The 118,598-nt window shown below is 37.6% G+C and overlaps 2 protein-coding genes and 1 long non-coding RNA gene across 3 annotated transcripts; all 3 read right to left on the bottom strand.

The window, feature by feature from the left end:
- Positions 1-14,158: 14,158 nt before the first annotated feature.
- Positions 14,159-103,253, bottom strand: LOC139144210 (fibrillin-1-like). Its single transcript, XM_070714861.1, has 29 exons — positions 102,092-103,253; positions 93,085-93,215; positions 90,201-90,329; positions 89,598-89,698; positions 89,051-89,146; positions 88,181-88,303; positions 80,464-80,589; positions 79,902-80,024; positions 78,711-78,833; positions 78,032-78,157; positions 77,719-77,841; positions 73,476-73,592; positions 73,158-73,280; positions 72,921-73,040; positions 72,611-72,733; positions 72,315-72,437; positions 39,629-39,754; positions 39,322-39,444; positions 36,199-36,315; positions 35,892-36,014; positions 35,647-35,766; positions 35,153-35,275; positions 34,902-35,021; positions 34,614-34,736; positions 34,309-34,431; positions 33,648-33,767; positions 15,548-15,633; positions 15,282-15,359; positions 14,159-14,737 (listed from the first exon to the last, which is right to left on the bottom strand). Exons 2-28 carry the CDS (start codon positions 93,153-93,155, stop codon positions 15,318-15,320), a joined length of 3,093 nt encoding a protein of 1,030 aa, XP_070570962.1. The 5' UTR covers positions 93,156-93,215; positions 102,092-103,253; the 3' UTR covers positions 14,159-14,737; positions 15,282-15,317.
- On the bottom strand, positions 43,010-46,871 carry LOC139144216 (uncharacterized). The gene is made up of 3 exons (XR_011554788.1): positions 46,749-46,871; positions 45,270-45,370; positions 43,010-43,102 (listed from the first exon to the last, which is right to left on the bottom strand). It is a non-coding gene; the product is annotated as an uncharacterized lncRNA (long non-coding RNA).
- LOC139144212 (uncharacterized) lies at positions 57,831-64,162 on the bottom strand. The gene is made up of 5 exons (XM_070714864.1): positions 62,184-64,162; positions 61,718-61,879; positions 61,334-61,418; positions 61,066-61,150; positions 57,831-60,533 (listed from the first exon to the last, which is right to left on the bottom strand). Exons 1-3 carry the CDS (start codon positions 64,132-64,134, stop codon positions 61,366-61,368), a joined length of 2,166 nt encoding a protein of 721 aa, XP_070570965.1. The 5' UTR covers positions 64,135-64,162; the 3' UTR covers positions 57,831-60,533; positions 61,066-61,150; positions 61,334-61,365.
- Positions 103,254-118,598: the final 15,345 nt, after the last annotated feature.

The following is a 118,598-nucleotide window of genomic DNA, read 5'->3' as shown; positions in this document are numbered from 1 at the left end:
ATAAGTTTCAAGGTCATCACTCCTTCACTGTTCTCAACATTGGACCCAAAATACATTTTTGTCCTACACTATGAAAGACTGTCGATTTCTTGTACACACTGTGTTTGACGAAAGTTTCTGGAAACGTGCAGTCATACAAATCTGTTTGCTGCTGTAATGGTCTTGCGAATAAGTACGTCTGGAACGACATGGGGTTGCGATACTCACAGAAGTACATGACAGCTTTTACCTCCAAGCAACGCGTGACTTCCAACATATACAAATTTCCTTCACTCTAAAATTTATCATCATTAGATTCGTGTATACTGCAAACGTCTTTCCGTCATGTCAGTACCTCTTGATGTTGAAAAGGGGTGAATACAAAGATCAAAGGTTGGGAAGTTAGCCCGGACTTGGACTTTCTTGCACAAAACAAAATACTTTCATGTTTCTGGTTGACTGTTTAATTTGCAAGTAATGTGTTTGCTTGCATTTATTCCTAGATTTAGCACGTCTATTGTTTCGTTTCCACACTCTTTGTGTCTTTCACACTCTTTGTGTTCTGTTGTTCCTGAGTATACACATATTTTCACTGTGAATAGTTGCTTCAGTCTTTCTTCCCCTTCAGCATTCGATGAAGAATGGAAGTCTCTGGTTTACCTATGGATGAAGTAAACTTTAAGTTTTAGACAGCTGTCCCTGAATATCACTTATCTGATCTCTGTGTGCGTCCTTAGCCCTGAAAATAATTGAACATAATTACAGTCTTGAAAACTGTACAAAGACAGCGAAGATACCAACGAAAGTAATAAGCGCAAATGATTCGGAACTGTTACTATTCTAGGCTCTCACTTAAGAATCTATAGCCTCCAACAAACCTACATTACGTCAGTACAGTCTTGCTGCTGAACAAGAAATGGCCAAGTAATGTTGTAAAATTTAGGATGAAGGTGGGGCAAACCTTCAATTAAATTTTCCATTACATGATCATGATTCGCGATCGCAGTTATGAATTTCTGATGTATGTTTTCACATGGAAGTACAAGTTGTTTTGTTTCATGACTCATCAATTATATGAGAAGTGATAAAAACATTTTTTTTTAAATGGAGGGATATAATAGGGGACAATGTCACGGGAAGACGTTTTGCCTGGAAAAAAGCTTCAAGTATTTCTTCACGTTAGTATAAAGGCATGATAACTTCTGGAATATCGATTGAATAATTCTGAGGTTTTGTTGACGGAGTAAATAAAAATATGGTTATTACTGGGAGATAAGTGAGTAGCGATGATGGTTTACGGACATTTTACATTCATTTCTGATATTTTGCTTCATTTCCTTCAAACAGCGTCTAAAGAAAGCCACTTGAAGACATGTTTATAAGTACTATAACTCATCAAAAATAACAAACAGAAAATAGGAAACAAAAAACCTAGCAAGCACAGTTTATAGCAGCAAAATATACTGAAATCACGTGACAGAGACAGTAGTCACTCTTTAAAATGGTGAGTAAATACGGCTTGTTTTCAATCGGGTTCGAACCCACAACATACGGCATCAGTCGCCTAGCGGAGAGGCAGCAGACATAACCGCACGGCTAAATCCCCACTCTGAGTAAAGTACATCTCAATATCAATCCTGTGAAAATTATAACGACGGGACACGCGTCCAATAACACCCTTCGTGTAGCAACTTCAAGACCATTGTGTGCGGTGGTACACTGACCAATGCTCTATTCCTTGCATTGGAATGAGGTTTGCTGAGAAGGAAAGAGAAAGAGTCTTTGCGGCCCCGATCCATTGAAAGGCATTGGTGGAAAAAGCACATGATTGGCGTCGTGCAAGTATGTTGCGAAACAGGCAGAGCATGTCTGTCATACTCTCATCGCATAGACACTTGCAGTGCTTAACACGCACAATCTGATAAAAACATACGTAGGTCATTTAATCACAGAATTGTTGAAATACATGTACAAACGTTCATTGAACTTGATCTTTCATATTAGCTTCTGTGTACTACTCTTAATTGGTTTCAAATTTATTGTACGAAAGAAGAAACACTGTACAAATCTTGGTACGTCAATAAACTATGCATGCTATTTTCATAGCCTTTTGTTACATTCAGGAATCGTGAGATAGAAATAGCTCAATCAACGTGACGTTTCATAGATAAGGACGAAAACCAATGCCTGATACCGGTTAGAATCTAATCAATTATTTTTCTTTTGCATGTAAAGATATTGCCGTCATCCACTATTTCTGCGCGAGTCTTTAATTTATGCTAGTTAAAATTGAAATATCTGTTTTTCTTCCGCGCGCTCGCAGGTTTTGAAGACATCGGGAAAACTGACGTAATCTTTTTTGAACATGTTACGTTTGCAGTGAACTCTCTTTCAACCCAGATAAGACCGTACTTTGCGACACATTTACTGATCATATGCCAACCTTCGAACCGTACGCTTGGGCACGGTCCCTCCACTCACCGGTGTGTAGAGGAACTGTGGGTGCGGCAAGCATTAGTAACACCACAGACAAATAGAGAGACAGACTGGCAACGGGTATTGCAAGGTGTGAAGCGGTTACGTATGCCCTCCATTTACGCCTCGCCTCAGGTAGCTCTCGTCTCTCTTTTCCGAAGAGTGCCGACCATTTACCCTTCGGTAGTTTCCGGATTTTCGGCAGCGTCATCCAAGTTAAGAATAGCATTGTTACACACAAGTCCAAAAGTGTACACACAGAACAGGACGGGAGACAAAACACATCGTACATCCCCAAGGAACGCCCTTGTTTAGTATTAATTCATTTGAAAAATGACTTCATACAGTGGCCTGAGTATGAGTGTCGTGTTGGTGTGAAGATCAAGTAACAGCTTCAACAATTACGTATGGATGGTTTTAAACCCAGTAATCCATGAAACGAATACGGACGAAAGCGCCTTTGGAATCCAGATGCGTGAAACGAAGTCAAAAAGTGTAGTTGCACCCAGCTACCCTTTGACGTTACAAGCAAAATGTATGCTGATATGCAGCTGGCCCGGAAGGTTCTCTGATTGGTTGATTTTCAATGTGAATTACAGTTACAGTTATACATTTAAGACCCGTGAAAGGTGGAGCATACAGTTACTGACCCAAGGCTCTTCTCCGTTTCGTTTTTGTGTTGGAGATTTTATTGTACTTTAATTTCGCAAGGATGTTTTGTAATATTGAAGGAAGGTGTATTTCGGTCTTTGTTGTGATATATACTATGTTTGCTCTTATACCGATGCCTGTTCAAACCATTTCTCAAGGGTCTATGTTACATGTAAAACCAGTGAACCGGGACTCGCAAAGGCCGTCGACTTTTGCATATCAACAAATAAGAATTGAAATATAACTTGCTGACAGAAGAGGCGGGAAAAGATCTGAAATCGAAACTCAAGAGGCGTGGATGTAAATTTTGTTTTCAGCCATCATGATGTCAAAGGTAAGAGATCGCTTCCGAACAAGCTTAAGATGGACGAGGTAACAGCTCGTGGTAAATTCGATTGTGATTTTAGACGCAGTCATTTATTGCATATTGAAACGTGGCTTACACAGAACTTTGATAATACATTATTGCCTGGTGTAGTCAAATACAAGCTGGCAGAGAATGAAGACAAAGACACTATAATTGATTTTTTGCTAACAACACATGGTCGACTTGGTTAAACATTCATGGGCGAGTTTGCAACTATATGAGCTGCTATCGGTATCATTTTGACCGTTTAATCTGCCACATGAGTTCACTCAATCATTATGGATTATGTCCTCGGCCCCTACTTTTGACCTGCTCTTGAGAAGATTCCTGATATTTATGATGAAGTAGTAAAGAATTCTCCTGAAAATCCCGATTTTGTTGTTGAAGATTTCAGTCAGTGTGATCTGACCTGGCATCTCCCGGATTTGTACTAGTATTGTGACATCACTGATTCAAATGTCTTAAATTGCCAGGACTATTGATCTGTGTTAGGGAAACATTCAAAATGCATATCGATCGCTTAGAATCGAAGAGCTTCATTCGTAGCGTTCTGATCCTAACGTTTCGCATCTACAGACAAAATATATGAAACTGTTAAAATCGAGTCTGAAAACAATAAAGTATGGTCACCTTAGAGTATTGAAGACCGTAAGGACTGTTTATAAAATTGACAAACTGAGTACAAACAAGAGTAATAATTCAAGTGATACGGCATCCTGTTGTTTAGATGCAGTTGTAACAACCAAATTAAAGCAGTGTATACCTAAACAGCAAGCCCTGGGTCACAGAAGATTTAAAGCCGAGGTGCACGGGCCAATTCGATGGGCAACTCGATAAACAAATGCTGAGTTAAACGAGAGTGAATCTGATATTTCAACCCACTCAAAGAGTGACTTTGTTCCTGGCCGTGCAATAAAGGCACATTATGAGATATTTATCAAGAGAGCAAAATAGAACTGCCTGGTCATCAGTTTCTGCGGGTTTTTGGTACAGAGAGAAATAATCTTGCCATTTTATCTTAAATATAGAACACTGGCACCGGCTTTTAAAAAAGATTTTTCAAAACGACTTTTTCGTTTCAAATTGTTTGTGGGTTCGTGTGAAAGTTTCAAGAAAATGACAATATTACAAGTATGCATGTCAAAATTCACACTAGTGGAATTAGCTGCATATTGCACAACTTATCGATAGTTCCTACACATTAACTAAGGGACTGGTCAGTTTCTTCAGCCTGGGGGGGGGGGCGGTGGATTCATGGGGGGGTTTCACCCTGTTTTGACTTTGGTGATATGGGGGGGGGGGGTCAGTGTGTTTTTGAAATGCCCAATAGGGGGGGGGTCAGTGTGTTTTTGAATTTTGACACAGGCTCATCATTGCCTAAAATGCTAGTGTCAGCCACAAATTTCATTATTCAGTTGTATTTTTCGGCGCGCCTTTCGGGCGCGTAACTTTAATAATCAGTCATATTTTTCAGCACGCCTAACTTTAACATATCAAGCATACATACATCAGAGATATCTGTATGTTCAATATTTTCAGCATGCCCTTCAGATGCATGACTTTAATATACAAGGCATATATATCAGAGATATCAGGATGTTTCATATGTTTGCTAAGTGAAAGTGTACCATTATGAAATCTGCATTTTATATGAAAAGGATGACAAATTCCTGACACTTTTCTGTTCTCTCTATAAGAATTCAGTACGAGAAAGCAACATGCACAAATATTTCACAATATACGGGCTTTCTGTTGATTTTACTGATGGGGATAATCCCGGATTATCACGCGTGCGGCGGGAGGTGTTAACAGTTACGTGCATAAAATTATCGTAAGCAGAAACTTAATTCTCCCAGAATGCATTCTGATTATTGTCTGCGCATGCGTCTAAAGGCCAAAGTTTGTTTAGTCTGGTTCCCTGACCCATTTCCCCGGTAGAGGGCGTGGGGAATATAGGGTCAGGTACCGGCTAATGTAAACATGGACGCTATTGGGTTAAAACAAAACAAGCTGTGATTGGATGAAAGTAACAATTGTAACTTTTCTCATCTTTCTTGGGTTTCGCACTCTCAGGCTAACTTGACACCAACTTCTTGTTTGTACCACAAAGCCGTGGAGGTAGAAAGAAAGACTTTCTACCTTCATGATTTAGCCACTGTGATTTAGCACACCTCTTAATACTTTTAGAACGTCAACATGATGCATGGCATTTTTCACGAAATTCTGACACCATTCTATCCATCGAAATCAATCTTCGTTCGCAGTTCAAACAAAGTTTGCTTTCAATTAGCTGTGATATCGCAGCATTACTTGTGGCGTGTATCGAACGTGCTCGGGTCATTGGGGTCACGCCACAGTCGGCGATGACCTCAATGACCCTAGCGCGTTCAATGCACACAACAAGTACTGCTGCGATATCACAGCCAGCCTTCAATCACCTCTATTTCCCCGTACTTCTGGATTAATCCTTTAAGTTTATGTTTCCCATCTCGTGTGCCAATGTTTTTGGTTCGGATACCAGTGTTCGAACATATTCTGATCCAGTCTAATTTTGACCGGCGTTTTCATGGTAGCAGCCATACTTGTTGTAGCACGTTCTGTCAGGTGACTAACCTCCGCCATCTTGAACAAAATTCTGTTCAAGATGGCTACCGGTACCTGACCCTATATTTCCCCACGCCCTCTACCGGGGAAATGGGTCAGGGAACCAGACTAAAAGTTTGTTTACATCTGCCTGCCGTGGAGTCACGCAGCGTGAACTATGTACAAGTTCGGAGACGATTTCGTCAATTTTGACGACTCCACTGTGATTGGGACTTCATTTTGGAAGATAAAAACCTGCGTCGACACGTATTGCTGCGAAACCCAAGCCTTGCGTGGTCTTCCAATGTCCACAGTGTAGCAACCGATACAATCAGTTGTATATAAATACCCATCGATGGGCTGACCACGGTCTCTCGTGGGTAACATACGAAAACCCATACACGACATGATTTGTATCTCACTTGATCCTCAATCAGGAAAATCCATGGCAGAGAGTTTGGCACCCAGGCTTGGGGAGGTCATGTCACCAAAATGTCGCGACACTTGTAGGGTTTCTAGATTCTCTAAATTTGGCGGTCTGAGAATTCGAAAGGTCGACAAAATCAAAACATTGGGTTCGGCAGTAACTTGTGTCTTTAAGAAAGAACAGATTCCGTCATGAACCTGATTGCCTACTTTTGAGAAGACTGAACGATCGGTAGGGACGCACTTGACACCTCTGAATGATCGATAAAGGAGAAAAAAAGGGGGGGGGGAAACGTTGCACTATTACCATAACGCCAACTCTCAATGGGTCGACGCACGGTCGACGGGGAGCACCTTGCAAAAACAAGGTCATCGTAAGAGTTCCTTGATTTCGTGCATTGAATTTTGTTGAAAACGATTAAAAATTTCAAATCGAACTCTCAAAGTTTGGAACTGAGGAATTATCATGTTAAATCGATATCAAAAGGGAGTTAAGGAAGACATTTTAGGATTTTCCCATGTAATGCAGATACGACTCGTCGATCCCAAGCGACGCCATTTTGTTTTTTGTTGAAAATATAAACGCGGCAAAAAAGACTAGTTTTCTTGTCGAATTAGGTTTCAAAATAACAACACAACACGATTCACTATTTTTTCAAAGTCTTTGCCTTGTTAGGAGGTGCATGACATACTTTTTTGATGAAAGATGAAAAAACAAACGGGGGAGTAAAATTCACAGTGTTTCCGAAATGCATGGCGTCGGTCAAGATCACCTCATGGCTGAACTCAGCCATAAAATATCATCCAAGATTTCTCGATAGTGACCTAGATCTTTAAGAAAGTGTTTTACTCATCTTCTCACCAGTCTTCAAATACATGCGAAACAGTGCAGAAAGATGAAAATAAAGTAGCTTGATTGACTGAAAATCGTAGGATACCGGAGCGGGACCGTGTCACAAGACGCCACTGAAACAAGACGCTAACTTGCCTATGACGTCATTCGCTTCCTGCGTCCACCGCAACGCGGACTGTTGCAACTGTGTAGGTGATTAGCACCTTTGAACAAAAGCGTTTCTTGACCGTTTTGTGGAGGGACCGTGATGTGGTGTATTTGTAACACAAAGGTCTGCTAACAGTATCAGCGACGTAAACGCGACTACGTGTGAAATCAATGAAACTGTGAACCCGGAAGTAGTCGAAATTGAAATATAATGTGAAACTTTTTCATAATCTGAAGTCAAATTAGTAAGTTTAGAATACCTGCAGAACAGAATTTTGTGGAAATGGCATTTTGAATTTGTGTTCCTTATACCAACTACAACTCTCAATTCCACTTCTTGAGAGCTTGCCATATGGACCACTGAACGGCAGGTCTTGGTTTGGTGTCGGTTTAGAAATCTTGAAAGCTGTAATTGGTATTTTCTCAACCGAAAAGTTGGCGACCTGTTGTAGTGGACTCATAGTACACACCAGATACAACGTGGTCAGCTCGCACAGAACTTAGTAACAGGTTGGCATGCTGCTTCATTGTTACATACTCAATATCTTGTGCTACCTGTGGTCTGTTTTGGCAAAATTGGTTAGAAAGTTACGGAAAATTGGCTTCTGGAACGTATACAGTCGATATGAATGAATTTTATGCCATGTCTTTGGGGTTTCAACTACGGCCATGGCCATTGGATCAGGTGCAGCCAACGGAGCTATTCATCGAAAAAGCTATTCCAGGAGCAATTTTTGAGGGGAGGGGAAATTTTAATTTTGCTAGGGCAGGAGACATGTTTTTAGGTGGTAGGGGAGCAAATTTTAGGTTTTTTTGTTGGGCAGGGCGGATATCGGTCGATTTTCCTGGGGACAGGGCTTGGCGAAAAACTTTTTGAGGGGAATTGTTTCCAGGGCAGGGGAAATTGGCAAGTTTTTATTCGCTACAGGGCGAGGGAGCTTCAAAAATTCACAGTGGGGAGGGGAAACAGGCAAAAATAAGTGGGGAGTGGGTAAAAATGAAGTTTGAGTGTGGGAGGGTAAGTCGAAAAATTTTCTGTGGGAGGGCAAATTATGAACAGCTAATTAATTACCCTCTTGACTTAAAATTAGTCAGTTCACATTATTTGTCATGCACAATATACCTTATCATAGTAAGGACCTTTTTAAAAGTGCATTGTTCGTTGGCTGCACCTGATTGGATGTGAAGAAAACGCTCGACACACCAGTTGAGGTGTATGCAGGTTATATAACATGTATGTATCCCTCTCCTCACCAAACTACAATGTCTTTTCATATTAAATATCCACCCTAAGGAGGTTTTCTATCTTCGTCTGCATTTATCACTCTATTATTGCTACAATCTGGAGACAAAGAGCTGAACCCGGGCCCACCTAAACCACGTCACGCTAAGTTGTCACCGAGAGGTGACTTTGAAAGTCTGTCTTCTGGAGAAACTGATGATGAAAGTGCTTTGGACATTTTAAGAAGTATTCAGTCTGATGTAAAGGAAATCAGAAGAGATCACAGTGGTAAATAGAAACATCAACATATTATTAAAAGTAAGCAACAAGTGGGTAATTCCGAGTTATTTTTATCTTTATTTTCATCAAGGTTGAAAGACAGCTACAGACAAGAATGAAGCTATAGACAACAAATCACTTTGATTTTACTCGTTATTTAAGTTTCAACTTGAGTCAGAAAGATATTTTGTGTTCACCAAATAAGTTTAAAATTGCACTTTCTAAATTTCGATATTCAAATCATGGTCTCGAAATTGAAGTAGCTAGACATTTAAACAAAAATGTTCAAAATAGGTATAATCCTTTTTGTGAAAAACGGAATATCAAGTACGCTTTGAAGACGAAATTCACTTGTGTTTTGTCCAATGTACACATACCTTCACAGGCATTTACTGCCTTCCTATCCCAATGAACATCCAACTCTTGATAAAGTCATGTCCTTACTTTAGAAAAATATCCTTGGTGTACTGACAAAAATCTATGGTTTTATAAAGCCATGTTGTTGAGAGATGAACAACTTGAAAGTATGATTGATTTTTACATCCGTGTCCATATATATTTGCTATATTGAATGTGTTTCAAGTCGATGGATGGGTGGTGGCGCTTTCCTTGAATAATAAACAACTACATACGACCAATGTGTAACTTGAACACACTACATACTACAACCGCTATGTAAACCACTGTTGAATTGCCTCCTAAGTGTAAAAGTGAACAAAATAGACGCTGGATAAACGTACATATTAAGGCTGTATTAACAGGCTGATAAACAAAGAATATTTGGCTGCACAAAGCTGTAGTTGATACAAAATATCATTAAAAGTGTCTCTACCTCTCAAGTATAAAAAATCAATATAACGTGTATGGGCCTATAGATAAAAATAACTGAAATATCAAAAAAAGATGTTTTAAGCTCTATCATAATCATCAACACCAACACACAAAGGAAACAGAGGAAACGTTTCAAGTCGCAATAAGTGTTTTATGAGCTTTGATTCTCTTTATGTGACAATGTCACCGTGAGGTGTGGTCAGTGCCATGAGACTTTAAAAGAATTACAAAGTAAAATGTAGGACATTTAGGACAACTGTTGTGTGGGACTTCAGGGTTTGCAAACACCAAAGGGAAAAAAACCGGCAATTGAGAGATGGAGAGGGTGAGGATGATGATGAGCTGTTGTTGTTCATGGTGATAGTGATGATGATGTGGTTTTAAATGTTCAAGACAGTGACGATGATACATACTCTATAGACTCTTGCAACAGAGACAATGATAGTGATACCGGAACTGAAAAAAAACAAATTTTCGAAGTCAGGCAGAGTGAGTACGACCTGGAAATCACGGTTTCATAATAAAACAATGTATATTTTATCGTTTGATCGCTCCTGCACACAAATATCCATTAGAGCTACTTAGTGTCTGGAATGACTTAGTGTCTAGTAATGGCATGCACGACATATCGGCATCAAAATCGAACAATTTTTCAAAGTCGCGGTAAAATTGAGAATTGGAGGGAGGGTCACGTTCAGGTTTGTAAAGGAAGGGTCGTATTTGAGAAACAGAAAATTGGGGGAGTACAACACTTCAACGTAAGAACTTGCTCCGATTGCCTCTGGCTTATCCCTTCATAATAAATAAAAGCTCTATAGACGTATACGGTAATGTATTCCCTATTTAACTTACTTTGGTTGAATTACATTGTCACGTGATGGACACTAAAACCGCTCCGTGTCGCCAAGCCTCAGTACATCAGACGCACGCATATGCAGTAGTTTGAAGGTAATTTGTTTTACATATTCTTCACCGTGATTCCTTGTTTTGGTGATTAGGAAACTCAGGGACCTGTCAGTTACTTTGGTCAGGTCATTGTCTTCAAAAATTGTCTTGTGCTCAAATCATCTGTTCCGAATTGTTCATGTACAACGAATGATGTTGCTTACCCAATATTACAATGACCCTATGACATAAAACAAAAACAGAGCGCCACCATCATTAAGGTGCAGCTAACGGAGCTATTCATTGAAAAAGCTATTCCAGGAGCAATTTTTGAGGGCAGGGGAAATTTTAATTTTGCTAGGGCAGGGGACATGTTTTTAGGTGGTAGGGAAGCAAATTTTAGGTTTTTTTGTAGGGTAGGGCGGATATCGGTTGATTGTTCTGGGGACAGGGCTTGGCGAAAATCTTTTCAAGGGGAATTGTTTCCAGGGCAGGGGAAATTGGCAAGTTTTTTCGCCACAGGGCGAGGGAGCTTCAAATATTCACAGTGGTGAGTGGAAACAGGCAAAAATAAGTGGGGAGTGGGTAAAAATGAAGTTTGAGTGTGGGAGGGTAAGTCGAAAAATTTTCTGTGGGAGGGCAAATTATGAACAGCTGATTAATTACCCTCTTGACTTAAAATTAGTCAGTTCACATTATTTGTCATGCACAATATATCTTATCATAGTAAGGACCTTTTTAAAAGTGCATTGTTCGTTGGCTGCACCTGATCATTAAACCTACGCTAGCATATCTGTAAGTATTTTAACTGGAAAGTCCTGCCAATGGTGTCGATATTGGCATATATATGCTTTTGACAAATGTGTCATTTAGAACATCGAATTCAGTTAGCATAGATGCATATAAAATAGTACGCACTCATGCGGAAAAAGGTTAGTAAAAGGGGTCACAAAGAAGAATTGCTGTGCAAGTCATGTCTGCTAATTTCCCTGCTTCAAAGGCATTCGCAATCAATCAATCACTCTATCACTCGATCGATTGACACTCAATGCAAATTCCGACACTGCATGAAAACCCAATAATTCAGATAAATTCACATTAATGAGTTGCCTGTATTATAGTGTAATACACGTGAATTCACATGAATCCACATGAATACAGGCTTGCTGAATACAAAAAATGGATTCTTGACTGTATTCATCTGTATATGCACTCTTCAGCTAAAATACAGGCAATAATTCATGTTAATACAGTAAGTATTATAGGGTTTTTATGCAGTGCGAAGAGCAGCACAAACTTGAACAATAACTATTTCAATATTAGCTTCGTACTACAAAAAAACTTCGACAAACTTGTCAAAAAGTCATTTTTCATGTAGAGTTACGTCAGTAACTATTGAAATAATATGGCTGATCGGCAAAATTATCCCTAAATACCAACACCATGCACACCAATGATCGTCTCTCCTCTTTAAGTTTGATGAAAGAGCAAGGCATAATAGTCATTCAATTGCCACTAGTTGTATCTTTTATCATTATTTTTGTGACTTTACCTCCAAACCAAAACAAGTTCGTAGGAATGTACTCATTGAGGGGTGTTTATACAAGTATAATAAACTGTCCACTGGGACTGCATGTGCAATTTTGAACAAGATAATAATAATAAACGTGTGCCAAAACTTAAAATGACGCCCTCACGCAAATAAGGCAAAAACACTGTACGTCGTGCATATATGCATTCGAATCTTGACAGAAACAACAGAGTAGTCAAATGTAATGCATAGTGCTGAATGTTTTCTACTGGGACATCGTATGCTTTTTTTTCTTTTTAATATTACCAATTTTTAAAAATGGCGGGAAATCAAAATAACGGTTAAAATTTTAATTTATTCGTCCAGTATTTCAGTAGTAAAAGAATAAATCCTTTAAAGTGGTAGAATTTACAGAAAACCAGAGGAAATAGAAAGCCCTTTTCAGGTCAAAGAATTTCAAGAGTTACAGCTTGTGGGGCTATAATGAAAAAATAAATGTTTTATGTATCATTAAATTTCAATAACGAAAAGACAAGGAATTTGTAATAACGATACAAAATATATAAGCTATTCACTGAGGTTTGCAAGACGACATAAAAATGTGAGTTGGGAAACAATAAATCCATATAGACATAATATAATAAAGGTGTCTTTCTCACATGAATGACAAGAATACAACTATAACACAGACATGGCGAATTAAAATAATTGAACTCATTTCTGAATTCAAAGATTTAAAAATATATTTTTCTGGCGTTTTGGTAACAATATTTTTCCCCATGGCAAGACTTAAGCTCTTTCGGTTGATTTCCCTTTGTGTAGTTAAAATAAGTTCCAAATACTATGTGGATGGGTACTATAATGCTTGTATTATTCGGTTCAAAATGGGTTCAAAATACACTCTATTTGCGTAATATAATAAAACGTTAATATTATTCTGTTCAAAATAGACTCAAAATATAACCTAATTGCTTAATATATTGTAAATGAAATTACAGGTTATATACAAACGTTGTAACAACTGAGTTTCTCTTTCAACTCGCACGTTGTCATGACCATTGTTAAAGTGCAATTACTATGTATTCTCTTGTAATAGAGAAAAAATCGTGTTGTTAATTATTGTGGAAAATAGACTTGACGAAAATGACTTAATGAACCCCTCCAAGTGGAAACCTAGTAAGTTAGTTGAAGGTCTAAAACGATTAGTTGCCTAGGCTTTCCGTCCTCAGTCAATTAAAACTATCATTCAAATCTTTAAGATAACAAACTTAGCGATGCTTCTGCTTATAACAATATGTTAAGTACGTCCCAGAAATTGACAATATGTCAGATGTAGGCAAAATACATGAGTTTTGTCAAAGTCTTGTATATTATTATTGTCGTCCCTCTGGGAAAAGAGGGCGTTCTTCATATTACGTCTCACCGGTAGCAGGCTGTGGTTTATTTGGTCATCGCCACGCAAGGAGAAAGAACTTAAATTTTCAGTAATACATTTGTGACGGCCAATGTGAAAAATATATATTTGAATGTTTCTCTTGTCAAAAAATTAAGATACATAAAAATGTACGTAACTCTTTAAATGTTGAGTGACGATATGGAAGGACGTCATCGTTGACTCTTGTTATGACGTAAAGTATCATTTTCCAGTCACTAACATCATCTGAGTCATCTAAAATATACTGATCGAGTCAGTGTTGTGGTTTGTTTCTTGTGTGCGCAGCTATAAATAAATTGTACATTCAATCATTTTGTCTGTTACGAACCACACATTATATATATATATATATATATATATATATATATATATATATATATATATATATATATATATATATATATATATATATATATACAATATATATATATATATATATATATATATATATATATATATATATATATATATATATATATATATATATATGTGTGTGTGTGTGTACAACATCAGGACAGGAGACATTTAAACAATAACAAAACACTTCGCGTCAAAGATTAAAGCAAAATCTAGGAGAGTAAAGTCATCTCAGACCGGAAGTATTTAGTAATTGATAATAAACAGTTAAAATTGTGAAAGGCGTATGCTTGCCTTTACTATAGATAACCCCAGGATCTTATTTTCCCGTACATAGGCCCTCTATGATTGATTCTAATCATGACAGAAATGAAATGGCAAGACGTTTAGTTCGAGAAATGGAAAGTCATCGTACGTGTACTTTGTTAGCGATCATTTTCTGTGTCACTATCAAACAAAAGTGCCCTTATTGAAAGTTGTTCAAAAATTGCAAGTTTGTAAGAGTCTTGCTCATTCGATCTCCTCATACACATTTTCGTTTGTTCCGTCGTAACTCGCGTCTGTTTGTCCACGCTGCTCAAATAAATTGGTGTTACTCGGATATAGATACTCTGCGTTTTCATCATTTGGTACACTCGCCCCTGGCATGTCATCTTCTTTCGTCTTTTCAGTGGGAGTAGAAATGCGTCTTTTCCATAGCCAGTAAATCATCACACCTAGATTGAATCAAATTCAAATCCCCGGATAGAGGTTGAATTTCTCATACACTGATGATGTTTGGTCATTCACAAAGATTACACGTTTTCGGAGGATTATTGTACGTAGCTCACAATTTGTATTTATAGTTTCAACAGTGTTTCTAGAAGATATATTATCAAGGACTTTTTACTAAAACAGCAAACACAGAGTTACGATCTGTAAACATACTGAAACCTGCGAAAAGCAATTCTATGGGCATGTAGGATATCAGCACGGTGTGTGTGTGCCAATGAAGTATTATTTACTCTCGTCCGGTCACACTCATCCCTTTTCAGTGTATAATCAGTACTCTATTTCTATATTTCAGATCTTTAACATACTCATGTTGCTATGTATCGTATGATCATTTGCCGTCATATATTGAGTAAATCAGTAACTGTTCTGTGATGCATATCAATGAGAAGGAGATATTTATTAAATGAAACTTTTCATAGTAAAGTCTCACATTGATCATAATCTTTTGTAGATGTCTATAAACGTCGTCGCTAGTAGTGCACTCACCGATGATAACAGCAAGGACGATTGCAATGCTTACAGCTATGACTGCGTAGAGCCAACCACTGAGGGACGATGACTGTTCTGATATATAGAAAGAGTAAAGTCGATTAAAAGATGATTATACGTTTAACTTGACGAGATCCTCACTCATGATTCTCTACGCTGTATTATTATTTGCCCTAACATACAATAATGTTTCTTTTGATGACAACTGCAGTATCAAATGCTACCCTTACAATTTTGTATTAAACATTTAATTCCATACTCACCAGTGAAACAGTAACTGGAGTTTTGTCTGATGTCACCACTGTACCTGCCCCTTGTATTATTGTCGTTGGAACGGGCTCGTCAACAACTGTAACAAATAAATAATGATGAATATTTATGATCCATAACAGTTAGTCAACCATGCGGAAGGCTTGTTTGTCTCTCAACTTGACATCACGCTTGCTAAAGTTACGGCGGTATGAAGATGGGAGGCGAGTATTCTAGCTATTCTACTCTAAATGAGAGTACATTTACAAATTGTCACACAATAGGACAATATGTGGTCAACTCTTGAAAGAATGGTAAATAATATTCTCTTTTAATAGGAACGCATTCTGGAAGGCAATTTACAATAGAACTTTGTGGCAGTCACAATTTACATTCTACTTCTTGAAGTAAGTCAATTTCAATTTGAGCACCTTCCTTCAGTTTAGTTTAATTTTGTGTTTTATAATGATAAATGATTTTGCATGTCACCATCAAATACAAGACTCCTGTTTTAACAACAAGGTATGATTATTTATTTATTTATTCATTTTTTGTGACACAAACATGAATGCAGCATTTACCCTCCATAATTCACTACAGTGACTAGGAAGTAGGTGAGGGTCACACAAAAGCATTTTGAATCTCTATTGAATCCGTTTTTTGTAAAAATATCACAAATGTATCCTCGACAGGACATATTGTAAGTTGTACAAACTGTTTAGGGTGACAGTATACAGTGTGCTGAATTAATACCTAATTACCGTAAATATTTGATGTCGTTTGCCACTGCAAAGTGATGAAATGAAAAGAAACTTATGTGGCTTAATAATGTGATTACGTTTTGCTCTGATGTGAAATGTACTTATTATCTCATTAGGGCCCAGGGCCCTGAGCAATAAACGTAGTGGTTAAGTTTGTTATGGCCTCTTAGCACCTACCCTCAAAATTCCAAATTAGGCTTTGTACTCAATTCACTTTTTATCAGAAGTCAAAACATAGTATTATTTTTCCATGATTTACTAGCTATAAATATCACCAAGCAATTACAATTAATGATATTATTGGTGAGCAAACAATTGAAGGGACAAAGTCGGCCATTTTTCATGAAGTTTGTTTGTTACGAGATACTACTTATATTGTTTGACATGTTGAAAGATACTGAATGAATGGTTGACCATGCATATATTCAAACCCAGTATCAGACAAATTGAATGAAACCATGGCGAAAATGAATTAATGGCCACGACCATTAATTCACTATCGCGGTGGTTTCATTTACCGTGTCTGGAACCGGGGTCGAATATAGACATATTCACTCATTCATTCTTCATCTTTTAACATGTCATACAATATAGTATCTCGTATCAAGCAAAATTCATGCAAAATGGCCAACTTTGTCCTTTTAACATTTTCTTTATCAGAAATTCCATGACAAAGGGTGTAAACGATGGCGGTAATTAAAGAATATTCACAATCATTCACAAAGGATAATTCATTATTGAAGGCAAATAAAAACACGTTTACAAAATATGATTTCCACTGAAATTACATAACTGACTGGTTTTACAACAATCTCCTGGACCCAATAACCATTTTAGTAACTGCGCTAATTCAGTGTTATTTGTGACGGTCCTTCTATCAATTAACAACGAGGACGCTTTGGCAATGGTGTTTCATCTATTGCCTCTTCATGTTGTCTTCTTTGTCTCCCTGTGTTACCAATGATACATTTTAAATGATGCGACTTCTGGAGGCGAATGCTGTTCTCCTTATAGCCATATCAAAGGCCTGCACAGTGGGATCATTCTGTGCCTGTGCTTGCTAAAATGTTAATCTAGTGGGTCCTAACAGAACCCGTCGCTTAGAATGAACGTCACACCCTGACCAAGTAGAAATCTTGAGACACCAAGAAAGGAATTGACTGCAGAAATAATAATAATAGTAAATTTTAGTTGTTTGGCAGAATGACCTACAAATCAAGTAATTCTACCAGTATTTAGGTATAAAAAGATATTCTTAAAAAGACCTTGTTTGGGAAGTGACCATTGTTGCTATAAAAATTATTAAAGTCCTGACATTCAATTTTCAACCTAAAGGATGCTGACATACCAATTGCATTGATAAAGTAAACAATGAGCGTTTTATCTTGCTTCAGGGAGTGTAACAGAAACCAAAAATGGCACACAGAACAAAAATAGTGAAAAAAATAGCTACAAGTTCCATCTAGTACAGCTTTCTTAATTTCAACTTACCTGGCATCTGTAACCCATCAACAGTCTGCTTGCTGATACACATCGCATTTCTCAGTTGCACTGTGGGAAAATTTCCCCACTTTACCATCACTGACTGCTCCCCATCTTCGAAGTAACCAAGGAACGGCTAAAATCAATCAATCAATCAATCAATCAATCAATCAATCAATCAATCAATCAATCAATCAATCAATCAATCAATCAATCAATCAATCAATCAATCAATCAATCAATCAATCAATCAAACAAACAAACAAACAAACAAACAATAAATTGTGCTCTTCCAATAACATGGTTTTTAAAAATAGGGTAGGTAGGTCGGCAGGGATTTTTCTATTCCAAAATATTTTTATTTTTAAATATGCACTTTTCAGGGGTTCAGGGCGATCAAGCACTGGCCACAACATTTCCAGAAAAACGTATCATACATATAAAAGGAATAAAAACATAAAAGACGTCCTCGTTCAAGCAAAAGTAACGAACATGTGATTTTACGGGTTTTTCTTTCTTTTTTTTTACCTTCAGTGTCTATGTAGCTCTAAAAAGTTTAGGGTTGGCAGGCAAAAAATAGGGTAGGTCGGGTTATCAGAACAGCACAATTTTTTTCTTTGGCCTAATCATTACGTAGACATTGCAGTATGACAGAAATACACTTTAATCATGCAATCAGGCAAAAATCCCTAGCACAAATAGTACACAGACCTGACCCATCGTTCATATTCTTTACATTTTATGCAATTTGTACGTACTAAGGTGCAATGGGCTGGAGGATATTTTGTTCATTGACTTCATAATAGTTTCAACATAAAGAGTGTCACACAACCGATGCTGAACCACTGTATTTACCTCAAACTGTGACATCATTTGGATCAGTACGAGGCTTCAAGTTTGGTTGGCTCTTGCGGTGATGGTCTTCACAATTCCTAACATTGTAGGCAGTCAAAGAGGAGATCCATGAATCTTATAAATTTCCCAGTCTGATATGCTTCAGGAGTTCCGAACAATTCAATAGCATAAGCTGCAGTCTCACTTAGAAGCTTAAATTAAAAATTGGGACAGTACTTTGGTTACAATCATATTATTATCATACGCCCTGGGATGAACGGTTATTGTCAATTACTGTCAGAAAAACGTGATTCAGATCAAGACAAGCTGTATACCTAAAGTGAGGAGGTACTGTGATGCAAAGTGTAATTATAACCACAGTGCCGTGGAGTAACCGTGCTATAACACATGCTACCTAAAGTATGTTGTGTACTTACTTGAGCTGCAAGGTTGACACTCATGATTTAGAGTGATGTCAATTCTATGTGTTAATACCAAATCTTGTGCAGGTCTGGGAAGTTTGTGACTTATTCCTTATTCCTTATTCCTTATTCAAATGTGAAGTTTGTTACTTATTCCTTTTTCCTTATTCCTTATTCGAACGTGAAGTTTGTTACTTATTCCTTTTTCCTTATTCCTTATTCGAACGTGAAGTTTGTTACTTATTCCTTTTTCCTTATTCCTTATTCGAACGTGAAGTTTGTTACTTATTCCTTTTTCCTTATTCCTTATTCGTTACTTATTACTTTTTCCTTATTCCTTTTTCGAAGTTTGTTACTTATTCCTTTTTCCTTTTTCCTTATTCGAAGTTTTTCCTTTTTCCTTATTCGAAGTTTTTCCTTTTTCCTTATTCGAAGTTTTTCCTTTTTCCTTATTCGAAGTCTGTTACTTATTCCTTTTTCCTTTTCCTTATTCGAAGTTTTTCCTTTTTCGTTAAGTCTGTTACTTATTCCTTTTTCCTTATTCCTTATTCGTTACTTATTACTTTTTCCTTATTCCTTATTCGAACGTGAAGTTTGTTACTTATTCCTTTTTCCTTTTTCCTTATTCGAAGTTTTTCCTTTTTCCTTATTCGAAGTTTTTCCTTTTTCCTTATTCGAAGTCTGTTACTTATTCCTTTTTCCTTTTTCCTTATTCGAAGTTTTTCCTTTTTCGTTTTTCCTTTTTCCTTATTCGAAGTCTGTTACTTATTCCTTTTTCCTTATTCCTTATTCGTTACTTATTACTTTTTCCTTATTCCTTATTCGAACGTGAAGTTTGTACTTATTCCTTTTCCTTTTTTCTTATTCGTTACTTATTACTTTTTCCTTATCCCTTTTCGAAGTTTGTTACTTATTCCTTTTTCTTTTTCCTTATTCGAAGTTTTTCCTTTTTCCTTATTCGAAGTCTGTTACTTATTCCTTTTTCCTTATTCCTTATTCGTTACTTATTACTTTTTCCTTATTCCTTATTCGAACGTGAAGTTTGTTACTTATTCCTTTTTCCTTTTTCCTTATTCGAAGTTTTTCCTTTTTCCTTATTCGAAGTTTTTCCTTTTTCCTTATTCGAAGTTTTTCCTTTTTCGTTTTTCCTTATTCCTTATTCGAAGTCTGTTACTTATTCCTTTTTCCTTATTCCTTATTCGTTACTTATTACTTTTTCCTTATTCCTTTTTCGAAGTTTGTTACTTATTCCTTTTTCCTTTTTCCTTATTCGAAGTTTTTCCTTATTCCTTATTCGAAGTTTGTTACTTATTCCTTTTTCCTTTTTCCTTATTCGAAGTTTTTCCTTTTTCCTTATTCGAAGTTTTTCCTTATTCCTTATTCGAAGTCTGTTACTTATTCATTTTTCCTTATTCCTTATTCGAAATCTGAAGTTTGTGACTTACTCCTTATTCGAAATCTACTTGCATCGAAGCGCGCGCGTACTACAGGTGCAATACCGAAAACATTATGCCATCCTTTATGTTAATGAGTATTTACCACTTTTGACCCGGAACTATTTATGTTCGTGAACACAAAAAATGTCGTCAATAAGATTTCGTTTCACTTTGGTTCGATGCTTGTTATTGTAAAATGCATGACATTACCGATTAAAAACTACGACAAAGAAAATTGCATGTACTTATTATAGTGTGATGATGATTTTTATTATCCGGAAGAGCAGTTTGTTTGTCAGCTAAGCAAAAACATTGACAACGGGCGACGTCCGTTTCTAGCTCCATTATAGATACACGGTGGCCGCCGTACCACGGCCATTATACATCGAAACACATGTAACTGCGGGCGCAGCGGAGCCAGTTAAATAGTTAACATTTTCAGAGACGTTTTTGACAGTAGTTTTCTCACCGGACATTCCCCGTTTTAAGTTTATTCTGTGCTTGTGTGTCCTACACGCTATTGATAACAGAGACTGGTAAGCGCTTGTGTGCCACGGAGCTGTGAACACTGAAATGTGATCGTTCGACAAGTTACGTTTGCCGTATCTCACTCTTAAAAATCTTCGAACTGTTATTTGTATCGATCATTTAGAAGAATTTCAAGCTCAAAATGTGAAAAAATCAAAAGCGTTCCACGTTCAAAGTTCGCTTCGTTTGGCTATCTATGGCATGTTGCTAAGTATGTGTGAGCGATCGCAAGCAGAGTCTAAGCCCTCCGACGTTCCTCTTACGTCATCCTTGATAAACAAGTAAACAATAGTTTAGCCAATCAAAATGGAGGGTGTGGCGGCGTTGACCAATGAAAAGTGAAATCTGATTCGGTGCCTCATTACAGTGTGTCAATCTTATATAACTCCGCAAGGTCGACATGAAGCTTTGACAAGTAGCACGCACGACTATCGTCGACTCTCTCGATAAATGATGCATATAAAAGATAGAACATATGTAATAATAACAGAACCCCATGGCCTGTGAGTGCAAGCACGCCGTGCTAGCGGTATTTGCACTCGTGCTGCGGTGAATTCGGCTGTCCTTTCACTCGCTTCGCTCGTGAAAGGACTGCCGTCGAATACACGAACACCGCAGCACTCGTGCAAATACCGCTAGTACGGCGTGCTTGTTGCACAGGCCGTGGGGTTCTGTCATAGTGTGTGACTTATTCCTTAATTATTCACAACCTGAACTTTTTGACTTATTCCTTATTCGAAATCTCAAGTTTTTGACTTATTCCCTATTCGAAATCTGAAGTTTGTGACTTATTCCTTATTCCTTATTCCTTATTCGAAGATTGTTACTTATTCCTTTTTCCTTTTTCCTTATTCGAAGTTTTTCCTTATTCCCTATTCGAAGTCTGTTACTTATTCCTTTTTCCTTATTCCTTTTTCGAAATCTGAAGTTTGTTACTTATTCCTTATTCCTTATTCGAAGTTTGTTACTTATTCCTTTTTCCTTATTCCTTATTCGAAATCTGAAGTTGTTTACTTATTCCCTATTCGAAATCTGGAGTGTGTGACTTATTCCTTATTCACAACCTGAACGTTTTGACTTATTCCTTATTCGGAATCTCAAGTTTTTTACTTGTTCCCAATTCGAAGATTATTCCTTATTCCTTATTCCTTATTCGAAGTTTGTTACTTATTCCGTTTTCCCCATTCCAACGTTTTCCTTATTCCTTATTCGAACGTGAAGTTTGTTACTTTCCTTATTCCTTATTCGAAGTTTGTTACCAATTCCTTTTTCCTTATTCCTTATTCGTTACTTATTCCTTTTTCCTTATTCCTTATTCGAAGTCTGTTACTTATTCCTTTTTCCTTATTCGTTACTTATTCCTTTTTCCTTATTCGAAGTCTGTTACTTATTCCTTTTTCCTTATTCCTTATTCGTTACTAATTAAGTCGAATTCTGTTGTTAGGATTGTGATATCAAACCATACTTCTTACGCATTTACAATCGCGGCAACAGTACGTAGCTGTTGACTTTACGATCGCGTAGGCTACCATATCAGTCAAGTCCCCACCGGCTAATTCTACGGGGGACCGCTGCAGTATGAAGCAAAACCGAAGACTAAATGTCAAAGATTAATGAAAATAAATAAGCAATTTCTTACCCTCTTGTTTAAATTCTTATAAAAAGCTGCATATGAAAGTTATTTACGATTACGGCAACTACCAACATTACCTTACCGGGCCATATTTGAAATACGTAACGAGGGCAGTGCACAACCCCCTAAACTAGCGACGTAGCGTAGGGGGGTCCTACTAATTACTGCCCGTGACTGCCCGTAGCTGCCCGAGGACTGCCGAGAACTGCCCGAGCACTGCCCGAGGAGCAATTACCCCAAATTTCGCACATTTTAACACTAGGACAATAGGTTCAGTTTATATCATGCCAAGCAAACCAAAAATATCATTGATTTGGCGTTTTCTGTTGCGGTTTTAGAACCCGAAAGACGTCTGGCTTTCAACGAGAAAGACGTCTCCAACTTGATCGGGAGATCATACCATTCAGTGCAAGGGGTGGTAGGCTGTCAGGCTGTACGCGCTCGGCGAGGTTATTGTGCCACCTCTCGGACTGAATGGTATGATCTCACTATCAAGCTGGCGACGTCCTAAAGACCGACGTCTTCCGTGTTCCTAAACTGCCGGAGAAAACATCAGGTTAACGCCAAATCAATGATATTTTTGGTTGGCTGGGCATGATGTAAACTGAACCTATTAGCCTAGTGTTAAAATGGGCGAAATTTGGCTTACTTTTTCCTCGGGCAGTGCTCGGGCAGTTCTCGGGCAGTCCTCAGGCAGCTACGGGCAGTCACGGGCAGTAATTAGTAGGACCGGCGTAAGGGCATCGGCAAAATCTTTGTTGCAGCGTGAATGTACAAAGGCGAATCGAAAGCAAAGACATTAAAAACTAATGAATATTACACAAGTGAAGTCGAATTCTAGCTTTTTTCAGGTTGAGATCATTGGTATTTGTAAGAAAGTTAAGATCGCGGCGACTATATAAGCTGTAGCCTTGTGTCACCCACAGGCGCCATCTTTGAAAGGTGGCTATAACCAAAACAGACAGCAAGGGCAAATTCTATGCCGTACTATGATCACGAAACATAATATTTGAGACAAAAATGTCAAACATCAATGGTTACAACATCTTTATAACTTAACACACTCGTTCACTTTGTTGTAGTAAATTACGTTTGTTAACAATTTACGATTACGGCAGCAGGCTGTGTGCTTCCACTAATCATGCACACCACATTGTAAATGTTCAACTGCGAACTGCCCGCACGCCCGTTCACTCCACTTGAATCTGACTTAAACCTCTATATAAACTGAATGCTATTACAATTTGAGAAAAAAACGAGTTATCATTATGAGGATTTTTGTTGTGAATGGCTTGAGTATGGTCAAATAAAATTTAAAGCATTACAGTAAGGTCTACAAATACATGTTTCCATCTCGCTGACCACGGGTACGTGTGGCCGTGTTCAACGGGAGAGGTGACACGATGTACCGGTTAGCCAGCCAGCTTCCCGTATGCTGACAAATTTTCCGTTGTCGGCCAATAATTTTAAAACTTGCATTAGTATGATTTTTATGGTCTGTTATGCGAGAGTACATATTTCTAACGCCAAAAAATGATAAAAAGTATATTTCCAATAATAAATTTACGGAGCTTTGCCCTGTCTCAAAGTTTGATGAGCCTCGTGCATTGTCTATGGGCTCAAAAGCAGCCATACGGGAGGTTTGATTGTTGGTTTGTATTTCGTTCCTTCAATTATGTTACCACACCGTAACACACGTGTATTCCTTATTCGAAGTTTGTTACTTATTCATTTTCCTTATTCCTTATTCGAACGTGAAGTTTGTTACGTATTCCTTTTTACTTATTCCTTATTCAAAATGTGAAGTTTGTTAGTTATTCCTTATTAAAACAATCGCAATCATACCAATCCATAATCCAATGACAGTAGGTCGGAATTCGCAAGACAATAGTTGTAAACATAGACACAAAACAGCACAGAACAGACAGTAAATAGACGGTACACAAACAAAGTCATATTCATGAAAGAAAGATATAGACCTCTGGCCAGAAGACCAAGAAGTGATGTCAGGTGTTTCGAAAATAGTAAGCGCATCCTGCCCCAAATGTGGCACCCGCCATACCGGTATATCAATCTATAAGTCAGATAGGTAGGGGTCACTAACTAAGGCCCAATGTCACCGATGCCATCAGTGATCATTTGTCGAAGAGAGATATTGTATTTATCTACCAGCTTGCGATACCTGCCAAAAAAGCGTTTGAATGTAGAGACAAGTCTTGCTCTGGTGTAACCTTGATTTAATAGTTTGTAAGAGAGATGGCCATGTCTCTCTACAAAATCACCATATGAACTGCATGCTCTAGCATATCGAATAAGCTGGGAAATGTATACCCCATAAGCTTCGAATAAGGAATAAGGAATAAGGAAAAAGGAATAGGTAACAGACTTCGAATAAGGAAAAAGGAATAAGTCACACACTTCAGATTTCGAATAGGGAATAAGTAAAAAACTTCAGATTTCGAATAATAAATAAGTCAAAAAGGTCAGGCTGAGAATAAGGAATAAGACACACACTTCAGATTTCGAATAAGGAATCAGCTAAACACTTCAGATTTCGATAGCTTTGAATAAGGAATAAGTAATAAGGAATAACTAACAAACTTCACATTTTGAATAAAGATTAAGTAATAAGGAATAAGTAACAAACTTCATGTTCGAATAAGGAATAAGGAAAAAGGAATAAGTCACAAACTTCAGATTTCGAATAGGGAATAAGTAAAAAACTTGAGATTTCGAATAAGGAATAAGTCAAAAAGTTCAGGTTGTGAATAAGGAATAAGTCACACACTTCAGATTTCGAATAAGGAATAAGTCACACACTTCAGATTTCGAATAGGGAATAAGTAAAACACTTAAGATTTCGAATAAGGAATAAGTAAAAAACTTAAGATTTCGATAGCTTTGAATAAGGAATAAGTACTAAGGAACAAGTCATCATTGATGACACAGTCCCCACTTGTTAATGGGCACTTGATTACAGGTCCTCAGAGAGGATAGAGTCCTCTTCATTAGGTCTGTGATAAAAATACTTTTGAATAAATTCGCTTGATACATGTCTGAGTTATGGTTCAGGACATGAAAAAATCATTACAAAATGGCCACAAGCCGGCCATATTGTATCGTATCACAAAAAAAAAACATGACATTGGTAAATGTCTTTGTACCAACTTTGAATATAATTGGTTGAGATATGCCTGAGTTATGGCTTTGTACATGAAAATAACGAAATGGCCGCACACAGCAGCCATATTTGATCGTGTCACAAAACAAATTAACGTGCATATGTTTGACATTGGTCAACGTCCTTGTACCAAGTTTGAATAAAATCGGTTGAGATATGCCTGAGTAATGGCTCTGTACATGAAAAATTGAAACAAAATGGCCGTACGGAAGCCATATTGGATCGTATCACATAACAAATTGACGTGCATATCTATGTCTTTGGTCAATGTCCTTGTATCAACTTTGAATAAAATCGGTTAAAACATGCCTGAGTAATGGCTCTGTACATGAAAAAATCGTAATAAAATGGCCGCACAGCAGCCATATTGGATTGTATCACCAAACAAATCGAGGTGCATCTGTATGACATATGAAGTAATCCTTGTACAAAGTTTGAATGAAATCGCTTTTGACATCTCTTAGATATCTGCGTGAAGGGACAGACAGATGGACGGACGCACGCACGCATTGACAGACGGACGGACGAACACACGCACGCACGGTGTCCGTTGGGACTAATAACTAACATACTTCACATTTTGAATAAGGAATAAGGAATAAGTAACAAACTTCACGTTCGAATAAGGAATAAGGAAAAAGGAATAAGTAACAAACTTCGAATAAGGAATAAGGAAAAAGGAATAAGTAACGAATAAGGAATAAGGAAAAAGGAATAAGTAACAAACTTCGAATAAGGAATAAGGAAAAAGGAATAAGTAACGAATAAGGAATAAGGAATAAGTAACGAATAAGGAATAAGGAAAAAGGAATAAGGAACAAACTTCACGTTCGAATAAGGAATAAGGAAAAAGGAATAAGTAACAGACTTGAATGAAATCGCTTTTGACATCTCTCAGATATCTGCGTGAACGGACAGACAGACGGATGGACGCACGCATTGACGGACGGACGGACGAACACACGCACGCACGCACGGTGTCCGTTGGGACTAATAACTAACATACTTCACATTTTGAATAAGGAATAACCAATAAGGAATAAGTAACAAACTTCACGTTCGAATAAGGAATAAGGAAAAAGGAATAAGTAACAAACTTCGAATAAGGAATAAGGAAAAAGGAATAAATAACGAATAAGGAATAAGGAAAAATGAATAAGTAACGAATAAGGAATAAGGAAAAAGGAATAAGTAACGAATAAGGAATAAGGAAAAAGGAATAAGTAACGAATAAGGAATAAGGAAAAAGGAATAAGGAACAAACTTCACGTTCGAATAAGGAATAAGGAAAAAGGAATAAGTAACAGACTTGAATGAAATCGCTTTGGACATCTCTCAGATATCTGCGTGAACGGACAGACAGACGGATGGACGCACGCATTGACAGACGGACGGACACACGCACGCACGCACGGTGTCCGTTGGGACTAATAACTAACATACTTCACATTTTGAATAAGGAATAAGGAAAAAGGAATAAGTAACAAACTTCACGTTCGAATAAGGAATAAGGAAAAAGGAATAAGGAACAAACTTCACGTTCGAATAAGGAATAAGGAAAAAGGAATAAGGAACAAACTTCACGTTCGAATAAGGAATAAGGAAAAAGGAATAAGGAACAACTTCACGTTCGAATAAGGAATAAGGAAAAGGAATAAGGAACAAACTTCACGTTCGAATAAGGAATAAGGAAAAAGGAATAAGGAACAAACTTCACGTTCGAATAAGGAATAAGGAAAAGGAATAAGTTACAAACTTCACGGACCCATCTTGTGCAGCATATGTATATCTCTGTATTGATCTTCGGCCACTACTTGAGTCAGATGACGCCACAATATGGGATTACCATTATTCTGCGGGAAAGAAATATTTTTGGGTTACCACAGTTATATGTTCAGTTAAATCAATGTAAATACAATGCCTATGTTTCATTAACCAATAACTTGTTGATGTTAAAGTGGTATAAATTTGTACTAAATCAAAAACCCTCCACACAGGAATAAACACATCTAGCAAATTCTCCTACACCATAGGGGACCTTGACTCTATACATAGTATACTGCTAAATAATTTCACTTACCCACAAGCTGCGTGATTTCCGATGAACTTCTCAGTTGGCAAAGCAATTTCTTGCAGTCTTTATCAAATTTGGCCCATCCGAGAAGAAATAGACCATTCTTCCTTCATTACAAGCCTTGTATAAAAGCATTTTGTTTGGTGCACCAGAAACTCTATGCATTTTATAGAACCTTCTGTGCCATGTGGCCCCATTACTAATTGATGCTATTACTCCAAGGCCGCACGTTGGTTCTAAATGCCCGATGACTTGCCATATGGTTGGGAAGATGTTGTATTTGGTGCAACCTGTTGTTCGGTAATAAACAACACTGGCACAAAAGCTGGTTGAAATTCCACGCACCATAAATACCAGTACGTGAGTTGCAAGTGAATGCAGCCTTCCTTCCTCATTCTGTTTTGCTAGATTTATCAACTCTTCATTTTGCTTTTCCCAAATTAACAAAACCTATAAACTCTCCAGTGTGCTTGTCAAAGACCGGCATGATTTTGATTTCATTATAAAGTAATACAACACATTTCTGATGTTCTTCAATTTGATCTACTTTACTTTCAATAAGTATTTCGTCAATTACTCTGGGGTTGACACCAATTTCTGGGTTGATGTAGTTAGTGTAGTCATTAAGTATTCGATTAGATGGAATATTAAAAAACCTGAATTCTTTAGTGTTTCATACGCTGCAGCTGAAGCAAACTTCACAGAAAGGCGCCACCTAATAATTATTGTATGCCAGCGCATTTGCCTTAGGTCAGTTTATCTGGCTTGCTATACTTGCTCTTCCCAGAATAAGCGTTGGAAAGTATTTTCCTTGAATTCTTCACAAACTTCTTTTGATTTTTCTCCCGGTATGGCTGTGAAACTTCAGCAAGCCTCTTGTCTAGGGGTACACCTAGATTCATTAATTGGCTGCTGAAACACTGTTGAGATTTCTTGAATAAAGTCCTTTCTTTTTGTAGGCCATTTGGTCGCTCCTTAAGTTCTTTGCATGAGAGATATCTCATATTAATATTACTGGATGGACAAGATCTGTCATAGTCTACTTGATGTGTCTTTCTGTGCCATGTAGCTCTGAGATTATTGCGATATGACTACAGCTACAGCTGCATCTATTGTTCTCAGTGACAATGCCATAAGTCTTGCTTCTTATAGTCTTATAATACGAAGCACCATCACGTGATTTTCCACCAGAAGTTCCCTTCGATGGAAGCAGGTACATCAGAGTCCTCTTGAAAAGATACACGGGTCACATCTATTTTGTTACGTACGGATCATCTCGATGAATTTTGTGTCAAAGTTGCTACAGCATATATTGCTTCCACTTGCAAATTCACACCATCTGTTTAGCATGGAAGATCAAGCAAAACAGGAAAACGCTTGGAAATGCATTCATGTCTGTTACACTGTTTCCATGTAACTGTCCACTGCAAAGTGTTTAAGACTGTAACTATTTGCGCAACCTTGTATGCTGCTTGTTTTAATGTATCATCGGCAATTTCTTTCACACTGATAAATATGCAAGCGAAGATTAGTTGAGCGTGGAAGTCCACAAATCTGGAACATTCACAACATGTTGGTTATGGTAGAAATATTCGAACGTGAAGGGCGGATCTGCATCACAATTGCCAGGTACTTTCTTGGAGTCATAATATTTCTGAAAAAGGTGGAAAAAATATACACAGGAGAATACTTAAATAGCGTACCATAAAATATGTTGTGAGCCAAAAAGCTGGTAATCAACTTCCTTTCACTTTATACTACTGACAAGGATTGAGAAAACACTTAAAAAGAAATTTAGAACATACTTCAAGGTTTTTTATTTATATACTCATCAATCAGAGCCCAAGTGGATAATTTACAAAACTGTACCATAAAATTGTTATTATAGACACAAATCATTGAAATTCAAAATTGCTGTTGCAATTATCCTTCTTATTCTATGCATTCAAGTGTGTAGAGGAGCTATGATTTAATAACATTTTCATTCTCAGAATGAAATTGCAAACTTTCTGTACTAGTGCTGCACTTCACGTTTTACATATTACATCCTGTTACATCAATGATTACACTTGGGACCGAATTTTACGATTTGGCCGTCTGACATATGATAACAACAAGCTCACCTCCTTTGTGAATGATTCTTCCTTTTCAAGGATGTGGCGTACCCTTTTGGCCTCCGAAATAGATTGAGCTTGCGAGGCATTCTGCCAGACGATGTGAGCATGTAACTCAAACACTTCTGTAGGGCTTCCACGGACGTACACAGAGTCTGAAAATGTAAACAAAAGACACAAACAAAATCACCACCCCGAAATTCACGGCTTTTGAAAGAAAAAAAACTTCAGAATTAGGGACTAACAAATCACAAAATATCATAAATTTATTCTTTAATGAGTGAAATATGCTCAGTTTGAATAGCTTCAAACATGACAGGGAAGAAAACTTCGTAGGCCTAACCGAAGAACCAACCTGCTCGATCAGATTTTCAAAACGGTGTCGCGACAAACATAATAGCATTCCAAAACATCACCGATAGATTTGAACTCGGGTAATATTAGAGAAAATTGAGTCTAGAAAAATAAGATTTTAGGAAGATAAACCCCGCAAACTATATTTCACAGGACATTTTACTTGTTGGTAGGTAATTTTCGGTGTTCAAAAACCGCACGACCGATCTATAGGGGCCGCAACCTTTAGTTTTAGCAACAAAAGGACGTCGAAAACTCGCGCACTTTCTAACACAGGGCAGAGTAAATGACACGAAAATGGTTACTACCAATTTTCTAAACCACATGGCTAATTGAATACGTCAAATGCATTTCGATTTCTGCTTATTCTGCAAATGTAAGGGAGGGTAAGTCTCGTACCACAAACAACAGATAAAGGGAAACAGACTAGAAACCCCGCACGCCGTTTGATGTCAAAGTCGTCTCGATCCACTATGACCTTTTCATATTAAAATGAGCTTCACAGGTGTCAGACTTTTGTTAGATTTCGTGCGTGGTTGATAACTGCACTAGATTATGCGAAAAGTAGAACAATATTTCTCATTCGCTGATAACAGCGACTCACGTGACCAGACAAGCAGCACGTAGTAAGACGCAGATACAGGAAAACCGCCATTTTGAAATGAGCTAGCTTCTGGTCTCCCGGAAGTTGTTAATTGCGCATGTCCGCACATAGTGCGTCCTTTTTTGTCACGTGCTTTTTAGTCTAGTTTGGTAGCTGCCAATATTTCAATACTTGTAAGTATGGTTATTAAATCCTTGGTAAAAATCTAGCCACGTTCGCATCTTGCAGCTGTGGTAATTTTAGCTTTACTTCCAAGTAAAATTGAACAGCCAATGACAGCGCCCCATGGTTCAACCAATCAGATTTCGAAATTCCGTATATGGCGGTTTCCCATTATCTACCTCTTTGTGCTTGTCACTGAGGCGGGGACCAGGCAAGATTTCCCACAGTCGATGGCGTCGTGTCGCCTGTCGCGCAGCAACCAATTTTACTTTGTGTGCTTTCAGGGCAGAAACACTGCTTCACGCCAGCAGTTTCATAAACACTTCCTCCCATGACGAACTTGTACAATACGATATGACTGACCATAAACCATTGAGTAAAATCTGACAGTATCGATAAAAGACTTTCAAATTTGGTTCAAACACACTTATTATGTAATCATAAGAACGTGTGAGTAGTTTTTAAAATGGTTAAACTCACCTTCCCGAAGCTTAAACCTTTTCTCATTTTCGCCAGCACTCTAATTCTGCTCAACATTACAAGACAACAATACCAACTTTGCCAAACATACTTTCGCTGAAAAATTGGCAAAAAATCCGTAAACTACCGAAGGGTGCAGGTTCGGCACTCTTCGGAAAACAGAGTCGAGAGCTACCTTAGGCGAGGCGTACATGGAGACGATTATGCAACCACTTCACACCTTGAACAATACCCGTTTCTAGTCATTTTCTCTTTGACTGTTCACAAACATAGCAAAGTCAATTTGGTGGGAAAAGATTCGAAAAATCAGGAAGAAAATACTCACCGTAAACACAAGTACTTATAGGTGTATCGGAAATCTTGGCTATGGTAACAAAATAACTCCAGGAGCGAAGGAAACGGCTATGAATAAAACATACTCCGCAGGGCAAGTGTCACCAAACGCTACTGTGATGGCGTCCCCGAGCGAGCGTCACATTCGCAACATACCTAAGGTACAGCCATTAACACCTTAAAACGATAGCCCACATGCCGCGTTTCCAGACCGTTGGTTGGAGGGACTGTGGTGTATCGAACACTTTTATATTAAAAACCCCAATGGCTGCGAATCTTATGCATTATTTTGATAATTTTACCTTTCAAACCAAAGTTGGCTCGTGTAAATATGCTAACTGAAGGACATGTATAGTAGGCTCACGTATCGCTGATTTGGACCATACCTATGCGATTTAATAGGTTATAATAAACACGTGCCGCACTCATAAAATGGTGCTCCCGAAGAAAAGTACACAAAATGCAGTATTTCCTGCATATACACATCGTGATCATAAGAGAAACAAGCGTGGTGCCATTTACTTAAATGAACAACACACGATGGCCAACATGATGTTGTTGTAATCTTTATTTTCTCTGTCAAATGATTAGTTTTTGAAAATGGCGGGAAATCTAAAATGATAATAAAACGTTTGACTTTGTATATCACTTTCGACACCAAAGACAGTGTCATACACTTTTTCAGTCCCTAATTGCTCTTATTCAAGGAGAACTCTTGGAAAACTGAAGATATTTTGAGATCAGTTTATTATACATTCGCAGCTATTGAGGCTCTAAGTTTGGCTTTAAAGAATACGCTGTCTATCACACATTGGACATCGAACTTGTTCGCGGTTTGGCATAAAAAATCACTATGATATCGTTAACATATATGAACCGGCAATACAGCAAATATCCAAATAAGCGTCAAATGATCCAGCAAATAATAGGTTATATATAATATGACAATATAGTCATGTGGCGTAGTGGAGTGACGGGTAGCTATGGATTTATCTTTGATACGTACTCTCAGTGTAGAACGTTGGAGTAGAAGAGACGGCTACAGGTACACAGAAATACTCTAATTCGTCGAACTTGATCATCTGAGTAATACACAAGTTACATGGTATACTTCGATGACTACGCTAGTCTAACATTAGTTGTAGGGTCATGGTCGTCTGTCGTCTCGAGGTGTCTCCAAGCGATCTTCGCAAGTTATTCGTCTAACACACTAAAATGCACAGGTTATGTTGAGCGAGAATCTGCATACGGTTATGACTTTGGTAGGCATCTATAATTAACGAAACAATTTGGCAAGGCGAAAGGCAGGAAGGTCGTTCCCATCAAAGTAGAATGTCAAACAGGATGAAAGTATCTATCACCGTAGCATCCGGTCAATGCTGATGACTTAAGCAGTTAAAATAATCGGCCACTTCAAAGGTCACGAAAATAAACAAGGGAGATCATTCTAACGATGCACCAGGTGCAGGGGGTCACTGTTAGTCAGTTCATTGTCAGTCGTTATTTAATCAAAGATTAAAGTTCTAAGCATTCGTCGGGCTATATCATAATATGGAGATGTCCAATCAGCTTGTTTCTGGCACATACAAACCCTTCAAGAAGCCGAAATTCAAAGAGAATAGATCACATTGAGGGTAAGAATTAAACACTGGAATGAGAAGTTTGCCAGCCATAATATTTTATCAGCATATTGAACAAGAAGTCTACATTATTTACCTTGACATGTGGTTCCATCGGAATGAAGGATGTAACCAACATCACAGCTGCAACTGTACCCACCGATGAAGTTTTGACATGTTTGGTCACATGGATTGGACACCAAACATTCGTCAATATCTTAGAAGATACGAAGATTACGAAAGTCAGGTCAGGTTAGTGAAGTTAATGAACATTTAGAAACTGAATTTGGGAGTCTGTAAGAACGACTTATCTTAACGTTCAAACAATGTATTGGAAGATAGCCAGAAGCGGAGAAGAGATGTTGTATTTCTCATACGAATATCGATGAAAGCCACCATCACGACTTTGATGCCAAATAACACTAATCTATCTGTCTGAAAACATAGCTACATCCTTTTACCACTTTAGTGATTGACATATTTTAGCAGACGCACAGTACGCTTTTCGTTTTAGACAAAACTTATTGTTGTGAAGTCAAAATATCGGTATTTGTTTTATTATGCAGCGTAGTATTTGTCCCAACTTTGAGATTACTACAGTCGATCACATTGATCGATATATTTTAAAGTAGCGAAGTACGGAAACGGGTTGGAATTAAAAAGCAAAAAACATCTTCCTGTATTAGACTATGTCTAGTCAAAATTCCTTTATTATTTAGTTATTCAACAATGAAGCTAATGTCAGTTCAAAAGTTTACCTTGACAATTTTTCCCGTTGGACGATAACTCATATCCATCAGGACATGAGCAAACAATTTGACCATGGACGCTTGTACAAATGTGTTGGCAGCCGTGAGAATCGCTTTCGCATGCGTCGAACTCTAAGTAACGAATTCGAAGAGATAACACAACAAATATGAAGGCGTTAGTCTACATGTAAACAAGTTGCAATGGGTTTATTCAGCCCCAGGTTCAGTAATTGATTAAGAATACATTATCCTAAAATATTAAGTTCTAAATGTGGAAAGATTATGATTTAAGAAGTTATGAAAATATCACCAACCTATGCAGGATTTTCCATTGGAATCGAGAAAAAGTCCAGCTCGGCAACTACACTGGAAGCTGCCATCGGTATTCGTGCAGTATTGATCACAATCCGACGACCCGTCAGTACACTCATCATTATCTGTTATGAAGGTCAGTACAAACAAATGCTTAATGTGTGATTGGATAAATGATGTCTTGTAAGAATGATTTTTCCTCCTGGCGTGTTGACTTAAAAATAATGAATATGAACAGCATTGTAAAATCATTGCTTTAAGAAAGGGAAATGTATTAAGCTGATACCTACCGACACATTGACCTGCCGTGTCTTTGACGAAACCCTGAAAACACATACATTCAAAGCTGCCCTCTACATTTGTGCATTCTTGCGAACAATGTCCATTATCAACCAAACATTCGTCCAAGTCTGAAAAAAAGGAAGGGAATTTGAAACATGACATTACACGTTTGGGTAATGGATACAGTGGCGGAACCCCTATTCAATGTCGCCATTTTGTCTAAGCAGAACACACTGGGCATTTTGGTCAAAGAACTTACCGATGCAGGTCTTGCCATCGTTGCTTAATATAAAACCATTGTTGCAATCGCAAAGATAACTTCCGATTGTGTTCTGACATGACTGATCACATCCACCATTATCCATCGTGCACTCGTTGTCATCTACAATACATAAGACACACAAAATTACCAACATAGGCATGTTAATCGTTTGTAAGGTGTTTTGAATCTATTTGTAAAAACGTTTTTGAAATTAGAATGTACATGATTTGCCATTGGAATCGAGAGAACTTTAAGCTTCTAAACTACACTGGAAGCTACCATCGGTATTCGTGCAGTATTGATCACATTTCGATGACCCCTCAGTACACTCATTAATATCTATTACCAAGGTAGGTAAAAATGCTTAATGCATGATTGGATAAAATGTTGCGATTTTTTTGATATCTAGTAAGAATGTATTTTTCTTTCTGGCGTGTTGACTTAAAAATAACAGCATTGTAAAAAGGGCAATGTACTAAACTGATACCTACCGATACATTGACCTGCCGTGTCTTTAATGAAACCCTGAAAACACGTACATTCATAGCTGCCCTCTACATTTGTACATTCTTGGGAACAATGTCCATTATCAACTAAACATTCGTCCAAGTCTGAAAAAGGAAGGGAATTTGAAACATGACATTATGCGTATGGGTAATGGGTACAGTGGCGAAACCTCTATTCAATGTCGCCATTTTGTCTACGCAGAACACATCATTTAGGTCAAAGAACTTACCAATGCAGGTCTTTCCGTCGATGCTCAATATAAAACCATTGCTGCAATCGCAAAGAAAACTTCCGATTGTGTTCTGACATGACTGATCACATCCACCATTATCCATCGTGCACTCGTTGTCATCTACAATACATAAGACACACAAAATTACTAACATAGGCATGTTAATCGTTTGTAAGGTGTTCTGAATCTATTTGTAAAAAAGTTTTTGAAATTAGAATCTATTTGTTGATTTTGAAACTTTGAAATTACATTTATTCAACAACTGAATGGGGATTTACACTAAGGAAATTAGACAGTAACTCACCAGAACACGATATTCCATCAGGCTGGAGGGAATAACCTGTGTCACAAAGACAAATACGTGTACCGGGAAGATTGATACAGGTGTGGTCGCAGTTATGTCCCTCACAATGATCAACAACTATAGGAAAAAGTGGAAGACCTTTAATCATTAATCACGATTGCCAAAAAATAGCTAATGATACGTATGTTGCTACATAACTTTACAATGCCTTTAAGATGGATAATTAAGCAGAAGTAAAGTTTGTTACAAATTTTTATATTTTTAGATGTTCCTTGTGATTGTGAGTAGACAAAAAATGCGATGAAAAAATGAGTGCTCCATCTTACTTTTCGGGATTCATTAAAAAAAGCACCCTATCCGTTGTTTTATGCAGCTCACACATTGCTGTATGATATCTCAGCCTTCAAAGAAGTGGAAGCTGATGATAGCTGAATCATTGTCATTCCTTCTCATTTTACATTTCTGGGTCATTTTCTGCAAGTAAATTTCAGATGTATGAAGATACAATTGAAGGAAGACGAGTCTTTTTTCAATTGTGCTGAGAAAAACAGCCGACTTGATTTGCCTTCCTTTGTAAAGAAATGGTATATCTGGTATGGTGACACAGCTTTTTGTTACAATATAATATAGGGTTCAGCCCTTTTCGTCGCACCGGGGGTTACTATTAGAAATTTCCGTACGCGTCTGAAGATGCACAGTCAACGCTTACATGGTCAATAACATTACTGATTCATGATTAATAATAAGGAGGAATCAAAGAGAATTAATTGTTACTTGCTACATACATTAGTAGGACCACTCTGCGTTGCGTAAAAATAAAATTTATTTTAAACACCCGTTTTTCCCTCTAATGTAAACAGTAAACATTTCAAACACGCTGTGTCAGACCCGGCAGGTATAGATTTTTCTGTCTATTAAATCTGTCAGAACGTTGAACATAAACTGACAATTTTTACAATAACAATCCATTATGTTTTGTGAGGGGCGTATTATGCCATTATTATCGTTGCGATGTCAACCGTACTTCCAAACTTCCGATTGCAAGCTGAAAACCATCGTTAAGTCACTGTCCCTCAACACACAAAGGGACTGTGGTTCAGTCTAAAAACTGTCAATTTTTGTATCCAGTTATTGCCACATAGGGCGCTCTAATTTTAATTCCAAGTATTCTTAGCGTTTGTCCTCGTTCATATGAAACCGCTGGGATAATATTATGGCCATGGATCCCTATATCGCCAAGTGATGCGCCAAAACAGTATCTATAAGAGCATGAAGTTTAGCAGATCATCGTGCAGTTTGTTTATATCAAAGCACTCCGAGGTGTCTTATAGACAAGCAGACGCTGTTCATGCACAAAACCCTTGAACATATAGCAACCCGATAAAGTGACATTTTTGTCAACAAATGCATAGCCACTGTTGAATTGTTTGAGTAATTTTCACCAACTTTACCTTAAAATTAAGGAAAAGTGCTCAGAAAAAATATGGGAAGGTACAATAATGAAGGTAAAGTACATACATATTACGATCAAAAGTGTTTTTCTTTTTGTTTCGTTTGGTTGTACAAAATATGTCATCATCCTTGTCATTCCCGGCCACTATCTAACAAAATTGTAATTTACGCCCAGCATTGTGAAATATTGGTGACAACTCACTTCTTCATTTCTGAAGGTCTCCCTAAAAAACTGACTGGTACTAATTAGCACACATTTGGACCACACACCTTACAACACTTTTGTATCAACTTAAAAATAGTTCCATCAGCAGAAAATAACACAGGTTGCTGTTACTCACGCCATTAAGAAGAAAGTCGCAGTAGCTATTTCTCGAAAAATGTTAAGTCAAATGGTATTAAAGAAGTTTATTTTCCCGACAGGAATGATTTTGTCTTTATGTTGTTGTTTTTAAATAAAGTTGCAATGGAGCTTCTCACATGCCTTAGGAGCTCGGCAGCGGTAGTGTGACTATATGAGACTGTTGGCTCTGGGACCTTTGTTTTGGCACTGTTTTGTATAAACGAACGTAGCACAATTAGATATTTATCATATTCATCATGTTTTACCAAATTTGGTGCCGTAATTTTAGAGTTATATACCTAATTACAAAGTTAATTTAATATGCAAATGGATTCTTAATTACCTGCACACAAATAAATGCTTTTTTACACCACAGTTAGATATTTGTCGGATCATTATCTGCAGCAGATTTCATCAAATTTGGTGCATTTATTTCGGAGTTATATGACTAATTACAAAATGAGCGATTTATCAACTTGACACAGCCCAAAGCTTTCAAGTACAATTAGATATATATCAGATCAGTATTTGTTGCATATATCATCGAATGTGGGGCAGTAATTTCAGAGTTATGTCACTAATTACAAGAGTTCATTAAATGTGCAAAAGAGCGGATAATTGACATGACACTAACAGTATCATCATAATGTTATGAGGATGTCATCTGTGAAGAGTTTCATGAAATTTTATGCAGAATTTCTTGATATATATCGACACTGTCATTACTGTCTCCATAGGGAAATAATTATAGGAAAAAATGATAGTTCATATCTTCATTATTATGCGAGCAACACTAACCAAAATCTAATCAGTTCTTGCAATTAGCATATGGCACCTGTCTACCAAATCTGACTCGAATCTGTTCAGCCTTTTTTGAGTTATCGTGTAAACAGGCAGACAGACAGACACACACACACCGACGGACAGACGGACAGATAGACAGACAGACATCGCTATGAAATAAGCTCACGTGTGTGAAAACGTGAGCTAAACACGGTGGCGTTAACTCTTGTGATATCCTGCGGTTGTAGCTGACTCAAGATACTTATTAAGACCATATTGTTTATTAATTGGTAAAGTGCAAAGCAGATTTGTTCGAAAAGATAAACAATTATTGAAATAATATCTTGGCAAGGATTTCAGCGATTTGGTTTGAAAGATAGTGACACTGAGCTTTGTGTAACATCATTCAGTTTACATTATTCAATAGAAACTCTAGCAAACGGCATGGTCCAAATTGGTGTAAGGTCTTTTGTTCCATGGTCCAAAGTTCCTCTGTCTCGTATCAAGGAGTAACCATTGCTAAAATTTGTACAGACTCAACTTACCAACACAGGTTTTATTGTCAGACGCCAAGACATAATTCTCTAAACAAGAACAAGTGTAGCCACCAACGGTGTTAGTACAGATGTGGTTGCATCCGTGATTGATATCGATACATTCATCTATATCTGAAAAATGAAAAGAAGGTATATACTAAGGAACTATGTCACGGCATGTATACTGGTACTGTAACTGTTTGTTTCATATAACTGTACAATGCTTATGTTACCTTACCAGACCTTAGAGTATGTGGCCTTAATTTGAAGAGAGAAATAAAGATATGGAAAAACATCCGAAGCATAATACTTTTACCTATGCAACTCTGAGCATCGATGGAATTCACTACATAGCCAACGTAACACTGGCAACGATAAGCCCCCTCAGTGTTGACACAGATATGTTCACATCCTCCATTTCCGAGCTGACACTCGTCAACATCTGATTGGACGAAGTAAGCATTGAGAATGATGTTATTCAATGCACATGCAGGTTATGTTGTCGGGCTTCTATCTGTATCTTTACAAGGACTGCACTAATAATAGTGTAAATGAGCCACAGGTTATGCTTTATACATTATATCATATCTGAACCGAAGAGGTTTTCCAGCGAAATAATTTTACATGTTTTTCCAGCGAAATAAAGTATCATGTTTTTTCCAGCAAAATGAAAAGTAAAGGCTATTCTCGTATGGCGATATATGGTAAGATTCAGTTATCAGCGATTGACAATAAAGTACAGTTAACACGATCATTGGAACTAACTTGGGATAATTAGATTTTCATATTTTGCAAATTTCTCAAAAGTGCTAGGTGCAATATAGCTGAATAATTGAATATTACAAATTACTTGTAAAAAAGTGTGTAATATAAAAGGAAAAGAATATGTTATATTATTTGTAGATTAAATCGACATTACTTCACCATCCAATTATCCCAAATTAGTTCAAATCGTGTTAGCTGCACATTAAATGTCTTCAGACGACCACAAAAACTCATTTTTGAACAGAAAGGAGACTTACATGCACTATGAAACCTTTTGATCTGGTCAATATCTACGTATTCTGTAAATTTCTTTCAACGTTACCTTGTCATGTATGCTAGCATAATATATTATTCCAGATTTTGAAAAATAGCTTATTTACAAAGACGGGAATTCTTGTTTTTCATGGCGAGTCCTTCGCGTATCGCTAAATTTATATGTCAGTGGAAATCGTTGAATTGGTGATAATATCTATATTCTCACCTTGGCATGTTTGCCCATCACTCTGAAGGAGAAAGCCGTCGTCACACGTACAATAGTAACTTCCTAATGTATTATGGCAGCTATGGTTGCATCCATCCATGTTCTTCCAACATTCATTGGTGTCTTTAAGAAATGACAATATGTAGTTTCATAGATACAAAAATTATATCATTAAGGCCAAAATTTGGCTATCCTTTTTTGTTTCACAAATTTTTCATTTGATAAAAGAAATTTAGTATATTTTCTAATGCTTGGGCCTGAGCCCTTTACATGATAGATTTTTATACATTTACCCAGACGGAAATTCCAATCGAAAACACAGAAATCTTCATGTATTTCCTTCATGAAAATGTCTCATCTTTTGCAAGATTTTCGTTCAAAGACAATATTGAGAATGATGTTACTCAGTGCATATGCAAGGTAATCTTTTTGTACTAAAACACAAACTCTTGTACATCCCTGTTGCCCAAGTGATTGTGCCCACATGCATCAAAAGTTCTTTGCATTTCAAGTCAGTTAACATTTTCATTTACATGTATGATATAAATATGATGGCGTGATTTAACTTATCATGTCATCGATTAAGCGTGAAAGAACAGCGTTGCTGTGTTTATTCTTCTAAATGAGAGAGAGAGTGTGTGTGTGAGAGAGACCCGATTTACCTTCACATGACGAATTGTCGACAGCAAGCTGATATCCAGTACGACAGAAACACTCAGAGCCACCGCCATATAGTTTTGACATTCATGCTCGCAACCACCGTTGTCTATTTCACACTCATTGATGTCTAGTAGAAAAAATGAACCGAGTAATTTCTGGTTTCTTGAATATGAACCTTTCTATTGAAATCAATGAGAGCTAACTGCTTAAGTTTTATTTTTTTTTACCAATAATTTAAATTATTTAATGTACAGCCTTTCGTGCATGAGGGTGACTTTGATTCAACAACACTCTTACATGGACAATAATTACACAGCATTGCCACGATTTAACGACTACAATATATATTACTCAAAATCAAAATACTGTTGTAAGATGAGAAAGGGCAGCATTTCATTCTCTCGGGGTTAAAAGCACGCACTCGGTAAATACCTGCATATTATCCAATTCGTTGTCGACTTTGCTCAAGTATGTGTAGACTTTAGAGTATTGAGTGGAGTGATTACAAAACAAACCTTCACATGAAGTTCCATCCCCTTCCAGGTTATATCCATCGTAACACGAACAGTAAAACTTCCAATTGTGTTGTGGCAGTTTGCTGACATCCACCGTTCGTGAAGAGACATTCATTGATACCATCTGAAGTAAATGGTTTTAAACAAACGAGAACAATGGTATTGGAACAAATTTCTTAGTTCATCTGATCCTCAAAACACTTCTGCAGTAAATGTGGGCCAACGAAAATCAGTTTTTTTCAAAAATGTTTTTTATTGTTTTTACTTTAATTGTAGCGTATTTTACGTCCGGTTTTGCATTTGATCGTTGTGTAGTGTGTTATGGGGGACTGAGCTTGTATCGGTGATTGCACCTCCTTTGGTCACCCAATCCTATGTAGACCCTTATTTCACTTGACGTTGGACAAATCTTAATAAATAAATAAAATTAGATTAACAAAATGTAGGGAGGATGCATAAAATTAATCTTACCATGGCAATGGTGTCCATCGAGGGTCAAGGTAAAGCCTGCACCACATGTGCAATAATAACTTCCGTCCGTATTGGCACATGTCTGTCACATCCTCCATTATCATGGTTACATTCATTTACATCTAATTGGGTAAGGAATATATATTCACAGTTCATATTGCATAAGGTTTGAAGACTTACTCTGTAGAGATTAAGTGCTTCGGTCTCGGCTGAAATCCTACAAGGGCAAGGCGTTTGATCTTACTACCGATGAATGAACAGAACAAGCTCAGCGCCTGCAAAGGTGTGTACTAAGAAGGAGATTGCATTTTCGAAATTGCCATGAACATTTCAGTAGAACTCTAACTGGTCAAACAAGGTCAGCTTAGAGATATCTTTGGTTCATAGTACATGTAGCTTTTGTGTGGTCGATAGTGGGGTCGATATCATTTACACAAACCTTAATCCTGAGTGTAGTAAAGAGAAGGAAATACAATAGGCTATTCCGTATCGGCTAAATTTTTCTCGAAATATATAACTCCTCTTCTCCCTCCCATTCCCTCTCCCTTCTAGTCGATTCAGGTTTAGAATTTTACCTTATAATTTTAAGCATGGGTCTAGACTGCAATCGTACATGGATTTTATTCCACCACAGGGAAGGAAAATCTCATCCACAATATTTTCAAACGTTTGTAAAATGTGTAAACAAATCTATAGCTAGATAGGCGTAACGAGGTCAGCATAGGAATATCTTATGGTATGCAACAACTTGGATGTGGTCAATGGATGGGTAGTTTTTTAGAATGTCAATCATATAACTCACCTGTAGAACATGTAGTATCGCTGTAACCAGGAGGACACTCACAAGTATCCGGTGCTACACAAGTACCACCATTTACACATTGTATCTGACATATAGCTGCAAAGTTTGAAGTTGAGATTTAAAGTATAAATTTACGGTAGCGTAAGTGAACAAACTTTTCCAAGTTGGAAATTAAGTAAGATTTCAATAACACCTAGATCGTGAGGATGTTTGCGATGACAGGACGTAGTCTGCACGAAAGATGCTTTTGACGCAAACTTAAATAGTAGGAAATCACACGGTACTAAGTATACAATGATGCACCTGATCATGTATTTTAGAATAATATTAAAATCATTTTATTAATTTACAAGGCATTGCAAGGCAAATCACCTCAGTACATCACAGATATGACTGATATCAAACGTAATTCTGTGTATAATTTAAGAAAAAATATCTGTCAGAATTAATCTGTGCCTCGTTCTTTCAATGAGATGAATAATAGGGCATTTACTATTTGAGGACCATGCAAGCTTTGGAATTCTATTCTCAAACAACGTAAATGTTTGAACAACTTAGAGCAGTTTAAGCTGTATTTTAGCTCACGTGTGTAAACACGTGGGCTAATGTCATAGCGATGTCTGTCTGTCCGTGTGTGTGTGTTAGTGTGTGTGTGTGTTGTCTGTTTGTCTGTCTGTCTGTCTGTCTGTTTACACGATAACTCAAAAACGCCTGGATGGATTCAAGTCAGATTTGTAACACAGGTATCATATGCTACTTGCAAGAACTGATTAGATTTTGGTTAGTGTGGCTTGCATATTAATGAAGTTATGCAATATAGTTTTTTTTTCCGTACAATGGTTTCCCTATGGAGACGGTAATGACAGTGTAGACATATATCAAGAAATACTGCACAAACTTCCATGAAACCTTTCACGATGACAATCTCAGAACATTATGATGATACTGTGAGTGTCATGTCAATTATCTTCTCATTTGCATATTTAATGAACTTTTGTTATTAGTGAGATAATTCTGAAATTCCTGCACCAAACTTGATGATACTTGCAACAAATATTGATCTGATATATATCTAATTGTACTGAGAAGCATTTTGCAGTGTCAAGTTAACAAATAGGTCATTTGCATATTTATAAAGGTTTGTAATTAGTGATATAACTCCAAAATAACTTCACCAAATGTGATGAAATCTGCTGCAGATACTGATCCGACAGATATCTAATTGTGGTGTAGAGCATTTAGTTGTGTGAAGTTAATTAAGGGTTCATTTGCATATTTAATGAACTTTGTAATTAGTGATATTACTCCAAAATTAAAGCGTTAAATTTGATGAAACTTGCTACAGATGTTGATCTGATAAATATCCAATTGTACTGAGAAGCATTGAGCAGTGTCAAGTTAATAATAAACTCATTTGCATATTTCATGAAGTCTTATAATTAGTCATATAAATCCGAAATAACTGCATCAAATGTGATGAAAACTGCTGCACATACTGATACGACAGATATCTAACTGTATTGTAAAGCATTTAGTAGTGTAAAGTTAATTAAGGGTTCATTTGCATATTTAATAAACTTTGTAATTAGGTATATAACTCTGAAATTTCGGCACCAAAATTTTGTGAAACGTGCTACAGATATTGATTTGATAAATATTTAATTGTGCTATGAATCACTGAACAGTGTCAAGTTAATTTAGGATTTATTTGCATATTTAATGAACTTTGTAATTAGTGACATTACTCTAAAATTACAGCATTAAATTAAATAAAAGTGCTACAAATGTTGATCTGATGGATATCTAATTGTCCCATAAAGCATTGAGCAGTGTCAAGTTAATTAACAGCTCATTTGCATATTAGATAAAGTTTTGTAATTAGTGATCAAACTCTGAGAGTACTGTGCGAAGTTGAAAAAAGACCTGCTACATATAGTGATAACATATATCTCATTGTTCTGTGAAGCGCACTACTATTACGAACCTGTTGTAAAACACGTGAGCATATTCAGTTCATATCTGGTTAAAAAATACTACAATCCGCAGGTTTTTACATGTTAATACTTGTTGTGGTTTTTGTAATTGTCTGGAGTTTTTAACTTCATTATTTTACTGAGTTTTTAATACGACTTTTGTAACTTTGGATATTAACTTGTTGTATTTGTACAGCCCTTTTGAATATCGTTGATAGAAAAGGCGCTTTAGAAAATAAATAAATAAATATAAATGTAAATGTAAATGTTGTCAACTGTGCATCACATACGTGTTCGGCAAACATTCGACACCATGTTCGTCCATCCAGGACAACAATCGTATTTGGTGTGTTGGGTGTATGATGTTCTGTACACAGTAGCATATATTGACCTGCAAAAACAAGTATTCAATCAATTGACACAGTTTTTTAAAATTTGGAACTGTCATATAATAGTACAAAATACAGGATGACTTCGCATGTATGAAGTCCATTGATACTTTGTTCCTCTATATTAAGTGGCACTCCCACTCGGTAACATTTTTAAAACACATTTTTAATGCCAACGGTCGATATTTGACGTGGAGATATTGATAAAAACATTTCTTCAAAAAAGTAAAGTTTGAATTCCGGTGGCCCACCTAAATTCAGCTTCCGAACATCGAACGTTCGACATTGGGCCGTTGTCTACTTAGCTATGAAGTACGAGTCTACGCTAACGCTGCTCTACGCCACAGTACCACTCGCGTCGGTGATCGGTCATGCCCCTAGGGGAAAGCCGAGTCTAACTGACTCTGAGAAAAAACGGAAAACAAAGTTTGATTCCACCAGAATTCGAATAGGTGACTAGCACAGTTACGTGCGGTTGATACATAGCGGCCGCCGAGTGGTATGCATAGACGCATACCACGCGCGCGGCGTACTGTGTGGCAGACGACAAAATGTAGTCATCGGAGGCGGCTAATATTTGACACGTAAAAACTGATGTTTATGTGGTATTGGTTAAAAATATAGTACAACTGATTTAGAATAATGAAAACGACAAAAACTAAGGAGAAGTTTTACAAAACTTACCTGAGGTTATGGCATAATGCTGTATATAAAGTCTTTGCAGTGGGAAGTAAATTAATTGCGTCGTTCGAACTTATTGTAGACTCCCTAGAATATCGTCAATCAGCACAACAACAAACCTTCGGGGGATTTCGGTTCAAAATCAGAAACGATCGTAAAACTTCGGGTGTGAAAAATACGCTCTGGAAATGACATGTTTTTATCGATATCTCGCGATCCGCGCGCAGTCGCCACGTCAAATATCGACCGTTGGCATTAAAAAATATGTTTTAAAAATGTTACCAAGTGGGAGTGCCTCTTTAATAAGTATCGTCATATTTATTGTCATACTGAAACCAAATGTCATACAGTTGTCACTAATTATGCATCGATTTTAGTTTCGTACTCCCTCTGTCTCTCACTCTCTCTCTCAAGTTCGAGATGTCGCAAATGTTGCAAGTTTAAATTGTTTTGTGATATTCATCTCAAAACCAATCTACGAAATAAAGTTTTCTGTGTGACGAGGGTTAAATAAATATATCACTGAAATATGGAGCTACAACAGCATATAAGATCATTGCAATATCTTTCAAGTTGGCCAGAGAAGAAGGCTGATATTAAGTTCAACTTTCCATCAAAAAATGACCGATTATGACAAAAAAGTACAACTATAGTGCCCGTTTCACAACCATTTTGACCATTCTGTTCGTCATAACGAACCTGTATTTGGTACAGCGCCACCAACCAAACATTTTGCATTTGACTTTGTATCGCTCAGATGTTGTTCTAAGTATTGCCCTTTGTGTAGTTCGGAGTACTGTACGGGAACACACGTGTGTTATCGGGTCCCTGTAACAAAAAGAAGATTACAAATTCCATGAGTGAGCAGCATTGTCCATCAAACAGAGTTACTTTTTACATCATAGAATCTGATGTTAGCTCCTGTTCATATTAAATCTCTTGGCATGAATTTATCAATTAACTCTTCACAGAACTAGAACAAAGTAGATTCAAAATTGACAGTTCGTAATGAACAAAAAGGGAAGTGGCAAATAAAAGAACACATATAGACTGTGTAAACTTCTAGGAATCGATGTCAGATCTGATATTGACAACAACCGGTATTGTGAGAATATCTATGTTGGCATTCTAGACCTTCATTTACAACGACGGTGAAATGTTACAACAGACGAAGCGATACTCACGATTGTAAAAAATTGAACTTGAATATCAAGATTGTGGCCACTATTGTGAAGCACAGATATAATGACATCATGGTGACGACAAGATGCCCGAATCGGTGTTTCCAGAAATTCTTACAGGAAATATACTTCAGGAAAAAAGAAGATAATATCATACAATATGTACATTCTGGGTACTGTGATCAATAACTTTATGATTAAGTGCAGTGAATAACTGAAGTTAAGTTAAAGTAAACGTACCGTATTTGTCAAAGTGCTGTTTTTCCAACTCAAAGAAACTGTCAAGAAAGTTTAAAGTGTAAACGCAACGCGAGCATAACATATTTCTCCCTGCCCGGATATTTTCCCACCGCGGTGGAAATTATGAACAGTATTTCAAACAAATTTTATTTGTATTTACACTTGCAGTTGTAGCAAAGTGCAAATAAAATCGCTCAAAAGCGTGTACAGGCATGCGCAGATTAGTTGAGTTGTTGTTATATTCTCTACTTTCGTTTTGTAATCCAAGTGCTACCTGTCTTATGTGGTCCGACATACAAAAACACGCCCACGCCGTTGCCCCTTACATGTAAGTTAGTGGACTCTCTATTTGATGTCTTTTCATTTTTCCTGCTGTTCGTTTCACGACCTTTGGCTTTTTACTGTCTAGCTGATGATTTTTAGTGTGCAACTTCGATTATCATGATCATGACTCCAGGGACTTTGATGAACTGCATGAATAGTGATATGGATGTCATCAGCTGGTATTTAAAGCAATTGCACATGCCTAAGTAGAGACGTTGAGCTGAAGTATAATACTATGTGGATGGCAAAATACAAACAGATTTAATTAGTCTGTAATCGGGCGAGTAGTAAGCCCCGAGTGCTCCACACCAAGACAATTTAGGACTGCATTTGGCAGGTTGCCAACAGTGAACAATAAAACATGTTTGGCAGCTGTAGGTCATGAATTGCCTGTACATGTCACATTCTCACCTACGGAATAAAAACGAGCATGCGTACTCTAACATAGCTTGACATCCTAATGTTCAGCAATGCTACTCACTGTTTGGTCGAGCCTAAAGTAGGTATGGTCCATTTAGTAATTAATACGAGTCGGTTCTCCTTGGTTGCAGCCCGCTGCTCAAATATATACATTCAAGATGAAATTTTCCGCATGGTTTGTTTATTGAAATTGGAATGTGAAAACAGACGATCAAGGTCAATATGCAAGACAAACATACAGTATCAGACTGTGAAACCCTTAAAGGTAGGGGAATCGATCCAAGGTATCGAGTTTGTTCTAGTCTGTAATAGGTTATGAAGGTGTCATAGCCTTTTGTTTTCCATTGAAATTGTAATCTAGTAAGTAAATTCTCTTGGCAAGTCAATCTGACGCCTGAACCATGCCTTTGCCCCTGAGATCTGTTTACCAGGTTTGTCAAAGGTCGTTTACAAAAACTGCACTAAAATGTTCAGACAAGCAATTAATACGAGACACCCTTTGAGTCATTCGAAGAGACAAGCATTTTCTCAAAACAACCTCATAATTATATCACACAATGAATAGGCTTTTATTCACAGGTAAGTCCAAGGTGCAGGTTTCACTTCTCCTCAGACTTCTCGTTACCCTTTCATAACAAAGTCCCTATAGATGTATTTATTACGAAATTTTCTGTTACTTCAAAAGTCTTCATTCACAAATTTTGCTGGAAACCATTTATTAAAGTCCGGTGTCAAAGTACCCTTTATTTGTTTGAGAGATCTCTAAAAGGCTCACGTTGTCAGTTACACGTGGTGTGATGTTCAAATTGTTGGTTATGCTACCTGAGTGACACTGTATAGAAAATGACTTCCACTTTGGTAACATTTGTATTTCTACACTTCTTCTTTTCTTTTCCAAGAAAGGGTTTAGAAAGTTGTTTTACATTATATTCTACTTGCTTTAATTTTTGCTTTCACCTGTCATATTGATTACAAACAATTATTTGCCAACAAGCAATTAAATAAAATTGCCTTGCATTAGATGTCTATAAACATTATTGATTTTGATGATTACACCCACATTTGTGAGTTCACAGACCATTTCACAATGTCTTTAAAGAGGCACTCCCACTTGGTAACATTTTTAAAACACATATTTTTAATGCCAATGGTCGATATTTGACGTGGCGACTCCGCGCGGATCGCGAGATATCGATAAAAACATGTCATTTCCCGAGCGTATTTTTCACATCCCGAAGTTTTACGACCGTTTCTGGTTATGACCCGAAATCCCCCGAAAGTGTGTTGTTGTGCTGATTGACGATATTCTAAGGAGTCCAAAAACGTTCGAATGACGCAATTAATTTACCTCCTACTGCGATGACTTTATATACATCATTATCAATGCCCTTACCTCTGGTAATTCTTTTTTAAAACTTCTCCTTAGTTTTTGTCGTTTTCATTATTCTCAATCAGTTGTATTAATTTTTTAAACAATACCACATAGATATCAGTTTTTACGTGTAAAATATTAGTTGCCTCTGATGACTACATTTTGTCGTCTGCCACACAGTTACGCGTGGTTCGATACATAGTGGCCGCCGCGTGGTATGCGCGCATACCACGCGGCGGCCACTATGCATACTATGTATCAACCGCACCTATCTGTACTAGTCACCTATGCGAATTCTGGTGGAATCAGCAAAGTAACTTTGTTTTTCGGGGTTTTTTTGCCGAGTCAGTAGGCTCGGCTTTCTCTCCCACGGGACATGACCGCTCACCGACGCGGGTGGTACTGCTGTGGCTTACAGCAGCGTAAGCGTAGACTCGTACTCCATAGCTTAGTTAACAACGTGCGCAGTCGCCATGTCAAATATCGACTGTTGGCATTAAAACATGTGTTTTAAAAATGTTACCAAGTGGGAGTGCCTCTTTAAAGGAAAGAGCTTGGCAAACAAAGTCTCCTTCGTATTTTGTCTCAAATATTTCTCTGATTGTATATCCCTTCTAATTTATATAATCACAGCCGTAGACTTTTAGATAAATTACATCTTACACCGTTGTTATGCAGCGATTATTCTAACTCTCTGCACAAACCATACTTGTTTGTGAGAAAAACATGTGTCTTTTTTGAAGTTACTGTTGAACATATATTCGCAAATGTCGTCAGAGATTGTAACAATTTTAACATCATGACATATTATTGGCTTAAAATAATCATGAAAATTTGATCACCATATTCCTAATTTACTTGTACCTAATACTTTTGACTATATTGCTTTCACTTTCGATTCTTCCTTTAGACGTCTACTTGAGAATAGACAACGATCGCATTTAGTTCGGCCCTTAATTTTCCACCGACCACTTGAATTCTTCAAAACAGAGTTCCTTTAATGATACTTTCTCTGAGTCAATGTCATGATATATATATATATATATATATCAGGTGTTTTAAATTTCCATATTTTCCCCGTAATGTATAAAACAGGTCGAACTCCACTAGTTGAGGGCACCTTCTAATTATATGATTAATTCCTTTTTTATTTTTCTTCTCAGGCCTGAAGTTTATATTTGGCGAAAATGATCATGATAACAACAAGTGATTTCCACATGACTGACAAAGTAGTGCAAACACGCGTTTCTTCCGTCCTTACCTTTCACGCTGGAAGAATCATTGACTACTGGCTCCTCCACTCAACTGAACCTGATAAAGGCGTCGATGACGTAACAGTGGAATTGGAAGGAACTTTACAGCTTGGCGAGAACGTTCTTCACTCGGGTTCAACTATGACTCTCCGTTTTTCCACCTGTAGGAGTTCCAACGAAAGAACTCTGGTGAGCTCAGGTGTCCGATCACGGGACGCGGTGGATTATGTGACTAAAGCAATAATACAAAGGCACCTGAACATATATTGCGACAAAACTGGGGGCGTCCATATTGTTCTTATTACTTTGAGTAACACTGCAGTGACGCGGTGATGTGTATGAGTGTACAAAAGCCGCACGATTGCGGCCGGTACTTCCCCTTCTAATTTTGCAATGTCTTCATCGTATAAAGTGCGACCATAACACAGTCGTAGTATTGCAACTTTTCACTTCAATTGGAGTCGGTTGGCACGTTGTAATTTCAAGTTACCTTGAAAATCTCCACTGAACGTTAAAATATCGCTACTTATATGACAGCAAAAGCTGTAAAGGTAATATACTTTTATTTATCAGATAAACAGAGATGAAAAAATGAAAGATGGACATATCGATAGTCATACTGCAAAATAGTAATTTATAGATATGTATTAAGGGTTGCTATGGCAGCAGCCGTACTCTTTGACTATGAAATTGAGAGGGCGAATCATGTAATTAAATATCTGAATCATATGTGTACTAGCCATTATCACAGACGCTCTTGTTGTATCATTACATATGAATAAGACCGAAACTTCATACCAGCCACCTATCGGTGTAACTTAAAGAATTGAAGAAGTATCTATATTCAGTGGATCGAATAGAAGTAACTAACATTACCGTGGAATCTGAGGGCGCTCTTTAAAACTTAAATCGTGCGCAAAGTCACTGGGGACGATATTCGGACTAAAAGACTTTTTAAATATTATTTTGCCTACACGTTGTTAGGGCCATTTCGAAGCTTATGGAGTAAAGAAATATAAGTTTCCACCAGCTTAGTTTTGTGAAACTAGGGAATTTATTTTTCCTATAGAAATAACACGGCAATGGCGGGCATTTTGAATTTGAAATAAATGTAATGCAATTATTGGGTGATTTGCTTCTCTAGTACCAAATTTGCACGGTGATCCCTAATTTTTATCTTGGATTTGAAAGAGAACGGTGGAAAGTTTGCCTAATAATAGTTTGAGCAAATGCGGTGGTTTCAATCAGGTTCGAACTCACAACGTACGGCACCCAGTCATCTAGCGGAGAAGCCACAGACAAACCGCTCGGCCAAATCCCCAATCTCAAAAAGGTTGGTTGAATAACCGAGCTCAGTTGTCACAATTTTTCTGACTGCGAGTTTGTAAAGTACTCACGCTCATACGCTTACTATCACATATCGCACACAAACTTTTATCGAAGCGAAGCAATGAATACATCGCTTAAACTTGACGAAAGAAGACGGACTACCTCAATTGCAAATCTGCACGTCGTGTAAGTATGTTCTACACACCCAGACCTAGAATGTTCGTAATGACCTCCGTCTGAGATCGCTCACTGGTTAACCTGAAGATCTGAATGCCAATCAAGTCTTATGACAGGGATGCATGTTACGGTGCTGTAAATTCAACTAAAGTTATTATGATTTCAGAATTAGAGCAATACAAGTGCACAGCATTTTCATCGTTTTAAAGTGCACATTGTCATGTGGCGGAGTCGAGCGTTAATGGGTCGTAGGTATACTGTTCGTGGTGGTTGTTGCTATCCCGGTTGCTCGTACGAGGGACTGGTAATAGCGTACATGCATGCGAGTGGGTACACCATTATTGGATAGTTTAATCACGATTCTTCTACATGGTTGCAATGTCAAGAAAGGTTGGCTGTCTACGTGGACGTGGTCCATCACAGTCAAACAGACTGGGTTTCGCTGAAGTCTGAACGTCAAAACAAGGAAAACTTCAATTCAGCAGCATTGACAATCAAACGACACAAAGTTCAAAGTCAGCAAAACTGAACGAGACAAAAAGAATACTCAGAGGGTAAAAAGTTCGTTACATCTATGTCCACTTCAAGACACAGTGTTTTTTCACGTGTTCACACACGTGAGCAAATGTCCTTGTAAAGCCTGTCTATCTGTCTATTGGCGTAAGATCTCAAGAACTGCTTATCGTATTAGAATCAAATCTAGGACATAGGTTCTGTTCAAGGATGCAAGATCTGATTAGTTTTTGGTAGGTGTGGCTTGCATATTGCATATTCATTTGCATAGTTAATAATTTTAGGAAAAAAACAGACAAAAAGTCAGAACGGCTGAACAGAATTGGATTAGATGATGATGACACATGGATTAATCAGCCATGAAAGTCATAAAGGGGTGACATGAAAGTTAATTGCTCATTTGTTCATTTGCATACTTGATATACTAGACTAATTAGGGATCACATCTGAACTGACTTGATCAAAATTGGTGATACATGAGGGTTACATAAATCGTCATTGACCTGATCAAAGTTGACGAAACTTGCTATGTTCTTTAAAGGTACTATGATACAACATTATTTGAAGTCATAAAGCATTTTTACATCAGCAATTTCCTTATTTCCATATGGAATGAACTTTCCTAATTAGGGATATATTTCATGACTAACAAGACCAACGTTGACGAAACTTGCTAAGTACATGATAGTAGGTCAAAACAATATTGAAAGGTATTAGCATTTTCACTTCGGCTAGTCAACTATTTGTATAATGAATGAATTTTCCCTTCAAGGATATATATATATATATATATATATATATATATATATATATATATATATATATATATATATATATATATATATATATATATATGGCTAGTCAACTATTTGTATAATGAATGAATTTTCCCTACAAGGATATATATATATATATATATATATATATATATATATATATATATATATATATATATATATATATATATATATATATATATATATATATCTTCTATTTTTTGATTTCAGTCATAATGACTTCCACAGCCGATGCATTGAAGGGGAGACTGTTAGAAAAAATAAAGATACATGGTTAGAACACAGAGATAAGTTATACAAACTTTAACAAATGCTGAGGAAGCAATGTTTTGAAATATTTTTAAACCCGTCTAAACTTACAAAAAAGAAAAAAGGAGATATTCATCTTAGTAGTTTAAAAGCAAATTGTATCGGCATTTAAATTTGCTAAAAAGGGAATCACGAGCACAATTGACTCTACCGAATGGTATACGAAATAAAGGAGTATGCCTTTGTACCTTGGTACATGAAGATCAAAAACGGCAGTTAAAGCAGTGACATTAAATTTTGCATTTGTGCATGATGTATAAAAGCATATTATCAAAATTGTCCTATATTTTTGAATTTACTTCTAGTGAAGAGTACATTGATTTCTGTTGAGTTCAGCTACATGTAATCATTTCTCTTTGAACTGTTATTAGGCATTAATCATCCAGTTACATATTTTCATGTCCGAAGAGCATGCACATCAAATATTTGGTATTTGGTGAGGGGGGGGGGGGGGCATGAGTCTTATACAATTTCAATTTTCGAAAGACAAAGTTTACAGAATAACTCATGAACAGTCGAAATAAACAGTGAAGAATAGGAGATGACCCTTGTAATCAAGGTGATTCAAAATTAGCATAAAAGTGAAACTATTCAGAGAACGGGAATTTCCCTTCCGAGAAACGTAAACATCAGAACTTTGTGGCGATAACGCAGACCTTTACTACGCACTAACGACGACATTAAGATGAGGCCAGCTTCAGTGTTTCCTGACAAAATTCGACCGTGAGTTAGTGGTAACCATCGAATTGAACGACCGTATACATTGAAAGCATGCTCAATACAGGTCCCCTGGCAAAATGATCCAAAGTATGATTTGAACTAGAAGTGCTCCAGTTTTGCACTCATTGTTCACAAAAAGTAATTCTTCTCAATTTTTGTATTCAGCTAGAGACGATTTTTACATGCTATCCTGCAGCAATGTAAATAAGATTCCAATTCTTTTTGAGCCTCAAATAAAGCAATTAGTTATTTAAAAAAAACGATTTTTAACAGAATATTGTGAGAGAGAGAGGTAGCATAATGATCTTCAGTTTCTCACTTAGGTTTGATAATCGTGTTGGTTTGCAAATCGGTAGTTTGAAACCTTACGATTCGGTACACAATTTCAAGTGTAGTCATCACTACTGTGGTTTAGTGGAGAACGAGGTCAAAATAACAAACAAACAAACAAACAAACAAACAGAACAATCCGACAGCATTACACCATAAAATGCTACGGAAATGTGTTTTAAGACACAAGCAGGGATACGTGACCATATTAGTCCGACTTTCATCGAAGCAAAGGTACCAGTGTTATGTGCATTTTTGATGAATTTTACCATCACAGATTTTGACAGTGAAACGTTCTTTATCAGGTATCGTATTATGTAAAATAGTTTTTGGCGATAACGATAGATTAGGTAAAGTAGCGAACTTTTCGAAACATAAACTTACACTATTGCTTAAATTTTTGAAGTCGCTCTTATTCAAGATCAACAATAAATACGGGTACTCCCCCGCAAACTGTAGGTTTAGAGAAGAAAATTATCGAAAATTTTTCCAATATTTTTCACTTAAAATTGTTGCTATACATGTACGGTTAAGTTTTTGCGATGTACTCCTAAAAGACGGCGAAAACTCCCTTTAATGAGAGTCCCTCTGCAATGCCATATGAGTGACTGTGATTCACTATAAAAGCTTACAAATATATATTAAGTACATAACATAGGATGCTGCCTATATGTCCGTCCCTACGGGTGGGTAGGTGTTGTGTTGTATCGATTTGCTAATAAAGGTTTATTCTACCAACCTTTGGTGCTTTGGTGTAAACTTAGCACTGCCCGTGACAAGCTTCCGTAAACGTCTTATCAGCATGCTGCATCTATTATCAAAAGAGGTCGATCGCCTAATGCGTCAAAGTAAGCAAGGGTAAATTACTAACCTGTGGACGCTGTCACTAGATTATCACCGGATTAACTTTGACAAAGTCAACAACAACGCGCCAGCAAGGTATAACAGAAGATACCTCGCTGGCGCGTTGTTGTTGTTGACTTTGTCAAAGTTAATCCGGTGATAATCTAGTGACGCCGTCCACAGATAAGTAATTTATCCTTGCTTACTTTGGCGTATTAGGCAATCAAAAGCATCAGATTATAGACGAAGCACAGTGACAAAATTTCGCGTAAGCTTTCGACTTGATTCAGGTTGGTGAATTTCTAAAATAATCTTAGACTTTTGTAATAGTTTCTTTTGTGTCTGTCCTATTTCACACAAACTTATTTGGACTTTGACAGTCTAGGCTAGGTTTTCCTAACGATTGATTGAACGCGTTGTCTTTGAGTTTGCGCAGTAGTGCGTTAGTGTCTGCCGGATTCACCGACTTGGACTACTTGCTCAGTACCGGCAGCTAGACAGACTGTGTACACAGTGACGAAAGGCAAACACTGAATGATTGACAACCCTCCCCGGTTATTCTGGCGTCCACTTCTACATCGAGTACGTTACACGCTTAGCAAATGTGGTATGAAGTTCGCACATTGACCGTGTTTTAAAACTGATCGATTGACCATCGCAAATCATGCGAGATTGCAAGAGATTAGTTGTCGGAAGTTATAGTCAGGGAAATTAGAATCCAAGAAGTTGAACGAAAAAGGACTGATCAGACAGACTGAAAGCTGTGTATGCTACATCAGCGACCAGATAGTTGATATGACTTGCGTAGTGGAAGGCTGGTTCGATTACGTTTTCGCTGACGAACAGAGGCCATGCTGACTGTGGTGGGACTGATCGCACTCGACGTTTTATCAAGAACGTCATGTGAGTTTTATGCACATATCTTTGGCGATCGAGACGTAACTCCTCCCAATATGCAAAATACGATGATGTCATCTTAGGAACAATAGATCAGTAAATACAAACGTCATCTCATCAATAATTTATAGCAATGCAGATTGTGCAAAAAAGCCAAGTCTGTGATTCCAGGAGAAACTCTCTGTATAGCCTTCACCACACTCACGTGAAAACAGAACACAAATCATCTCGTTCATCCCACTCAAACATTCACAAATCACAGACGTGAACCAAGTCTACGTAAGCTTGTCAAAATACAAATACGTGACACGGCGAAGGAGAAAAGGAAATTGTTAGTGTTACGAACCAGTGCTAACATAAAACCAAGACACCAAAGGTTTGCAGTATTCTTTATTGGCAATACATACCACAGCCAAACGTATTAAAATAAAATAAACAATGGGAAGAAGAACCCCGTACCCCTGTCCTGAGCCCAAGACACACCTATCCCCAACCCTTCCCTGGGGACGGACATTTTGTGCAATCTCCTATGTATATTACAAGCAGCAGACTTAAACGTACTAATTGTGATTTCTTTGAGTCAGAATAACTCCCTCTAGATGCCTAAATCGTTACTTTTGTGCCATATATTATTTATAAGAATATATATACGAAATGCCGTTCAGTAGATCTTTCAACTTTCGTTGAAAACGAAAAACTTTGAAAGACGCCCAAGTTAAAATATATAAACGTCAATTGATAATTTATAATAACCGACAACGTATTGTCATGACCTTGGTATCTTTATACTTCTCGGTTAACATCGGTTTACATTCTCTGATTATCATTAAAATACCGTCAATGTAGAATAATTAAATGACTATGAGTCATCGATTCTACGCATCACAAAAAATTGTGTCGATAGAATACGATGCGTAATGTCTATACAGTATAGACTACGTAAAACAGTAAGAGCCGAAGTTTGTACCTAGAAGGAGTTTTTGTTTCGTCAATAACGTTATCTATTGGCCTATTGTCCAGCTATGTCATTCAAAGGATAGCTGGCACCATACATGTTCCGCAAAATTTCAAAACACCTGAGATTTTTAAACAAAAAACTTTTATTTCGAGAAATGTTGAAGAAAATTCAGCCTCAGAGCATCCCCAAATTACACAAAATCCAGGAGAGGAGAAAATTTCAAAATATAGTTACATCGATTTCAACGTTACATAGAGCAAATAGACTGTTGTTCATTGTTGTTGCATGTACCAGCTTACCATCACTAAATGTTTCTATGATGAGATCACGCAAAATCATTTTTATATACATTACCCTGAATATCCATATATGTTACACGAGTATAATTGCAAAGTCGACAAAAGATCAATATAAGGCTCTGCATATTACAAACAAATGGGAAAGATGTCCGATGACTGTTTTGAAAGCCATCATTAAATCCAAAATCATGACGTCAAAATAAAACTACATATACATTAAACGCCACAAAATGAGAGACTGCTTTCATTAATTTTTTGCGAAAGCGGCAAAGGACGTGACATCATGACCAAAATTATTTTTATTTAGACGACTAAATGTTGAACATTGATACGCATGTAATTTCCATTACTTGCATGTCATTGTTGACCATTAATAGCAAAAGGTCAAGCAGAGTATGAACAAGGTGGAGAAATAACGTCGTTCGTCGATTTATAATTGTCTTAAAATACCCTTCCTCCAAATGAATTGTGTCACTTGTGGCACACAGTGAGATCAAAAGGCTGACAAGGCAATTTAAATATATTTGTGACTCTTTACCGTATTTCAAATTTACCACGATCAAGTACAGGTAACATACACTAGCTTGTTAATACAGTAAGCCTTTAACAATGTTTCAAAAAGTCATTTCCGTGTAAAATCCTCCCCAATTACCAATCTCACACCAATGATCAACGTTTCCATCCATTTTTGGTTTGATGTAAAAATAGCATAAAAGATGTTTCATATGTCATACTCAAATTTGAGTTACAAAAGAGCTTAAGAAGTTTGCAAGAACGATATAAAATATATAAGCTATTCAATGACGTTTGCAATAAGATATGCATTTTTTCACTGAGGGGCGAGTTGGGAAACAATAAAATCCATTGACATAATGTAATACAGATATCACAGTAATTTCAAGAATATAATTACAGATTCCGAAATCAAAGGCCTACAACAACATATTTTTCTGAGGTTTTGAAAACAAAATATTCTCCCTCTGGCAAAACAGCCACGCTCTTTCGGTTTTGGTTTCCCTTTGTGCAATTAAAATAGGTTCAAAGTACGATCTCTTTGCCTAATATAACATTTATATTATTCAATTCAAAATAGATTCAAAATACAATCTATCTGTGTAGTATAACGTTAATATTATTGGTTTCAAAATAAATTCAAAACAATCTATCTGTGTAGTATAATGTTAACATTATTCGGTTTAAAAAAGTTCAAAATACAACTTAATTGCGTTGTATATTGTAAATGATATTAGAGGTAATATACAAACTGTGTAAAAAATTTTATTCTCTCACAACCTGCACGTTGTCATGAACGTCGATAAAGGGTAGTTACTATGTACTCTAATGTGATAAAGAAAAACTGTGTTTTAATTACAGTGGAGAATAGACTTCCCGAAAACGATTTAGTGACCCCCCTCCAAATGAAAACCCGAGAAGATAACAATCTTAGCGACGGGAATGGTTATAAAAATGTGTTAGGTAGTCGCAGAAATTTACAATATATCAAATGTTAGCGTATTACATGATTTTTGTCCAAGTGTTGTACATTTTTATTGTCGTCCCCCTGGGAAAAGAGGGCGTTCTCCATATTACGTCTCTTCCAGTAGCAGCGTGTGGTTTTATTTGGTCATCATCACGCAAGGAGAAAAAACTAAAATTGTCAATAATACGTTTTTGACGGTCAATGTGAAAAATATATATTTGAATGTTTCTCCTGTCGAAAAAGTTTCATAAAGATTAATAAAAATATACGTAACTCTTTGAATGTTGAGTGACGATATAGGAGGACGTCATCGCTGACGATTGTTATGAAGTAAAGTATTTTTCCAGTTAGTACTGATTCGTCATCTGATTCATCTAAAGTATATTGATCAACTCAGTGTTATGGTTTGTGTTTTGTGTACACAGCTGTACATAAAATTGTACATTCAAGGACACATTCAAAACAACAAGTCAACACTTCACGTCAAACATCACAACAGAAACTACAAGTCATTTGAGACCTGAAGAGCTTGGCAATCGGCAATTAACAATTCAAATAGTGAAAGGCGTTTGCCTTTATTTTAGATAGCTCCAGGGGACTTATTTCCGCATACAAGTATGATTCATTCTAATCATGACAGAAATGAAATGGCGAGAAATGAAATGGCAAGACGTTTAGTTCGAGAAATGGAAAGTCATCGTACGTGTACTTTGTTAGCGATCATTTTCTGTGTCACTATCAAACAAAAGTGCCCTTATTGCAAGTTGTCCAAAACCTACAATTGTGCAGGAGTTTGCTCAATCCATCGTGACATACAGATTTTCATTTGTTCTGTCGTCTCTCTGCGTGTCTGTTTGTCCACACTGCTGTTGTTGTTCAGATGCAGTCGTATAGATTGGGTTTCCAAATGCATAGGTGTTCATCTGAGACAGACACTCCGCGTTCCTATCGTTTGGTACACTCGTCATTATCATCATATCTTCTTTCGTCTTTTCAGTGGGAGTAGAAATGCGTCTTTTCCACAGCCAGTATATCATCACACCTAGGATGAATCAAATCAAATTCCCGCAGTTGACTTTCGTCATACACTGATGATGCTTGGTAATTCACAAGACTGTAGATACATGTTTGACATTCGCGTTTTCCCTGCAATTTTGTATTTATAGTTTCAACAGTCTTTCTAGAAGATATATTATCACGGACTTTTTTACTAAAACAGAAAATACGATCCTGTAAACATACTGAAACCTGCGAAAAACAAACCTATGGACATGTTGAATATCAACATGGTTTGTATATGCCAATGAAGTATTATTTACGCGCTTCCAATCACAATCGTCCACCTCAATCTATCATTAGTAATCTATTTCTATGTCAGTACTTTAGCACACACATGTGCCATGTATCATATGACCATTTTGACGTCATACATTGAGTAAATAAGTAACTGTTCTGTGATTCCTATCAATGAGAAGGAGATATTTATTAAATGAAACTTTCCTTCGTACAGTCTCACACGGATCATAATCTTTTGTAGATGTCTATAAACGTCGTAGCTAGTTTTATGCACTTACCTGCGACAACAGCCAGAGCGAACAGAATGCTTACAGCTATGGCTGCATAGTGCCCACCACTGAGGGACGATGACTGTTCTGATATCTAGATAGAGTAAAGTCGATTAAAAGATGATTATTCGTTTAACTTGACGAGATCCTCATTCATGATTCTCTATGCTGTATTTTTATTTGGCCCTACCATACAATAATGCTTCTTTGTGATCACAACTGCAGTACCAAATGCTACCCTTACAATTTTGTGTTTAACATTTAATTCCATACTCACCAGTGAATCGTTAAGTGGAGTTTTGTCTGATGTCACAACTGTTGCTGCCCCTGCATTAATGTAGTTGGAACGGGCTCATCAATACCTGTAACAATTAAATAATTATGAATGTTAATGATCCACAACAGACGGTCAACCAAGCAGTCTTGTGTGTCCCTTAACTTGAACATCACGCTTGCTAAAGCTAAGACGGTATCAAGATGGGAGGCGAAACAGTATTCAAGCTATTCATGACACACACTGCAACCACTAAATGAGTATACGTTTAAAATCGTCATAGAATGAGACAAGAAGTGGTCAAGTTTTGAAAGGATGGTAAAAAAGGAACGCCAATATTTTTTTTAACAGAAACTCATGGCATGGCAATTTATACAGTGCACGTACAAGATTTTGCTTCTTTTGTGCCGGTAGTCTCAGTGGTTAAACCAGGTCCACACGATTCACAGTGGTCGTTCCCTACGCTTGGCTGGTACGATCCAACTGGGCATCTCAAGCACGAATTTGACATATGAGTGGACGAACGGTAGTATCCTGGCTTACACTCGGCTGAGAGAGAGAGAGAGAGAGAGAGAGAGAGAGAGAGAGAGAGAGAGAGAGAGAGAGAGAGAGAGAGAGAGAGAGACCCATAATTATTTACCTTTCAATTATTGTCACTTTACAATTTACGTCAGTTAGCAATTTTATAAACAAATTTTGAGATCTCATATGTAACTCAACTCCTCTCTTTCTTATATTATTTACGCATGTTTTGCTCTCGTGAAAGTATTAAAACGCAAATATTTTATCATGCGTTAAGTTATCGTGGATATGTTTCGACCACACAGAAGGGCAGGTTTTACATGTAACTTACCACATAGAAAGTCGAATTCGTCACTAATTCCTTGGCCTCTAGGACAAGTTGCCTGTGGTCCCTTGGTCCATAGTGTTCCACTTTTCATGTTAATCAAGAAGGCACCTATTTGAAATAAAACTATCTCATCCAAAGCGGCAATTTCAAGCCTTTCTTGCAGTAGGTCAACTTCTTCCTTCGATTGACTGTGCAGCATTTCAGTTTCATTTCTGAACTGCATGCCAGTGGTATAATCAGTATAGTTCATTCCATAAACCTTGATCTTGACGACCCCATGAAGTTGATCCGTTGTGATGGAGTATTCCACCTTACTTATTTGAACTCGTTGCGGAGGTACCATAAGCAGTTGACTGAGTCTCTCTTGTAGCTTCTCTCGCAGCCTTCTCTCAGTAATTTCCTCATTTTCGTCATCAGTTTTTACCATTCCGTCAGGAAGTTCATCGTCAAATATTGACTGGTAGAAGCCAAATATCGCTTCAATCACAGGCACGCCAATTGATACTCGCCGGACTGTTAGCTTAGCTTCCTGTGAAGTAAAGTTTCCTACAATGTTGCTGGCAGTGCACGAGTATTTACCAGCACTTGTTACCTGTGGTTTACTCAGAATCAATGCCCTTGTTCCATTTGCGAGGATTTCCTTAATGGTGCTAGTGTCAGGGGTGAAATGCCACACCACCATTGGTTCTGGGTTACCACTTACATTACATATAAACTTAAAATTAGGTTCCATGCCTTGAAGAATGATGCTTTCCGATGGATGCACGGTGGCAACAGGATGTTCAAATACATCAACAAATGCTTCATCAGACAGAATAGTACTTATGTGATTCTTTGCGGCACACTGATAGCGCCCTCTATCATCTCTATTAACATCGTCAATTGTCAGGTCATTGATATCAAGATTGGGTAAAATATTGCCATCTTTATACCAGTAATACCTTGGTTCGGGATCCCCACTTGCATTGCAATGTAAAGTCAAAGTTTGTCCGGGCAGGACACTTTGATTCAATGGGTGTTGCCAGATCTCTGGGGGAGACGCACAGAAAACTTTCAATTCAACTGTTTCCTCCAAGGCAGATTTTACAGTTTGTGAAACTTCTACTGCATCATCAAGTCTGAGTGTGTTGTTCATCAAAAGCGAATTAAAATGGTCTTCAGCGCTTGTGAGAAGAGACCTCATCGATTCAGCTTCTGGCAACTCAACAGCTCCATACATGTCAGCTAGTTCATGGAAAGTATATGCTACACAGTCTTCGAAAGATGCACATTGATCATTCTCGAATGTTTCTCGTGTAACATTTTCCACAGCAGACTTCCAAGGCCCAAGAATTTGGTATTGGGAAGACATTGTCATCCCCGCCATACCTGTATCTTTTAGCATTTCTAATGCCTTCATCGATTCATTTATCACAGGGTTCTCCAACATGTTCATGTCTCTCAGATGGGACATGATTTCTTCTTCAGTCATATTGGAATTAAGCGTGGCCTCCGTCATATTGTAACCGAAGGATGCTGTTGTCATATTCAAATCAGACATAGTCATCGACGCACCCGACATATCGCCTAACATTTCATCCGTCTCTGTGAGAGTCAATGATGCATTGCCTCTGTCATATTCTGATAACATAGAAACTTCATGGAGAACATCGACAGCTTCGATCAGAAATCCTATGAGCTCTGTAAAACGAGAACACTTCTTGGCAAACATGGCTAATCTGAGTTTGTTTTCATCAGTCCCCGACACATGTGGCATGTCGTTATCTCTCATAAATTCAGATTCAGCGGTTGTCACATCAGTGGCAACGGAATCATGTGAACCGAAATTATCTAGTGACCGTCGCCGCCTATGTGGTAGTAGCAGCTCACCCAGTAGTTTCACAATTCGTACTGCTGCATTCCAGATGCTTTCAAGTAGGTTTTTGAAATCAATTACAACCTCTACCTCTTGCATACCCTGTCTGAAAAGGTCTACCTCTATTTTAACTTTAAACACAAAGACATCTGCTGTTGAAGCTGTTATTTCAAAACTGGCTCTCTTTAAGTCTACAATCGCACCTAACCAAACTCGATGATGAAATTGAAAACCTCGACACCAACTTCGACAGCTTCCTTGACGACTTCAATGGCTGCTTTTGCCCCTTCGAGAAGGAAATGGGCTGCACTGACAGAAGCTTTGAGAACATCTAATCCTGCTTTGGCTACATCAAGAACTATTCGTGACTCGTCTACAACTATTTCTGCAACCTGCACAACAAATTTTGCGGCATCCAATGCATGGGGCGCTACACCGAGAACACCATCTGCTATTTTCAACCCAACAAATGCTAGACCTCTGATAACGTGACATCCCGCATTTCCAAGAGCGCAGATAGGGTCATATATCTGTATTGCACATTTATCTGTCTTCAAGCAAGGAAGAGTGATTCCCCAGGCACCACGACACTTTCCCGCTTTTAATCCTGGAAGGCAAGATCGCCGGCAAGACTTTATTGTGCATATATTGTCAACGTTGTTTATTTTATCTCTGACTGAATCTCGTACACTCTCTACTCTATCTTTGGCATCTTCGAGATTCCGCTGTGCTTGTCGTAATTTCAAAACTGCGTCATCAAATGCACCATTTGCTTCATCAACTTCAGATTTCTTTTCATCGAGCCATTGCTGTACCCTTTGTAGGGCCGATTGTTTTTCAGAGACCATCCCCTGTGCTTGAGTCAATCGACGTTTCGCCTGCTTACCAAAGTTATCAGCTGCTGCAGTCAAGGCTTCAGTCATTCTCATCAGAAAGCTTTGCGTCCCAAATCCGAACTCGCCCCCAACTGTCCATTCTTGATCAGACCAGGCCACAAATATTGTCGCTTGTGCGTAGATGTATGCATAACACACATCCCACACATTACCATCTACCTGGTATCGCACGACACTTGGGCCAATGATAACAGTTGTCTCTTTAGAAACTCCGAGTACATTTACGAACCAAAAGAATCGAAAGAGAAAATTGTTACCTGTCAAAGAAATTGCAAACTCTCCACCTGCACCCTTTGAGGCTTCTACAAAGAAAGACTTTGTCTCGATCTCCTTCTGCAACACAATCAAACCTCGCACAGCACGACCTTCACCCAAAAAGTCATAAACCTCACTAAACCTGCTACAGCGTCCGAGGTTTTCAGACAATACGAACTCTACTTCAACAGCACCTATTATCAATGATTCTATATTTAGCTCTCCCTCGAATCTCAATCCAAATCCTGAAACAGGGTTTGGTATGTTTAACAATTGTAAGACGTAGTTATGCATTGATGATTCAACCCTGTCTTTTACAACTCTCAAGGAACGTTCAATGTCAACAATTGAATCTCTGTAGTGCCCAGATGTTTGTGATTTCAGGGCTTGAAGTACTCCCTGCATGTTCGCGATGTATCTCTTGACCGGTGACAAAATATTAGGTATGTCAGCAGCACTGCCTTTGGCAATAGCGACGCTTGCATTTTGTATTTTCAAAATCAAGGTTTCGGTCATTTCTCTGAGATTTCTGAAATCTGTTTGATATCCAGCGTCTGTAACTTGGTCAATTTCACTCTGAAAGTAAGTGATATTTTCAGAGAGAAGCTGGGCTGCAGGCAAAGTGTCCTGGATAATCTGCAACATTGGATATTTTGACATGGTGTTCATTTCCTGTGTGACGTCATAGTTTATGAATAAGAAGCTTCTGCATGTGCAGAAAAAAGTTCATCGAGAAATTCGTTTCCAAATGGGCTAACATGTAACCACACGTTAGCAAAAAATCCTGGAGGATCAGCATCAGGCCCACACCATTCACGATCGGTTCCTGTCACAGAATGAACAACAACACTTAAAATGACTTGAAACATGTAATCTAAGTGACATGTGCAGTATGCAGACAAGACTGCTACTGTCAATATATATATATATATATATATATATATATATATATATATAATATATATATATATATAATATATATATATATATATACATACTTGTTTAGTTCAAGATCAGCTGGAGTAGAGTGCTCAATACTAGAGTAGAGCTAAATACACAACTGAGTTGATCAGGATAACCTAATATTACATTTCCACTACAAAATTTGTTTCGTATAGGCTGCAGAGCCGCCTACACTCATCGGGTGGCTGTGTCATATATATACACATATATATATATATATTTATCACATGAACTGGCCCGAATTCCCACCTGTGTGACGTAGAACAGGACGGATAAGAAATCCGAATTACCCCTGTTGTACGTCATCAACCGGAACTTTTTTCTTTCATGGTACCGTTCATACATGCACTGATGCAGGCGTCGCGACACGAATAGATTTGTTGTGATCGATGCCGTGCTAGCTCGCACGTTATTTTTACAAAAAGGTGACCCGATAAATCCAGACATGAAAACATAGAAAGCATATTTGTCCAACGAAATTTCAAGTCGCTATAACAATAGCTTTTCCCGAGAATCGAATGGAGATACCGACGAGCGTTATTTTAATGGCTCAGTAACGTCTCGGCTCCAGTCGAGTCGTGTGGACGTCGTACCTGGCGATCCCAGTTGGCGATAAAACCGAAACCTACACCTCAAACTGAATAAAAGAGTATAGTACAATCTCCGGGAAAGCGACATAGGAGGCACAAGCCTAAAGTCATTCGACTAACAACGATCAATTTCCTTAATCACACAAAAACTCCGTAAAGTCTCGCCCGGAATTAAACTTGCAGTGCGGCATAATGTTGTAGCGAAGACAAGCTGTCGAGCTACATGTGCAGCGCTGCGCTGTGGAATCCCATGTACTTCGAAAGTTGACTCAGACAACACTCAAAACAGAGTTTCCGTCAACAAAATTAGGATGTATCCATGGACGAGATATGTGTCAATGCAAACATCAAAGTTCGTAGGACGAAAACATTGATGACCGAGATCGGGATTGACGAGTTTGACACCGGCAGAGACCGGTGACGGCAACGTTGTGGGCACAGACATGCAATGAGTGTGTCATCGAACGGAATCTTTCGCGCTCGCAAAGGTCGTAAACTTGTGTGATATTTTGAAAGCCACGGCATCTCTGAGAATGGGAATTACTGTTTCGATTATGTCGTCTCATTTACTTCATAAATATAACTGTAAATATTCTAAGTAACTCTGAATACTATGGTTATCCGTCGCTAGCACGGTGAAAGCTATGTCCGCCGGTGGCCAACTTGCCTTGGCATCGGTACAGCGCGAGACAATGATTGACACGTTCACGTGACCGAATCCGTACGTCTGGTTGGTGGAGATACCCTTTCATGTAGCAAATTTCAGCTTGATGGGATTTATGAATGAAAGTATCTCCTGGGTGACGGGCCGCTTTACTCTTTAAATGAAAGTAATCCGCGTAAGTAAAACACAAATCGCGACGAAATTCATGCAATTTGTTACGATAATTTTGATCCATCTACGTCAAAAGAAAAATAAGAAGACTGTTCATGTGATAAATATATAATCCATGGTATTTTTCTCTGTTTGACGTCATCGTATACTCGTGTTTTTCGCGGAGCCGCACAACTTCTCGCCTTCGGCTCGAAGTTGTACGGCTCCGCGAAAACACTCGTATACGATGACGTCAAACAGAGAAAAATACCATGGGATTATATATATATATATATATATATATATATATATATATTATATATATATATATATATATATATATATATATTATATATATATATATAAAATGAAGTATACAAATGTGCTCGTTGGAAATTACAGTGCTCGATGCTAACAGCAAAGCGTTATAATAAAAACATAAAGTATGTCAAGTACAAAGTAATAATACCTGTTACTTAAGTTTCATGCATCCTACAATCTTCGGACAGAACTAAAATATCCCTAACCCGACACTTTTTATATGGGTGGGACGTACCATTGTTTTCCTAGATGGCGTTGAAATTCGATAAATAATATTAGTTTTGGTGGTGACATTTTGAAACCTAGTCAGAGCGTTTGTTTGATAGCGTAGATTTTTCAGCATTGATTATGTGAAGCTTTTCTGATATTCAAAGCTTACATCGCTTGCTTGTGTTAGAGTAACTCGATGCTTTGTCAATAATTGATTATGACATGTCCAAGACCTGGTCCTTGTTCTAAACAGTACAAAAATCTTTGATAGTTCAGTGCTGTTCTTATACTTTTTGTTACAGAAAGATTGCATATGAGTGGAGCGAGTCTTCCAGGTGTTATCAGTGAGGCCGATGACGATGTAAACCTTCTTCTTGTTGAATCCCATTGACAATTTGGCCTCATAAACGACACCTTTCGCCTTGCAGTCACCTTATAACGGGCATGTCCCGGCAATTGCAAGCAGCGTGTGGATCTTTAGGCTGGCAGCCAGCAGGAAGTCAGCCTAAAGATCTGGCTGCACATTATCAACGGTGAGAAATGTACGCTATTTAAAATGCTTTGACTTGGTTTCAAAATGTCGCCACCAAAACAAATGTTATTTATCAACTTTCAATGCCACCTAGGAAAACAATACAATGGTACGTCCCAATCATTTAAAAGAGTGATGGGCTAGAGACATTTTAGCACTAGCTCTGTCTTAAGACTATAGGATGCATAAAACGTAAGTGTAACAGATATTATTACTTAGTACTTGAAGTAATTTGTGTTATTATATAATATATATATGTTATTACATATGTTATTATATATGTATCATATATATATATATATATATATATATATATATATGTGTGGTGTGTGTGTGTGTGTGTGTGTGTGTGTGTGTGTGTGTGTGTGTCTGTGTGTGTGCACAAACAGCTGATACGTGCAATTCTTGTTGTTATATTCAAGGGGCACTGATATTTGCAGTGTATGACGTTAAGCTCCAATGTTATAAATTCTTCAGTTACATGTATCTCAGTAGAGAAATAAGGTGAACTGATCTCCCAGTATTTGGAAATGCCACGACAAAATTGAATGCGCTCTAGTTCACGTACAAATGAATTCGATACGGTGATAGGCGACCACATGTGCTCAAAGAGTATACACGATTGCTTAATGGGCTAAAAATGCTCTTTAACATTAAAAATGTTTTGTCCATACCTCCTAGTGAAAGATAGGCAGTTGCACCGGCTGATACAATACCAGTAAGCTGTAATTTTACAGGTAAACCAAGAACTTGGAATGATAATTCAATATCGATCTGACTTTCAAAGGACATCAATGCATCAATTCTCGTCTGATAGAGATGGCTCAGCACCTGTCAATAAAAATAAAAATGTATGAACCGAATTTCGATGAATGCTGATTTCTTCATATATTAAGAACAAGACAAAGTTGTCTGTTTGTAAACTGTCTTGTTTCTAAAGTGAGGGTCATACTAACAAATGCACCAAAAAGTTGTGTTACTGACTCTTACATGGATTAGAGCTGCCTTTGTCCTCATACAGGATATGTTCTGTAACACAGCAATGGCAGACTACTTCTAAAGGTAAAAATGCGTGTAAGTATAAAGCGTTGTCGAGTAATATAGAGAAAAACAATATTGTCCTATGAGTGGCCAAACGTTGTTAGATATTTGTCTTAACGTCTTGTGTGAACAATATGAATATGCATTCAGACGGTGCGATCGGGGAATAATTTACATAGATGGCAACGCAATGCTCATATAATTGTCGAATAAGTTCAGATGGGAGAATCCCTTGTTTTTTTTATCTAGACTATAAAATACCTGATCTAGATCTTGCACGGCAAGCATGAATACTAAGCGTCCATTTATTGACACATCGAATAAATCTCCAGTGCTACCAATGAGAGTGTCCCTTGATATTTGTGCTTCGAGCCATAAGTTGTACCCATCAGGTTGAGAGTAAGTGAATGAATGGTCGCCATTCCACAGTGTGATCTCTGTGTCGTCTTTTCGAAGTTTTCCATCAGAGGAAAACCCTAGCCCAACAGTTTCTACATCAAAACCATTTGACTGCAACACTCGAACTATTTCAAAACGTTTAAGACCTTGTTTGGAACCTGGTGGAAACATCATTATAGCCGTGTTTGGATCACACAGACTGATCAGCAAACATAACGCCTGACCGGGATCGTTTGATTCTGGTAGTGCTATCTTGTCACCAAGTACTGACAGCTGTGTCTGCCTGTTAAATGTAAACGCTGAATACAGATCATCGTCGACTATTGGCGCACCATGGCAGGGACTCATTAAGTTAATGTCGAACCTTCGAACTTTCAGAACAGTCGAGGTTATTTTGCTCTCAGAAGCTAGTCCGTATTCGGTATATATCAAGGAGATCCAATTGGGCAGATGGTGATCCATGGAATTCATGTAGGACTACTGAACGAATTAGTTTGTACGAACTCCTGCATATCAAAGATAGTTATTGTGATGTCATTACACTGTGCATGATCGGATACACCCACGCCCATATCAGGGGTCATTCGTGAGGGCACGCTTGATAAGTGGAAAGTCCCGTCGCTAGATTTTACAACCTGTACGCCCTTCATTGAAAGTGGAATAGAAACGTCGCGTGGTTGACGAAGGCGATACCATATGTGAATAAAACGTGGTCATTTCCTTTGAGTTGGTACCATTGCGATGTTGATGACAGAGACAGTGAAATTTGAGGATTGTCGGGACACTGTGATAGCTGTTCGGTATGACATCCATCCGGTATGGTGTAGTCGTCAATAGCAAACTTTTCAAAACTGTTTTGTACATCAACCGATAGTGGCGGTGGTTGTTTGAAATCAGTAGCACTGGATCCAGACAGGTGAAAGTCTGCCGACACGACCCCAGATTTCTTTGGTGTTATTGTTACTTCCATAGAGGTCATTTGTTTTGTCACAACCGCACTTGGCGGGTTAACAATCAAGTCATCGCTCGACACTGTAACGACCAGATCCTGTGATGGTTTAGCTTGTAGAGTGACAGGCTGTGATACGCCTATCTTCAGAGAGTCTAAACCTGAGAATATTACCAAACCAACGTCGCATATTTCACCCTCGAAACCAGTTCCCGTGCAATTGCACATCACTGCGTTAAAAACAGAGGGGAAACACTTCCCGCCATTCAAGCAAGGGTTTCTGTCACAAATATCTGAAACCGATAAGAAACGGGAAAGATTGTAAGCAAACCAATGTAAATATGTTACAGACTTATTGCACCGACAAATATGCAAAGAGATGCATCCATTGAACGCCATCAATTAACCTAACCCTAACCGACTTTAAAGAACACACTGTCACGTGTTGAACATCGGACTGGTTCGCTGTTCGGCATATAAAATCACGGTGATATTGTAAATATACATGAACGCCTAATACAGCAAATAACCAAAGGGCTTTCACTAATTCAAGCAAAGTTTAGATTATATGATAAAGTCCAATGAGCAGTTGCAATGGGAATGAGAAGTCTACATTACTTACCTTGACATGTGGTTCCATCGGAATGAAGGTTGTAGCCAACATCACAGCTGCATCGGTAGCCACCGATGAAGTTTTGACAGGTTTGGTCACACGGATTGGACACAAAACACTCGTCAAAATCTTAGAAAATATAAAGATTACGACGGTCAGGTTAAGTTTGGGAAGTGTAATGAAAATTTGGAGACTGAAATTGCGAGACCCTATTGCAAAATTGCAAATCACAGATACTCTTATGAACGACTTGTCTCAACGTTCAAAAAATGTCTTGGCAGGTAACCAGAGATGGCGGAGAAATGTGAATGATGTCACCACAGTCGCTCCATCACGACTTTGATGGCACATAACATCAATATATTTGCCTTAAAACATGTCTTCAGCCTGTACAAATTTAGATATTGATATATTACAGCAGATGCACAGTACGTTTTTCGTTCAGGAATAAAGTAATGTTGAAGAAGTCAAAATGAAGTTGTTATTTATTTTATCGTGCAGCATAGCTATGGCCCAACTTTTAGATTTCTATAGGCGATAACACTGACAGACGTACTAGAGAGTATCGAAGTATGGAATCGGTTGGAATTAAAAAGCCAAAAATATCCTCCTGTATTAGGCTGAGTCTTGTCAAAATTCCATTCGTAAGTTATTCAAAAATAAAGCTGTTGTCAGGTTTTATGTTCAAAAATTTACCTTGACAGTGTTTCCCATTGAAAGTCAACTCATATCCATCATGGCATGAACAAATAACTTGACCACGGACGCTCGTACAAATGTGTTGGCAGCCGTGTAAACCGCTTGCGCATGCGTCGAAGTCTATGTAGCAAAGAGATAACACAATAAATACCAAGGCGTTAGTCTAATTGAAAAAAAGTTCGATGGTCTTTGTTCAGCCCCGGATTTAGTATTTGTTTAAGAATATATTATCCTTACATATGAAGTTCTAAATGTTGTAAGATTATAATTGCATAAGTGAGAACGTTACCAACCTGAGCAGGTTTTTCCATTGGAATCGAGGAAAAGTCCAGTTTCGCAACTACACTGGAAGCTGCCATCGGTATTCGTACAGTATTGATCACAATCTGATGATCCGTCAGTACACTCATCAATATCTGTTACCAAGGCAAGTAAAAACAAATGATTAATGTGTGATTGGAGAAAATGCTGCGATTTTGTTGATATCTTGTGAGAATATATTTTTCCTCCAGGCGTGTCTTACTCTGATGTACAAAACACTGAGGATATGAACCATATTGTGAAATCATTGCATTAAGGAGAACGTTTTAAGCTGATACCTACCGACACATTTGCCTGCCGTGTCTTTGATGAAACCCTGAAAACACGTACATTCAAAGCTGCCCTCTACATTTGTACATTCTTGGGGACAATGTCCATTATCAACTAAACATTCGTCCAAGTCTGAAATGGAAGGATATTTGAAAGATGAAATGAGACGTATGGGTATCTGTGGTGAAGCTGCTATTCAGTGTCGCCATTTTGTCTACGTAGAACACAGCTTTGTGTGAAAGAACTTACCGATGCAGGTCTTGCCATCGAGGCTCAATGTAAAACCATTGTTGCAATTGCAAATGAAATTTCCGATGGTGTTCAGACATGAGTGATCACATCCACCATTATCCATCGTGCACTCGTCGTCATCTACCGTAACGATATGATAAAACATATAGAATTACTAACATAGGTATGTTGATCCTTAGCAAACTGTTTCGAATCTATTTCTAAGATAAATGTTTTGGAATTAGAATCTACATGTTGATTTTGAAACTTTGAAATTACATTTATTCAACGATTGAATGATGATTTACACTAAGGGAAGACGAGATGGTAACTCACCAGAACACGATATTCCATCAGGCTGGAGAGAATAACCTGTGTCACAATAACAAATATGTGTTCCGGGAACACTGACACAGGTATGGTCGCAGTTATGTCCTTCACACTGATCAACAACTGTGGGAGAAAATTGACAAGGAGTCCTATGATTAGCAAAAACACGATTAGCCTTAAAATAGCTTATGGTACGCTACACAATTTCGTAATGTGCATTGCAGATGTTCCTCATGTATGTTCCTTGTGTAGAAAAGAAATGCGATGAAAAAAGGAGTGTTCCGTCTTACTTTTTGAGATTCATTTTATTGAGAAGCATTCTACCCTTTGTTTATGCAGATTACCTTGCTATAGATTTATCCTTCAAAAAAGTGGAAGCTGATGGTAGCTGAATCATTGTCATTTCTTTTCAGCTCAAATTTCTGGGTCATTTCTCTTCACGTAACTTTACTTTTTGTAAGGACACAAGTGGCTTACAGACCGAGCGATGAAATGCAAAAGGATTTGTTTTTCAAATATATTTAGAAAACAGCCGACTTAACGTCTTTGACTTCGTTTGTAAACAAATGGGATTGTAAATCATATTTATAGCTTGATCTAGTATGATGACACAGCTTTTTGTTACATTATTCAATATAACTTAATACACATAGTCTTTTGAAAAAAGTTTAGAGAAAATGACAATGATTTGGTCATTTAAAAAAACTACTTGCAAGTCGATAAAATTTGATGACACTGCACTACTATGCGGTTCGTTCACCTTAACTATGATCGAAAAGCCTATTGTAATGACTCTGGCTTTAACTGCGAGTAATCATTGGTGGATCCCTACTTTGCGTGTAAGGATGTATATAGCATTTCAATGACGGCGAATTACATTGTGACTATCTCTATAAAGTTTTATTCGTCCAATCATAATAATAATATTTATTTCTTATAGAGCGCATTACATTTTAAAAATCTCAATGCGCTTTACACAACACTGAAAAAAGAGGTAAATGATAAATAACCAGATATGAACTGAATATGCTCACGTGTTTTACAACAGGTTCATTAATAGTAGTACGCTTCACAGAACAATGAGATATATGTTATCACTATATGTAGCAGGGTTGTTTAAAACTTCGCACAGTACTCTCAGAGTTTAATCACTAATTACAAAACTTTATTTAATATGCGAATGAGCTGTCAATTAACTTGACACTGCTCAATGCTTTATGGGACAATTAGATATCCATCAGATCAACATTTGTAGCTCGTTTTATTTAATTTAATGCTGTAATTTTAGAGTAATGTCACTAATTACAAAGTTCATTAAATATGCAAATAAACCCTACATTAACTTGACACTGTTCAATGATTCATAGCACAATTAAATATTTATCAAGTCAATATCTGTAGCACGTTGCACCAAATTTTAGTGCCGAAATTTCAGAGTTATTACCTAATTACAAAGTTTATTAAATATGCAAATGAACCCTTAATTAACTTTATACCACTAAATGCTTACAACACAGTTAGATATCTGTCGTATCAGTATGTGCAGCAGTGTTTATCACATTTGATGCAGTTATTTCGGAGTTATATGACTAATTATAAGACTTCATGGAATATGCAAATGAGCTAATCATTAACTTGACACTGCTTAATGCTTCTCAGTACAATTGGATATTTATCAGATCAACATCTGTAGCAAGTTTCATCAAATTTAATGCTTTAATTATGGAGTAAAATCACTAATTACAAAGTTCATTAAATATGCAAATGAACCCTTAATTAACTTCACACAACTAAATGCTCTACACCACAATTAGATATCTGTCGGATCAGTATCTGCAGCAGATTTCATCACATTTGGTGCAGTTATTTTGGAGTTATATCACTAATTACAAAACTTCATAAAATATGCAAATGACCTATTTGATAACTTGACACTGCCAAATGCTTCTCAGTACAATTAGATATTTATAAAACAATATCTGTACCAAATTTCACTGACTTGGGTGCCGTAATTTCAGAGTTATATACCTAATTACAAAGTTCATTAAATATGCAAATGAACCCTTAATTAATTTCACACTACTAAATGTTGTACACTACAGTTAGATATCAGTCGGATCAGTATCTGCAGCAGATTTCATTACATTTAGTAAAGTTATTTCGGAATTATATGACTAATTACATACCTTCATAAAATATGCAAATGAGCTATTTATTAACTTGACACTGCCTAATGCTTCTAACTATAATTAGATATATATTAGATCAATATTTGTTGCAAGTATCATCAAGTTTGGTGCAGGAATTTCAGAGTTATCTCACTAATAACAAACGTTCATTAAATATGCAAATGAGAAGATAATTGACATGACACTCACAGTATCATCATCATGTTCTTAGATTGTCATCTGTGAAAAGTTTCATGAAATTTTGGTGCAGTATTTCTTGATATATGTCTACACTGTCATTACCGTCTCCATAGGGAAACCATTGTACGGAAAAAAACAATATTGCATAACTTCATTAATATGCAAGCCACACTAACCAAAATCTAATCAGTTCTTGCAAGTAGCACATGGTACCTGTGTACCAAATCTGACTTGAATCCGTTCAGGCGTTTTTGAGTTATCGTGTAAACAGACAGACAGACACACACACCACACACACACACTAACACACACACACACACACGGACAGACAGACAGACATCGCTATGACAATAGCCCACGTGTTTACACACGTGAGCTAAAAATTACGAGAAAACACCAATAAAATGCAAAGAGGTAAAATTTTAAAAGTGTCTAGGATAAAATGATCTAAAAAGATAAGTTTTTAACTGACTTCTAAAATTGTTAAAAGAATTAGCAAGCCTTATCTCAAATGGTAAAGCATTCCACAAATGGGGAGCACATACAGAAAAGGCTCTATTGCCATAAAAAGCCGTGTTGCAAACAGGCTGATGCAAAATGATCGCACCACTAGACTGGGACCTAAGTGTACGACCAGTATGACGTACTGTAAGCATTTCTGCTAGATAGTCGGGGGCTTGGCCTGTTAGAATTTTGTAAGTGAAACAAAGAATTTTAAAATCAATTCGTTTCTGGACTGGAAGCCAATGTAAATTTTGTAGTACTGGTGTTATGTGGTCCCTTTTCTTCTTTCTGCTAACAAGCCGGGCGGCTGAATTTTGAATAGCCTGGAGTTTACGTATTTCAAAATTCGGAAGACCAAAAAGAAGACTGTTGCAGTAATCCAAACGTGATGTAATGAAGGCATGAACAAGTTTCTCCGTGGTACGTTGGTCGAGAAGATCACGAATCTTTCCTAACCTCCAAATCGCATGTGATGCTGATCTACAAATATTTGTAACATGGTCTGACATGGTGCAGGCAGAGTCCATTGTAACACCTAGATTGCGAACTGATTCAGATGGATATACACTGACATCACAAATCCGAAAATTACAACGAGGGACAGTTCCCTCAATCCTAAATTTCGAGGAAAAATGTACAACCTCTGTCTTACCGTCATTGTGTGCAAGCATATTGACCCTCATCCATCCCCGAATCTCGTCTAAACAATCACGTTACCAATCACGTCTTTTCAACTCTTAGGCTCTCTTTTATAAATTTATACTTTTAACAACATCACTGCATAATTCTTGAACTTATCATAAGCGAGTGCTGTTGACGTTTAGTAGTATATCAAGCACATATACCAGTAGCATTATGATTTCACAATGTTGTTCACCTAAACCACTTCCCTACTTGATGGAGAATGATAAACATTAACATATGATAAACGGACATGAACGTTGCAGTTCATGACTGCCAGGTAATCCTACAAACGAAGATCGTTTCACTTCTCGACTATACGTCTGACCACATCCTTGTTGACTGTGACAGCTTTCGAAACACTTGCAGAACATTATGATGGCGGCGTTAACTCTTGTGATATCCTGTAGTTGTAACTGACTCGAGATACTTATTTTAAGACGATGGAGACGTGGTAAAGTGCAAAGCACGTTTACTCGAAATGTTAAATAATTTTTGAAAATAATATCTTGGCAAGGATTTCAGGGATTTGGTTTGAAAGATAGTGACAAACAGTTTGGCGTAACATCATTCAATTTACATTATTCAAAGGAAACTCTGGCCAAGGACTTGGTCGAAAATTGGTCCAAAATACCGTTGTCTCGTATCAAGGAGTAACTATGGCTAAAATACTCATCTATAGAGATCCAACTTACCAACACAGGTTTTATAGTCAGACGCCAAGACAAAATTCTCGAAACAAGAACAGGTGTAGCTACCAACGGTGTTAGTACAGATGTGGTTGCATCCGTGATTGATATCGATACATTCATCTATATCTGAAGAATGAAAAGAAGGTATATAGTAAGGAATAATATCACGACATGTATGCCGGTACACTGGATACACAGTTTGTTCATATGACTGTACAATGCTTATGTTACACTACCAGTCTGAAGAGTATGCAGCCTACAATTTGAAGAGAGAAATCAAGATATGCAATGACATCAGAAGAACAATACTCCTTACCTATGCAATTCTGAGCATCGATGAAATCGACTACATAGCCAACGTGACACTGGCAACGATAAGCCCCCTCGGTGTTGACACAGATATGTTCACATCCTCCATTTCCCAGCTGACACTCGTCGACATCTGATTTTTATACCAAAAGTAAGTATGAAGAATGATATCACTCAATGTAAACGCTGACATCCAGCCTGACATCATGGCATATTGTTGTGTTTCTATCAATATCTTTACAAGCACTGCGTTATTAAAACTGTTAATTAGTCACACGTTATGCTCCTCAACGGCATTGTATCATATCTGAATCGAATAGGCAATATAACATGGCTTCCCATAGAATTTGAAAATTAAAGGCAATATACGATAAGATTGATTTATCAGCGATTGGTAACAAAGTACCCTTGCACATGAAATCTCTTCAGGCGACCGCAAAAACTGAAATTTTGAACAGGACAAAGACTTACATGTAAATATGGAACCGTTTGATCTGGTCCATATCTACATTTTCTTTATATCTCTTTCAACGTAATATATGTTAGCATGACATGTTATTCTAGATTTTGCAAAATGTTTTTTACAATGACGGGAATTCTTGTTTTTCTCGACGAATCTTTCTGGAATCATTAACTAAGTATATCGGTGAAAATCGTGGAATTGTCAATAATGTCTGTATTCTCACCTTGACATATTTGCCCATCACTCTGAAGAAGAAAGCCGTCGTCACACGTACAATGGTAACTTCCTAATGTATTATGGCAGTTTTGGTTGCATCCATCGATGCCCTTCCAACATTCATTGATGTCTTTAAGAAAATAACAATATGTAGTATCATAAATACAACAATTATATCGTACAGGCCAATCTGTTGGCGATATTTTCAGTTTCATACCATATCAATCTAAAAGAGGAATGTTAGTTTATTTTTTAACGCTCAGGCCTCAGCCCATTACATGATAGAATTTTTGTACATTTACTCAGAAGGAACTTGCCAATGGAAAAAAAAGAAAAACTAAACTTCACGCATTTCCTTCATGAAATTATCTTGTTTCTTATAAGATTTTTGTACAAAAACAATTTATATCGGATGTTTACGTGCCCAGACCTTAGAAATAAAATACTATTCGGGCGTTTGAGAAAAAAGACGATATTTTTTGCTATTTATTCTTCTCTGTCTTCATCATATGAAGGACAAACAGTAAGAAACAATATTGCTCTTCCACTATTGAAATACTTGATTCTTACAGTAAAATAGAACCTGAGATGTAGAGGGATTACTTGAGTACAATGACCTCCATTTTCAAATGTCAAAGCATGACTTCAACATCTCAGTCTTGCCAGGTCGACTTTGAACTTAAAACTTATATTAATACCAAAAAATTCAGGACAAACAATAAAAATCAGGATCACGCATTTATTTGAAACTTGTATAGGTTCGTAAGTATAAAATGGTCACATAATGGGGCCAACCATTCTTACTTGTAACAATTTTGTTTTCTTGTATTTTGTGTTCTTATATGGAATAAAAATTAAAAATCCCAAACCTGCTGCTCAAACCAAATTACACCAAAACCATTCTAAACCAGAAGCTCTTGTACACCTTTGTTGCCAAAGCAATTTTCCCCGGTGAATCTAAAACTTTACGTACAAGTTAACATTTTCATTTAAATGTAAGATATAAATAAGTTATCCTGGCGTAATTTAACTTACCATACTAATCAATTAGACGTGAGCCTGATGCTCGCCAAACAGCTCGTTGCGTTGCTATATTGATTCTACTTAATCCACTTAATGAGAGAGAGAGAGAGAGAGAGAGAGAGAGAGAGAGAGAGAGAGAGAGAGAGAGAGCGTGTTTGTGATAAGCCATATTTACCTTCACATGACGAATCGTCGGCGGCAAGCTGGTATCCAGTACGGCAGAAACAATCAAACCCACCGCCATAGTTTTCACATTCATGCTCGCAACCACCGTTGGCTGTTTCACACTCATTGATGTCTGGGAGATACAATGAAATGATAAATTGGTTTATTGAATAAGGACCTCTCTACGAAACAAATGAAAACTTAATGCTAGTCTTGTTTTGTGAGCATCTTGTTTTAGTTCACATACAGCTTTTCGTGCGCGAGTACGACATTGTTGTCCGACGAGGATAAATAACATTGGTAACCAATGCTTCAACACCTTTACTGAGACAGTAATGACACAGCATTGCCAAGATTTAACGGCTGCAATCTACTTTACCCAATATATAAAAGTAATATTGTAAGCTGAGAAAGGACTGAAATAATTTTCTAGGGTGTATCTATGGGAGTACGGCATTTCATTCTTTCAGGGTTGAAGGCACTCATTCGGTTTACATTACTCAATTCGTTGTAGTCTTTGTTCAAGTGTGTACAGCATTTAGAGTATTGAGTGGAGTAATGAGAAAACAAACCTTCACATGAAGTGCCATCTTCTTCCAGGTTATATCCATCGTAACACGAACAGTAAAAACTTCCAACTGTGTTGTGGCAGTTTTGCTGACATCCACCGTTCGCCAAAAGACATTCATTGATACCATCTAAAGAAAAAGGTTTTAAGCAAACGAGAACAATTATTCTTTTTATTTATTTCACACAAAAGAATTGCCCATCTACAGGCTGAAATCGACTTTAAGTTATTCTATTAGGCTTGAAATATTCCATTGGGTCCTAAATAGATAAAATAAAAATCTGATGAGATGGTATAAAATCAAACAAATTTAAAACGCAAACAATAATGTGGAAAACCAAACATGAAAGAATAAAGGAAAACCAATTTATTCATCTACATTTTAACAGATAAAACATTGAACACGATTGGAACTTATTTGGGATGATTGAAACTTCCTATTTTTCAAATTTCTCAAAAGTGTTTGGTGCCCTATAGCTGAATGTTGCAGTATTACAAAGTACACATAAAAACAAGTGTATAACGTAAAAAGAAAAGCAGATCACATATGCAGATTATACAGACATTACTTCACCATCCAATTATCCCAAATTAGTTCCAATCGTGTTATTGTAACCAAGCTATAAAAATTGCATGATAAGGGCTACAACAAATGGCATCGGGTAGCAAATTAGAGGAACTTGAAGCACGCATAGGAAACGTTATTTGCCCTATCTCAGTACGGAATTAAAGGAGTAGCAATTGACATGTAGAAACACAGCGTGTCTGGTAACTAAAAACATCATTTAATAGAACAATTTTCTCAGATAGATAAGTTGACGGAGTATGTATTAGACATTGTTTACAGGCTTAAACAGGTGTGAAACAAAAAAATGAGTGGTTTGACCGAAAAAAATCATTAGCTGCTTCAAAACTTGAATCGTTTGAGGTATTTAGATCAGCATTAAGAAATCTCAGTGCTCTTTACATGCATCTTGTATACTCTCACAGTGTATTTTAAGGTTTTATTTCCCCAACCTACACAGCGGCAATAAATAGCAGATTGAATTAAAACGTAATACAGAACTTTTTTGAGGTAAATACGATGAATTTATACAATCGTCGAAGTAAACACGATCTACTTGTTCAGAGTTCGAAATAAATCTTCAATATATTTGTCCGAAAAGAAATAAAATTTTCTAACGTAAAATCTAAAATCTTCTCAAAAGAAGCAGAGCTGTCACTGTCATTAATGGCAAGATCGAGTCTATCTCCTACAGTGTCTGCATATTTTAATTTTTGACGAACTTCAACCAACATGTATTTCGTTTTGCCTTTATAGTTAAATGTGCCATTTTGTTACGTGCAGAGAAAACGAACAAAAGGGTGAACTCAGCAGTTAACGTTTAAAACAAAATTTATTACAAAAATAAAACTAATTGCTAAGTCAGGGATAGAGTACAAGCTTTAAAAGTGTACAGATTACTTATCTCAGCTGGGACGGCAAAGCTCCAGTCTCAGAGTTGTAACAGTCTGTCGGACGAATGAACAGTCCTTTGGCTTGCAGGCTTGCAGTTGCACAAAGTCCACAGTGTAAATCCAGCGTTGGCAGTGAAGGTCTTGAGAAGTCTTGAAAATTACTACGGCTGGAGTTTAGTAACACACAAGAGACACGATCCCAAAAGTCTGACTGGAAGCTGTGCACGTCCCTTTTATAAAGGCATGTAAGAACAATCTAGAACTTTTATTGACATGCTAATTACTGTTCTAAAATTATCTCCCTTACACAACTAATCAACTTTCAAGAACATTCCAAACATGACTAATTGAATTCAAGGTTGTGAGGTCATCAAGGGCAGTGACCTTGAGAATGTTCTAGACTAATTGAACTCAGGTCATGATGAGTATGGGTGAAATGACCTACATAACACACCCCCTCTTCAAAAAAAGAAAATTTTTCAAAGAAAAATCTTTCTTTTACAAATGTAATCTTGAAAAGGATTTAAGTACTCAAATTTTGTTTTACTCTAAAGTAAAATTTCTTGAAAGTGAACAACAATAAAATTTCTTGAAAGTGAACAACAATAAACTCTAAATACGAGAGAGACAGTCTGCAATAATTGTCTCTGCCTTTGATATGTCTAATGTCAAGATTAAACTCCTGTAACATTAAACTCCATCTTAGCAATCTCTGATTTTTGCCTTTAAATTTCTGCAGAAAAACAAGAGGGTTGTGATCAATATAAACCACTATTGCCTGATTTGAAGAAGTAACATAAACTTCAAAATGCTGTAAAGCTAATATCAAAGATAAACACTCTTTTTCAATTGTAGAGTAGTTTCTCTGGGATTTGTTAAATTTGCTAAATTTGTTAAAAATAGCAAACAGGATGATCTGTCCCATGACTATCCTCTTGCAATTGGATATTGGAAAACTCGAAATGGCACTGAATTTGGCATAAAGTATGGATTGCAAAGTCCAGTTATTTTTATTGAGTTCGATAAAGTCATTGTTCGGCAAATACATGGCTTCCTCTTGGAGATATTCCGCTTTCGCAGGATTCAGTCTGTCTGGATGTTGTTCCACTGGATTACTGTCGCAGACATCTTCGTTGTGATAGATGATGTTTGTCCTTGTTGGAACATCTTGAAACAAATGTTCATGGATTGGTTCTTTCAGCTGTTGTTGTTGTTCTGGCTGGAGGTGTGCCAACTTTGTAGACTCCAGCTTCTCCAGGATTTCTGAGTTCTGAAGCTTGACCGAGCCCAGCTTTGAGTTTAGAGTATTTCACTCAAGTCAGTTTCAGTATCACTATCTTCATAATGGTTTGAACTGACTGCACTGACAGGCTGAGTTATAGTAGGATTATCCCTATCCAAATATGGCTTAAGCATATTTATGTGACATAGCTGTTTTTGTTTTCGCCTGTCAGGTGTTATTATGATGTAATTTAAATCACTCAATTTCTTATCAATTAGGTATGGCCCAAAGTAACGAGCATGGAGTGGTTTGCCAGGAATTGGAAGTAGAACAAGAACTTTTTGACCTGGTTCAAACTTCCGTTTTGAGGTGCTTTTATCATATTTGATTTTCATTGACTGCTGAGATGACTCAAGATTTTCTCTGGCTAATTCACATGCTTTAGAGAGCTTTGTACGAAAATCTGAGACATATTGCAAAATATTCAGACAATCATCATCGTCTGATAGGAATTTCTCTTTAATGAGCTTAAGTGGGCCACGGACTGTATGTCCGAATACAAGCTCAAATGGGCTAAAACCAAGAGACTCTTGAATTGACTCTCTAACAGCAAAGAGCAAAAATGAATTCCTTCATCCCACTGCTTCTCTGTGTCAAAACAGTAGGTCCTAATCATGTTTTTCAAAGTTTGATGAAATCGCTCAAGGGCACCCTGACTTTCTGGATGATAGGCGGATGACCTATACTGTTTAATGCCTAGCTGATCCATTACTTGTTGAAAAATACCAGACATAAAGTTGGAGCCTTGATCGGACTGGACACATTTAGGGAGGCCAAATAAAGTGAAAAATTTGACTAAAGCTTTCACTATAGTCTTTGTCTTTATATTTCTCAGTGGTATGGCTTCTGGGAACCGAGTTGATGTACACATAATTGTCAACATGTACTCATTTCCTGATCTTGTTTTTGGTAGGGCCCAACACAGTCTATTAGTATCCTACTAAATGGTTCTTGAAATGCAGGAATTGGCTGTAAAGGGCCTTTGGAATGGTCTGATTCGGCTTTCCTACCATCTGACATGTGTGACAAGTTTTACAGAAATGTGTTACATCCTGCCTGAGATTAGGCCAATAAAAGTGACTGAGAATTTTATGATAAGTTTTCCTACTCCCAAATGACCAGCCCAGGGCGTTCATGGGCCAGACGCAATATTTCAGCACGGTAGGGCTTTGGAACCACAATTTGATGTTTTATAGCCAATCGTCATCAACCAAAACGTCTGGAGGTCTCCATTTACGCATGAGAATACCAGACTTTGTATAATAGGAAACAGAGCTATCTGAAGTTTTACCTTCATCATCTACCCTGTCAAACAAAGACAAAATATCTGGGTCTTTGTGTTGTTCTGCAATGAGATTTGATCTAGAAAATGTCTGACTTTGGTCAGCAGAAGTTTTACTGGAAGTTTCAAATCCACGAGGGATAACGGAATGATCCGTGTCAAACACCTGACTGAGAAAGGTGTCATTTAAGTCAACATCTGTGACATTATTTTTGAGAGTATTTTGATTCTCGGAAGTTTTCTTTGACATGGCTCGAGTAATGGCACATGAAGGAAATAAATCGGGTATCTCTTGTTCAATTGGCTCTGGATCCTGATCTAAAGTAGGATTATCAGTCACAAGTGGATTAGTAATGACCTTGTCCCCAGCAAGGTCGTTTCCAAGAAGAAGGTGAATCCCTTCAAAAGGCAAAAAAGGCCTAATACCTAAAGCCACAGGTCCAGAAACAAAGTCCGAAGACAAGTAGACATTATGGAGAGGAACAGGAATGTAGTCATTGCAATCTACCCCCTTAATAAGAACTTTAGAACCTGAAAATGACTTTTCAGAAAACGGCAGGGTATCTGCCAACAAAAGAGACTGGGAAGCCCCGGTATCTCTTAAAATTTTGACAGGGGTAGCGGAAGAGAAATCACTAGAAAGTGATATAAAACCATTATGAATAAATGGCTCGAAAATACCCATAATGCTATCTTGAGAAGAATTGACCTTGACCTCATTAATTGGGGATAAGAGGGGTTTAACCTCAGAAAATGTGTTGCACACATTATTAGACTCTAATTGAGTTGATGAAGAAATAAAGCCGGTGGGCTTAGATCCACTTTGACCACTTTGACCTTCACGTTTTCTTTTCAACTTGAAACACTCTGACATTAAATGGCCGTCTTTCTTGCAATAATTACAAGAAAGTGTACCGAACTGTTTGTCAGAAGGAGATTGAGACTTGGGATCTGATGATGTGGAAGTGTTACTTGAACTCTGTGAACTGTTGTCATTTGATTTCCTACTGTCCTTTGAAAAATTCTTGGATGAAAAGGACGAGTTAAATTTACCTGCATTGTTTCTGTATGAAAAGGACTGGAATGGTTTGCTGAGAAATGAAGATTTGTGGTCAATGAATAATCATCGGCCAAACGTGCAGCAACCTCCAATGTATCTGCCTTTTGTTCATTGATAAACGTCTTGATGTCACTCCGGATGCACCTTTTAAATTCCTCAATCAAACAAGCTGTCGTAATTTGTCATAATTCTGACTGACCTTTTCAGAAGAGCACCAACGATCAAACAGTTGTTCTTTTGTTCGAGCAAATTCAACATAAGTTTGATCCTTCACCTTCTCACAATCCCTAAATTTCTGACGGTAAGCTTCAGGCACCAACTCATAGCCCTTGAGAATTAATTCCTTCACAGAATCATAATTTGAAGCCCGCTCTACTGACAATTGAATGTAAATTTCTCTGGCTTTACCCACCAAAGCACTCTGCAAAAGCATAGACCAGGACTCCTTAGGCCAATTCAGACTCTGAGCAATTTTCTCAAAATGGAGAAAATATTTATCAACATCCTTTTCTTGGAAAGGGGGAACTAACCTGAAATGCTTAGTGATGTCAAACTTGTCTGAAGGGAAGAATTTTCCTGACTGTCCAAGCTCTAAACGTCTCATTTCTAACTGTAGTCGATGTTCTTCCAATTCTCTCTCCTTTTCTCTCTGTCTTTCTTCCATTTGTAATTCTTTGTCTTTCATTTGTAATTTTTCCTGCCTTTCCCTTTCTTCCATTTGCAATTTTTCCTTTTCTAATTCCAATTTCTTAAGCTCCAAATCTGCCTGTATTTCTAATTCTAATTTTTTGAGTTCGAAGGAAGACTCAGGCTCATAATCTTTTAAGGCAGACTCTTCAAATGGCCAGAATTAACTAAATGTTTTGCAATCTTGAACTGAATTTCTCGCTTGCGCATAGATCTTTTGACATCTACTTTAAGGAAATTTGCCAGTGCTATGAGGTTGTCTTTTCTGAGGGAATTAAATGTGTCCTGATCAAGGTCATCCATAATTCGTCTGGCTTAAATTCCGCCATGATTAAATTTCGCTGAGTTCACAGTATATAGTAGTTTTGAAAAGGCTGTCAAAATGTTGTCAAACGGCTCAAAATATTCGTCTCCCGGACGAGCCCCCAATTTTGTTACGTGCAGAGAAAACGAACAAAAGGGTGAACTCAGCAGTTAACGTTTAAACAAAATTTATTACAAAAATAAAACTAATTGCTAAGTCAGGGATAGAGTACAAGCTTTAAAAGTGTACAGATTACTTATCTCAGCTGGGACGGCAAAGCTCCAGTCTCAGAGTTGTAACAGTCTGTCGGACGAATGAACAGTCCTTTGGCTTGCAGGCTTGCAGTTGCACAAAGTCCACAGTGTAAATCCAGCGTTGGCAGTGAAGGTCTTGAATCTTGAAAATTACTACGGCTGGAGTTTAGTAACACACAAGAGACACGATCCCAAAAGTCTGACTGGAAGCTGTGCACGTCCCTTTTATAAAGGCATGTAAGAACAATCTAGAACTTTTATTGACATGCTAATTACTGTTCTAAAATTATCTCCCTTACACAACTAATCAACTTTCCAGAACATTCCAAACATGACTAATTGAATTCAAGGTTGTGAGGTCATCAAGGGCAGTGACCTTGAGAATGTTCTAGACTAATGAACTCAGGTCATGATGAGTGTGGGTGAAATGACCTACATAACACATTGCCATTTGCCTAGCTGTGGAAACGCAGCTATCTGTTGGCGGGGTAGCGTGCGTCGCTATGCGGATCATCAAAAGGTCAAGCCGTCCGTGGCGGGGTTGACCTTTTGATGACCCCATAGCGACGCACGCTACCCCGCCAACAGATAGCTGCGTTTCCACAGCTACCATTTGCCCAGCCATAGCCGAAGTGGCGTCTTTTTGGAGCGACTGATCAGCATTTGCAACGGAAATTTCTAAGTCGTTGGAATTTAAATTCAGAATTTCTTGGGAAGTCACTGCTAATGGTCACCTTAAACAAGCATTTATTTAACAAAAAACGTACTTTAGGCGTTTTGTTTTAAGAAAACTCAGAAACATTTACAGGAAGCGTTTTTCGGGCACAGTTTTTGGACAAATCTGATCAGAGAACACTTCCTGTCAGAACGAACAAATGTTCCAAACGACAAATATGTACCTGTCAGCTGAAGTACTTGTCGATCGAATATATCAGAGAGTTTTCACTGATACGCAATAATTTTGTAATGATATTAAGGTCGCTTCTTATCTTTTCTATATCATTATATCTTCTGTTCTCAAAACCATTCATGAACTATATGGTATGATAACAAGAATATCTTTATCAAACGAAATCTCCATGTGTAATATATAGGTCGTACAGCTTTTTGGATCAACAATCCGATCAGTACATACCTGATACAGAACATAGCTGAAATCATATTGTCAATATCTAATATTTATAGCGGATTTTATGTACTAGACTGATGTTTACGACACTGACTAGGAAATACAATGCACCGTCGTGTCAACTTTGTCGTACTATCACACAACAACAATAAGAACATCAAGAACAACAACAATAACAACAACATCAGGCTGGATGGTTCGTTCGCCGAGTGAGAACCTTTGTTTTTGTATAAGAAGTATGGAAGTTGCATAAAATTAATCCTACCATCGCAGTGGTGTCCATCCAGGGTCAATGTAAAGCCTGCACGACATGTGCAATAATAACTTCCGTCCGTATTGACACAGGTCTGGTCACATCCGCCATTATCATGGTCACATTCATTCACATCTAATTGGGTAAAGAACAGATGTTCATCGTTCATATGGCATAAAGTACGAAGCCCTTACTCTGTAGAGATTAAGTGCATTGGTTTCGGTTGAAATTCTACAAGGTGGTTTATCTTACTAGCTGGGAATGAACAGAGCAAACCCAGTATTTTCACAGGTTTGTACAACTATAAATCAAATAATGAGAAGATTGTGTTTTCGACTTTGCGATATACACTCCAGTCCAGCTCTATTTGGTCTAACAAGGTCAGCTGACAGATATCTTTAGGTCATAGTACATACAGATTTTTCGAAGCCGATGCAGGGATACACGTCATCAACACGTTAATCAAGAGTGTGATTAAGGGCAAGAAATAACAATCGGCTAATTGTTATTTCCGCACAGGCTACTTTTCAAAAAAATGAACACTTCCACTTTTCCCTCCCACTCCATCTCTTCACTTCTTTGTAGATTCAGCTTTTGAATTTTTCATCTAATTTTGAGCATCGGTCTCGGCTGAAATCCCGCATGGAATTTATCCAACCACATTGAAGTAAAAGTTCATCCACAGTATTTTCACACGTTTGTACAATTTCTACACAGCTAAAGAGAGGATTTTATTTTCGAACAATGTAATCGACCTTCTCCTCCAGCTCTAGACCGTCATAACGAGGTCGGCATAAGAATATCTCGAGTCATAGAATGTAGTACATCTAATGTGTAGTCAATGGATAGATAGTTTGTGGAAATGTTGATCATATAACTCACCTGTAGAACACGTAGTACCGCTGTAACCAGGAGAACACTCACAAGTATCCGGTGCTACACAAGTACCACCATTTACGCATTGTCTCTGGCATAAAGCTGAAAAGTGGTTACGTAACTGATTAGTAGAGATCGTATGTATGTATGTATGTATGTATGTATGTATGTATGTATGTATGTATGTATGTATGTATGTATGTATGTATGTATGTATGTATGTATGTATGTATGTATGTATGTATGTATGTATGTACTTTTAGATGGATGGATCGATGGATGCATACATTCATACATGTACGTATGGACGTTTGTATGCGTGCGTGCATACCGTACTTGATGGAAGTTTGTCCGAATTAAAGTTTGCATACACGGAAACGTATGGGAACAAACTTTTCTTCAAAGTAAGATTTCAAGGACACCTATATTTTACAGGGCTCAGCCTACAAGTAAGACAACTATGATGCAAACTGAAATGATATGAAATCACACTGTGCGTGTACAATGACACATCTGGTAATAAGTCGCTTGTTGTCAACTGTACAATACTTACGTGTTAAGCAAACATTCGACACCATGTTCGTCCATCCAGGACAGCAATAGTATTCGGTATGTTGGATGTATGACGTTCTGTACACAGTAGCATATTTTAATCTGCAAATACAAAAATCAATTGAATTTTCATTTTCTTTGTCAATCAGGAACTGTCACGTAAACTAAACAGAGTCAAGGATTCCCGTGCAATGCCAAGTCCTATTCCTCATAGGCATCGTCATAAGTGGTATTACTCTGAAACCAAAGGTCATACGTTTATCACTTATACATCGGTTTTTAATAGCTCCTGTTTCAAATTAGAGATATCACGATAGTTGGCGAAAGAGGACAAAGTTGCAATTTCTTATTGCTTCATTATGGCAACTTCTCAAAGCTCATGTACGAAAAACTTTCTCTTTGCGATCAGCGTCAAATGATGGTACAACATCTGATAGCATCATTTCGTTATCTGTCCAGTCTGTCAGAGGAGCGGAACGTTTATTATTAATTCAAAGTTTCTATTAAAAATGATTGATTCAAAAGTAAAAGAGTAGAACAATAATGTCCGTTACACAACATTTTGTTTGAATGTGGCCATTCTGTAGAGCGTGTCATCACGTACCTATATCTGGTACAGCGCCACCACCCAAACAATTTGCATTTAACTTTGTATCGCTCAGATGTTGTTCTAGGTATTTCCCTTTGTATAGTTCGGAGTACTGTACGGGAACACACGTGTGTTATCGGGTCCCTGTAACAAAAAGAAGATTACGAATATCATGAGTGAGCAGCATTGTCCATCAAACAGAGTTACTTTTTCGTGACAGAATCTGGCGTTAGTTCTTGTTCAGATTACCTCCCTTGACATGACTTGACAGAATCTGGCGTTAGTTCTTGTTCAGATTACATCCCTTGACATGACTTGACAGAATCTGGCGTTAGTTCTTGTTCAGATTACATCCCTTGACATGACTTGACAGAATCTGGCGTTAGTTCTTGTTCAGATTACATCCCTTGACATGACTTGACAGAATCTGGCGTTAGTTCTTGTTCAGATTACTTCCCTTGACATGACTTTCTTAATGAACACTTCACTGAACTAGTACACTGTCGATTCAAAATTGACAGTTCGTAAGGCCTAAAAAAAAAAATTGTGTGTTTCCGGTAACCCGACCTACCCTAGTTCAAACCCCCGACCCTTAACTTTTTTTTTGGACCTTGAAAACAAATCCCGCGAGATTGGCTGGGAAAAGTTTTAAATCACGCGTGATTTCATGACGTCATTAAACAACAATAGCGACTGCTTGTGCAAGCGTGTTTTCCGTAACATGTGAGAAATGCGATCACGTTCAAGAAAAAATGTAAAAAGTGTGAGCGGCTCCCCACCTAACTATCCAAAATGTTTTTGTGTCGAGTTTGTGTTTAATTCGTTTCAAAAATGTGTTCCTATATTCTTATCCGATTTTTTGTGTTAATGAAAATGTTTGTTTCACCTCGGATATTTGTAGGAAAGTTTGGATTAGTGTGTACGGTAATGTTTTGTTTGTGTGGGGAAAGCTTATGGCGAGACGCAGCCGGACCTATGGTGTTACAAAGTTGATGGGTGGCCCTTTGACGCTTGCGTTTCGAAACCCGAGTGTGGTTTCTCATCAGTCGCAATGTAGATTCTTTCGTTAGTTTGTGGCAAGAATATCAATGTTTGGGTCTCGTTGTGAGTCCGTTTGGTGGTCTGGTTTGTTTGTTTTTTGTTTCTTTACTTCTGTAAATTTTGTTTTGACTAGTGTGTCTTTTAGGTTTTTGTTTCTCTTGTAAGCAATGATTGGTGATTCTGGGAATAGATTCCTTAGTGTTGAGTCCTTCTCCAGTTCAGCCAAATGTTTCAAAAGACTTCCCTTAAGATCTTTTGTTTTTATGTAAGGGCTGTATGTTGTACTGAAGATGTGTTTGTTTGTTGCTTCTTTACGTGTACTTGTACAGTTTGTTAGTGTATTACGAATACTGTGGTTTATTTTTTCTGTTATATTCGTGATTTCATTGTTTTTGTATTCTCTATCGAGTAGTTTGTTTCTAAAGAAAGCGACTTTTTTTAGTAAAGTCGTCATTGTTGTTTCAAGTGCGAGCGTATCTAAGGATTTCACCTTTGATAAAGCCATTAAATGTTGCAGTCGGGTGACACGATTCTCTATGTAGAAATTGGAATGTGTCTGTTGGTTTAGTATGTGTTTTGATGTCGAGGATATTTTCTTTGTGGTATCTTGCACTTCTTTGTGGTATCTTGCACCTTTGAAAACTACAACATCTAGAATTGTAATTTCTTGTGTTGAGTTTTCGTATGAAAACATAAACGTTGGGTGGATTGTGTGGATTTTTTGAATGAAGTTAGTGAGTTCGGTTTGTGTTCCCAGAGAGATTGCAAAGACATCATCTCTGAATCTTTTCCAGAAGTGAATGTTGTTGTGGTTGTTTACGATTATTTTCTTTTCAAGTTCATGGAAAGCAATGTCTGCTATCTCTGGCGAGGCATTCGATCCCATGCTGCAGCCGCGGGTTTGGCGGAAATATTGCTTGTTAAATTCAAAACTGTTGTGTTTTAGAATTAGTAAAAGCATTTCTTTTAAGTCTTCCGTGGGTGGTTTTTTGATGCCGTAATTTGTTTGAAGCGAGGTTTGTGAGTTTAATGTTTCACTGACTAGCCGAATCGCTTCGTCGTGAATTGTGTTTGTGTCCATCGACACCACGTCGAGTGTTACAAGAAATGCATGTTGGGGGAAATTGTTTTTTCTATTTCTTGTATGAAGTTTGTTGTGTCTTTTATATTTGACGGTTGTTGCTGGACCAGTGGGTTTATGAAGTAATCCAGGAATTCTGAAATTCTGTTAGTGGGACTGGAGCAGCCACTAAATATTGGTCTCCCTGCAAACGTTGAGTTTTCAGGCGGCGGTTTGTGAATTTTAGGCAATAAGTACCAATGCGGGGTACGGATTTTTATGTTTTTTGGATCGAGATACTTATAAGTATCATGGTCGATGTGTTTGTTCTCGTACATTTTGTTTAATAGTTCGTGTACTTTGTTTACTGTTTGTTCTGTGTCGTCACTGTCTAGTTGTGTATAATACTGAGTGTTGCGTAATTGTCTTTTGCATTCGTGTATGTAATCTTTTGTGTTGACAATGACGATGCATTGACCCTTGTCGAAGGGTATTAAAATTTTCACATTTTCTTTTTTTGCAAAGAAAAAAAAAATTACCAAAAAAAAATTTTTTTTCCTACCTACCTACCCTATTTCTGAAGAGCATGTTACAGGAAACACACAATTTTTTTTTTGGCCTAATGAACAGAAACAGAAGTAGCAAATAAAAGAACACACATAGACTCTGTAAACTTCTTGGAATAGAAACAAAGTCTGATATTGACAACAACTGGTATTTTGAGAATAGCAATGTTGGCATTCTAGACCTTCATCTACAACAATAGTGAAATATTAAAACAGGAGAAGCTGTACTCACGATTGTACAAAATTGAACTTGCATATCAAGATTGTGGCTGCTGTTATCAAACACAGATCCAATAACCTCATGGTGACGTCAAGATGTGCGAATCGATATCAGTGTTCACCGAAATCCTCACAGGGAGTATACTGCAGGAAGGAAGATAATATCATACGATATGCTCATTCTGGATGTCAATGACGTCTGGACCTTAACGTAAACGTACTGTATTTGCGCAAATGGTGTTTATCTCAACCTCAAACAAACTGTCAAGTTTTAGGTGTAAGTTCTTTGTCAGCTTTACCTTTGAGCAAATTGACTAACCGTGCACAACTTTCAAAGGAGAAAAAGCTACTAAAATCACATAACAGTCAATGTGAACAGCCACTAATGTCTGAACCACGGATTGAGAACTGCCCCTTTAAGTGGAGACGCAAACGCCGAGCTTGGATAATTTTCAGTCGCATTTGAAATCAATGGAGAGTAATTCTCACAAATATTACTTGCACTTGCACTTGCAGTTGTTGCAAAGTGCAACTTAATTCGCTCAAAAGCGTGTACAGCGCATGCGCAGAGCGGTTGAGCTGCTGAAATATTCTCTACTTTCGTTTTGGTAATTCAACCGTACCTGTGCTCATTTAGTGGCCTGACAAACAAACACGCCCACGCAGCTGCTACGTACACAAAATAATTCATACAAAAGTGAGTTGACCAGGAGGAAGATTTACTATTCTGACTGTTAACATGATGACATGATCGGTCGGAGCTCTAATTACCGGAATTCCATTCCGATACAAGGTCTATAATGCAATACATTTTTTATGTTTCCTATTAAACATGCACAGCACTATCTCACCCGGAGGAATAAATGACATGTAATATATCGCAATGATAGGTCAGGAGACACTCAACCCGCTAGTTTGTTCATTTGACCTTTCTACCGAGGTGGCGCACTTTGCTTGTCCTCTGTCTCTCCGATGGTCTGCAGTTTGCCATTTGGATCATCATGATCGCGATCCCAGGGACTTTGATGAAACTTCATTGATAGTGATATGGATAAGTGAACTTTGTCATAAGCTAGCATTTTAAGTCATGATACACGTCTAAAGTGGGGACATTTAAGTGAAGTATATACTATATGGATTGCAAAATACAAACTGATTTAACTAGTCTGTGATCAGGCAAGTAATAAGTAAGCCCTGAGTTCTTCACAACAAGGTAAATTAGGACTACATGCTTGCAAGCTGTAAGTCATGAATTACCTGTACATGCCACCTTGTCACCTACGAAATAAAAACGAGCATTCGTACTTTTACATGTACAGAGCCGCTGTGACATAGTTTGACCTCATAGTGTTGCAACAATACTACTCATTGTTTGGTCGAGCCATTGAAATTTTAAGTGTGTACGGGCCCTTTAGTAATAAATGCGGGTCAGTTCTCCTTGGCTAAGCCCGTCGCTCACGTATACATTCAAAATGAAAGCGTCAAATCCTTTTTCCCGCATGGTTTGTTTATGGAAACTTGGAACATGAAAACATGCAATCAAGGTCAACATGCAAGAGTAAAACATCGAGAATCAGATTGTGACATCCTTAAAAGCCTCTGAGATCTGTTTACCAGGTTTTTGTCAAAGGCTGTTTACAAAAGCTGCACCAAAACGTTCCAAAAAAATAAATAATGTGAAAAAAGACAACATTGAGTCATTCAAATAGCACTTTCTCAAAACAACCAATAATGAATAGGCTTGTATTCACAGGTAAGTTTAAGGTTCAGGTTTCACTTCTCGTGTAGCCTTTCATAACAAAGCCCGAGTCGATATATTTATTACGGAATTTTTCTCTGATTTCAAAAGTCTTCATTCGCTAATTTTGTTTAAAACCATTCATTAAAGTCCGGTGTCAAAGTACCCTTTATTTGTTTGAGAGATCTTTAAAAGGCTCAGGTCGTCAGTTATACACTTGGTTTGGTGTCCTAATCGTTGGTTGACCCTAGTACCTGAGTGACACTGTGTGGAGGACAACTTCCACTTTGGTAACATTGTTAAATCTACACTTCTTCTTTTCTTTCCAAGAAAGGGTTTATAAAGGTGTTGTGTATTGTATTTTATTTGTTTTACTTTATTCAATGCCGCTGAGGCATTTCGTGCCCTGGCTTCTAATTTTGCAAGGTTCAGATTTTTCTAGTCCTCCATTATACAGTGAGTGGGGGAGTCTCCAAGTTTGAAATTGTTTCAGACATTTTGCTTTCTTTGCAGTTTTAAGTTTCTTAAGAATATGTGTGACAAAATGTCCATTCCCTTCAATCCTGGATTTTATGCTTAGTGTCAATATGATACCACATCAAAATCAAAGATTTTAAACAGAATGCGTCGAATCCCTTCTTAGAGGCGACTATTTTCAACCATAGTTCACAACACAGACGCCAGGAAATTCAGAGAAAACATATGAAGTACCTGTATTCAAAAGAACTAATACCTAAAGTCAACTATGATGTGTAAATATTTTGTCACAACAACAAAAAATGTAGGCAAAACTCTGAAATAAAATGACTGGTGCACATTTCATAAATGCGACAAAAACTGACTTTGGCGCTCAAAGGGTTAAACTCAAACAACTTATGACTATGACTCTTAAAAACTTCTCTTAAGTAGAATTTCAATTCATCAAATATCAAACAAAAGACGAGAAATGTGGTAATGAAGTTCGATGCTTAATCAAGTCTGTAAAAACATCATTGATTTAATGATAACCAGCTGCGAGTTCAAAAACAATAACGAAGCGTCTTTAAAGGTAAACGGTTCATTGGCATACAATCTCATCTTTTGTATTTCGTCCCAAATATTTCTCGTATTGTTTCTTCTATTCAATTGTATACACTCAGTACCAAAGACTGCTTGGTAAAATACAGTGCCATCTTTCAGGTTGATGTAAAGCTATGGAATTATTGTAACTCACTGTTCAATCCGTACTTGTGTCTAAAATAACATCTGTCTTTTTATGAAGTTGTACAATTATTCGCAAGTGTTGTCAGAAAATGTAACAATGATAACATCTTGACACATAATTGGCTTAAAATCATCAAGAAAATTTGATTACCATATTCCTTAAGTACTGATATCACCATGCATTTTCCTATATTTCTTTCACTTTCGCTTTTTTTTCTTGAGAATAAGCAGCGATCCCATGTATTCTTACCCTTAATTTCGCCCCGGTAACTTCGATTTTCCAAAACGGGATTCCTTACATGATACAATTTCTCAAGTTATTATAATTTTTATATTAAGTGTTTTACTTTTCTCTGTTTTTAGGAATGTATGAAGCAGGTTCAATTTTTCAGTAGGTCTACTGATGAGGACACCTTCTAGCAATATAATTAATTCTCCTTTCATTTTTGGACTTACTCCGGAATTAAATATTTGACGAAAATGATCATGATAACAATACGTGATCACGATATGACTAATAAAACTGTAAGAAACGCGGTTTTCCGTCCTTAACTTTCACGCGGGACGAATTACTGGCTACTCCGCTGAACTGAACTTGATAAAAGCGTCGGATGACCAAACAGCGGAGTTGGAAGGAGCCTTACAGCTTAGCGAGAACGTTCGTACTGAAATCTTTTCTTTACTTGGGTCTGATTATAACTCTTTGGATTTCCCCACCGATCGGAGTCCCAAACAGCTTAGCGAGAACGTTCGTACTTGAATCTTTTCTTTACTAGGGTCTGATTATAACTCTTGGGGCTTCCCCACCGATAGGAGTCCCAAAGGAAGAAGTCTAGTAAGCTTAGATGCCCCAATCACGGGACGTGGCGCATTATGTGACTAAAAGCTATGATACAAAGGCGGCTGAACTAACACCGCGAGAAACCCGCAAGGGGGCTTCCATGTCGTTCTTATTATTTTTAGTAACACTGGACTGTATTTGCAAGGAAGAGATGAGAAAGGTGTTTGCATTATATTATTTCACGTGTTTTCAGTTATTATATGCCACGATCGCATTTCGTCTCATGGCTTCTTGCTTTGATAAGTTCAGATTTTTACAGTTCCTCAGAAAGTTATTTTTAAATGATAGAGGATATTCAAGTCGGAGATTGTCTTTGAAGTTCTTGCTTACCCTGCATATCAAAGCTATGGGTTTTTCAGGGGGGGATTTGTTTGACAAAACGTACAGATTTATTTGTGGGACGGATGAAGCTCGGCATATAAAATCGAATAACCTTCTCCTTTCCATATCTCGCCTCTATCTACATGTCTCAGACAACACAAACACCAGTTTAATTTAAAGTACGAAATAGTACGTACACATTTTCCTAAACTAGGTGCACGCTTTTATCGATAATTTATATGTTAATGCCGAGAAGCATATTTTTCAACACTCTTTCATTTGCGTGTTAAGGGACTTCCTCGATCATTCTTTGAAGTAATGTGTTCCTGAAGAGAATTATTTCGTTTCGTTGTCCTCTCTCCTCTCCCATATGTTTCGTTTTATATACTTGAGTTGATGGCATCAAGTGTCATTATTACCGTGCATTTTGAATGTTGTCCGTGGTCAAGCTAACGATCAGCGCTCTTCAAAGCTAGCGATCCATTCGTGTACAAAAAATATGGGAAAATGACATAGTACGGAAACGGTCTCTGCTTGGCCCATTTGACGTCCCAGTCATGAAGGATTATAATTGCACGGTTATTACGTAAATACTTCAACGGATGCACTCGGGAATTAGCATCCTTGGCGTTCCAGTGTCTCATGATTAAGCGAGGTCATGGAAGGGAAGTCATTACTTTCAACCGCCAATTCCGTTCTAAGCCCATTTATTTACCTAGTTTTTAAAGTGGTGCAATAGTCCTCGGTGATGAAACTGTGTTTTTTTTGTTTTTAATAATCTTAAATTATGTACTTGGAGACAAACGAAAAAAACAACGAATCGAAGTGAATTGATAATCTTAAAGATACACCACATGAGAAAGTGTAGCACTACTGAAGAAATAATTGCCAAATCATATATATTTTTTCTATAAAGCGCAACGCACATTATCCTTTAAATTTTTGCATTACTTGTATTAAATGGAAGTTAACTTGTATCACCCTGTAACTCTAAATAAAAATAGCGTCAATGACACTCTAGCTCCCATCCTGGACTATTTAGTGTTTGTTCTCTGGTCAGATATTTGAACATGAGTGAAAGGGATAAAGTGCATGAAGTGAAAATACTTAAATGAAATGTACTGGAGACAGTGAAATATGTTTAATGTAATTATTCAGAATATAAAATGGAAAAAATACAGAATTAGATGTATCGAATACTGTGATACAACCATTATTCAACAAGTCATTTACAATGACATAGTCCCCACTTGTAATAGGAGTATTAGTCTTGATGGGGCAGGAAAATGTGGTCATTAAGAAGTATCACTGGAGTGTATATGTTGAGATCTATGGGCACATAGGTCTATGTTGTTGTTCCCAATTTGAAACACATGAGGCATGTCTAAGTTATGGTTCTAAATCGGGAAAAAAGATCAGACCTCTAGCAGTATTGGCCAGCCAAGAAATACATATGCGCATTATAAACGAGGTACAAGATGTGACATCTTAAGGTCTAATATCCTATCAAAATTGGAGGGTATAGAACTTGTGGTTACTGAAATATGCATATATATGTATAATCAAGGTCAAAGGTCATCGAGGTCACATGACATTTTGAAAAAAAAAATCATATTGCTAATTAATCCCTATATGCCAAAAAATCAGATCTCTAGCTCTATTCGCTTGCCCAGGAATTAGATGTGTACATAATTAATGAGGTAAAGCGTGTGTTGTCATAAGGTCTCCCATCCTACTAAATACAAAGGACATAGCACTTGTGGTTACTTATTTATTGACATAAACATATATTTTAGGTAAAAGGTCATCGAGGTCACATGACATTTGGTCAAAAATTTCTCTCCTATAGTTATCCCTATATACCAAAAATCAGACATCCAGCTCTATTGGCTCGCTCAGAATGAGATATGCGCATAATTATTGAGGTACAGTATGTGGCGTCATAAGGTGTCCAATCATACCAAACATGAAGGGTGTAGCACTTGTGGTTACCGAGTTAGGGAAAAATATGTATATTTGAGGTCAAAGGTCACCGAGGTCACGTGACATTTTGTCAAAAAAATTGTTTTGCTAAGTTATCCCTATATACCAAAAATCAGACCTCTAGCTCTATTGGCTCGCTCAAAATTAGATATGTGCATAATTAATGAGGTACAATATGTGGCGTCATAAGGTGTCCCATCATACCATACATTAAGGCTGTAGCACTTGTGGTTACTGAGTTATGGACAAATATGTATATTTTAGGTCAAAGGTCACCGAGGTCACGTGACATTTTGTCAAAAAAATTGTATTGCTAAGTTATCCCTATATACCAAAAATCAGACCTCTAGCTCTATTGGCTCGCTCAAAATTAGATATGTGCATAATTAATGAGGTACAATATGTGGCGTCATAAGGTGTCCCATCATACCATACATGAAGGATGTAGCACTTGTGGTTACTGAGTTATGGACAAATATGTATATTTTAGGTCAAAGGTCACCGAGGTCACGTGACATTTTGTCAAAAAAAATTGTATTCCTAAGTTATCCCTATATACCAAAAATCAGACCTCTAGCTCTATTGGCTCGCTCAAAATTAGATATGCGCATAATTAATGAGGTACAATATGTGGCGTCATAAGGTGTCCCATCATACCGTACATGAAGGCTGTATCACTTGTGGTTACTGATTTATGGACAAATATGTATATTTGAGGTCAAAGGTCACCAAGGTCACGTGACATTTGTCAAAAAATTGTTTTGCTAAGTTATCCCTATATACCAAAAATCAGACCTCTAGCTCTATTGGCTCGCTCAAATTAGATATGTGCATAATTAATGAGGTACAATAAGTGGCGTCACAAGCTGTCCCATCATACCATATATGAAGGGTGGTAGCACTTGTGGATACTGAGTTATGGACAAATATGTATATTTGAGATCAAAGGTCATCAAGGTCAAATGACATTTTGTCAAAATATCCGAGATATCTGCGTGAACGGAGGGACTCACGGATGGACGAACAGACGAACATGACCCAATCCATAGTATAAGCTCACTGGACTTCATCCGTGGGGACTAAAAATTGTGTCACTGCATCCTTTTTGCAATATGAATACGATGAGAAACTAAATTTTTATTTTTCGTGGCCTTATACATGGGAGTCTATGGAGATCTGCCTTATACATGGGAGTCTATGGACGTGTAAACTAAAAATATGCAAATTTCACCACGATTTGCCCAATTTGGGAAAGGTCACTCCTATGCACTTCCATACCAAGTTTCAAATCAATCGGACTTGTGGTTTCAGAGCAGGAGATTTTTTGACCAAAAATGGGAGAAAATTACAAAAAAATTCATGAAAAATAGCAAGTCCAAGATACTGACCCAAGATGTGCACAATCATTTCATGTCAGCCCAAAGTACTTACATGCTAATTTTCATGTAATCTGCTCAGTGGTTATTGAGTTTTTTCAATTTTGACTGTTTTTACATTTTTTCACTTAATTTGCATATTTTTGTCAATGACAACTTCATTGAACAAAATCTTATCTACAGCCCATCATCCATGTACACACCAAATATCAAGATGAAATGTACAGCGGTTTTGGAGTTTTTGATGTTGACCGGACAGACATACAGACATACAGACATACAGACATACAGACACACAGACATACAGACATACAGACACACAGACATACAGACATACAGACATACAGACATACATACATACAGACATTTCCCTAGCCTATAAGAATAGCTTCCATTGCCATATATACATATGGCTATGGAGCTAATAAAATAAGTAATTTTTCAACGTCATTGTAACAGACAAAACGAGTAGTTTCAAGGTAAACTACTGACCAGGGAATCATTGCCCGTCAAAAGCTGGATTACGTTAAGGAATGGGTCAACATTCAATTTTGTCTCATTCAGTTGATCATTTTTCCAAAAAAGGAAAAAAATATAGAAAACCTAGATTTGGAATCAAATGAATACAAATACATAGGATACATACATACATGTATACATACATGTATGGATATACATGAAGGATACAAATGAATAAGTGATTGATTAGTCTGAGAGCTTCTTTGTTCAATTTAGAATGATACATGAACCTAGAATATTGGCCATAGACCCAGACACGTCCGTGCTCAGGTTTAATGATAAATTTGAAGGTTGTCGATGCCATGGTGTTTTTTGGTGTGAGGAATCTTCAATGTACAACTCGATATGATTAAAACAACTACAGGTATGATCTGTTGATACGATATTGCAGGGCATGGCTAGCCATCTTGACTTCTCTTCATAGGACCACATCGTTATTTTTATGTAGCACATCGTAGACTAACTGAACAATGATAGTATCTCTATCATCAAGGATATGTTTACAGAGCTGGTGGAAGGCCTTATATACAGTGCTTCGAAATCAAGACGAAAAAATTAAATTACTTTCACTTTAAAGCGTGTGTGTGGAGGGACGTATATTGTTTACTTTTCGCTCGTGTGCAAACTCGATTTTTCTCGTCTTGTGTAAAGTAATTCTGTAGTTCTCTTTTAACTACATTTCGTTGTATCTTGAAGCCATTGGTAAGTAAAAGAGTACAATTGATTGCAGACAGATCCCTTGATTAGCTGTATGTGGATGGAATATGGCGCCTGTAGCTAAAAAAATTCTTATACCTTGTGACCCTTGCATGCATAATGAGACACATATAGCAGTAAGCTTCTGTTTCTTTTTCGATGTTTTGTATAATTCTACACGTAAATAATGTAACTGTTTAATTAACACTACGTGACGACATATTCTTCCTTAAGATTGATCATGTCAACGTAGAACTCGGAAGCATAGAACAAGCCGTGTCATGGCACCATGTCACTTTCACTTTGAAGGCCTACAAAATAAACAGAGGTACATCTTGCCTACCTGTTGAAACGTCTGTGTCGTCACCGTTCCGGGGACAAGTGAACACCTATCGGCAATAGTTTTCAGACCTGGGAAGTGAACCTGCAATGTCTAGGTTACATCAGGTGACCTTAATGCTTACGCACAGTCTCTGATGGTTGCTGTTGGGTCTTGCGATGCCAACACAAGTGCATGCTTACGCGAAATGCTTGCATTAAGAACTTGCTATACGGGAATTCCCGGAATCGGACAAAAGGTCAGGGCGGGGCATCGGGGCTGAGCAGTGCACCTGGAGATAAGGTGAAATGAGGTTTGTACTGGGCATTTTCTGTTCGCTGAAATTTTTAATAATATCTTGAAACGTTCTCTGAGCACCATTTGTGGCAGATACATTGACCTGTAAGTCACTTGTTTGTTTGAATAGCTGTGCTTTCGTACCGTCAGCCTGCGAGAGAAAACAGTTTCCATAGCAACCATGATTGATATGTGACACAAAGAGTCATTAGACATTTAATCGATTTGCAACATAGTTGTGTATCTACAGTTGTGAAACCGCCACGGTAAGTGTTCTCTACTGTTGTCGTCCTGACCTAAATTAAGCGTAATTTAGGGTGAACTGTCATGTCTCTATATGAACTTATGAACTTTAATGTCTCAATATGCAATACACAACCAGATTGGTCGATTACATTTTCAGCGTTTTCTAGGATAGACTCGGGGACACGTCAACAATATCTCTACCGTGGAAATATTTCATGTACATTTACCATAGATATCAAATTCTCAGGTGTTTTACTTGATGGGGAGTAACAGGGACTCTTTATCAAGCAAGTGGTATTATTGAGACGGCTTATTCACTTGTGATGACGTTACAATGATGTGATGGGAAATAAACGTGTTAAGTCTATAACTCACACAATACAAATATTCCCTTAGCAACTGAATTATTTTTTTTCATGTTCTACGCAGTAGCGTTTGTCAACGCATGCGTACTGACAGGCAGTGGAACACGGTGTAAAGAAATAAGAAGAAAGGCGACCTTATAGTGTTTGCTTTACAATAGCCGCTATTCGATGGCGGTAATTCCCAGTCTAATTTTAGCAGTGCCGTCAACGTCAAAGAACGACGTCACTATACTAAAACACATAGTAGTGTAACGGCCTTCCCTGTAGCCTCACGTGGCCAAGGCGCGTGAAGGTTATTGACTCAGATCGTATGAGAAGCAGTTAAGAGATATTATTGTCATAGTCTTCCAAATTGACGCATAGAATATTAATATTCCACACTCACAATACATAAGCGTTCTTGGACACGATTGATCAAGCTGCAACTTTTCTTTGTTTGGACTCTAACAATGCTGGCGCCACGAAATACCAGCACAGCATCGTCAACATGATCTCACCCTTTTACACATTTAAAAGAATTACCCAGTAACTTATTTTTCTCATGGAGGTATTCTGCGTGCTACCCCCATGTTCTATTGTGTTTCAACCAATCGTTATATTGAGCCGTTGTTATCATTTTAATGTATTCATGGCGTGGGTTTGAAACAAAAGAATTGTAGCAAGCCACGCACGGGCAAGTGATAATTTCTACTTTTGTAATCTTTTCAAAGGGACGGACCATTAGATCTTGGGAGGGGGGGTGGTCCAAAACAGAAAAAAAAAATTTTCAGAGCAGAAAGTTAGGAAAAAAAAATCTTCAAACTAGTTTGCAAAAAAAAAAAAAAAAAAAAAAAATAAGACGACAAATGCGTAAAAAAAAAATTTTGCAAAAGTCTTGAAAATTTTGAATTTTTTTATATTTTTCTGACAGGAAGCAGCTTTCTGTATTTTTAGTACACCCTCCACGCACATTTTAAATTTTATTGTATACATTTAGAGTGACTGTATCCCTTATTATCTTTTCAGGACTTTTGTATTTTGACCACTTGAAAATTATAAAATTATAGATCCTGTTTTCTACTTGTTTCCTGCGTACAAAACCAAGCAGGTACACTAGGTCAAACATTGAAACTATGGAAGGTTGTCAAGACAGAAAGTTATATTTGCCTTTTAAGATCAAGGTGAACAGATGCAGGCCACATCAGCTTCATTTTTTCGCGGCATTTTATTGCAATGGTGAATGCATGAACGGGTGAACAAGTAGAAACACGTCATAATGATTAACAACATATCAAGTCATGATGTATTATTTTGCTTTTAAAAAGGCATTTTCAGTTTTTTCTAAAAAGACAGCCTTAAATTCAACAGCAACACATTTTTAACATTCAACCATACACTACATAGAATGAATGGAATTTGTTGACCTATATATATCAACATCAGAAGATGGGTTGAATTTTGAAGGTTTCTCTGTAGCAAATACTGGATAATTCTGTATGACTAATCGTTTGTGTGTAGCAAATGCTGAATGACAATTATCTGAAGAATTTATCCACCACAAAAAAGCATTAACAAATCTTAAAGGACTAATGTAGCACATTGTAAAGGCATTTGACAAGCCCTTTCAGAGAACACTTATTTTTTGACCATAAATGGCATAAATTGCCCTAAAAAGACAATATTGAAATTTCACCACATCTATACACATCCAATCAATTTGGACATGCTGCTACAGAGAAATAGATGTTTGATCAAAAAAGGGCAAAATTTGCCCCAAAAACACAAATATTCAAATTTCACTATATTTTGCAAACAGCTTCTCAGCTTGTCAAAATCAAAGTGTAAATCATGAGATATGCAGTGGAAAGGTAAGCCAGGAAACCCAAATAGTTAATTATCAAAGCTATAGGAAGCTACCGAGGAGCAAGAAGACGTTTCAGAGGAAGATGTGTCAGTTGTGAATGAAAATGTGCTACTTGAATCTTCTGATGTTGATATATATAGGTCATCATAGAGTGAGGGAAATTCATTGTCGACAATGTCTTTTTTCTCATTTGTCTCGTTTATATGAATCATCTGTTCAGCTGTGACGGATGGACTGTCATTGGTCATGCAAATATCAACTTTTTCATTTCCTTCTGTTCCTGGCAGTACTGTTGGACATTCAGTGCACACTTGTGGATTAGTACTAGGTGGTGCTGTTGGACATTCAGTGCGCGCTTGTGAATCAGTATCAGGTGGTGCTGTTAGACATTCAGTGCACACTTGTGGATCAGTACTAGGTGGTGCTGTTGGACATTCAGTGCGCGCTTGTGAATCAGTATCAGGTGGTGCTGTTAGACATTCGGTGCACACTTGTGGATCACTACTAGGTAGTGCTGTTGGACATTCAGTGCGCGCTTGTGAATCAGTACTGGTTCCTCCCTTTACTTTAACTTGCTCATCACGTGAAACCTAAAGTTAAAATATATTACAAGACATTGTTACCATGAGAGTAAAGGCATTTATAAGCTTAAACTGGAGGGTATAATTTCATTGAGAAATATTCCATACTTTGATCATAAACAGTTTACCTTTAAATGCTACTTAAAAACAACAAACAAAGAGAATGCTATTTGGACAAAAGGTAGCAAGATTACGGTCAAATAAGATATTTTATGCTCGCCACAGTGTTAATTAAGATGTTCAGTAAAACAGACCCCAATTGAATAATTTTATATAAAGTCAATTATTTTTTACTTTAGCTTTCTAGAATCACTTCTGTAAAGAAATCAGTGACACACACACGTCCAAATCAAGATACAGTCAAACCAAACTTTGGATCAGAAATTGAATTTCCTGCAAATCATATGCATTCAAGACAATACCTTGGTTAACAGCAAAACAAGTTTTCATTTATTATTATTTTATAATCACCTCACAGTAAAGTTTATTAACTCAGTTACTGTACCTCTCTCGCAGACTGCTTGGTCACCTGTTCAAAAAAGGTGCTCAATTTAGGTAAAGGGTTAACGACAGTAGCTGTTGCTTTTCTCTTTCTCCCATGGTGTGTTTTATTCAGCTTATTGCACTCATTAAGTTTCTTCTTCCGTTTAAGTTCTTTCCTCTGGTTCTTCTGAGATTTCTTTGACTCTTCCCTTTCATGCAAAGCTCGACCAAATTGACTCTTGAATTTCTCAAGTACCATCTTGGACTTCACACTTATGGCACTGACTTGTTCAAGTAGGGAATTACACTTGGGTAGTAGCTTAGCATAAAAATTCACACTTTCTGTATATCCATGCTCTTTACGTTTTGCTTTGGTTTCACTTCCTACCAATTTTTCTGAACACAGCTCTGTACTTCTCTTACACCACTGCACCACCATTTCTATCTCTGCACAATATGAAGAATACATTTCGTACTGCGAGGCCTTCAGATTGCTATCACAGGACAGCAGAGAACGGTACTTATGGTCTTTGTTAATATTATTAAGATACATAGGAATATTTAAGTTCTGGAAGTATCTAGTATTTCTACTAGGCAAAGACATAAACACAGAGTCCATCTCTTCCTTGGTTGCCACCTGCAACAGCAAAGTTTCTCTGTCACTACGTTCCTTAGCTGCCCACTTCTGGAAGTCTCTGTCATCCGCAAAACGACCTCTGTTTGCCACACACATGTCTAGGATGAATTGGTTTGCAAATACGTGCTGAGGCTTGTTTGGGGCCGTTTTGTACGCCCATGGAAAGTCCCTTTTCAGGGCTTCCTCATCATAGGAAACTGTTTGCCCTCCGTCTATAGTTTTTAAGCGAAAGTTTACACTTCGGAATGCAGGATCAAGGGGAACATTTACGTACTGTTTTGGTACTGGACAGTCTGTACAAGATGCAGCCGTACTTGGAGCTGGCCGGTTCCTTTGCTCAGCATGTACCTTTAAGTTGCTGTACACTCGGTGGAATCTCCTGATCTCGATTGTGGTCAAGCCAAAGCCAGTCAAATCAGCATCTTCCACATCTATCAAGTGAGAAAGTGTAGTGACACCTTTCCCAATGAATTTATGCTCGTATTTTTCAAAACCGTTCTCTTTAAAAAAAAGGTGAAGATCGCGAAGAGTATCATCCGGATCACACACCTTGTCGCTCTCATTTGCAGCCATGTTGTCCATTTTGCATGGTTAAAAAGCGCCCCCATGTGTTGATAGTATTGTTGTTGGTATTTGAGTATGCAAAGTACATTCCATCGGCAGTGTACCAAAAATTTGACATCGGATGACATATTATCAAGAATATGTATTGATTTGCAAACCTTTGATGTTTAAATATAAAAAAATACAATCTAAAAGAAAAGTTGACGAACACATGACCCCATGACCAATGATGTCACAGTATTCAAAATGGCTACCTTCAAGCGGAAGGGCACCCAGCATGAAGAGCATGGACAGGACCAAAGTGGGCATGAGAAAAATGTCACCAGACAACGGTACAAGGACCTCATGCATTCCCTAGGTTTGTCGCGAGTAAGACCATCATTAACCGAAGACAGCACAGAAGAAATTTTGAGCAGGCTGACATCGAGAGTAAAACTTTGCGAAGAGGGAAGTCCTGAACACTGTGATGTACTTGGTAAGCTTGCTCTGATCCATGAGTTGTGGGCAAAGATGTTGTGTCACTGAAAGACGCCTTTGACGAATATCGTTCGATGATACCTGGCTTAAATGTACATCAAGTGAGAGCACATTTCACGTATGTAAACTTTCAAAGGATGGTCATAAATGCAGGGCTGCCTCTTGCCCTCGTTACTATCCAGGATCAAAAGTATGTAATGCTTGTCAGCAGGCCCATGCTCCAAGTTAATGTACTCCACTCCCTGGATGCTGTTTTGGGACTTAGTAATGACAGCCAGACACTTAATTTTAAACTTCTTAGGTTTAAATTCAAGGGTCTTATGTCGATGCTGAGTACACATCGGGATAGATGCATTGTCCAGGCGATGTTTGGCACAGTGATGCCATATACTGACCTAAGACATCTGTTTGATTTACATGAAGATAGGATAAAGAATATTGTGACTGATGTTTCAGAGATACTAGAGGAGTATGACGATGAAAAAGAAAGCGCGAGACAGACTGCTGACTCAATGTATGATGAATTATTGTCAAAGACGGAAGACAAGCTGCAAAGTAAAGTGAGAAAGAATTCTGACCCTCATCTCATTAAAAGTTGGAAAGATTCTCTGAAAAACTTGCAGCAAAGGTCTCGTAAATACAAAGTGAAAGTATGCAATACACTGCTGAAGAAATGGAAACAACAAAAGCTGTCAAAAGTTGGTAAGGGAAAGGGGAAACACAGAATTGACAGAAGAGTAGAGCAGGCCATTTTGATGCTCTGTCTGAACAGGCACAAGCACATAGACGCCGTCATGGTGACTTGAATACTGTTTATGTTGAAGGAAGAGACAAAAGATTGTTCAACAAAGATTTGCGTAAGATAGCTAACCGTTGTCTTGAGAAAATTGGAAGTAAGAACTTTGTCAAGTCAACCGAATTCGTCAGAAGTCTTGGGAAGCCAAAGAACAAAAGGTCAAGGCAAGCAAAGCAGCATCGTGGTAAAAGTCTCTGGGCACATGTACGTGTTCAGAAAAAAGACTCAACCAGACATCTGAATATACACTACAACAGGGCACTGGTCAAGATGTATGATAGATTTGCATTCGCCAACAAGCATCAACAATTGCGAAAATACATACTACGTCGAGCATTAGACGACAAGGCGTATCTGCGATGTGGGACAAGTGTAGGGTTCTGTGCACCACTACATCCTCCAGTTCAACTTACAGGTACAGATATTCAAGTCAAACTGCCATCCCATGATTATCCCAATCCAGTTGGGTATATATCTCCTGTGTTGTGTTAATCCATGAGAAAGAAGAGATTGAAGAAGTGAAGGATAAGTTTAAATTGTCCAAATGTCTTCCTGTAGTGGTGTGTAAACCTAAATACATCTATGCAAGCGATGCCACCAATTGGTGTAATGATTTATATCAAGTTAGTCTTGATAATCCAGACAGACATTTTATCAGCAGTGATACAGAGGTACAGATACTTGGACAAGAAGAAACAGTATTGATGATCCTCCTGAGGGATTCCCTCATTCAGTTTATTTTAATGACAGAACCAGAAGATACTGCCGAGTAAATTGCCAAGATAATGATCTTCACAAAGCCAGAGAACTTTTGCGCATACATGTGCTAAGGAAACGGTGCCAGTATGTCATAGAAGAGTGCAAGAAAACTGACACCCCAGCGCAGTTGCCTTTCAGAAGTAATTGAACAGGTGGAAGAGCTGTCAGAAGCTAAACTGATTAATCTAGGTAAGAATTTATGCTCTTGCTCTCGAGTTAAATTGTGTACCAGCTCAGAGAGCTTCATGTTACCTGTTTCTCTCTGACTTCTTAATCCACTGTAATCAACAATATGCTGGCCATCATGTATGTACTGATAACATTCATGTATGGCTTTTCAGTATTCCTAGGGAGAAACACAAACTGTAGTTTTTACACAAGACACAATTTTATTGGAAAATATAAAAAAGACAGCTATTACCAATGTAGTGTTCTCACATTGGTAATCCAAGAAAGCTTCGGTATATGTAACATTTGCCTGTATTTTTCAGTAATATTTGTTCAGTGCATCCTTGTTCATATCCCCAAAATATTATGTCCTGGTCAATATTTCACTTTATAACACTGAAAATATGTAAACAATGAGCATGTTATTTTTGGAAATTGAATTCAAATGCAGACTTTGATTCATTTGTCAACTATAACACAGGCACTCACACATATGCTGGTATTGTTGATAAACATCCAAGGCAATCAAAGGTACTAAAGGTATTAACCCTTTTTCTGCCAGACAGTATTTAGACTATTACTTCCCCATCAGCCAAGTCAGTAAAAAGCGGTATTGAGCCAAAACATGACGTATTTTCACCGCTTGGCTTGGTATGTTATAGCATCTTAGTCCAAAAAAAAATCAAGTTTACAGTATTTATGTTTTCAACAGCCTTATGTTAAAATACATCATATGGAATATGTTGTGTTTATTAATTTTAACCATCTTGACCTGATGGTGAAATATGGACTTGGCAGGAAAAGGGTTAAATAAACTGAAGGATAGTGTCAAGCAGCAATTTGGTGACACTGGATTGGTAAAATTCAAACCCATAAAATAGGTTACTAGCTACTAACCAGTACAAAATACAAAATAAACTCCAGACGTAAAACACAGTTCATGTTTTAATGAACTCAATCTTTTCTTGTCTTTTAGAGGAGAAAATTACAAAAGGGGAAACCGATGACCTAGCCAGCTACTTCAGTGAAGCGCAGTGTATTTGCCAGAAATTAGCTGGTGACGTAAGCAGTCTACATCTACCAAAACACAGGCCAGTTGATCTTCAGTCAAGTGACAGTGGTCCAGGCGTGTCTACAAGAGAGAAAATCACACAAATTCGTTGTGCTGAGAGCATGATAATTTTCCAGCGTGCACTTCTAGCCAGAGTCCACTATGCTCCTAATGACAGCAAAACCCATGTTGTTGAACGTGTCATGCGTGATCTCAATGAAGCATGGGGTGATGGCAGATATATCAAGTTACCTCCAACAGATGGAGTAGAACAACAAGGCTATGGTGATATTGTAACAATGTCTCAAGAGGAACTTAAGGAAGTGGAGTCCTCTCGCCACACTGCATTTGCCAAAAAAGCAGCAAGTACACTAGCAGAAAGGGCAAATGGTAAGCCATCAATGGGTGCTAATATTAAATGTGTAACACCTAAATATGACACCTGGCAGCAATTCTTTTTCGACGGTGAATTCATTCGAAATTACAGCACAGCCACATCAATGAAAATTGCCAAATCATGTGCAGGGAGTGCATATTATCAGAAGATGCAAGGCTTCTTTTCTCAACACTTTCAGTTATTTGATGGTGGATTGGAAGGGCGTTCTGCTTCCTGCTCAAACTCTTGCTTTTATCACAAGTTGATTCATGATTGCTGGACAGACTTCGAACTTGCATATATCCCAAAACCTGTCCCAAATTACTCTGCAAATGGGTTCCATTACTACTCTAATGATGAAATTCTGAAAGGAGACCAGATTATGGAAGAAGTTATTGCTCAGCAGAAAGTAGACCCTGATTGCTATTCTCCAAGGGTACAACTTAAGCGGATAATCAGTGAATGTGGGGAACCAAACTTCCTTGAAGTTGAAGAGAACTTAAATGGCCATATTCACAAAACAGTGATTGACAAAAATGACACTATTTCCAAAATAACTGGTAAACTTGATGACTTTGTCAAGCAATACACTGGTGAAGACCTCAGAGATGTTGCCACTAATGAAGTAAACAACCAGTACCTTAAATGATGAAAGCATACAAGTCAAAGAGGAAAAAATGGAAGACAAGCGCAAACAACTATCAAACACAGTCAGTGATATTGACTGGAAACAGGTTGTGACAAATAACTTTTCCAACGTGTATGTAGCCATATGAATGACTATTTGGTGACTCAGTTGGGGTACTCAAAGTCTATGGTGAAAGAAAAAGGATTCACTGCTGAAAGAAAGAAGGAAGCCATCAGAAACCACTTTTTCGCCAACCTCAGTAAGGGTATTAGTGCTGAAGATTGCCAAATTCTGTCCACTGAGACATCATCTGTGTATCCAAGTGTTCCTCCATGGGGTGGAGAAGGTTGTCGTGATAACGGTGCATACATAAAACTGACAAACACTTGTCCCATTGATAATTGGATTACCATGATCTGTTTACTATGTATGCAACGTCCTGATATTGTGCAGTACTTAAGGAACTTTCATGACAAGACAGCCCAGACCCTCCTCACTATGCTTGATCTATTCTGTGGTATCAGTTTGTGAAGTGTAAAGCACATTGGCTAGAGTTGTGCTCATCAATTGACCTAGGAAGGAATCCAGTTGATGTATGGGGCAATGAAGAAGAATATTTTACCATGAAACTTAAATTTTGTTTGAAGACAGTTGTTATGAGTGAATGTACATCTGCATGGTGCCCTCGTAAAATGGTATTATTCTCCCCTGGTGGAATTATTTTGAGGTAAGTTATTGTATTAAAGGAAGAGTAGTTGTAACTTTTGATGAGTTTCCTTAGTCTTTTTGATCTGTGTATGTATGTCTCTTTCTTATTCAAATCCCACTATCAAGTTGAAATGCCCAGTGTTCCACTTGTAAATACAACTTCTGTTTTTGTGGAAAGTAAATTGTAATTGTCGCCATTTGAATTTCACCGGACCCTGGACTAAAATTCATTTGTCAGTGTTCATAATATTATTACATAGACGGGCTGTATTAGCAAGCTGAATGCTGGGCATTTCAAAATCCTGATAGTAATTAGCAAGAGTCCAAGCATATTCTGGCACAGACCAAAAACACTGGAAATATCAAACATTATAACTACGGTTTCTTTCATGCTGTACAGTGTTCATGTACATGTATTTAAATTTATTGAAACAAAAGGGGTTCATCTTAAAAGGGACAGTACCAGTAAGCAGTATACTGCAAATTTTCTTAGTTTTATTCTTGTGTTGGTATAATACCTAGAGTATCCTGGAATGTTGTAGCATAGACAAGTATCCGTATGTATTGGTATATAAGCTTGTAAATACTGCGTGTCTGTGTGTATGTATATACCTGGCATTTTATTCTTGACTACAGCTATACATTCTTTGTCAACAAGATGTGCTTCATGTATATTTTGTGTTGACAAGATGAATAATGAACATTCAGTTTTAGGAAGTAGAGCAAGAAACAGTAGTGGATAGACAGACAAAACTTTTAAAGCAATTATCCGAAATTTCAACTCTTTTGTTGAGTTGGTCTAGTTTAAAACATCATTTTGATGTGAGAGCAAGGTGAAGTACAGTAACCAATGTTTTGATAGAGAACACTTGTGATCATAAAAGCAACATGAAATCTGAGATGCAATGTCTTTAAAGGTATACAGTCACCTATGCAAATTTTGCTCCATTACCATGGAAAATGGAAATCTAGCCAGTCATGGACTTTCAAAGGGTGGTCACCTTTCAGATATTGTGCCACCACACAGTTATTTACAACACTAAAGCTCACCCTATTAACCACATTTGGGCATATGTGTGGTACAGGTGACTGCATACCTTTAATTATAATTGTAATGAATTGGTCCCATCAATCATACCCAATACTTTATAAGTTAATGTTTGGTTTTCTATTGTCTCTTTTAACTTTACAATTACAGTGAACCCACAGAAGATATCTGTGCCAAGTTCCCTAGTTCAGAAGATAGTGAGGGACTGGTGGCATGAGAAATACAGTCAGTGTGGAAGAACTTTCAGCACTCCAGTTCCGAGGGTGCTCCATATTATCGAGCTGACACTGGGACTGATAAGACAAGGTATGCATTTCCAGTATGTATGATAACATGGTCCATTCTCCATCAAAAAGTACTGGTGACCAGTATTAAAATTAAAAGGTAGGGTGTAACACAATTAACGTGAAAGCATGTTGTTTCAGTAGCATGAAAATTCATATGACAAAAGGTCTACAAAGAAAAACTAGAGACACAAAGAGACAATGTGTGCCAATATCTCTTCAGTTGTGCCTTTACATAGATTTAAATTTTGCATGGTGGAATACCATAATTCAGCATACCGCTACCGGTATGGCCTGTATGTATGTTTTTCCCTTTTATTATTATTTTTGACAATTTGAATGGCCAGTTCTTCATCAGAGTTATATGAAAGCAAATCACTCCATCCCCAACCTAAAATAGAGTGGAGCAGTGTCATTAGAAAATAACATCAGGACTTGACCAAACTTTATCTGTCAACAATCACAATGCTGCTATTGCTGATATACATACAGACTGTATCATCAAGCTGAAAGCTGATCAGTTCAATATACTTGTAGGGAATGGAACTTTCAACATACAACTGAAGAGTATCAAAATTTATAGCTATCCTTTCTGTGAAAAAGAACCTTTCAAGATTTGTTGGAAATTTCAAGTGTTTATTAACTTAGCTTGCTCTAATCTGCAAATCTACATAAATACCTGTGAAAAACAGGCATACATGTATATCACACAAGACCTTCAACATCCTGCTACAGAGGTGTTTGGAAAAGAGCTGGTTGGTGTGCACATGGTGGCTACAGTGATTGGAGCAAAATAGAACATGTACATGGTGTGATGTCTGCAGGTGTGCAAAGGGGTAGTATCTCACATCTTTTCAGCATCCTTATTGTTCAGGCCAATACATGGTGTGTAGTTTCCTGTAGGGCTGATACAACTCAACCCCACTCCCATAATAGTCTTTCATCTGTTACAGGGTGTGAGAGCTCCTTTGCAGGATACATATATTCTTTTGTCTTTAGTATTGTGGAAAACCATATCAATATATTTCAATGCAATGAAGGTCTTATTTTCTTTCTATTTACAGATACACTTACCATTGCAAAGGAGTCAGACACTACCAAGAAAGGAAGTTTACAAGTGGATATCCACCCATTCTCCCACTCTCTTTGGACTATTTTGTCAGCAAAGGACTGATCAAATCCTTCAAAGACATACCCAGCACAATTACTGTTGGTAGTATGAGGTATGGTACTGTTCAGCCTACTTGGATGACTTTTAAAATGTTTTAAACAAAGGAAAGAGATTGATATTTCACATATAATATCTACAGGAGGCATTTTCCATAAGATGCCAGTGTGATGGATGTCAATTAGTCCATTGAGCTCCATCAATCTTTTAGTAACTTAATTATTAAAGGTAAAGAAGAATTTGGTGATTGCTTTTTCGTTTTCTTGTAACAGGAAGAGTTTCTTGTAATCAGTATAGTTTGAAATGCCCAGCATTTGGTTTGTCAAAAAAAGGCGATATTCAAATGAAATATACCTTCTCAATATTGTTCACAATTGACTGTAGAGATACTTGACAATGTAATGTGGTGAATCACACCAAGACTGAAATCTTCAAAATGATTTATATTCTGTTTTATCCACACAGATACCAATTCCATGGCAGCACATTTTGGAATGGTAGCCATTACACCTGTGCGTTTCATCACAACAATGAATTGCTTCATTATGATGGGCTAAAAGTATTGCAGGGGCAAGGACTATCCAAATTTAAAGATGTGCGCAAAGGATATCGCTTGTCAACACTGCTTTATGTAACAATATAAGATAGGTAGGATTGTAAAGAGGAAAGGCAAGGCGGATTACAGTGGACAACAACACACACCAATTTCCCTTCTTACTGAAGGACACACTTTGGAATGAACATATAACTGCATAGCCAAATAGCTGACAAATTGCCCTAATAACACAAATATGCAAATTTCACTATATTTTGCCAACAGTTTCTCAGCTTGTCAAAATCAATTGTAAATCATGAGATATGCATGATGTTTGGTGGGGTGAATGTAGGCATTTCACCACGCAGTAGAAAGGGAAGCCAGGAAACCAAAATAGTCAACTTTCAAAACTATAGGAAGCTACTGAGGAGCAAGAAGACCATGTTTCAGAGGAAGATGTGTAATCTGAAAAAATACTCCCCAAGTGCCACCAAATAACACCATTTTAATCTCTATTTTCAAAAGCTCAAACGGTAGGAGGGGGGACACCCCCTCCTGACCTCCCCCCCACGACGTCTTGCACGGCTGCTTGTCGCACCACATCTTTGCCCTCTTGTAAAAACCTACGGAGAACACTGTCATCATACAGGGAAGGAAACTCATTGCCAACATTGTCTTTTTTTTGATTTGTCTCATAGATATGAATCATCTGTTCAGAATTGTTTACAGAACCAGGAGTGACACATGTACTGTCATTGGTTGTGCAAAAATCAGTCTCTTTTTTCTGATTTGTCTCATAGATATGAATCATCTGTTCAGAATTGTTTACAGAACCAGGAGTGACAGATGGACTGTCATTGGTTGTGCAAAAATCAGTCTCTGATTCCACCACTTCTTCATTTCCTTCTGTTCCAGTATTAGTCAGTATTGTTGGACATTCAGTGCGCAAGATGATCTGCAACATTTCGCGAAATCTATCAGCAATATAAATCACTAGGCTATGTATGTTGGGGCTACAGCACCACAATCTTATTTGCGCTAGTGATATGGATGTACATTGTATCATCAGACAGCGTCGATCTAAAAAAATTGTAAATCTGAAAATTTACTCAGAAAAAAAAAATTTGCACAGCTTTCCTCAATTGAAAAAAAAATTTTTTAGAAATTTACAATTGGAAAAAAAATTCACAATTTCATTGTGACCACCCCCCCTCCAAGATCTAATGGTCCATCCCTAATGTCGGTAAATCAAAATATTCTTTATGGCGTCGGCATCCGACATAGCCAAGATACTGTATAAATAGACACACTAACTCAGAGGAGAAGGGGGGGAGAACTCAAGGACCGATAACCACGGTCACTCTCTTGTGGCGTGACCGAGACCGGACATTCACTCAGAAACTAGAACTTTGACCGAAACCAGGAACTCGGACTCAGACAGACTCATGTATCAGTGGCTGGGCCGAGAGGTCCAGTTATGGTTACGTATTCAATAAATATGTTCCAGTTCTACATCAGCACTCGTCGTCAGATCCAGCTTATTTCCTTCACGTTATGGAAGTACTTGATTCTTTATGTTGACGACTTAATCATTTATTCATCCAGATAGCGTACTCCAAGCGATCATCAAATCAGGTCTAAAACTCAAGGCAGAAAAGTGTCACTTTGCCTGCAAGAAGTGAAATTTCTAGGACATGTCACGGGGAACTCGCTCGTCGGCAAAGTGTTCGGCGCTCGGCAAGGTGACTTTCGTGCTTCGGGAATTAATCGTAGAGCTTCTCGCTTGGCGATGAGAGGTGACTGACGACCCAAAGTCAGTCTTCGCACCGGGTTTGGTATCTCCACCATGTCATAACATGAAGGAAAGAAGCTGGATCCGACGACGAGTGCTGATGTAGAACTGGAACATATTTATTGAATACGTAACCATAACTGGACCTCTCGGCCAGCCACTGATACATGAGTCTGTCTGAGTCCGAGTTCCTGGTTTCGGTCAAAGTTCTAGTTTCTGAGTGAATGTCCGGTCTCGGTCACTCCACAAGAGAGTGACCGTGGTTATCGGTCCTTGAGTTCTCCCCCTTCTCCTCTGAGTTAGTGTGTCTATTTTACAGTATCTTGGCTATGTCGGATGCCGACGCCATAAAGAATATAATAAGGAAATGCTTTGATTTACCGACATTAGAAAAGATTAAAAGTAGAAATTATCACTTGCCCGTGCGTGGTTTGCTACAATTCTTTTGTTCAAACCCCACGCTTTGAATAAATTAAAATGATAACAACGGCTCAATATTACGATTGGTTGAAACACAATAGAACATGGGGGTAGTACGCAGAATACCTCCATGAGAAAAATAAGTTACTGGGTAATTGATTCAAATGTGTAAAAGGGTGAGATCATGTTGACGATACTGTGCTGGTATTTCGTGGCGCCAGCATTGTTAGAGTCCAAACAAAGAAACGATACAGCTTGATCAATCGTGTCCAAGAACGCTAATGTATCGTGAGCGTGGAATATTACTATTCTGTGAGCCAATTCGGAAGATTATGACATGGGCCAATTTCGAAATAGAAAATGATCGCATTTTCAAAATAATACGTCCGTCCCCCCTTAGTTGAGGATATAACAAAGTACATTTCTTTAAAAGAAAGTCTGAAACACGTGTGATTTATAATCATATATGCATGATCGCTATTAACCTTAAAAAAAATCCTCGCGTCTTTGGCGGGTAATAATTGGGCTCGTCTGGCCCCGAAGAATAATAGTAAAGAGCGTGTAGGCATTCGGATGGCGGACTTTGTGCGTCTTCTTGTAACCATGTCTTGGTTTGCCGTCAGCATTATAATAAACAAAGCCTTTCGTAAATCTTACTTACAAGAAAAACACGCTGGCTTAGCGTAAAACGGAAATAGAGACCAAGCATCGGTGTTCCAAAAATCTTTGCAAAAATGGCTTTTAAATAGATCCTCATTTGTACGGAAACGTATGATTTAAAGTGTATGAAATGATATTTTGTTGGACTAAACACTGATAAAGTTTTGAGAGAAGCAAAAAAAACGTTTTCAGATTTGTCCATTCAGCGAAAGTAAAACAATTGACTTTCATGCAAAGGGTAATTTGCATAACTAAAGGCACGAGTTGACATTTAGATGCAACATTAAAAGAAATACACAACGGAAACTAGAATGTCGACGAAACAATATACAATACAACATAATGTAGACAAAATTCCTATTGCGATATCATACTTAATCGTGAAACATAGAATTTTGCTTCTGAGGGTGTGACATCAGGCAGTATGATGGAGCCGGCCGTTACCCGCACACTACGAGATCTCACACAATAAAATCATAGCAAATGTCAATGTGTCACTCTTGCCGCTGATAAATACACTTTAGAAAAGTTACAGTTATAACAAAAATACAAGTATAAATGCTTTTGTATATATAGTTCGTTCTTTCCTGTTCAGTCCATATTTCTTTAGTTAGTTACTTTCTTCTCATGGTTAATGATTTCTTA

This window comes from Ptychodera flava, chromosome 11 (assembly GCF_041260155.1).
Source record: "Ptychodera flava strain L36383 chromosome 11, AS_Pfla_20210202, whole genome shotgun sequence".
Lineage (NCBI taxonomy): Eukaryota > Metazoa > Hemichordata > Enteropneusta > Ptychoderidae > Ptychodera > Ptychodera flava.
This window is presented reverse-complemented; position numbering and strand designations above follow the sequence as displayed.

Bases quoted from the DNA above. Each gene is read 5' to 3' on its own strand.
- LOC139144212 (XM_070714864.1), bottom strand. From the start codon at position 64,134: ATGCAAGAGGTAGAGGTTGTAATTGATTTCAAAAACCTACTTGAAAGC. The intron at 61,880-62,183 runs GTAAGTTACATG...TCTCTCTCTCAG, and splicing joins CGAATTCGACTTTCTATGTG to CCGAGTGTAAGCCAGGATAC. The intron at 61,419-61,717 runs GTACGTGCACTG...TAATTGTTACAG, and splicing joins CACAAAAGAAGCAAAATCTT to GTATTGATGAGCCCGTTCCA.
- LOC139144210 (XM_070714861.1), bottom strand. From the start codon at position 93,155: ATGAGGTTATTGGATCTGTGTTTGATAACAGCAGCCACAATCTTGATA. The intron at 36,316-39,321 runs GTAAGTTGAGTC...TTTTTCCTATAG, and splicing joins TGACAATAAAACCTGTGTTG to TTGTTGATCATTGTGAGGGA. The intron at 36,015-36,198 runs GTGAGTTACTGT...TATGTATTGTAG, and splicing joins TGATGGAATATCGTGTTCTG to ATGACAACGAGTGCACGATG.